A 127,387-nucleotide genomic window follows, 5' to 3' on the forward strand; every position below is an offset into this window, starting at 1 on the left:
ACCCCTCAAAGCTGTTACAAAGGGAAAGGAAGTTATAATGAGATAGGGGATCATTCTTCCCCTCTCAGGAGTTACACAAATGGAGCAGTCAAACATGGATTCAGAGAGACATCGAGATAGACAGCATCCAAACAGACCCTTTGGTCCAACTCGTCCATGCCATACAGATATCCCAAATAAATCTAGGCCCATTTGGCAGCACTTGGTTCATACATCTTTAAACTGTTCCGAAACATATACTCATCCTGATAATTTTAAATGTTGTAATTGGACCAGCCTCCACCACTTCCTCTGGCAGCTCATTCCATAAACACATCACCCTCTGCATGAAAATGTTGTCCCTTAAGTCCCTTTTAAACCTTTCCCCTCTCTCCTTAAAGCTGTGCCCTCTCGGTTTGTACTCCCCCACCCCAGGGAAAAGACCTTGGCTGTTTGCACATCTGTGCCCCTTATGACTTTGCAAACGTCTGCAAGGTCACTCGTCAAAGACTTTGTTCTATTTTGTTATGGGAAATTTTCCACACAGCACCTACAGCCAGAAATGAAATTAATTATGAAGATTATCTGTATTTGTGGTGTTTGCAAAGGGGCGAATGTTAACCAGGCTGATAGGAAATCTCCGCTCCTCCTCAATATGTGTCCAGGGAAAATTGAGCACCTGATTGAGAGGGTAGACTAGATTTATTGCTGCATCTAAAAGACAGCATTTTTGACCGTACAGCATTCTACTCAAATGTCAGTCTATATTCTATGCTTGATTTTTTAAATGCTCAAGGATCGGAATCATTGACAATACAACCTCTACCTGATGATCTGACAACAAATAGCCCTAATGGTGTGTTGCTGAGCTCAAATACACCTCGTCTACGAGTTACACACTGCAGTAGAGGCCCTGCAACCTTTCTTGGCTGCTACACAGCAAGCCCTGGTTCGCTAACAGGAAATGCAGAGTAGAGATAATTATTTATTTTCAGTTTGAAAAGCTGCAGCGACTGGAATTCCTTGGGGATGAGTGCGAGGTCATCAACAGTTCACAATCTAGATTAACGATTTGGACGAAGGTCTGACAAGATTGGAGCTCAATTTGCTAGTACACCAGTACAGTCATTCAATAAGATGTCAAGTGGAGGCGGAGCATCTATAACGGGCTGTAGACAGGGGATGATAATGAGCGAACTTTCAGCATTGCAAATAAAACAGTACAGTGTGGGTTATGGGAAGTTTGTGTTTTGGGGAAAGGGTAAAACGGCAGTAAATTATTTAACTGGAGGGAGAACACAGAGTTTGCGTGCGAAAGAGGGAGTTGTGGGTCCTGGTACATAAATCAGATAAAGTTAATCTGAAGATGTCACAAGTGATTTGGAAAGGAAATGGAATGGTGCTGTTTCCTGCAAAGGGTGCTGGGTATGATCTTAGGCATATTTCCCTGCATTTCTACAGGACATTGCTGAGATTCTACCCAATGCACTGTCTGTAGGTATCATGCCCTAAACTAATAAAAAATGATGGCCTTTGAAACTTTTCAAAGATGGGTCTCTATATAGAACAGAACAGTGCAGCACAGTGTAGGGTTTTCGGCCCACAATGTTGTGCCAGACCTTTACCCTAAACCTAAGGTCTATCTAACCTCCACCCCCACCTTATACTATCACATTTTTACATGTCTAATAGCCACTTAAATGCCCCTAATGAGGCTGACTCCACTACCCTCTCTGGCAATGCATTCCAAGCCCCTACCACTCTCTGAGTAAAGAACCTACCTCTGACGTCTCCACTATATCTACTTCCACTCACATTAAAACTATGTCCCCTCATAAAAGCTACCTCCACCCTAGGAAAAGTCTCTGGCTCTCCACTCTATCTACACCTCCGATCATTTTGTACACTTCTATCAAGTCACCTCTCATCCTTTGTCATTCTAGGGAGGAAAGCCCTAGCTCTCTCAACCGTTCCTCAGAAGACCTTCCCTCCATTCCAGGCGACATCCTGGAAAATCTCCTCTGCACCTTTTTACAATGCTTCCAGATCTTCCCTGTAATGAGGTGATCAGAACTGAACACATTACTCCAGATGTGGCAGAACCAAGCTTTTGTACAGCTGGAGCATAAACTTCATGGCACTTGAACATAATCCCTCTATTAATGAAAGCTAACACACCATGTGCCTTCTTAACAACTCTATCCACCTGGGTGGCATCTTTCAGGGAACTGTGGACATGAAGCCCAAGATTCCCCCTACTCCTCCACACTGCCAAGAATCTTTCCGTTAACCCTGTATTCTGCTTTCAAATTTGTCCTTCAGAAATGAATCACGTCACACTTTTCAGGGTTATAATCCATTTGCCACTTCTCAGCCCAGCTCTGCATCCTATCAATGTCGCTTTGTAACCTACAGCAGCCGTCCACACTGTCCACAGTTACCCACCTTTATATCATCCACAAACTTACTAATCCATCATTCCACCCCTTCATCCAAATCATTTACAAACGTCACAAACAGAAGAACACCCAGAACAGATCCTCGTAGTACACCACTTGTGACAGAGCACCATGTTGAATATTTCCCATCCATTACCACCCTTTGTCCTATAAGGGTCAGCCAATCTGCCACATTTCCCCATATCCCATGTCTCCTTACCTTCTGCATAAGCCTACCCTGGGGAACCTTATCAAAGGCCTGGGTCAAATCCGCAGATACCACATCCACTGCTCCACCTTCATCCATGTGTTTGGTCACCACTTCAAAGAATTCAGTAAGGTTTGTGAGGCATGATCTAACCCTTACAAGTCCATGCTGCATATCACGAATCAAACTGTGCCTGTCCAAGTGATCATAAACTCTATCTCTCAGAGCCCTTTCCAATAACTTGCCCACCACTGAAGTAAGACTAAGTGTTCTGTAATTTCTGGAGTTATCCCTGTTCCCTTTTATGAACAAGGGAATGATGTTTGCCTCTTTCCAATCTTCCAGCAATATAACCATGGACAGTGAGGATGAAAAGATCATTGCCACAGGCCCTGTGATCTTGTCCTTCACTTCCCACAGAATCCTTGGATAAATCCCATCAGGGCTGCATGACATATCTACCTTCAACTTCCTCAGAATTCATAGTACATCTTCTTTACGAACATCCACATCCTCTAGCCTACCTGTTTCACAATGTCCTCCTCTACAATGAGGTCCCTCTCAGTTGTGAATACTGAAGAAAAGTATTCATTAAGGACCCCTCCTATCTCTTTCGGCTCTGTGCACAAATTCCCTTTACAATTCTTGATCGGCCCTACCATTCCTCTGTTCATTCTCTTGTTCTGCACATACGTGCAAAAAGCCTTGGGGTTTTCCTTGATGCTATCCACCAAGGGTTTCTCATGCCCCTTTATAGCTCTCCTAAGCCCTTCCTTCAGCTCCTTCCTTGCTAACTTGTATATACCGTCCTGTGATGAAGGCATTCAGTTCCTGGAGGATTAACAGTTTAGGCCTGAGAACGAGAAATGTTCTTGACTATGTAAGAGCTTGAGGTGAGTGTTAATGGTGAAGACCTGACTGATATTTCCTCTTGTATGGGAGAATAAAACTGGGGAAATAATTTTAAAAATAAAACAGTTTCTGAGGAAGGATCACTGAACCTGAAACATTAATTCTCATTTCTCTTCATGGATGCCGCCAGGCTGCTGAGCTTTTCCAGTAATTTTTGTATTTCTTTAGGAATAAGACACATTCTTGTTAACACAGATTATATATGTATTAAACATATATTAAACATGTTATTTTTATATTATGCAGGCACATATAAACATACCTTTATAACGAGTGCGGTCATATGTGGCTCTGTGTATTACAGCAGCAATGATACATCTACGTGGAGCAGGGAATGTGATGTACGCATATAATGGAGACAATGTTCAAGGAGACCTCACATGTTCCAGTTTGTGGGTTGGATAGTGTTATTGTGCGATTCAACTCAGAGGAAAAAAAAGTAACCTGCCTCGAAAGCAACAGCCTGTTGCTCCGTCTCTATTTCCTTGTTCCTCATCACATCAATGTATGAGAGCTGAAAATGCACCAATCATCTTTACCACTCATGGAGGATTCATGATGAGGATTAATTGTAATCTCCCACCAGCTGTAGCAAAGGGAATTCAGCCAAATCTAAGGGCTGCAGGAAGTAATCCCATTGCCAACAACTTGTGCGAACAGAATAAATTTTGCACCAGAATAACATTTGTGAGAATTGATCACATTTCTTTGTGTGTGTGTGTGTGTGTGTGCGTGTGTGTGTGTTTGTGAACTGCATGTGTCATTCTTCATTCCATCATAGTTTGAGTAAATTTGTTTTGATCATAAACATGTTGTTTTCGCAGATCAAAGTAAACTGCCTGACTTGCTCCTTACACTGATGCTGACACAGTCTGAGCCCTATATCATCGGCCACATCACCAACCTGGTTGCATTTAAAATTTGCTGTGACCAGTGGAGGAGTGGGACTCGAAAAGGAAACAATGATCAGCCAAGCCAGTGAACCATAGACCAGTGAGGCTGACATGAGAGCTGGGTAAGTTGTTGGAGGGGATTCTGAGGGATAGGATTTACATGCATTTGGAAAGGCAAGTATTGATTCGGGATAGTAAACATTGCTTTGCGCAGTGAAAATCGTGTCTCACTAACTTGATTATTTTGAAGAGGTGATAAAGAAGTTTGATGAAGGCAGTGTGGCAGACATTTTCTATATGGGCTTCAGGAAGGTGTTCGGTAACGTTCCGAATGGTAGACAGATTAGTAATGGGTAATCACATGGGATCCGGGGGGAGATAGCCAATTGAATTCAAAATTGGCTTGAAGGCAGAGGATTGTTTTACAGACTGGAGACCAGTGACCAGCGGCGTGCTGCAAGTATCAGTGCTGTGTTCACTGCTGTCCATCATTAATATAAAGGGTTTGGGTGTGAATATCAGAGGCATGGTTAGTAAGTTTACAGATGATATTAAAATGTGATGCAGTGGACAGTGGTGAAGATTATCTCAGAGTGCAATGGGACATTGATCAAATGGGCCAATGGGCCAAGGAATGGCGGATGGAGTTTAATTTAGATAAATGAGAGGCTTTGCATTTGGTAAGGTGATGCTGGGCAGGACTTAGACAGCCCTGGGGACTGTTACTGAATAAAGAGACCTTTAGTGCACACACATAGTTCCTTGAAGGTGGAGTAGCATGTGAGACAGGGTAGGGAAGGACAGTGATAGTGGGAACTGCAGATGCTGGAGAATCCAAGATAATAAAATGTGAGGCTGGATGACCACAGCAGGCCCAGCAGCATCTCAGGAGCACAATAGCTGATGTTTCGGGCCTAGACCCTTCATCAGAGAGGGGGATGGGGTGAGGGTTCTGGAATAAATAGGGAGAGGGGGGAGGCGGACCAAAGATGGAGAGTAAAGAAGATAGGTGGAGAGGAGAGTATAGGTGTGGAGGTAGGGAGGGGATAGGTCAGTCCAGGGAAGACGGACAGGTCAAGGAGGTGGGATGAGGTTAGTAGGTAGGAGATGGGGGTGCGGCTTGGGGTGGGAGGAAGGGATGGGTGAGAGGAAGAACAGGTTAGGGAGGCAGAGACAGGTTGGACTGGTTCTGGGATGCAGTGGGTGGAGGGGAAGAGCTGGGCTGGTTGTGTGGTGCAGTGTGGGGAGGGGACGAACTGGGCTGGTTTTGGGATGCGGTGGGGGAAGAGGAGATTTTGAAGCTGGTCAAGTCCACATTGATACCATTGCGCTGCAGGGTTCCCAAGCGGAATATGCGTTGCTGTTACTGCAATCTTCGGGTGGCATCATTGTGGCACTGCAGGAGGCCCATGATGGACATGTCATCTAAAGAATGGGAGGGGGAGTGGAAATGGTTCGCGAGTGGGAGGTGCAGTTGTTTATTGCAAACCGATTGGAGGTGTTCTGCAAAGCGGTCCCCAAGCCTCCGCTTGGTTTCCCCAATGTAGAGGAAGCCACACCGGGTACAGTGGATGCAGTATACCACATTGGCACATGTGCAGGTGAACCTCTGCTTAGTATGGAAAGTCATCCTGGGGCCTCGGATAGGGGTGAGGGAGGAGGTGTGGGGGCAAGTGTAGCATTTCCTGCTGTTTAAGGGGAAGGTGCTGGGTGTTGTGGGGTTGGAGGGCAGTGTGGAGCAAACAAGGGAGTCACAGAGAGAGTGGTCTCTCCGGAAAGCAGACAGGGATGGGGATGGAAAAATGTCTCACATTTGTCATGGTTGCCCTAATCAGTCAGAGCATTGGGTATAGGGGTTGGGATGGCATGTTGCTTCTGTACAGGACATTGATGAGGCCACTTTAAGAATACTGCGCACACATCGGTTGGCTCTGCTAAAGGAAAGATGTTGTTAACCTTGAGAGGTGCAGAAAAAAACAGATTTACAAGGATGTTCAAGGACAGGAGGGTCTGAACTGTAGGGAGAGGCTGAACAATTTGAAGTGTTTTCCCCGGAGTGTGGAGGCTGAGGGGTGACATGACAGATGTTTATAAGATCATGAGGGGCATGAATAGCCTGAATAGCCAAGGTCGGTTTCCCAGGAGAGGGGAGGCCAAAAGTAAAGTGCTGATGTTGAAGGTGAGAGGGGAACGACTTAGAAGGAAACTTCGGGCAACGTTTTCACGCAGAGAGAGGTGTGTGATCAGAAAGTGCTGTCAGAAGTGGTGAAGGTGTGTGCAATTACACAGCTAAAAAAGTATCTGGATTGGTACAAGAATAGGAAAAGTTGAGGGGGATATGGACCAAATATTGGCAAATGGGAATAGATCAGATTACATATCAAGTCAGTGGGGGCAAATAATCTGTTTCTGCGTTGTGTGACTTTCTGATTCCATCAGGTAGATGAGAAGAAATTTGAAAAGGGCATTTGGAGTGGGAATTCTCTTCCCTAGAGGTCTGTGCTGCCTTTGTGTTGACATTTATTCAGAGATACATTAATGAAATAGTTGACAGATGTTAAACAAAACACAATTTATTTAAACACTGTAGTCAAAGTAGAACCAAAAAAAAGGAATTTAGAATAACCTCGCTCTGGTGGATAAACTTATAGTATAATAGCTATAGCAAATATTACTAATTAACTGTTCCAGCATAGTAGCAGCCCATAAACAGACACTTTGGTCAGAAATAAAATTCAGAGAAGGTTCTCACATGCGGTTCTCCAATTCAGGAGGAGAAAATAATCATCCAAAGAAAATTCTGCAGTCAGGAGACATTCACTGAAGCTTCCAACTCCATTGAGACACCAATAGCTTCTGATGCAACAGAAAAGCAAAACTCAGAAATTCTGATCTGTGAGAGCTCGTCGCACTCATTCAGGCTGCATTTAAAAAAAACCCGAACCCTCTCAAGACTGTTTACTCAATGGTCTTAACTAGACAGCTTTGTGCCTCTCGTTCAATCCTTCTCTTAAAAGAAACCAAAATAAAATAATATCTTACAGTTACAGCAATGTCACATGAACACATCGAACTGTTCCTCAGGAGCCCAGGGTGGATCAATTCAGCATTTGGCCCTGCTGTACAGCCCCTTGCGTCCCTACATATGAAAAGGAGAAGGCCATCGAGACCCTACAGTCACTTACATGTAAACAGACTTAGGTAACATGACAAGCAAATGGAGCTAGGCTGTACAGATAGTCTGCTTCACGCTGGTCAACATGCCTCCATTGTTCATGGTACACATGCAGTACTTTAATGCAGTTTTACAGTAGTGTGGTGGGAAGACTAATGTTTTGTGCAAAATCACAAGTGGCATCCTCTGAAAATACATGCTTCCGTTCTCTATGGAGATCAGAATCTGGTTGGTCTGGCTAATGTCACAAAGAGGGTATTTGGGCTGCTGTCAGGATTGTGAACAACATCGGGTTCAGTGTAGGGTCACAGATTAATGTGGGGAGAGTTCATTCAGAGCCTGTGCTTCTCTCTGAATCACTGTGGGGCTCTATGTCATTTTATATGTAAAATCCACATGTATTTACATGGGTCACGTATGGGATTTCTCACCCTATCAATTTCTTTTGTGGATAAAAGAGTTCATCACCAACTTCGTAATTTTAATGCAGTAATCTCTGATTCTCTCACAGCACAACATATTAAACACTCACTTTCTTCACTCGCTCCTCATGGTACCATCATCTCAGGGATTAGACTGGTGATGACCATTTGTACCGTGTCTGTGGCAAGGAGTTCTTTCATTACAAAAGGGATCAAGCCTATGCACAGTGCCCATAAATAGTCTTTCATCAAGGCTGTACATGTGCAGACATATGGTTTTATTCATGTACATGAATCATCTTACAATGAAGGACAACATACCATTTACTTCCCACATGACTGATAGCGCTGCATGTACTAATTTTGGTGACCTATGATCAAGGACATGCAGGCCCTTTTGTGACCACAACACTTCCCAACCTCACATCATTTAATCATTACAAAATGAGATGTATGCTGTTGCTGGCCACATCCAAATAGTTTGTATGCCTTTTAAATTACTGTGGTCCAAACACTGATTCATGTGATACCCCATAACGAGCAGCATTCAGCCTGGAAAAGGGCTCCACTCTCTGTATTGCGTCAACTAAACAATTCTCAATCCATGTAGTATATTCCACCTTACCTCTCAACTCTAATTTTATTCACTCACCTGTGTGCAACCATATCAAAAGTACTCTGTAAATTCAAATACACCGCTCTCACTGGTTCTCATGTGTGGATACTTCAACTATTATATACATATTACTCAGTCGTACATGCACTGGGCAAAGGATCACAACACACAGGAATTGCCAAAACAAGTTGGAAAGTACATCAACTTCAGTCGATAATGCAGTTTTCTCTATTTTCACATCTCATCACCCATATTCTCTCTCTCTCTATCTCATACATACATGACATAAATCAAGTTAATGAATACTCCAATCTTTCTCCATGTTTTATCTCTCAAAGCTCCCTCTTTCAGTTTAAATGTATTGTTTGCATTTGGATGTGACACAATTACAACTGAGTGATGAAACTAAAAAAACATCATGAGGAAGGAACGGGCTGGAGTTATTAGGAATAGAATCTTAGGGAAGATGGTGGAGTAGCAATGGAAGACATTTCTGGGGATAATTTGGACACACATCTGAAATTTTTGGATGTTTCAATTAACATAAACTGCACAGGTTTACCAAAGATAACTTCCCTTTCCTGAATCGAAGTTGACTCTGCCAAGTCATATCATGATTTCCCAAGTGTCTAGTTTTTACAGCCCTCAAAAAAGGTTCCATATTTTTCTCATAACAGATATCAAGTTGTCCAAAATTTATTTTTATTTTGATTTCCCTCTCACTCCAGTTTTTTTTTAATGTGCGTTACAACAGCTACTTCCATTCTGCAGGAACTGGCAATTCCTGAATCTGAAGAATTCTGAATGGTAATCAATAATTCTTTCTCGTAGTTACAAGTTTTAAATGACATTTGGACAAGTTCATGAACAGGAAACAGTTGGAGAGATATGGGCCAAGCCCAGGCAGGTGGGACTGGGATAGTTTGGGATTATGTTTGACATGGACTGGTTGGACTGAAGAGCTGTCTGACCCTGTAACTCTTTCACAAGCTCTATTCCCACCTCCATGTAATCTCTGGGACATACCAGAGCAAAGTACCAAACTTCAGTTCAATTAGTTTTGAGCAGTTCCGCTTTATTAATTCTAATCTCCCACAGTTTCTCATTTTCACAGTCACAGTCCTGTAGAATTTCTGGAAGATTTCCTATATCTTATTCTGTGGAGACAGAGTAATGTATCCCACTCAGCAGTGGGTCAGTGGGGGTTGGGGTGAAGAGACACTGCCTCCTTCAACAAGTGAACACATCGGAGCACTGCACTTCAGAGATAATGGACATGGCACCACTGCTACTTGGAAAGTTCTAGAATCTAAACAGTTCAATGAACTGTCATTTGATGGCCATCGACGGGTTATGCTGAAACCACTGACACAAAGCTGTAACCTCCTCATTTTAGAATCAAACTGGCTCCACACTTTGCAACTGGCATAGGTCGAGGTAGAGATAAAAATAAGAATACAATCAAAATATTAATAACTGCAAGTGTGGCCAGAAGAGAGCTGCAACTGGAAAGGAGCAGATTATGATTTAATCAGAAACAGCACTGAAGCGGAAGTGAAAACTGAGGATATTATTAGTGATAAAGGGAATATTGTGATATAAATCAGATCAGGACAAAATGGGCCAATGGTGGTTATGAACACTTTTCTTCCTCCTCGGGTGTTTGTAAGTGAAGGTGAAAAAAACCCTGGAATAAGAGTTGAGTTTGTCACTGAAAGTGAATACAATAGTTTCCTTCGTTGCCAAATACAGAGCTTAGAAATTGAGTCGCTGGTCACAGAATAAATGAATGGACAGAGATAGAGAGACTTACCGGGAACACCAACAATAGCGAGGATGGGATAGTAACCCGCTTGAATAACCATCAGTACAGCTTCTATCCACAATGTTAATGGTAACCAATTGATAGAAAGATAGTAAAGGCCAGAGGATAAACTCCTGTCCATTGTTGGAACATTCCAATCTATTCCTCTCAGTTTCTTATACATTGTTGTCACATTCCCGGCTGTGGTTCTGAGATTCTGATCCATCATTTGGAACATCCCAATCTGCTGGTCACAGATTCTGATCTCTCCACATCTCTGGAGCTGCTGATCCCAATTGTGTTGAATATGCCACAGCCACAGATACTGTGGGATAACGCATTGGGAGAAACCCCTTATTAACAGAAGAGGGAAACCCTCCAGTGACACAGTTAGTATCCATGGAGACTGACATTAATTCGAGTCACTGAACAAACAGCTCCAGTTAACCCCTTCCACTCTGACACTTTTAATGTAACAACAATACCTGGTTTGGGTGACATTGCCTGCTATTGGACTCAATGCCCATCTCCAATTCCTCTCACAATGATAGAGACAGAGGAGAAAGTTGATACTTTCTCTGCACAGGCTCAATGATTCTGCCGTGTTATCCACATGTGATGACGTATGTAACCATTTTCCTGAGAGCCAAATGAGAGGTTGTTATTTCACCGAAGTCTCCTCCACCACAACAACTGCCAATCCAAACACATCTCTGGCCACAACTGCCTGGAGAAAGGCAGGAAATGTGGGTTTTGCTGAACTTTCCTCTCACTGCCCTAATAAGGCAACATTTTATCTTTAACACAATATTTTCAATAATTTGCTTCTAAAGTTGCAAACAATTTTTTTGCAGTTTATACAGCCTTTCCTGACCAATTTTTTTAGCCTGAGCCCAAAAGTAAACATTACATTTCCAATAGCTTTGCTTATTGGGAGGAAAGGGTCAGAGACAATATCTATGTGATTGATTAAGAAACAGTAAGGAAGAGGGGACAGTGGCTGTGCAGTCTGGACAGGATGAACTTGATATTGCCCAGTAGGCAATTTCTTCTTCATAGATGGAATAAAACAAAATGCAGAGAAAGAGACAGAATAAATTTGGCTGAAGGAATGGCGACTGACAAGGTGAACAAAACACGATAGGTTGCAACGGAACGGAGGAGAAATGATTTTATATACACTGTTTAATCAGCGTATGTGTGGAGACATATAAGATTGTTCACATATGCTCAACACACTCAGGGTTATTAATGAAGATATGATGTACACAATATGGCATAGGCGATGTGACCTTGTCTTGTTTGTGTCTTGTTAACATTGCATTCAGTTGAGGGAACCCATCTCCCCCATTCATAACTTTATTTACTCCCATTGTACATCTGCTTCTCTTTCAACACAATTAAAAGCCGATTTGTATTTTGCACGGCACCCCAACACCCTCTGTTTTCTGTTAGCCCTCCTCCACCTCTCGTAAGGTATTAAAAAGGCCATTTCCCGAACCTGTTCAGTTCTGAAAAAGGGTCTTGCTGGACTTAAAGCCTTAACCCTGTTTCTCTGTCTCCACCGATGCATCTCGACCTGCTGAATTTCTCCAGAAATGAATCAGCACTGACTGAATTTTCAACAAAACAAAGAACCATGCATGCTGGAAATCTGAAAAATGAAAAATTGCTGCAGAAACTGGAAGCTTTGAAAAGGCATCACTGGGTCCAACAGCTTAACTTTGCTTTCACTCTACAGACACTGCCAGACCTGCTGAGTTTCTTCAGCAAATTGTGTTTTTGAATAAATCCCAAAAACGTGTGTCAAAGTTGCTCAAATACCCTTTCCAACATGGATCACCAAACACTGAGAAGTGAGTGACAGTGCAAGGTGAAAAAATTACTTGGTTCTGAAACTACATAACTCTAGCCTCACTGACAGTACAGAGCTCTTAATCATGGTCAGGGAGAGAAACATTCACTTTAAAAACCTTCCGACAGTGTGGAAACAAGCCCACCAGCCTAACAAATCCACACCGACTCTCACAGCATGCCATCCAGACCCAGCCCCCTATTACTCACCTAATCCACACAATGGGCACTTTAGCATGGGCAATTCACCGAGCCTGCACAGCTTAGGTCTGTGGGTGGAAAGTGGACCACCTGGAGGACACCCACGCAAACATGGAAGAACATGCAAACTCCACACAGTCGCCTGAGGGTAGAATTGAGCCGACATCACAGGGGCTGTGAGGCAGCAGTGTTAACCACTGAGCCACTGTGCCACCCAAAGATGTTCCTACTGGAAAGGGAAAGGTTCAGATGAATATGTTAAAGGGTTTTGAGCAACGTGACAAATTGGAGATGTGACACCATGGAGAGACTGTCAGTAGAATGAGAATATTAAAATGTAAGTGTTACCACATCAGAAAATAGAGTAGGTCACTGCGTACAAGGGCAATGGGGACTCAGTCTGAACTGGGGAACATTACATTGCACTTATTGCAGCTCAAAACTGGGCATCCATGTGGTGATGGAAACCACAGCAGCAGCAGCAGAAGCAGAATTGTATTCCACCAGAATCTGTGACTCTTTGTCCCGGATAATCCCTCAGTCTATGATTCCCATGAAGCTGATCAATGGTTCAGTGACGAGTGCAGGCAAACATGCCGGGGTCAGAACCATGCGTACCTGAAACTGATGCCAACCCATTATAGCGACTGCATTCAACTGCTTGCATTACAAACAGCAGAACTAATGCATTACAGACAGGGTGGAAGGATTGCAACTATTCTGCTACAACCAGTCATGAATGGTGATGGGGGCAGCAGGAACTGCCGATGCTAGAATTTGAGATAACAAGCTGTGAAGTTGGATGAACACAGCAGGCCAGGCAGCATCAGAGGAGCAGGAAAGCTGATGTTTCAGGTCTGGACCCTTCTTCAGAAAAAAAGTAGGGGAACAGAGCTCTGAAATAGAGAGAGGGGGAGGCAGTGATAGAAGGTAGATAGTGGAGCAGATAGGTGGAGAGAGGATGGACAGGTCAAGGAGTTGGGGATAAAGCCAGTAAAGGTGAGGTAGGTAGGGAGATTTGACGGGGGTTGGTCAGTGAGGAGGGAGGGGCGAGTAGTGGGAGGGAAGACGGACAGGTCGAGGAGGCAGGAATGAGACTAGTAGAGGTGAGGTTAGTGTAGGTGGGAAGTGGGGCTGGAGGTTGGTCAGTGAGGGGGGAGTGTAGGTGCTCCACAAAGCAGTCTCCAAGCATTCGAGATAACACGGTGTGAAGCTGGATGAACACAGCAGGCCAAGCAGATTCAGGGGAGCAGGAAATTTTGACGTTTCAGATCGGGACCCTTATTCAAAAATGGGTGAGAGGAAGGGGATTCTGAAATAAATAGGGAGACAGGGAGGCGGATAGAAGGTGGACAAAGGAGAAGATAGGGTGAAAGGAGACAGACAGGTCAAAGAGTTGGGGTTCAAACCAGTGAAGGTGACTGTAGGTGTGGAGTTAAGGGGAGATAGGTCAGTCCAGGGAGGATGGATAGGTTGGGAGGGTGTTGCGTGAGGATAGTGGATAGGGGATGGGGGTGGGGCTTGAGAAGGGAGGAATGGTTAGGGAGGCAGGGACTAGCTGGGCTGGTTTTGGCATGTGGTCGAGGGAAGGGAGATTTTGAAGCTTGTGAAATCCACATTGATACCCTTGGGCTGCAGGGTTCCCAAGCGAAATATGAGATGCAGTTCCTGCATCTTTCGGGTGGCATCATTGTGGCAATGCAGGAGGCCCAGGATGGACATGCCATCCGAGGAGTTGGGGGGGTTGGAAATTGAAATGGTTCGCAATTGGGAGGTGTAGTTGTTTGTTGCGAACAGAGGATAGGTGTTCCACAAAGCGGTCCCCAAGCCTCCGTATAGTTTCCTCAATGTAGAGGAGGCCACAACGGGAACAGCGGATACAGTATATAACATTGACAGATGTGCAGGTGAACATCTGTTTGATGTGAAAAGTCTTCCTCGGGCCTGGGATGCGGGTGAAGGGGGAGATATAGGGGCAGGCATGGCACTTGCTTCGGTTGCAGGGAAACATGCCCGGGGTGGTGGGGCTGGAGGGGAGTGTGGAGCGGACAAGGGAGTCACAGAGAGAGCGGTCCTTCCGGAAAGCAGATAAGGGCAGGAACGGAAAAATGTCTTTGGTGGTGGGGTCGGATTGCAGATGGCAGAAATGTCAGACGAAGATGCGTTGGATTTGGAGGTTGGTCATGTGGTATGTAAGGATAATGGGTATTCAATTTTGGTTATTATTGCGAATAGGGGGTGTGAGGGATGAGTTGCGGGAAATGCGGGAGACATGGTCGAGGGTATTTTTGATCACTGTGGAGGGGAAGTGGCGGTTTTTGAAAAAAGAGGACATCTGGGATGTTTGGGAGTATCATAGGCCGAGACATCTTTGTCAAAGATCATCAGTCTCCTTCGCTTTGTGCAGAACATCTTCAGTTTCACCAACCTGACCTTACAATTAATATCCCTCAGTTCCTGAATCATTCTGATCAATCTCCTTTCAATCACTCCACAGACCCTCACTTCCTTGGTGCACACCACCTGTTTGTGCAGACCCGAATGCTCTGTGTTCAAGTGGGTGATGTTATCACACACGGGCAATTGCTCAGTGACATCACCCTGAATCCTGGGCATTTCATGAACTGTGGGTTTCCTCTGATCCCAGTGGCTCTGATATCTTTTGAGCTGCAGACTCCAGCATTTGATTTTAAAGTTGAAGACAATGAAATTATTTCATTATTTTCAACCAGTAATGTACACATTTTGTATCAGAGATAATAGGAACTGCAGATGCTGGAGAATCCGAGATAACAAAGTGTGGAGCTGGATGAACACAGAAGGCGAAGCAACATCTTAGGAGCACAAAAGCTGACGTTTCGGGCTTGGACCCTTCATCAGAAAAGCGGAATGGGGAGAGGGTTCTGATATAAATAGGGAGTGAGGGAGAGGCGGATTAAAGATGGATTGAGGAGAAGATAGCTGGAGAGGCAAAGGTGGCAGAAAAACTGCTCAATGTCCTAACGTGACTGTCATTCGTGGATGTGTGGGTGAATGAGGACAAAGGTGAGCCCCTTACTGAGGACTAACCGTTTGACCTCAGTCAGTGGGAGGTCTGGGGGATGGTGAAAATTCGGCAGGGCTCAGCGTGGCTGTCTCCTCTGGGGCTGCTGGCTGTGGAGGCTGTGGGCTGTTTGGCCTGCTGTATTCATCCAGCTCCACATTTTGTTATCTCATGTACACATTTTGCTTCACATACTGTTCCCAGTCATCTGACTCTGGTGTTGGTGTGATGTAAATCATGTCCCACTAACATGAGGATTTTGCAGAGGTGACAAAGAAGATTGGTGAAGACAGAGCGGGTAAAAATTGTTTGGATGCACTTTGGAAAGGTGTTTGAAAAGGTTCCTCATGGTAGACTGGTTAGATCACATGGAATCCAGTGGAAGCTAATGGTTTGGATCCAAGACTGGCTTGAAGGCAGGAGGCACAGAGTGATGGCGGAGTATTATATTTCAGACTGGAGACCTGTGACCTGTGGTGTGTCACAAGAATCAGTGCTGGGACACTGCTTAGCCATAACTTTATATAAATGATTTAGATGGAAGCATAGGAGGGGTGGTTAGTAAGTTTGCCGATGGCCCCAAAATTCATGTTGTTGTGGATAGTGAAGAATGTTATCTCAGAGTACAACGGGACCTTGATCAGATGGGCCTATGAGTGACAGATAGAGTTCAGATAAATGTGATGTGATGCGATTTGGTAAGGCAAACTAGGGCAGGACTTACAAGTTAATGGTAAGGCCTTGGGGAGTGTCACCAAACAGAGACATTGGGGTGCAGATGCAAAATTCCTTGAAAGCGGAGCCACAGTTAGACAGAGTGGTGAAGAAGGCATTTGGCACGCTTGCTTTTATTGATCAATGTATTGAGTATCGGAGTTTGGACGTTATAATGCAGGTGTACAGAACATTGCCACTTTTCGAATACTGCATTCAGTTATAATATCCCTGCTACAGGAAAATTGTTTAACTGAAAGGTTTCAGGAAAAAAAACATTTACAAGAGTGGTGCTTGGATTGAATAGTTTGAGCGACAGGAAGAGGCGGCTGAATAGGCCGGAGCTGATTCCCTGTAACGTCATAGGCTGAGGCGTGACCTTACAGAGGTTTATAAAATCATGAGGGGCTTGGATGGGGTGAATTGTCAATATCTTTTTCTCAAGGAAAGGAATCCAAACCTGAGAGCATGGTTTAAGTTGACAGGCGAAAGGTTTAAAAGGGACCTGAGGGACAGTTTTACATGTAGAGAATGCTGCATGTACGGAGGAGGTGGTACAATCCCAGCTCTTAAACAGCATCAGGATTGGTAAATGAATAGGAAGGGGACGGAGGGATAGGGGCCAAATGTTGGCAAATGGGACTAAAATAACTTAGGATATCTGGTTCGAATAGACAAGTTGCAGCAATCAGTCTGTTTCCATCCTTTATATCTCTGCAGCTCTTGGATCTTAATTTGCAATTCTAAATTACCAGATTGTAATTGGAATGTTTGGAGTCGAAGCCAAACCATTTGTGACTTTTCAAGGTACTGAACTTAATATCCAGCAGCATCACGCTGCTCATTTCCATGAAGGGCGGGGAGTGACATTAGGGATGTTGGAGTGGTTTGGGGACCAGAGTTCATATATTCCAGGTCAGATGGATTAGTCTAAGAAATTCTGTTTGTAACTGTGACCCAGTACTTCCTGACAGGGATATTACTTGATCAGAATTAGAATTTGTTTCAAGTATTTGATTTGATTTGGGAAGAGGCAGGCATTTTTATGCATTGCTAACAGTTCAGTTTGCTTAGTGCACAGAATAGAATGGCATAAAAATCAGACCCTTTTAGCAACTGCAGGCACATTGACACTGCAGGCAGTTACACATTCCAAAGAAATAGACGGGGTGGGATGGATTTGGAGGGAGGGGATAGTGATTCGCCTTTTTTTTGTAACAAAGAGTCACATTTATCAAGGGAGGGGGACCCACCATCTTCAGCGAGTGGTTCCTGCCGGCTGTGCACTGCCTGAGAGGGCGCTGGAAGCAGAATTATTCATGGCCCTCAGGAGAGAGTTGAATGATGAGATTTACAGGGCATCGGGAGGGACTGGTGAAGTTACCCATACAGAAAGCTGATGCAGAGAGTGACAGGCTGAAGCGCCTTCCTCTGTGCTGGGACATTCTCTGAGCGTGCCGTTCTCTGCCGATTGTTGCTGCAATCTCACTGACCCGCTGCTAGTCATGGAGCTGGTTGATGAGGCTTGTTGGTGACGTCAGCTCTGCCCTACCTCATCTGATTGGTACATTTTCGATGATCTACATTCACTACGAAGATGTTTTCTAGAAAAGTGATGAAAAAGCACTGGTGCAATCTGACTTCTTTGCCCTGGTTAAGAAACCCAGGAGTTTGGGAACAACAGTAAAAACTGTCAGCAGTGATTTACAAGTCTTTGCACACAGTCAGGCTGGTGGAAAATAGGATCAAGTGTTTATTATACCAAGTGTTCACAGTTGGTGGCTATCTCATGTGTGGAAACATGGCCTTGCTTTTAGTGGTTTTGGTGTGAAGACAACACCACAGAAAAAGCATTTGTCCCTATCAGCTTTAATATCTGATATGTCCTTTGCCTAAGGACCCTATATTAAACTGATTTTTGGAGCAGGGAGTTGGAATACGAGCTTTCTCCATGCATTATTGTGGTATTGCAGTGTTCCCAGGAATGATGAAGTCTTATTAAACCAATTTTAAAAGCAGACTGATCAAAACTTGAAAAATCCTAGGTCCAAACACCTTGTCATCTCAGATTCTCCAGCATTTGAAGTTCCTACTATCCTCGATATGCTGGGATATGCTCAATGCTCTGGAACCATAATCATGGAATTCCTACAGTGTGGAAACAGGCCCTTCAGCCCAACAAGTCCACACCAAACCTCACAGCATCCCAGCCAGATCTATAACCCTCCTAATGTACCCTTCCCTGAATACAACAGGCAATTTAGCACAGCCAGTCCACCTAACCTGCACATCTTTGGACTGTGGGAGTAAACTCACACAGAAATGGGGAGAATGTGCAAACTCTACACAGGCAGTCGCCCAAGGCTGGAATCGAACCCGGGTCCGAGTGCTGTGAGGCAGCAGTGCAAACCACTGAGCCACCGTACCACTGAAATGCTTTCTCTCAGTACTTTCACCCAACTTTCTCTAAATATGCTTGTTCCAAGGTAAACGTTAATCTCTCCTTTTCTGCATGGTCAGCACTTACTCTGAATATTATTGCCTCATCCCTGGTACATGCTGCACCTTCCCACCAACACCATCCCTGAATATTCACACATGGCATCAGAAGTAAAAGAAAATCACCTGCCAACACTACCTCATTACAAATAGCATTTCACAAAAAAATGCTATCGAAGTATTCACTAATTTTGAATTTGATGATGATGACTTGGATGTATTGAATGAGAGATTTTGGGAACACTGTGAGCCAGGAAAGGATATGGTGTATACAACGCACATTTTTCATTTGAGTGCAAAAGCAACCAATCAAACAGATGTGCACGTGGCTGCTTTATTTTTCGCAAGTCGAGGCCTATGAGTTTAATCAGATTACTGACTCACTGATGTGGGACACAACTGTGAATGACCAAGTCAGTGGCATATTACGCCAAAAGCCATTTCTCACATTAGCCAGACCAATAGATATTTGCGGATCTAGCAAAATGAGCCAGAGTGAAATAAAAATGCTACATCAAGATGCCCAAAAAGTACATTGTTGCTGTCAGAACTCTACATGCTTTTCAGCACCTGAGGCATGTTCTGCTCAGGGCCTGGCACAATGTCTCTGCCTTTCCCTGGCATTTTTGCACTTTGATGTCTCAACTAGAACCTAATGTCCCACAGTGCTCCTGTCTTGCCTGGTTGCTTATCACAGGCATAAGTCAGGCAGCTTAGCATCGTTATTACCAGCAGTCAGTCAAGGGCTGGTCAGCAGCTGTGGCAACTAATGCATTTTTTTCAACCAAATGGTCACGTCTACAAGTCTCAGGGAAACAGTTCTCAGTCAGGGCAAGGGAGACAGGATTCAGTCAGGGGATCCTGACACAGCATGTCCAAGGAATCATTTGATATCAGCCCAGGGACTTTGACAGTGTCAGTCAGCCATTGGGGCAATCAGGATCAGGGAATCTGTATCACTACAGTACAGAGAGGTGGCCACACTCACTAATTACATTCTCAAAATGCTGCAATAGACTTGTTGAGCCTGAATTATGTTCATCAATCCAAGCTGACCCTGTCCATTCCTGCCATTGGAGGTCAGTTTGATGAAATGCTCAAGGTTTTTGGGAGTTTGGGAGGTTCAAGTCCATAGCTCCCTGAAACAGCAGCACAAGTAGATAAGATGGTGAAGAATTTCGCTTTCATGGTAAACAGCATCAGGATATGGTCAACGTGGATGTCTGGTTCCTAAGTGGCATGTCAGAGCATGCACTATTTGTACGAGAATTACTATGGTTTCAACCACGAAATGGCCACAACTTGATCAAAAGAGAAAGTGACCAACAAGCAGTTTGAACCATCAGCTGTCAAATAAATTAAGACAGAGTTAAACGTATTGGCAGGAGTTTTTTTTACATTTTTTTTAAAAAAATTCATTCATGGGATGATCACATCACTGGATAAGAATGGCAGTTTCCTTCCCTAAAGGCCGTTGGTGAACAGATGGGTTTTTTCCAACAAAGACAATGGATTCACAGTCATCATCAAATTCTTATTTCCAGATGGATTCACACCTAGGTCCCCAGAACAGTATCTCAGCCTCTAGGGAAGTGACGGACAGAAGACTAAATAGAAAATATGTACTAGAAATCATACAATGTCTTGGTTTATGTTTCCATCATGAGATCCATCACTGCTATGGACACCAGGTAAAGAGCTGAAGAGACTGCAATGCCCCCAGGCAGAGTCACAGCGGTCACCAGGTTTCATAGCCGACTGGGAAAATGCAATCAGGGATTATAGGACATGACTCAGCCCAATCCTATGTTTGGATTTAAAACTTTCCTTGAATTTTTATCCACAAAATGAAAGATTACATTGTTTCCAATAAACAAATGTCTGTGGAGAGCAACAGAATCCGTCATTGTAAAGGTGTGCAGACCTGTCTAACAAATAAAGGGCCATCGAGATCATCACAGAATTCCTACAGTGTGGAAGATGGCCATTCAGTCAATATCAACCCTGCAAAGAGCATCCCACCCAGTCTCACACCCTACCCACCCTATGCCTGCATTTTGCACACAAGATACTATGGGCAATTTAGCATAGTCAATCTACATAATTTGCACAGTTTTGGACTGTGGGAGGAAACCAGAGCATCTGGAGGAAACTCACGCAGACAGTGTCTGGGTAAGACACTGTTTGTCAGGTCAGTGCGGACATGATGGGCTAAATGGTCTGCTCCCACACTGGAGGGATTCTATGATCTCCAGCAACAAGCCCAAAACACATGGTTTTTGAATCTACTATAACAATGTGTGGAGCTGGATGAACACAACAGGTCAAGCAGCATCTCAGGAGCACAAAAGCTGACGTTTCAGGCCTTGACCCTTCTCTAGGCCCGAAAAGTCAGCTTTTGTGCTCCTGAGATGCTGCTTGGCCTGCTGTGTTCATCCAGCTCCACACTTCGTTGTCTTGGATTCTCCAGCATCTGCAGTTCCCATTATCACTGATACTATTTTTGATTCTACTGTTAGCTATATTCAAACCAATCAACTTATTCAGAAATTTGCTGGCAGTTAACCAGTCCTGATGAACCAGCAAGTCCCTTTTCACATATCGTGCAGGTGGATAGTCTTTAGTCAGTGCGAATGTGTCGACGTGTTGTGACAACGTGACTATTTCCAAGCTCTACCTTACACAACTGTTAGTGTGACATTTTATTCACAATACCAGCACCTTTAATTGAGCAGGGGTCGGTAACATCTGTACAAACAGCCCAAAACCATGGTTCATTTGATAGTGAGAGTGACAGCAAAGTTCTTCAACTGTGGTTGTCTGTGAACTCGCTGGTGTGTTAACAGTTTGGATGACAATGAATCCCTTCCCACACTCAGAGCTCATGAAAGGTCTCTCCCCAGAGTGAACTCGCTGGTGTATCAGCGGGGAATTCGAATCAGCAAAGCCTTTCCCTCATGCAGAACAGGCCAATGGTCTCTCTCCAGTGTGACTCTGGTGGTCAGTTTCTAGCTGGGATGGATGAAGAAATTCCTTCCTGCAATCTGCACATTTCCACACTGTCTCCCAGTGTCACTGCACTGGTGTTCGGACATTTCAGATGAATCTTCACAGACTCTTCAACACACACACCATGTGCATTTCTCCCCAATGTGAGTGCTGCGTTTTCCTTCAATGTTCAAAACCCTGAGATAATTGGGTTGTGATAAACAAAGTGACCGTCAGACCTGGATGTGGACCTGTTAAAATTCTCCAACTGCAGACTATACTTTCAAACAGAAAGTTAAGTGTAGCGAGTAAGAAACCAGAAGGACACAGATTGTGAAACTGAGAAATTCTCTGGGCATGTGTGGAGCGATACTTGGGGAAAATGCTGGATCACCATTAGAACAAATTCATTCATAAATATCCTCCAGGTAAGGGATCCAGTCAGTGTTTGCATAAAACTACCAAAAGAGAGGTGGGGGAAGCCAGCGAGGAAGGACAGTCATTGTATAGATCTGTAACTCAACCTTTCGATCCCTCTGAAAGACTAAGAATAGTGCAGAAGTAAAATTGTGGGAATCTGAAATGAAAACAAAAAATGCTTCATCAGCATTGTACAGCACAAAACAATCCCTTTGGTCCCAGTTGTCCATGCTGACTAGATATCCCAAATTAATCTAATCCCATTTGCAAGCATTTGACCTATACTCTGCGACACCCTTCCTATTCACATACAACATTTAAAAGGTATCTGGATGGGTAACTGTACCAGCTTCCACCAGTTCCTCTGGCAGCTCATTCTACACAGGCACCACCCACTTTCCCTTTTTAAAAAAAACAAATTCGCTGGAAAAGCTCAGCAGGCCTGTAGCATCTGTTAAGGAGGAAAAAAAGTTAACATTTCAGGACCGGTGACCCTTCCTCAGAACCCGAAACTCTTCTCTCCTCCACAGATGCTGCCAAACCTGCTAGGCTTTTCCAGCAAATTTGTTTTTTTTTAGATTTAAGGCATCTGCAGTTCTTTTGGTTCCCTTTTAAGACTTTCCCTCTCGGCTAAAGCCAATGTTATTAGTTCTAGTCTCCCCTAACCTGGGAAAACAATCTTGGCCATTCACCCTACGCCCACCATAATTTTAACAACCTCTATAAGGTCACCCCTCAGCCTTCAATGCTCCAGGGAAAATAGACCCAGCATATTCAACTTCTCCCTACAGCTCAAAATTCCACCTCTTGCAACATCCTTGTAAATCTTTTCTGCACCCTGCCAAGTTCAACAGCATCATTCCTATAGCAGGGAGACCAGAACTGAACACAGTATTCCAAAAGCAGCATAATCAATGCCTTGTTCAGCCTATAACATTGACCTCCCAACTCCTACGCTCAATGCACTGACCAATAAATGCAAGCAGAGCAAATATCATCTTCACTACCTTCTGTACCTGCAATCCACCTTCAAGGAACTGTGCACATGCACCCCAAGGAGTCCCTGTTGCATAACAGTCCCCAGGGCCTCATCATTAACTGTTTAAGTCCTGCGCTGATTTGCATTACCATAATGCAATTGCTCACATTTATCTGAACTAAAAACTTATTTCTATCACTCCTTGGCACATCAACCCATGTGATTATGTTCCCATTGTGCTTGGGAAGTAAACGCCTTTGCTGTCTACTACAACAACAATTTTAGTGTCATCTGCAAACTTACTAACCATTCCTCCAATATTCATTCCGCATGATTTGCATCAATGATTAAAAAAAAGCAGTGGACCCAGCACCGATCCTTGCAGCACACTGCTGTTCATAGTCATCTAGACTGAATCCACTCTCCCCCAGCTGACCATGATCTTGTCTCCTACCTTCAAGCCAATTTTGTTTCAAATAGCTAACTCTCCCTGGGTTCCATTTGATCTAATCTTGCTAACCAATCTGTCATGTGGAGCTTTGGTGAATGCCTTGCTGAAGTCCATAATAGACAATGTCCACTGCTTTGAGTTTTTTGAAGAAGTGACGAAGAAGGCAATCAAGTTAATGAGACAAGATTTCCTACTCACAAAGCCATGTTGACTATCCCTAATCAGTCTTTGCTTCTCTAAACACATGCAAATCCTGTCCCTCAGAATCCCCACCAGCAACTTACCCACCACTGACATCAGGCTCAACGGTCGATGGTCCCGTGGCTTTTCCTTAAAGAATGACACCACATTAGCCACCCAGCCTTCTGGCACTTCACTAGTGTCAGTGATACAAATACCTCAGCAAGGGGCCAGCAATTGCTTCCCCAGCTTCTCCCAGAGTTTGTGGGTAACACCTGATCAGGTGCCAGGAACCTATCCACCTTTATGCATTTTAAGACATCTAGCACCTAGATCTCTGTAATATAGACACTTCTCACGACTCACTATTTATGTTTCCAAGCTCTCTCACTTCCATATCCTTCTCTGCAGTAAATACTAATGCGAAATACTCATTCACTATCTCAGCCTGCAGTTCCACACAGACAGCCTCGTTGATCTTTAAAGGGGCCCTATTTTCTCCCTAGTTGCTTTTTTGTCCCAAATGAAGTTTCAGAATCTCTTGGGATTCCCCTTAACTTGATTTGCCAAAGATAGCTCATGTCTCCTTTTTGCCATCCTGATTTCTCGAGTATAATCCTACTGCCCTTGTACTTCGAGGGATTGACCTAATTCCTGCTGTCAATACCCGACATGTGCTGCCGCCTTTTTCTTGACCACAGCCTCAATTTCTCCAGTCAGCCAGTATCCCCTACATTTACCAGCCTTGCCCTTCACATGAACAGGAACATATTGTGTCTGGGCTCTCCTTATTTTAGTTTTGAAGACCTCCCACTTTCCAAGCATTCCTTGACCTGCATATTACCTCTCTGGATCATCTTTTGCAAGTTCTTGCCCAACAATGTCAAAGTTGGCCTTACTCCAATTTAGAATTTTGAAATGTATATTAAATAAATAAGTTTTATTTTAAACTGATCACATCTGCCTGCATCTGGCATATACTCCTCTAAACCTCTCTTGTCTATGTCCTAATTCAAATGTCTTTTAAACAACGTGGCTGTACCTGTATCTGCCACTTCCTCTGAAAGTTTGTTCCACACATGGAAAACTCCATAAAAATAAAAGTTTCCCTCATGTCTTTTTAAATATGTCTTTCTCCTCTCACCTTACACACATGTCCGCTTGTCTTGAAATCAGCCAACCTTGTGAATAAACCCTTGCTATTTGCATAATCTGTGCCCTCATGATTTTATGAACCTCCAAGGCCACTCGTTAACCCATTATGCTGCAGTGAGAAAAGTGCCAGCTTTGGCCGTCTATTTGATAATCAAGCCCTCCATTCCTGGCAACATCCCAGCAAGTCTATTCTGAACTGTCTCCAGTTTAATAATAATGTCCTTCCTGTAACAGGGCGACCAGAGCTGCACACAATACCTCAAATGAAGCCAAAACAATGTCCTGTACAACCTCAACATAACATCCCAACTCTGAGACTCTAAGGTCTGAGCAATGAAAGGAAGTGAGCTAAACAACTTATTAATCACTCTGTCTACTTGTCTACATAAACTTCAAAGAATTATGCACTTGAATCTCAGCATTTCTCTGTTCCACAACACTACCCTGGGTGCAACCATCAATTGTGCAAGTCCTACCCGGTTCATTTTACCAAAATACAATGTCTCACATTTATTCAAATTGAACTTCATCCTCCACTCCTCAACCCATTGACATAATTGATCAAGATCTTGCTGTCATCTTCGATAACCTTCACTGACCACTATACCAACATTTCATACCACTAATTCTAGTATCATCTGCAAACTTACTAATCTTGTCCCTTAAATTCTCATCCAAATCATTAATATAAATGAGAAACAAAAGTGGACCCTGTGCCAAATGCTGTGGAACATGCTGGTCACAGAACTCCACTCTGAAAAATCCTCCAGCACCACCGTCTCTCCTCCAACTGAGCCAATTCCGCTTCCAATTAGCGAGCTCTTCCTGAATCACATGTGATCTAACTTTACGTATCAGTCTACCATGTGGAATCGTGTCAAAGGCTTCACTCTCACTCTGGAGGTGCTGCAAAACTGAAACAATTCCCCCACCATTTGCCCATCATTCCTTGAAAAGTTAAATCCAAACTCTTTTTTGAGAATAACTGCTAAATCTGCATCCAGCTGCCATTCAGACTGTTCCAGATCCTGGGAACTTGCTGAGTCAAACACTCTTCACATTTTCACTCTGCATTTTTTGCCAATTATCTGAATGTTGTACTCCACGGTTACCAAACATTGCTACAATGGAGAATTACCTGAGCTTTTGTTCACTCTCTCCAAACCAGAGACCCATCAATTTTAATTGACTTATGGGATGTGGCCTTTGCTGCACAGGCTAATATTGATTTCCACTTTTATTCAATTTGGAGAAAGTGGTACTTTCTATTACTGCTGCACTCCATCTGCTGTAAGTACACCACTGTGCTGTTATGATAATAATCCACCCTGGAGCCTCACTACCCTCCCTACTGCAGGAATCATACCTCAGACCTCACTACCCTCCAGATCATGCCCTCAAGCCTCACTACCTGCATTGTTGCAGGCATCATTCTCGAGTCTCAACACCCTTCACATCTGTGGAATCCCTCTCCAGCCTCATGACCTGCCTATCGTTGGAATCCCCCTCCAGCCTCAACTCACACCATCTATCTAGATTCCTCCAGTCTCACAGACCACCTTATCTGTCATCTCCTCCAGCCCACAAACTTCTTTAGCTCTATAATTGTCTTTACCGTCACAAACTCCCTCTGTCTGGTCTCCTCCAGCCTCACAATCTTCCCCATTTCTGTAATCTCCTCCAAGCTCACTTTTCTCTATTTTTGTAGTCTTCTCCAGTCTCAGAACCCTTCCTGTCTCTCATATCATCCAGCCTCACAGATCAGTGATACAAGAACGATATTTCTTTCCTCTAATACAATCCTTATTTTTATTCATCCACATGATGGCAGCACTTTCAATTTCCTGGGCTTCAGGCCCCAGAATTGAAGTCAACCGCTTTCCCTCTATACCTCACTTTACTCCCGAAAACACTGACCAATCATGAGTCATTTAGTCTAATATCTCATTTTCTGAAATAACTTGAAATATTGCTGGGCATCTTCCTATGTGAAGAGTCTCGGAGGTCTACAGCACAGAAAAAGGCTTTGTGGCCCATACAGCCTGGGCTGGTTAAAAACCACACCCTAACTATTCTAATCTAATTTTCCAGCACTTGGCCCATACACTTGTCTGTGTTGGCATCACAAGTGTGCATCTAAATATGCCTTAAACGCTATGAGGATCTCTGTGCCTACCACCCTCACAGAGAGTGAGGCTCAGTGCCATTGTCACAGCATGATGACATCACAGACAGGAACAGAGACGAGCTGAGTCTGTGCAAACCAAAGATCCCCCACACACCGTGAAGGACGGGAGGGTCCCTGATAGGGGGCAGAGGAGATTTAACAGAATGGTTTGTACGAAGAGGGTTTTTAGTTGCATGGATAGGGTTTTTTTTAAAGTTATAATTTCATGTGACTTAGGTATTGCTGGTACATATTGAGAATATCCATCGACAATAGATGGACTCTCATTCTCAACCTCTCCCCTTGCCTGGGGTGTGGTAATCTTCAGGTTAAACTAGCCCTATGGTCAGGTAGGATAATGGTGACTTCACCTTAGGCACAGTGATGCCACTTTGCCTCAGTGGTGTAGAGGGGAATGTTGAATGTGGTGGATGGGACACCACTCCGACACTGCTTCATCTGGAGGATGTTAACTTCCTTTAATATTGTTGGGGCTGTACTCATGCAGGTAAGTGGAAATGAAAAGTGGATGAGTGCCTCACACACAAGAAGCAAACTGTCATTGGGTAATCAGGTGCTTGGGGAAACGGAGATTGATCTCCTTGTAACAAAGGATTTTGAGGGGACCTTTGATAGGAGGTGTTTACAAAAGATAAACATTAGAATGGTAAAACGTACACAACTGGCCATAAAAAAGGACTACAGGACATATATTGAAAGTTGTAGGAAAGATCTATTGAGAGAATGGAGTAATAAGAGAGAAATTTTACATGGCAAATGGGAATGAGCAGGAACACAATACTCACACACAATGCGAATATCCAGGTCCTGATGAATTGAGTAATTCTGTCAGAGTTTGGTGTTACAATTATTGAGCTTCCTACCTGAAAGTCCACTTGTAATATCCTGTAACACAAATTCATAAAATCCATCACTGTCAGAGTAGAAATCCACAACATCCCCTCCTCCTGGCCGAGGGTAACTGTGCATTGTTCCTGCTGCACATTATTCCTTGTGGGAGTCAGCAGCTGATTTGAGGGATTTCTATTTGGGTTTCTCGGAATTTCCACATTGGGGCTTCATGTCACTGAACAGAACAACAGGTGTTTGACACAAGGCAAAGAATGGCCAAGATTTAGTGCGATGCAGGCAGCAGGATTTGCTTCCTTTTCTTTCCTTCTGTGCTGCTGCACTGCCACAATGAGACATCAGCTTTTCCGGCCCAATGCAACTTGATGAACAAGTTGTCTCGATTCTGAGAAATGGGCAGTAAGCTTCTCCCAGTCATTTGAAAAAACACCCCTTAAAAAGGCAGCAATTACATATGTGTCATGTTGCCCAGTGCTCCCAACAAAAAGATGAGAAGAATGAGGGAGGATCTCATAAAAAGGGATAACAGTCAAGTTCCATGAGGGTTAGAGTTTATGGAGAGATATTGATAAATGGGCGACAAGTCGGCAAATGGAGTATAATTTGGGAAAATGAGAAGTTGCTATTTTTTGAGGAGATGACCAAAGAACAGTGTTATTTAAAAATGTAAAAACTGTGGAAAACTGCAACACAAAAGGGATTCAGGAATAATTGTGCAGGAAGCATGAAGCGAGCACACAGTTGCAACAGGTAATCGGGAAGGGTCATGGGATGTTATCCTTATGTCAAGGTGTTTGCAGTAGAAGAGTTTGGAATACATGTCTTAGGACAAATATACAACTTGCTGGCAAGACCACATCTGGAAGAATGTGAGCAGCTTTTTTGGTCCACTTATTCGAGCAAGTATATCACTTCACTGGAGGCATTTCAAAGAAGTTGAACTAAGATGATCATTGGTTTGGAGGGATTATGTTTTAAGCTAAGACTAAACAGGTCTGGAATATACTAACTAGATTTTTTTGAAGAATGAGAGATGTTCTAATTAAAAATAGAGGATTCTCAAGGGAGTTGACAGGATAAATGCTGAGGAAATATTTCTCATCGTGGGAGCAGATTCTTGATAAGGCAGAGAAGAGAGGGTTCTCTTTTGGAATTGTCAAGCTTAAGGCAACACAGACATGGGTAAGGGGTTTCAGTCGCGAATGAGCTGGAGTGAGGTGGAGAGAAGGAGCATTTTAGAGATTGAAATTTCTGGCATTTGTGATTGAAATGTACGGTAAGATGTTCATCTTGAGACCAGATATGAGAGCATTATTGAGAAGGGTGCAGTTCAGCCTCAGACAGTTCCCAATGAGAGGGATGGATTCAGTACAATAGTAAGGAAAAATAATTTGTAATAATAACTGAAGGCAATGTGTTTTACTATCACAAAGTGTTATTGGAGGAAATTTCAGCTAATCAAGTAGTGGAAGCATGAAAAGCAGTTTTATAATTGAGTAACAGTGGAGCAAAGTGATGGAGACGAGTTAGATCTGAACATTGTAGAATACATGTGAAAGTTAACACAGTGCTTGTCGAAGATCTCACCTCCTGGAAGTATGTTGGTGAGAAACAGCATGGGCCAAGGATAGATCCTTGAGGGACATTTACTACATGGATTTCAGACAGGAAAGAGAGATGGAGTGGGATTTTCCAATGACGGTGAGGTCGAACATTGGTTTTAAACAGAATGGGTGAGAAGGACATAACCAGAAAAGAGAAACAGACAGAACAAGTAACAATATCTGTGAATTGGCATGGGGGAAGAGGCAGGGAGGAGGAGGAGGAGAAATAAGAGTTGGAATATTTGTAGTTTAGTGAGAATAGGGCAAAGGGTTAAGATGAGCTCTGATAAGGCTTGACATGAAACTGGACAAAGATGCAAGTTTAAGCCTAAAACGAGGAGCAACATGCTAGGCAATTTGGTTTGGTGGGCTTGTGGAAGAGAGGGAAGCAGCAGAGGCAGCTGATTGGATTGTCTCAATCTTAGTGACATAGAAACTGCATGTGTCTCCTTCACTTGCTGTTGGAGCGGAGGATGGAGGAGACAGGATGATGGACAGTGTTTTGCAAAGAAACAATGCCTGTGTTAGTGATATTTAAAAATGAGTGAACAAACCTGATGACTAACTTTTATCCAGAATGTTAAAATGTACAACAGAAGTCCAGGTTCAAATCCTATCTCAGCAGATGGTGGAATTTGAATTCAATTAAAAAAACTGGAAGAATCAACTGGTTGCCATGGCAACAATTGCTGATGACAGAGTGAAAAAAAAATCTAATGTCCTTTGGGGAAAGAAATTTGCCAACCTCAGCAAGCCACTCAGTTGCAAATCACTGCAAAGTTTCAACAAAGGAATGAAGCTGGGTGGCCCATTTGGCATCTACCAGGGAACTAGGAAAGACAACTGCAGAATCAGCCCTATCGGCCCCCCAAACTCCTGCTTAATAATATCTGGGGGCTAGTGGCAAAATTTGGAGAGCCGCTTCAAAGACGAGTCAAGGAACAGTGTCAGACTCATGGAAACATACCTGGCAAACAATGACACACACCACTATCATTGTCCTTAGTGAAGCCCTGTCCCAGCAGACGTGACAGCACAGTGCTATTCTGACCAGATTATTTGACCTGGGAGTACTCAACTTTGACTCTGACGCCTGGAAGTCTCACGGCTCCTGCTGATTACCATGTACCATCCTCCCTTGGTTGATAAATCAGCAGTAGTATTATCGCTAGATTATTAATCCAGAGACCCAGGTAACATTCTGGGGACCTGGGTTCGCATCCTGCCATGGCAGATGGTGAAACATGAATTAAATAATGATCTGGAACTAAGATTCTCATGATGACCATGAAACCATTGCCAATTATCAGGAAAGACCCATCTGGTTCACTTATGCCCTTTCCGGAAATGTGCCATCCTTACCTGGTCTGGATGACATGTGACTCCAAACCCATAGTGATGTGCTTGACTCTTAACTGCCTTCCAGGTTATAAACGCTGGTCCAGCCAGCGATTTCCACATCCCAAGAGGGAATTTTAAGAAACAAAAAACTCCATCATGTTGAACAGCACTTAGAGAAAGCACTGCGAGTGTGAATAGCACTAAATGTACTCAATGTCCACATCAGGAGTAGTTTGCAGGAGGATTACCAATCAGGCTGGTCGGGTCCTGAAGGACAAAGCTGCTTGGCTGGGACTGCAGCAGGTGCTGACGCACCAAAACGGGGAAAATATAGCTGATCTCATCATCACCAATTTCCCAGCTGCAGAGGCATCTGTCCATGACAGGATTGTTAACAGCAACCACCGCACACTCCTGTGGAGACAAAGCCTCATCTTAAACTTGAGAATACCCCCCATTGCGTTGGGTGGCACTAACTTCGGCTAAAAGGGACAGACTTGGAACAGACACAGGAGCTCAAAACCAGATATCTATGAGGCTTTGAGAGAGACTGCAACAGTAGCAGACCTTCTCCAGCACAATCTGTAACCTCATGGCCCAGCATATCCTACAGACAGCCATTGCCATTGATCCAGGGGACCAACACTGGTTGAACGGAGAGTATTGGAGGGCACGCCAAGGGCAGCACCAGGCATACCTAAAAAATAAGGTGCCAACCTGGTAAAACCACCAAACAGGACTATCTGCATGCCAAATAGCATAAGCAGCAAGAGTTAGAGCTAAGCCACCCCATAACCAATAGATCAGATGCAAGCTCTGCAGTTCTGCCACACCCAGTCGTGAACGGTGATGGACAATTAAACAACTCACTGGAGGAAGAATGCCAAAAATCCCCATCTTTACCCGACACAGGACCCCAACCTATCCATGCAAAAGACAAGTCTGCAGCAATCTTCAGCCAGAAGTGCCAACTGGATGATCCATCTCAGCCTTCTCCAGAGGTCCCCAACAGAGATGTGAGTTTTCATCCAATTTGATTCATTTCACATGATATTAAAGAAATGAATGAACAGTGCAAAGGTTATGGGCCCTGGCAACACTCTGACAATAGTAGCGATGACTAGTGCTCTAGAGCTTGCTAGCATCCAAGCCAAACTATTTCAGTTCTGCTACAGCGCTGGCATCTACTAACAATTTGGGAAACTGCCCAGGTCTGTTCAGCACAGAAACACTGAAAATTGAACCCGACCAATTTCCCCTCAAGCAATCTACTCTCTATCATCAGTAAAGTGATGGAAGGCGTCGTCGACAGCGGTCGTAAGCAGCACTTACTCAGCAGTAACCTGCTCAGTGACACCCAGCATGGGCCATGGTGGGCACTCGGTTCCTGATCTTATTACAGACTTGATCCGCAAATTCACAAACAGCTGAATTCCTGAGGTGAGGGGAGGGTAAACAGCAGAGCTCTGCACAAAAACCACTTACTTCCACTTCAGTGACAATGACTGACAGTGACACCTTAGTTTCAGCTCATCTGCTGAACCTCTCATCTATTCCTGTGTTACCTCTAGACTTAACTATCCAAACTCACTGCCAGTCGGCCTCCCACATTCAACATCCCTGCAACCTCAAGAATACCTAAAATTCTGCTGCACACAAGTTCATTTGTACCAAGACCTGTTCACCATCACTGCTGTGCTCCCTGACCCACAAAGGCTCCTATTTATAAGCAACAATTTAAAATTCTCACCAGTGATTTAATTCCTGGCTGTGATGAGCCCTATCTCCCTGCACCAAACAACCTTCAAGACTTGGATAACTCATTTAGTTCCAGACTCCAACAATGCGTTTAATCATCCCTTCACTATTGGAGGCTGTTTCTAAAGTTGCCAGAAAACGTGATCTGGAATTCCCCTGATAAACCTCTTAGGTTTGCTTTCCTTGAGAGAGTCAGGAAAACCTGTAGATTTGGTAACTTTTTGGTCACCTGACCTAATATGGCCTTACGTCAAAAGTTTGTTGATAATATTTTTGTGAAATTATAAAACATGATAAAAATACAAATAGTTTGTTGATTTGGACATACACCATTAGCTCTTCAGTAGCTCTTCAGTATCGCTAGATGAATGATCTGTAACTTCTCAAATGGAGCATTGTGAGAGCACCTTTATCATACAAACTGCAGTAGCACACGAAAGTTAAACATCACCTTCTCCACAGGTAACAGGGCTTTGGCAACGATCGCTGGTATCTGTGGAAGGAGAAACACACAGTAAATGTTGCAGAAGTGCAAAATGAATGACAGATAAAAACGCTGTAGAATTTGGTGGTCTGAAATGGAAGAAAAATACACTCTTTCTGGGAAAATATTTCCTGACTGTGAAAGATACCATTCAAAAATTAATCTGGTCAGAGAGCAGCACATGGTCAGGGGGTGGGCAGCAGAGGAAAATTTATTTACAAAAAAGGTACAAGGAAATTACAGTAAAATACTACAGAGATCAAATCTATCCATCAGTAGAGACTGAAGAGATTAGACACCGACAAAGGTGATCAGGGAGCACAGAAGTGAGCAAGAGCAGTGTGAGCTGCTATGATCCAACAGTCTGGGAAAAAAAATCCATAAGAAACAAACATTTCTCTTGGATAAGAGATAATAGGAACTGCAGATGCTGGAGAGTCCAAGATAACAAGGTGTGGAGCTGGATGAACACAGCAGGCCAAGGAGCATCTTAGGAGCAGGAAAGCTGACGTTTTGGGCCTGGACACTTCATCAGAAACGGGGGAGGGGAAGAGGATTCTGAACGAAATAGGGAGAGGGGGGAGACAGATCAAAGATGGAGAGAAAAGATATTTGGAGAGGACACAGACAAGTTAAAGAGGCGGGCATGGAGCAGGTAAAGATGAGGAGAGGTGGGGAGGTAGGGAGGTGATAGGTCAGTCCAGGGAGGACAGACAGGTCAAGGGGGTGGGATGAAGTTAGTAAGCAGGAAATAGGGGTGCAGCTTGAGGTGGGAGGAGGCGATAGGAGAGAGGAAGAACAGGTTAGGGAGGCAGGGACAAGCTGGGCTAGTTTTGGGATGCAGTTGGGGGAGGGGAGATTTTGAGGCTTCTGAAATCCACATGGACACCATTGGGCTGCAGGGTTCCCAGGCAGAATATGTGTTGCTGTTCCTGCAACCCTTGGGTGGCATCATTGTGGCACTGCAGGTGGCCCAGGATGGACATGTCATCTGAGGAATGGGATGGGGAGTTGAAATGGTTCGCGACTGGGAGGTGCAGTTGTTTCTTGCGAACTGAGCGTAGGTGTTCTGCAAAGCGGTCCCCAAGTCTCCGCTTGGTTTCCCCAATGTAGAGGAGGCCACAACGGGTACAGGGGATGCAGTATACCACATTGGCAGATGTGCAGGTGAACATCTGCTCGATGTAGAAAGTCTTCTTGGGGCCTGGGATGGGGGGGGGGGGGGAAGAGAAGAGGGAGGAGGTGTGGAGGCAAGTGTAGCACTTCCTTTGGTTGCAGGGGAAGGTGCTGGGAGTAGTGGGGTTGGAGGGCAGCGTGCAGCGGACAAGGGAGTCACGGAGAGACTGGTCTCTCCGGAAGGCAAGCAAGGGTGGGGAGGGAAAAATGTCTTTGATGGTGAGGTCGGATTGCTGATGGCGGAAGTGTCAGAGGATGACGTGTTCGATCCGGAGATTGGTGGAGTGGTATGTGAGGATGAGGGGGATTCTTTTTCAGTTGTTATTGCAGGGACAGGGTGCGAGGGAGGAGTTGTAGAAAAATGCAGGAGACACGGTCAAGGGTGTTCTTGACCACTCTGGTGGGGAGGTGGGGAGTGGAGTTGCGGTCCTTGAAAAACAAGGGCATCATAGATGTACGGGAGTGGAATCCTGGGAGCAGATGCGGCAGAGGTGAAGCAATTGGGAATAGGAGATGGCATTTTTGCAGGACGGTGGGTGGGTGTGAGATGTTAATGTGATAACATCCCATTAATTTAAAGAAGTATAGAAATCAAAGTCTTTCATCTGCATTTGATTCCTATACAGAGACTTCGATTTATAGAAGTAAAGTCTTTTATCTACTCACATCGGTATGCAGACACTGCCCTGAAGCTTCCTGCCCAGCTAGGAATTCAGTGTAAAGCTTTTGTAACTCCTTATCTTCTCACACATCGGCATGCAGACACTGTCTTAAGTTTCCTGACTGAACTGAAATTAGAATCAATCTGTATCAAATAGGGTTAGGTGGGGAAATTTTGTAAAGGTGTGAAACCTCTAAAGCATGTAACTTCTGTCGCTGACTAAGGAGCCAGGGCACTGACTTTGTCCTAGCCAGACACACTGGCAACTTGAAATCACAATCTGTCCCGGACAACAACTCAAAATCACCTCCTGCCATGAGCAGCTACTTCACAAGCAATCGATACTATATCCTGGTCTTTTATGTTGTCGATGTAATAATTGCTTGGTATCCTGTTTTTGTCTGTTGTAGTAATTGTTTTATGTATCATGTCATTGGAGGTTGTGAAATCGTTTTCTGTATCATGTCTTTTGTAAAGTATAAAAAGCAGGGACTGTCCGGGGAGAACTCCTTGTGAGACTTTGCACTGTGTGCCGGGTTGAGTACAGTGATTCTTCACAGCTTGTACTTGCTTGGTAAGAAAATGATTGGTGTTTTTCTAAACAGGTCAGTGTCTTGTTATTGCAGCACGTCCGTGAGGGTCTCCGAAAACAAACTTGACAGGTGGGAGGAGGTGTATTCTAGGTAGCTGTGGGAGTCAGTGGGCTTGAAATATATATCGGTTTTGAGATTGTTCCCCAAGATGGAAATAGAGGACCAGGAAGGTGAGAGAGGTGGTTAGAGATGGTCCAGGTGAACTTAAGGTTGGGGTGGAAGGTGTTGGTGAAGTGGGCGAACTGTTCGAGCTCCTCATAGGAGCACGAGGCAGCGCCGATACAGTCATCCATGTACTGGAGGAAGAGGTACGGAAGAGGGATTGTTCCAACAAAGAGGCAGGCAAAGCTTGGGCCCACGCAGGTACCCATGGCCACCCCCTTTGTCTGTAGGCAGTGGGACGAGTTCACCGAAGCACATAATGGGGTCAGTGGAGGGGAACTGGTCAGACCTGCAGGACAGGAAATAGCGTAGGGCTTTGAGGCAATCTGTATGGGGTATGCAGGTGCTAATGTGGTATACTGCACCGCTGCACCCGTTCTGGCCTCCTCTATATCAGGGAAACCAAGCAGAGGCTTGGGGACCACTTTACAGAACACCTACACTCAGTTCGCAATAAACAATTGCTCATCCCCACCTCCCTAACCTGCTCTTCCTCTCACCTATCCCCTCCTCCCATCTCAAGCCACACCCCCATTTCCTACTTGCTAACCTCATCCCACCCCTTTGACTTGTTGGTCCTCCATAGACTGACCCATCCCCTCCCCACCTACACTCACCTTTACCTGCTCCATCCTCACCTCTTTAACTTGTCTGTCTCCTCTCCACTTGTCTCCCACTCTCTCCCTGTTTGTTTCAGCATCCCCTTCCCCTCCCCCATTTCTGAAGGGTGTGGGCCCGAATACGTCAGTTTTCCTGTTTCTCTGATGCTGCCTGTCCTGTTATGTTCCTCCAGCTTCACCCCCGGCCCTTTTAAAGTTTCAAAGCTGTCGCGCATGCGCCCCGCGGATCACTGCCCCCAATAAAGATGGTGACGGTCACACGGGCCTATCGCCATCTGAGGCGTTGATTTGTTTTCTGCAAACGTGAGTCTGGGAGTTTCAAATGGGTGTGTTTTCCGACGTGCACTAACTGTTTGTAAAACTTCCAAACCCATACGAATATCACTTCCCTCCAGCTTTCTACCGTTTTGCTTTCTTTACTGTGGCCTGCTCTTACCTCAATTGCACAAATCTTGGTCTCAGCGAAGGATCTAGGCCCGAAACGTCAGCTTTCCTGCTGTGTACATCCAGCTGCACACCGTGTTATCTCGGATTCTCCAGCATCTGCAGTTCCGGTTATCTCAGCGACTCTGCACCGCACTCGTGGATGATCACGTGGTTTTCACTGATCCCGCCCTCCCTTCATTCCGATTGGGCGACATCCGTCCGGTCATGCACGGCACACCTGTGCTCCTATTGGTCGCGCACTGACATCAATCAGCCGGACTTCACTGTGAGCTGGAGCATGCGCAGTGCTTTGTGTTATTGTTGGAAGCAAATGAACGTCGTCGCAATGTTGCATTTTGAGACGAATGAGACTGAAAACTGGATCTGTCTTTTTACCTTCACAGATGCTGCCAGACCTGCTGAGCTTTTCCAGCAACTTTGTTTTTGTTCCTGATTGACAACATCCCAGTTCTTTTGTTATTTTTTAATAAGTCGCGATTGAAAAGGCTTCCGGCAGCTCAAAGCTAAAGGTACTCTTGATACCGCTCTGTCAGCCAATAGAGAAATAGCGATGAAATAAGGGTAATAAATACAGGTCTAGCAGTCCTCAGGTAAGATGTAAAGGGAATAATTATGAATATGAAGAACATCACGTGGTGAAGTGAGGTGAGTGTTGTTCATATGAACTGTGATTGGACAGAGAGGGAGGTTAATCAAAAAAGAACAAGCAGAAAAGAGACTCTCAAGAAAGGTCTGTGCAATGGAAAGCAACGAGAATCAGAAGATAAAAGCCCAACACAAGAAAAAGTTTGAAGACCGCGGCTGCAGAAACTCCAATAAGTTGTTTCACTGCTCTACTGCCTAGTTATTGACTTAAGCAGTATAATCCACATTCAACTGTAAGTAGCTGTCTGAGTTTGTCACTGTAGTTTACTTCATAACAGATAAACTCCACACTTTGTCTCAATAAAGCTGACAGTTGGTTCACCAATTAGTTCTGCTGCCAAGTCTGTTCTTGTTTGAAAAGGGGTATAGATCACATTTAAATAGACAATGAAAAATGTCAATCCAGGCTGGGAGCAAAATTCTACTCCCTCGCCACTGACTCCATCCCTGCCCCGGGTAACTGGCAGGTAACACACTGGTCACAGTCAGGGTGCAATATTTCACCCCAAGATGAGCTTCTAACCACATTACTCACCCCCACACTCATTATCACAAAGACCACATACAATTTCAACCTCAACAGCATCTCAGGTCATCTGCTGCTGAAACTCTCATCCATTCCTTTGCTACCTCTCGACTTAACTCCCCAAACACACTCCTGGCCGGCTTCTTAATACTACTTCCCTGAAATCTTGAACTGATCCAAAAATCTGCTGCCCATGTGTTTATTCTCACCGATTTTAACATCTTCAAGTTTTGCCATTCTGTGCTCACTAACATAAACATTTTCTCAGTGGCAAAGCACCAAGGTTTTGAAATTCATATCCTTATTTTGAAATTTTGGCATCACACCACTTTCGTTTGATAGTCCCTCCAGCTGCAAACCCCTCTGAGATATATCTGAAGAAGGGTCACTGGACACAAAACAGTAATGCTGCTCTCTCTCTCTCCACAAGCACTGCCAGATAAGCTGAGTTTTACATCAATTTCTGCTTGTGTTACAACTTTCAAGCATCTACTGTCCTTTTGCTTTTTCCTTCAAGACATTTGTTCTCCCTGACTTCCAACCTCCTGTGGATTTCTGGTTTTAACTCCCACCTTTTTCATGTTTTCAGTTCCTAAGGCCATAAGCTCTTGAATTTACTCCCTAAACATCCGTGGTTTTCAAAGTCCCCTTGTTTGTTCAGGATATTCCTTGAAACCTACTTCTTTGGCCAGTTTTGGGTCACTTGTCCTAATAAGTACCTGGTATCAAATATTGTTTTGTGACAACCTTGTGTAATATGTCAGATCATTGGATTGAATCAAAAATGTGAAAACATTTAAATTGTTCTTTTGGAAAACATCACTAATCCTTTCCGATCATTTGGGAACTCGTTACCTCATATCATTGCAAGTGCGACTTCACCACATGACCTGCACTGGTTCAGAAAGGTCAAACATCAAGTTCTCCAGATGTAACTGAGGATTGGCAATAGTTACTGATACCTTTGGAGAGTGATCCAACGTTCATGTATCTGGATATGGTGAATGAATAGACAATAGGTGCTGGAGTAGGCCGTTCGACCCTTCGAGCCAGCACCACCATTCATTACGATCATGGCTGATCATCCACAATCAGTATCCTGTTCCTGCCTTATCCTCATAACCCTTGATTCCACTATCTTTAAGTGCTCTATCTATCTCTTTCTTGAAAGTATCCAGAGAGTTGGCCTCCACTGCCTTCTGGGGCAGTGCATTCCATATATCCATCGCTCTCTGGGTGAAGAAGTTTTTCCTCAACTCTGCTCTAAATGGCCTACCCCTTATTTTTAAACTGTGTCTTCTGTTCTGGACTCACCCATCAGCGGAAACATGCTTCCTGCCTCCAGAGTGTCCAATCCCTTAATAATCTTATACGCCTCAATCAGATCCCCTCTCATCCTTGTAAACTCAAGTGTATACAAGCCCAGTCGCTCCAATCTTTCAACATATGATAGTCCCGGACGCCATTCCAGGAATTGACCTCGTGAACCTACGCTGCACTCCCTGAATAGCCAGAATGTCCTTCCTCAAATTTGGAGACCAAAGCAGCACACAATACTCCAGGTGCGGTCTCACCAGGGCCCTGTACAGCTGCAGAAGGTCCTCTTTGCTCCTGTACTCAATTCCTCTTGTTATGAGGCCAGCATGCTATTAGCTTTCTTCACTGCTTGCTGTACATGCATGCTTGCTTTCATTGACTGATGTACAAGAACACCTAGATCTCGTTGTACTTCCCTTTTACCGAACTTGACTGCATTGAGATAGTAATCTGCCTTCCTGTTCTTGCCACCAAAGTGTATAACCACACATTTATCCACATTAAACTGCATCTGCCACGTATCCGTCCACTCACCTAGCTTGTCCAACTCACCCTGTATTCTCATAACATCCTCCTCACATTTCACACTGCCACCCAATTTTGTGTCATCAGCAAATTTGCTAATATTACTTCTAATGCCTTCGTCTATATCATTAATATATATCGTAAACAGCTGCGGTCCCAGCACTGAACCTTGTGGTACCCCACTGGCCACTGCCTGCCATTCTGAAAGGGACCCATTTATCACTACATTTTGCTTCCTGTCAGCCAGCCAATTTTCAATCCAACTCAGTATTTTGCCCCCAGTACCATGTGCCCGAATTTTATTCACCAATCTCCTATGTGGGACTTTATCAAAGGCTTTCTGAAAGTCCAGGTACACTACATGCACTGGTTCTCCCTTATCCATCTTCATATGGACATGTTGCAGAACCTGTTGGGTAGGAGAAGTTCAGAAACAGAACTGCGATGGCTTCCTTCTGACTCGAGAGGGTCTAACTTTACTTTTTAATTGAAAAATCTTCAGGTTCATTTATAGTTCTTCACGGAGTATGAATTGTTGAACTTATTCAGCTGCATGTGTCCAATAAATTTCTTCAGATGTGAGGTCAAAGAAATTCAAAACTATTCCTCATCCTCCCACAGACTTTCTCTCACTGTTAAGGTGCCTACTCATGGACTTAGGGGATCCAGGTACATGATTATTTGAAGTTTACATCTCATTTAGACAGTGGTTAAACAGTCTTTTGGCACGGCAGCCTTCATTGCTCAATTGTTTCAGTTTAGGAGTTGGGAAGTCATATTGAGGTTGCACAGGATGTTGATGAGACCTCTTCTGGAATACAATGTGCGGTTTCTGTCACACAATTACAGGAGGCATATCATGAAGCTGGTGAGCGTTAAGAAGAGGTTTACCAGGATGTTGCCTGGTATGGAAGCTTTGATTTATAAAGAAAGGTTGGATAGACTTTGACTTTTCTTGCTGGTGCTTAGGAGGTTGAGAGGCGGCCTGTTAGAAGTTCATAAAATAATGAGACATGTAGATAGTATGAATTGTGGTCGTCATTTCCCAAGGATGGGAGATTTCAAGACTAGGGAATGTCTTTAAGTTGGGAGGAGATAATTTAATAAAAAAAATATGCAAGGCAGAACTTTGCAGTGACTGTGAACAAAGCAATGGCAAGTTCCAGCAGAGAAACGGGTGGCAAAGAAACAGGTGACAGTGAACCAGGCATGTGAGGGCTAATGTGTTTCGTTTGCCAGTGACATTCACCGCTTCACAAAGTGGAGAACGTTGAAGTGCAGCAGCGACGGTGATTATTTTGCAGGATATTCACCTTGCAAATGGTTTTTCCGCCAGTATCCCTGATTACATCGCAATCGACAGGATGAAAGCTGCAGCAAGACGTGTGGAGCCAGTGGTGTAATTGAGACGGCATCTGATTTTGAATTGGAAGTTTGGAATATTGTATCCTCTCTCACTCGAGTGAAGTTGACAGCTTTTCTACCCTTGCAAATTGACAGACACTCCCGAAGAGGAATGTCTGGCCAACGCTGTTTTTGTCAGGTTCCCAGCAGCTTAAGTGAATGGATTGCTGGGTTTTGGAAATTGAAAATTGAAATTAAAAGGTAAATGAGTAACTTGAGTGTGGGGCTACTTCAGCTCATTGTATATTTCATATCCCAGCTCATGGCAACAGTACCCATTGTCAGGAGAAACTGCATGTGTTCCACACAAAGCTGCCTTTTGCTGGGAAACCTTGTGTACAGCAGGAGAAGCGGGTAGAACACTGTGTGTATAAGACTGACACTGAGCCACACATTAAACGGTAAAGATAACAAGTAAAGTTGTAAACTTGCTCACCCAGCTGGCTTGTTTTCGTTCAGACTTTTCGTCACCACGCAAGGTAACGTCATGAGTGAGACTTCCGAAGAAGCGATGTTGTTCTCCTCCACTTGAAATTTATACTGCCCGGTCTGTTCCGGCAACTTCTGTCATTTCGCATTCTGTTCTGTATGGGTTGCATATGGGGTCCAATTCTATATGTTTGCCGACTGCATTATGGATTGAGAACCATGCCTCTAGGAATTCCCATGTGTGGCTATGTTTGGATTGCACTACTACGGTTATGTTGTCCCAGTTAAACTGATGGCCTTCATTATCCGGGTGTACTGATATTAGGGAAAGTTTGTCATGTCATTTTGCTGCCGGCTGATGTTCATGTACACTGACGGCTAGTTTCCTTCCTGTCTGTCTGATATAATGTTTGTGGCAATCGTTGCACAGTATTTTGTAAACACTGTCAGTTCTGCATGTCGTGGGTATGGTGTCTTTAATCCTTGAGAATGTTTGTCGTAGCATGGCTTTGGGCTTGTGTGCTACCGTAATTCCTAGTGGTCATAGGAGTTGTCAGTTCTGATATGTTCTTGATGTGTGGCAGTGTGTCCAGTGTGTTAGGGCATAATGTGTCCTCTTCGTGTTGCTGTTTAGTCAGTACCTGTGGATGAAATTGCAGGGATAGCCATTCAAAGCGAAGATTTTGTATTGGTGTTCTTCCTCTTTCTGCATAGTTCTGGGTCATTGCAATGAGTGGTGACCCATTTAAATAGTGTCCCGACACAGCTTAGTTTGTGCACCACTGACCTGAGTTAGTTGCCAAATTAAAAATATCCGAGCCCCTCGAGGCACTGACCCGAGTTGTTGTGTGCAAAAGACAACACACAAAGGAGGATCCTTGTGTGATTGATCCAATGTGATCTGTATGCCAGGGTAACAGTGAAGACTGGTCTTCAACACCCACATTGAACCTGGCTCCACTTGGCCTCCAGTCACCTCTCACAAACTACCATGGCCCTTCACTTTTCCTGACCTCCCCTCTATTCTTGTTTTAAACTGATTGCACGCCAGGCAGTTTCAGCTGGCATTGCTGATGTGGAACTGTAACATGGAGTGAATTGATTTTGACTGATCAATGACATAATTCTGCTTCTCAAGATCAGTCAATATTTCAGATTTATTACTTTAAATGATAACCATGAACAGGCTACGACAGTGAAGGCACTGAATCGTAATCACTGGACCAGCAGGAAAGATCAGTTTATGGCACTCAGGACACTGTCTGATTCGGCCTTGCATTCTCCCAACCTTCTGCACATGATGCCCCTCTGCTCTGTTTCGGTTTTGTTACGTCTTGATATATAATAGTCTCCAGTTATCTATTCTTTTGCTATTTCCAATACATGAGACCCTCTTTCCATGCCTTGTGCCTGGCTGCACAGCTCAGTGGTCAGAGCACTGTTCTCAGAAACTAGTGGTTGTGAGTTCGAGCCTGTGATAGTGTTTGTACACCCCCTGCTTCAAAGGGCAAAAAGAGCCCTTTAAAAATTATCTGAAATTATAACAGTATCATTTCCTCCACAGACCAGAAATATGTGTGAATTTCCACATTGCTGTTTGTCCTTCCACTTGAGGAGGAGCATTTGGAATGGCAGGAAGCAGCTGACATCAGTGATGTTTGGCTGGAAGTACAAGGTGAAGCAGGAAAACTGCAGGTGAGCAATGGGGGAGGAGCACAAACCCAGGGCATCCATCAAATACTTCCATTTGTTGCTGTAAACAGGTTCTAGTTTTGGAGTCTGGAATGGGACAATAGAGCCAAGTGAGTGACGTTCTGCTTTCTGGGGGTTGCTCTCTCCGAAAGCCTCTGGCACTCTCAGTGGAAGGTGTCCTTGTTAGTTTCCTTCTGTGGGTGAAAATGAGGGTCACTTCCCCGAGGGGGCATGGACACAGTCTTCCCACCTCAAACTTCAGTTTTGCTTGTTGGTTCCTCAAAGTGTTGACCCAGAAACCCGCACTGCACACACTTCATTGGGGAGACAGTGGCCTGAGATTGTTATCACTGGACACTTAATCCAGAGACCCAGATAGTACTTTGGGGACTTGTGTTTGAATCCAGTTGCAGCAGACGGCGGAATTTGAATTCAATACAAACCTGGAATTAAGCGTCTAATGATGAGCATGAATCTGTTGTCCTTTAAGGGAAGTAAACTGCCAGCCTTGCTTACATGTAACTCCTGACCCACAGCAATGTGGTTGACTCTTAACTGCTCTCTGGACATTTAGGAATTGGTAATAAATGTTACCCTAGCCAGTGATGCCCTCATCCCGTGAATGAATTTAATAAGTATGTCAGGAATTCCTCCTGTATGCAATGATAACTGATTTGCTTTGCCCAATCTTTATGCAGACTGAAGTCACCTGACTCTTGAAGTCAGTGACCTTTCATCACAGTTAGAGCTCTCCCTTTCTGCTGGTGTCTTCAATTTCCTGTTTAGTGCCTTCTGCTAAAATTACCACTTGAGTTGACTGGGGTGGATATACATCGACCACTGTCAATTTCTGTCCCTTGATGTTTCTAAACTGTACCCAGACTCCATTTCACCAGAACTAATATCCATTGTCATTACCATATTAATTTTATTCCGTAACCAGTAATGCTGACCTACCTCCTCCTTCTTGTCAGTCCTTCCAAGAAACTGAATACCCCTGGAGCCCAGCTTCAGACATCGTAGATATTTTGGTTTCTGATTTACCAAAATATCCTGGATTCTGGAAAAGTCTGAGTTCAGTAGAAATTAGCAGTTGTAACACTGCTATGTAAGAAAGAAAGAGGAGCAAAAATAAGGGATAAAGCCAGTTAACATGATTTCAATCAGTTGGGAAAGTGCTTAATAATGTCTCTTCATTAAGTATGTTTCAGCAATGCTTTTAAAACAAAAATCGTATCATCTGATTAAATCAACGTGGTCAATCCAGAAGAAGACATTCCATGATGGAGACAGGGCAGTTGCAGGTAAGTTCAAGGTCACCCTGGGGCCAGGCATGTTTGACAATTTCATTCCTTTTTCAGAGTCAAACAAGTGAGGTCGCAAAGAGGAAACCAACAGCTGCATAACACCTGGATCCCCAAGAGGCATTTTGTAGGGTGTCACACTGGTGGCTAATAGATAAGAGAAGGGCTCTGGAACTGAAGGTAATGTATGAGCATGAATAGAGAGTTGGTGAACATGCAGGACATAACAGTAAGTGTTGTTGTGACTGTGATGAGAGGAGTGCAAAGGATTCGAAGGTGAATATAAAGGTTAAATTAACCTCAGGGATGTTTTTAAGGGACTTTCAGGACAGATGAGACCATCCATCCTCTTGACAGCTGATCAGCCAGTCTGGCCACCAAATAAATTAATAGACGGATTGGTCACATGTGGGCAGGCCTCCTGGTGCCTTCACCCCCATGGGCAATATCCCAGGAAGGCTGTTAAGGGAAGATGGTGAAGATGGGAAACTGCATCCATGTTATGATGCCCACGTTTACAAACAAGCCCTCCCCACATGACAACCGCGTACACGGAGATGAAGTGGAAAACAGCAGGTAACTGCTCGAACAGGTTTTGTGTTCTTTCTCGGGAAGGTTTTCTTTTAAAAAAGAATAAGCCCAGTGACATCACAATGGTTTGCCTGTGATGTCATAAACACAAACAAGAATAAACAATAACTGCTGTGTGTCTTCACTTCATGTTGAGACAACGTGAGGTGAACATTGCAGACTTGTAGCTCTGCAGTTTCAAGTGCGAATCGCTTATTTCTTTTCTCTCCCTCATCAGTGTAATTAGAACTAACACTAATTGAAGCGGAGGGAAAGGAGCAATACCTTTGTGGTATCACTCTTGGTTGTGAGAAGAGTTTTGAGGTAATTTGAATTCAATATATACTGGACACTATTTGTAAAGAAATTGGATTTTAGTACGAATTTCAAAGACGGGAAAACTGGAAAAATGATGTGAATTTGGGGTAACCCGATTGAATTAATGCGTGTATGTTGTGGGTCGCAATGGTTCCAGTACTTGCCAAAACCAAAATTATATTGGCCACATTTTTGTGTCCGCTCTTTGATGGAGGAAAATGTTTCTTCTGGTCTTTGCTGAAGGTGATATTAGCAGGAAAAATGTTCATCTCGGATGACCGCAAGATCCCATTATCACAACAATTCGCAAAAAAAACAAGAATGGAATTCTCCCGTATAAATCATCTACTATTTATCCCTCAGTGAATGTTATTTCAATGGAAAAGCTAATCATTACCAATTGTTATTCATGAAAACGTGCTTTCTGCACATTAACCAGTGCCTTTCCTACATTACAGCAGCCAAAAAATAGTATTTAGATGAAAAAGGCCCTTTGGGAAATCATTCCAGATGTTCAAGGTGTTGGATTAGAGCAAAGCTTTGTTGAGTTTCATTTTGAACTGAAGTATCTGAAGGGTGATGTCCTGGCTGCTCAGTTGACAAGTTAAAATGTTAAATTGTTGAAGGAAGACCAAGTAGACAGTGAAGGCGCAAATGAATATTTGACATATGTAATGAGGCTGAAGTCAGCATATTTTTTGGTCTAGTATTTAAGTGTGATCGTACTCTTTCTCTTTTCATGTTGAATTTGGTTTTTACTTTTATGGTGTTTTCATTTGTCTTTTAGGTTTGACGATACTTCACCTTTCTCATTCCTCAGACTCCAACCCACTTTGATTCTGAAAGGTATGAGTTATCATTAATTTTTCACAAAGCACAAGCTTCAATCCAGTTCCTTGTCTCCCTGTGTTCAGTCAGGCATCGACTCACTTATTCCAGACCTCACATGGAAATTTGCCTTTAGAGACAATGGGAACTACAGATGCTGGAGAATCCAAGATAACAAAGTGTGGAGCTGGATGAACACAGCAGGGAACTGCAGCTGCTTGGCCTGCTGTGTTCATCCAGCCCCACACTTTGTTATCTTGGAAATATTCCTGCTCCTTTGTTCCATTTGCTCATACTCATCTGTGACATATTAAATTAGATTAGATTCCCTACGGTGTGGAAACAGGCCCTTCAGCCCAACAAGTCCAAACCGCCCCTTGAAGCATCCCACCCAGACCCATCTTCCTTTCACCCACACACCCTTCAACACTACGGGCAAATTAGCATGGCCGATCCACCTAGCCGACACATCTTTGGACTGTGGGAGCACCCAGGGGAAACCCATGCAGACACGGGGAGAATATGCAAACTCCACACAGTCAGCCTGAGCCTGGAATCGAGCCCGGGTTCCTGACACTGTGAGGCTGCAGTGCTAATCACTGAGCCACCGTGCCTCCCGTATCCGACGAGATTAAAACAGCAGCGGTCCATGACACCTGTGAAAAGTAGTAGTTGTCAGCCTTGCATCAATGACAGCAGCCTGACCCTGGAGTCAGACAGTTCTCAGTGTAATATCTTTGAGCACAATGAGGACTGATGTGGCAGCCCCCTTTTGCGACCTTGACAGACTGAGCAATAGGTGACCCGACATCTAACTGATGTCTCTACAGTTTCCCAGCTGTTTTCTCCCCACTCCCCACACCGGGTTCGGTCTCCCACTGGGCTGACTGTGTCCCACTCACTGGACTGCAGAGGTGTGGATTCTGAGAAGCTGACTGCCTCAGGTGTCCATCTGGCAGAGCCCATTACCCTGTATTAATGCCAGAGACTGCTCTTGGTGAACCGATCCTGCATGAAGGCAGCCTCGCTTGCTTTGACTCTGGGTTACTCCCTTTAGATTCTGAGACAGTGCTTCCAGGGTGTGTAGAGTGATTTTTATTCATATATTGATGTGAAAGCTTTGTTGATTTTTATTTTGAGTGGCCTAAAAAGTCTGAATCCTGACGTCCGTGTTGGCTCAGTTAGGATTTTAAAGTTGTGTTTTCTGAACAAGAGCAACATGATATCAGAAGAGCAAACAGATCATGGACACATGTAACTACACTGAAGTCAGCATTTTATCTTTTTTGGTCCAGTATTTAATTTTTTTATGGCAGTCTTTCTCTTTATATGTTGAATTTGGTTTTGTCTCTCATGATGTTTTCACTTATCTTATAGATTTGACTGTTGTTTCTGGTCAGTCAGCTTGCCGAAGCAGTCAGATTTCCGTCATACTACTCAGAATAAAAATGGTATGTACTATCCTTGCTTTTTCACACACAACAAATTCCAATCCCCTGATTACTTATTCTTCATATTCCTCTACACCATCCAACACTCACTCACTCGCACATTCTTCCACGATGTGCAAGATGTTTTATATATTTGGTCACAGGTTTGTCCCGTTTCATTTTGAGGGAGCTGAAATGTTTGAAGGCTGATGCTCTCATCTGCTCACTTGGCCTTTTAAAGTTTCAATTGTTCTAAGGAAGAGCAAGGTGATATTGAAAGAGGAAATAAACATTTGTGTTGACCATGAGGGTTTGTCCTTATCGACTTCTCCCCGTGCCTGACATGCTGGTTAAACAATCACCAGCTGTCTCTCTCTCTCTCACTCATGTGAGCACAGCCCTATGATGTGGTGTGGTAATGGTGACTTTTTTTTCGAAGGTGGGTCACTTTGGAACAGACAAGCTGGGTTTTTTTGTGATAATCACTGACTGTTTATGTCAGGAAATATCTATTGCTGCACTTTTCAAATCCGAGCTACGTCCGATGGGTGTGAAATCTGGCGACAGACGTTTTTCCAAAAAATGTCGTCCATTGGAGGTTCTGAAGTTGAAGTCTGTTGGGTTCATTCAGAACTTCAAGACTGCCATTTATGTTACGCTAGTGTATTCACAGTAAATGGATAAATGGAGTTAAGAGAGAAATGCATCATGATGTGATACAATGGAGCAAGCTCAAGAGACCTTATTCCTATGAATTCAAAAAATATAGTTTAAGTTCTGAGATATTCAGCAAGCAAACTGTAAGACAAATGGAGTAACAAAAGTATGCTGTGTACTAGGATAGAGATCTGTTCAAACTTTTCTAATTGTTATTAATTAAGTAAGCGACATGTGCAAATTCTTCTTTTGAATTTAAGACTGAGATAGAATAGTCACCCAATTTACATTCATGATGAACATAGAGCAACGATATAATCATGAAGAGGAATTGTGTCCCTTGATGTCGTGTAGTGGGGGTGGTGAAAATAACTGTCATGTTTTTCATAAATTTTTGACAATCATCATGACTAGAACTAACTTGTAGCCACAAACTGGAGTGTGTTAATAGGGGTTAAGAGTGGGCATTAGATGGTGTTTCAATCACTGGCCACTTTCCACTGCTCTGCCACATGCTGTGCCTGGCAACCTTCAGTGAACAAAGTCCAAATCTGAACCAGATTTGCAAACCAGTTCCTGAATTCGAAACAAGAAAAGAACATGTCATCTGTCAGGCAAGCTAGTGTGTTGTGGCATTTTGACTACGAGAGGGAAATAAAACAATGTTCATGTGGAACTCTACTTAATATTTGAAACCTGAATGTGCACACTTCAGTTGATTCTCTCCGCTGCATAATTAACTTCAACTCTTCCATCCTGCTTTTATTGACATATTAATATCTGCTTGAGAGATTTCCTCCATGCCTGTTGATTGCTTACTGACTGCATGTGTACAATATACTGAGAAAACGCACCAGTTTTGATTTATCGCCGCAAAAACTGTGCGTTGAGGGACCGTGATTTACTGCGCTCGATTGTATTTTTTTTTCCTTTTTGCTGGAATTGTGAAAACTTAGAACACTGGAGGGCACATCCTTCCATAGATATCCTGTCCTTTCTTCTGTTACACCGTGCAATGAATGGGAAGGAAAGGAGCGGGAAGAATGATTATGAAGTAAATTTGAGTAGGGGAGCTGATAGCCTTTTACCACAACAGCAGAACAGATGGAAGGAATGAGTAGTAGGGTGAGAGAGAAAGGAACAGAGATTTCACCATTAAAAATGTTGAAGGCAATGTATTGGCAGCTGGTAGCCTTTGTTTTAGTAATGTATTGCAAACATTCAATAGTTTTGCTCTTTTAATATTTAAAGATGGACATTACATAATTTCTCTCACTGAGATTGTCATCATCGTCATAAAACATCAATTTATTTTTAATGTTATTTGTCTTTCTGGATCAAAATATGATGACACATAAACAAATTGAGCTTCAAAATCTCCCCTTCCCCTACCGCATCCCAATACCAGCCCACCTTGCCCCTGCCTCCCTAACCTGTTCTTCCTCTCATCTATCCCCTCCTCCCACCCCAAGCAACACACCCATTTCCTTCTGTCTAACCTCATCCCACCCACTTGACCTATTCGACCTCCCCAGCCTGACCTATCCCCTCCCTACCTCCCTACCTACAATCACCTCTACTGGCTCCATTCCTGCCTCGAAATTTGTCTGTCTCCTCTCCACCTATATTCTCCTCTACCCATCTTCGGTCCGCCTCCCCCTCTCTCCCCATTTATTTCAGAACCCTCTCCCCCTCCCCCTTTTCTGATGGAGCGTCTAGGCCCGAAACGTCAGCTTTTGTGCTCCAAAGATGCTGCCTGGCCTGCTGTGTTCATCCAGCTCCACACTTTGTTATCTTTGTTTGGAGGTTATGCTTTTCTGCAGTCATGCTTTTTTATACTTGTGTGGGGTAAAGTTCTTAAAACGGCAACTTCATTTAATTGAAACACATTTTGTACAATTTTCTATTACTTGGAACAAGTCTTGGAAATACATTTCCTGTGAATACAGACGATTCATAATTCTGACAGAACCGGTCAGCTACTCTGGCAAAGTTGAGAGGTTCGCATTGGATTTCAAATTTCAAATCAGGCTCCTTCAAGAGTGCTCCAATTCCCTCCTTTGCTGACATGCTCCACCCTGACCCCTGCCCAATCCCAAAGGTATATTCATCTGCTGACATGAAGGAAACTGAATTTGATATAGGGGTGCTTGATGTGATTTGAACTATGAAGTTCTTTGTGAGAGTTCTTAATTTCTTTTGCACACTCCACAGTATCAAGTATGATAACCCTTCGGCAGCACATTGGAAGAGACCTTGCATGGCACGAGTTGTGGAACAAAAAAAAAACAGAGGTTTCCTTTTTCTTCAGTTTCTCCCTCCTTCTATTTTCCGCCAAGTCAGCAAACATTTTACACCTCTCTGCTTTCCTTCCAGTTATGTAAGCTTGCTTTCAAGAGTAATTAGATTCCTCAGAACAATATTGTTCAGAAATGTGAAGTCAGTGATATTGTTAGCAGAGAATTCAAACAGGATTGAAGCCAGACTGTCATGTTTCCTGTTGCTGGCTGTGGCCTCGAGCTGTAGACAGAAGTTGCTGCACATAATTCCACATTTTCTCTGTTGTGGAAACTTTCTGGCCCGTCTGATGACTGGATTAAAGTAGAAATTGAGAAATAGTGGGTAGTCAGCTGAAGGGATTTAATATTAAATGTTTATTTACTTAAAATGATGGTTTAATATTCTTGAGATCGACACAAAATAACTCCAAGGCTCAAATTTCTGTTTTGTATGAATCTAGCTGGCCATGTTTCTGTAATGTTTTGACTTTAACTTTGTGTTTTTTTTAATGGTTCAAGCAATACATGAAGTGACCAGCTGCTTTATCATTGGATTGAACATATTGTATCTCCTCATCAATGGTATTCCCCTCCAACCCTTCAATGCTCATATCTTTGCACTTCTAATTCCGGCCACTTTGATCTTGCCTGCATGCTTGATCTTCTTTATCCTGTCATTGGTGTGTTCAGCTACCCAGTTCTGGGACACTGTTCCAAAACATCTCCTCTTTGTCCTCAAAACCAATCTTTCTGACCAAGCTTTTGGTGACCTGCCCTAGTTTTAGCTTCATGAATCTTGGAGCGATTTTTAAATGATTATGTAAATGTGAAGCATTTTGAAATATTTCTACCATGTCAGAGATCTATACAAATAAACATTGTTCCTGCATCACATTTACTTTTTAAATTTGTATTCTCTGTAGGCATCAGGAGATGAGCTTCCATCCCATCTCGCTGTCGATACCTCCAACGTTCAAATTCTTCACTCTGAGACCTCAAAAAGACTTGTCGAAAATTTTGTAATCGCTCTCATGAACAAGGAGCGTTTCTACATCCGCACATTCTTTTCGACATACAAAGCATATACCACTGCTGAAAGTGTGTTGTACATCCTCCTGGACAAGTGAGCATAAATCTTATGAGCATCTCCTTTGTTTAATGGTAATGATAGAAAAGTATGTTCTGTCGAGTAATTTTTGTTATTAATCCTTCTGGCAATGAATCGCTGAAACTAGCCATATGGAAACAACTCTCAGTAAACTGAGAATCTCCATCCAACCCTCAGTTAGGGAGACTATTTTTTGTTCATTGAAGACACAAACTTACCTGCACCCCAATCCCTTGGACATTAAGCTCTGCAAATTTGGGCTTTAACTTTCATCCAGTTTCATCAGAAAAGTCCACATTTTTTAAAGTATTCTGGAGGATTTTATCCTCCACACAGATGGTTTTATCTTCCACCTTCTGCCTAAAAGGTCCGGATTCAAATTCTATCTCCTATGTCAGGTGTCATAATAAGTTTGAATAACTTGATTAAAAGTAATTAGACTTGAAGTCCTTCATAAAGAGAGACTGCAGTGGGACTGATGAGCTTGTTTGTTTACAACAAGGCAAAGCAGTCCTTCAGTTCTCCTGTTTTGTGCCCCCATCGCCTTCCAATATCCCTGATCCCAAATGGTGGCACAAATCATGTTTAAGCACCCGGCTAGTGATTTGGGACAGAAGTGAATAAAACATACTCACAAAACATAATGCTGAGACAGCTGCCAATGTATTTTTGATTATTTTTTCGCAATAATGAAGCGATCGAGAACCAGTACAATACAACGATTAAAAAGTGTGGTGAATGTATTAGGACAATGTCTGGACCTTGGTATTAAAGATAAACAGTGACGTTGACTTCCTTCAATGCTTTTTATGTAGTTTGGAGCTTCCTACAACTATGTTTGGAATGTTTAAGTTTCTGCATGTAGTGAATGGAAAAATGTTATTTTAATTGAAAGAAGCCTATCAATTGTCTGTAATAACAAAGTGTGGAGCTGGATGAACACAGCAGGCTAAGCAGCATCTTAGGAGCACACACGCTGACATGTCAGGCCTAGACCCAGCTTTTGTGCTCCGAACATGCTGCTTGGCCTGCTGTGTTCATCCAGCTCCACACTTTGTAATCTCGGATTCTCCAGCATCTGCAGTTCCCATTATCTCTGATCAATTGTCTGTAAGTCTGTGTTGGGCATAACAATCAAAGTTTGGAAGCTGAGTTCAGGGTGAGGAACCTTCATTGCAAAACTGAAATGTTGGTCAAATGAATGTCTGCTTCCAACTGAAATATGCAGGAATACCGCAGTTCTGTAATAATGGGTGAAATGTTTTTCAAATGACATCAGTGATGGTTTCTCTTGTCACCTCAGTTTTCATACATTAGTTTTTTTGCATGTTGGGTGAGCATTGAACAGTTTATGTACTTCACAAATGGTGTTTTGGGGTAACTTATAAAAACTCAGTTCGGGGACAAAGCGATTCTCACCACTGCTGACCTGCAATTGATGTACCTCTGACATTAGAGGGATATCCCTGGGTAGGAAAAGTTTCCCAAATGTGCTATGGTTAAAAAATTGGAGAAAATCAGCAAATAACCAGAGATTATTAGATTTTTCTTCAAAGCAGTAAGCTAATGAGCAGGCTTTCATGAACCCAATAGGTTGCAGAAATCGATCCAGCTGGACCTTTCAAAAGGGAATTTGGGTTTCTCTTTTTGCCTGTTGCCAAAATATTCTCAATTCTTTGCCCAAGTAAATAAATGTTCCAGCAGAATAATTCCAACCAGAAGCTTCTGAGTTTTTAAAAAAAGATGACCCATACTTGCCGTAGAATTTGAAACATCACAGCTCACGCATGTGTCTCACGTTATCTCTCAGAGGTGAGATAGTGGACAACGATTCTTCGCAGGTTATTACTTTCTTATTTGCTTTTGTGTTAGGCCGGTGGTCATCTTAGATGATGGTATTCTTTTAAAGGTAAAGTGAAAATTTCGTAAAACCAAGGAATCTCAGCAAACTGTGGTTTGTTGAAATTTGAGGAGTTTGGTTCTCATTAAACTCTAAGGTAGCTGTGGTTAAGACAATCATCTGTTATATTTACTATCTCCTCCTTTCACAGTGTAACTGTTTATGACTTTGGCTGCTTAGATCTCTAACTTGTCCATTGTCTTTTGGTGAAAGTCTCCATCTGCAGGGAGATTCTTGGAGTTTTTAAAAAGTCAACAACAAAGTGGCTTCCATGCCATTCAAAAGTTCAAACCCATTTTACCAATTGGTCAGATTTTGTGTTTAAGATTAGTGTTTGAGCCAACCATTTTAATTCGGCTAAAAGATCATCATAATTCAACGGATGTTTATAGCATCCGTTCACCTTACAGGCACCCTACATTTCAAAATTTTCCTTTATCCATGGTGAAAGGGAGAAACAGTCTGACTAGTTGCTACAGTTATTTTGGTGTTCTGTAATTAGATCCAGGGAATTCATCCCTTTTTACGTGTGCTTTTATACGTGAGAATTAACTTGAGTTCAAAATGGTTAGGATCGTATAGTATGAGTATAATTTAAAAAATCTGTTCCTGCCCAAGTTTTCCAAGTGTTGACGACCAGCCCATGACTTCTGAAGGAATGAATTTATGACTGACAGATTTGGTGATGTGACAAAGATGCGCTAAAAAATTAACCTTAGAGGACTTCGGAATACTGCAGAGAAATATAGGTTTAGCAAGTAGTCAACGATATGACAAATAGAGTTGTACATGGGTAAATTTGAAGTCCATTTTGGCAGAAAGAATAGCAGTTTTGTTTTTATTGAGGGAGATTGCATTGCTCTGAGATAGAGTGGAATCTGGGTATCCTCGTGCATGAATCACAAAATGATCATGTACAGACACATTAAGTAATTTGGAAAGCAATTAAATGTTTTCATTTTATCATGAGGGAATTTAAGCACAAAATTAGGGATCACTGGTTATCCAATATCTTGAATGATTTTCTTTATATTAGTCAGTGTATTTCAAGGATGGAAGTAAATATATTAGACGCAGTTCAGAGCAGGTTTACCAGAATAACACCAAGACTAAGTGACTTGTCTTACAAGGAAAATTTGCACAGGCAAGGCTTGCATCAGTTGGTGTTTAGGGAAGGAAGAGGCAACGTGTTTGAAACAAAAAAAACCTGACGATTTGGACAGGGTAGACATGGAGACAATGTTTCCTCCTGTAGAAGAGACTAGAATGAAGGGCGAGTGTCTAAAGGGCAGTGGTTGTCAATTTAAAACAGTGATTTTTTAAAAAAACATTGAACCACATTGAATGCTTTACTCTTCTCTGTGGCAGGGGATGAGGCAGGTATGCTGTAAAGTGCCAAATTGGAGTTTCAATGCAAAGTATTAACAAACTTGGTAATCAAGGCTTCAAATGCCAAAATCCTGAACCTTCAGATGTTTTTCAGTGGCTGAATGCAAATTGTAGATTCAAGCTTGTTTAAAATCACTTAGTTTGTGCTGTCTGACCAATTGCAGATATGGAAGCTTTGGCACCTCAGAGGCAGAAGAGATTCCAGTTATCGATTCAGTGAGCACAAAGTAAGCTTTAGTCTAATGTGTGACTTAATTAAATTTCATCCAAAATACAACAATGTTAAAAAACCTGCTGGCACTTCCTGTAAGATCTGTGGAGGGCCTTCCTCCCACAGCAATGCAGCAAACACTAGACAGCAGCAGTCACATGAACAGAGTTGTTTGATTGTATCAAAAATCTACACAGATTTTGTTTGTTTAAAAAGAAAAGTTGTATCAACAGAAAAGATCCAAAAGTGTTCAGTGAAAAATTGCTCATCTATTCACTATTCAGATCTCCATTTGTCGCCAAACATTTAGATAGCTGAACTCTGAATTAAGGATACAACATGTTGAAGAATTGAGGTTCCTACCTCCTCCCCTCCCCTCAGTCTGCCTGTGCTGTCTTTCAAATCTCCTGTGAAGGTTTTGAAGAAAAACCTACTCCCAGTACATCTGGAGGGTGATCTATTTTATAAAAACTGTTGACCAAAGAATGAAATAGAGGCAGAGCTGCAATCTTTTCTTTGCTGTCATGAAGGTTGGTATTGCTGAGCTTACACAAAAGAGATTTGCAGGCCAATGTCCACTGTGGGAGTTGTGGAACTCTCTTATTTGCAAGACAGACAGGCACAAGTGGCTTTCAGCTGGTGACTTACTTCATGCCCAGTGAGTCATGAAACCAGCTACTTTGCCCACCGCTGACAATACAGTATAATGGTGCAGAAGAGAATTCAGCTTTCCTCATGAACTCCCCTTCACTTTACCAAGAATGTCATGTCTCAGGCCAAGGCCAGTTGACTTGGGAAATGCAGCCCTGTATGTCGAGACACTATCTGAAGTATTTCATCGGACAGTTGGTTGCCTTTCTATATTTGGGCCTGGAGCTCTTTGTTTAAGATATTATTCGACTTTGCAACAAATATAAAATGATGAAGAAATGGATCTGATACATCCGTCTCTCTCTCTCTCTCTCCTTCCCTCTCTCTCTCTCTCTCTCTCTCTCTCTCTCTTTCTTTACTGCCATACCCCAGTCTCACGGTCTTATCCTGCAAACTGCAGTCAAGGGCTTTGTGGAGACAAATCACCATATTCTGTAGTTGCGTCTAGACCTGTTGTTACAAAATTAGCTGTCAATGGCTCAAATTACGGACTCAATGTCTTTCAGGTGTATGACGATAATTTTATTGTGGATGTAGATGTTCGCTTAAATTTACTTGATAGCGCTTTTATGACCATTTGCAGAATACCTGACAGTGCAAACAACAAGGTAGATGGGAAACCATGCACTCTAAAATCTATCATGAAGGAATAAGTTTGAATACAACAAGCGGTTAAGGTTTTGCTTTATTCAGAGTACAAGGAATACAAAGGAAACTGCCGATGTGCGAACAATTACTGGCTGCAAGTGTTTGTTTAAAATGACATTTTTCACAACTAATTTCAGCAGCGGAAACAGTGATAACATTCCGAGCTGTGAGGAGCTTGCAAATCCAGTGCCTGCAGAGACAGTTACAGAGATCAGAAAGTAAGTATTGATCCAATGTGTGAGGAAATAATGCTTTAATCAGAATACAACTATGTGAAGGGCAGCTGCTGGAGGGCCACCATTTTCAGGAACATTATTTTGAGACTTTCTCCTGAAACTGAGCAGCATCTGTGGAGAGAAAGCAGAGTGGGCGCTTTGAGTTGAGGTTCCCCTGTTCAGAACTTTGCATCTCTGAAGAAGTGTCGCTTGGCTCAACTTGAACTCTGTTTTCTGTCTGCAGATGCTGCAAAACCTGTAGAGTTTCTCCAGAAACATCTGCTTTTCTTTCAGATTGTCTGCGTCCGTAGTTTGTTTTTTTTATATTAAAGAAACAGTTGGCTGTTGTTCTAATATTTGCTCTGTTCTTAGTGTTGTAAAAAGAAATTTTAGATGGAAGCTTGTGGTTCATGCTGCAGGCCTTCTGCTGGATCTGAAACCTGGAGGCCTTGGCCGATTCCAACGGTAACCAATACAGAGATTGCTGCCGGCGTTACTCACCAGTTGACGGTTTGGCTCAGTTTTGACAGCTGCTGGTCCAGAGAAAGGGATGGCAGATCAGCATCTTTCTCAGCCCAACTGTTAATGCTGATTGTCACTGAGGTTGTGTAGGTGGGCGCCATCAGGGAAATGAGGGAGGCAGTCCTTAGAAGTCAAGGAGAGTCCAGGTGTCAAAGAGAACTGGCCCATGTCACATAGCTTTGCAATGTATAGGTGGCAAACCCCCTCCCTGCCATTTTCCTAATCCTCCCGCCTCCCATTTAATTGCCAGTGAATGATTGGGCATGCATTACACACGATCTTTAATGGAATGTTTCTTTTCCAAACATTGGACTGTGCACTGCCGGTAAATATATTGAAAAATTTGACTCTCTAACTCTATTTCCAATGTTATTACATGCCCCACCTCCCCCCGTTGCCCAAAAAAGAAGACCGTGGTGTTTTGAAAACGTGTGAAAGTTGAAATTCCTTCTTTCTTGCAACTTCCCCAGCTTCTCTTCCAGACTCAACTCCTGTCACTTGCAAACCACCTTTTAATGCTTGGAGGTGAAAAACAAATCTCGATCTATTGTAGTTACATACATCAGAAATGTTGCCTGTTTAACAAACCCAGTTGATAAGCACTTGAAAACTTGGGAGAGCTTGTCATCTGAAGAGTGGTTGAGGGTTTTGGTTCTGTTCAGGATGCAGTTTAGAAGGATGGGAGGGAATGTCATTGAAACTTTCAGAATACTGAGAGACCTGGAAGGATTGCACATGGAATGGAGAAGATGTTTCCACTAGTAGGAGAGATTAGGACATGCCGGCGCAGTCGCACAGTGAAGAGACCAACCTTTAGAACTAAGGTAAGAAAGAATTTCTTCAGTCAGGGAGTTGCTCATCTGTGGAAAACATTGCAGAAAGCCATCGAGGCCAAGTCATTCGGTCTATTTAAGATATATAGAGAGAAGGGTTCTTGATTAATAAGAGGATCAAGGGTACCAGAAGAAGGCTGGCAATTGGGCTTGAGAAACATCACAGTCAGAATTGAACGGCAACGCAGACTCAGCAGGTCGAATGAGCTAATTCTGCCCCTATATCTCATAGTCTTATGGATCCACACTAAATACTTCAATGTTCGTTTTGTGAGTAAGCCATTTCTGGGTGCAAGTGCTTGTTTACAATGTCTTTAATTTTTGCCTTATATATTCAGGAAGGCAAATGCAATGTTGGCATTTATTTTGAATGTAAAAACAGGGCTGTATCTCTGAGGCTTTGTAAGGCTCTGGTCAGGTCGTACTTGGAGAGCTGCGTGCAGATTTGTGTCCTATATCTCAGGAAGGATGTACTGTCCCTGGAATGGGTTCAGAGGAGATTCACGACAGTTATCCCAGGAATGGAAAGCGAAACATATAGGGAACGTTTGAGGAATCCAGAACTATATTCATTGGAGTTTAGAAGGATGAGGGGTGATCTAATTGAAACTTTCAGAATACTGAATGGCCTGGACAGAGTGGATGTTGGGAAGATGCTTCCATTGATAGGAGAGACGAGGACCCGAGGGCACGGTCTTAGAATAAAGAGGAGACCTTTTCAATTGAAGATTTGGAGAAACATCTTCAGCCAGAGAGTGTTGAATCTATGAAATTCACTGCCACAGAAGGCTGTGGAGGCCAGGACATTTAAAACTGAGACAGATAGGTTCCTGTTTATCAAGGGGATCAAGGGCTATGGGGAGAAAGCAGGAGAATGATGTTGAGGAACTTATCACCCATGACTGAATGGCAGAACAGATTCAATGGGCTGAATGGCCTAATTTCTGCTCCTATGTCTGATGGTCTTATGGTCTTAATGAATTGCAGGTCCAAAACCTTTGACAGCCCAAACTCTGAGAAAGATGAAGAACCAAGTTCACCAAAAGCGACTGCAGAAATCTCAAAGTAAGTTTCATCCTTCTGTGCTTCATTCATAATACATAATATGAAAAGAAATTGCTGTGAATATAGTAGCTCCTGAAAGATTATGTCACCATTCGAAATGATAAAAATCACATTAAAGAAACAGCTTTACTCCCTCTGCGGCCATTGCCAGTAATTAAATCAATGACACATTTCAGCCTTTGATCTATAGAAAACATTCAAAAATGTTCAGTGAAAATTTGATTGGCCCTCAACATCCAGACCTTGGTGGTCTAACTTGCAACAATGCTAAACTGCGAAACCTCCCACCTCCCGTCAAATGCACCAGCCTACGTAACTGGAGTGACCTACATATTTTCTCTGAAAATTTGGAAAGCAAACCATCTAGTGTAGTCATTCGTCTGGACTTTGACCAATTGGGGACTTGAAATACAGAGCATTTTGGGATTCAGTATTTATTTTCAATGTTTATAAGTCAGTTGTAGATGCAGATCCTTTCCTTAATTTGTGCTTCATGAGCACTTGCAGCTGCAGATATTTTGGCCGTACAGATTGTCGGGTGGGTGGGAATCAAAGTTTGCCAGGCATCTGTGTAACCATGAGGAAGCAAGGTTGATCGGAAATAATTTTGATGTGTTTTAATTCTGCTTCATTTGGAATGCAGCAGTGTGAAAAAGGAATGATGGAGAATCATTGATTTCAAATTTTTTGTTGCAATGTAAGGAATGCCACTCCAGACTATAGCAATCACATTAAAGTGGCTGCTGGACTGCCTCCCTGGAAAATTTATAACAGAGACATTTGCCTTAAATGATAGCATCACCATTGAAGCATCCAAAACACTGAGATGGGAAATTGTTTTCAGATCAATATTGAGGTTATATTTCTGGACAATGTGGCTCTGGTAAAAAAATATGAAAGAAATGGGTTAATCTCCTCTACCCCACCTCAGCACTTCTCTTTGTTCCTCTTTCCTGCTTCAGCTGCACCCTCCCTACAAACTTCCTCCAAGTTCATTGAAGTGTCCTCCAAACTTCCGTGACATTTGAATAAATATTCCTACAATTAAGAATGTGACCTGCTCCCCGTGTCCGAGCCTTGGTATTTCTCCCATACAATATTGCCATTGAATAGTTTGCGTTTTTAATTATCTAATCTGGCCATCTGCCATGTGCATCCATGAAGTCAGGCACTTTCCCAAGTCAGAGACCTGGAATTAATCCTGAGCTTATTTTGTCCAAATCTTTAACTAAACTCAGAACTATTAAAGGAGCAGGAAAGAAAAATGAATAAAATTAATTTTTCAGCAAAACAGCCACTGGTGACTAATCTGACATTAAGCTTCAGTGAATTTGAGCAATGACAAATTCCTACATCAGGGCTCCGAATCAAACTTTGAGTTACAAGCTGTGCTTGTGAGGGTTGAATTGTCAATAGTCTGTAAAGAGCTTGAGTTTCTTTGTCAGAGATGAGGAAGTTAAACTTAAATCGTCTCTTTTGGGATATTTATTGTCTGTCCCAGTGCAGAGGTTCTTTATTTGACATCTTTACATCTCATCTACCCACTGGCTCCCCCTCACAGCCAAAAATCCCAATGTTGATAAGAGTGCCAGAAATTAAAATTGTGATCACATGCACAATTAAAATGATTTATTTGGTGTTTTGTGACCATTTGCAGCTGTGAAAATGTTGACATGTCACACTGTGTAGTGGGTGGAATCCTAAGTTTGTCAGAAACTGAAAGAGTAATTGACAAGTAAATTTGATGTGACGTCAGATTAAACCTGTTGTACAGTATTTGGGATCTAATACTGTGAAAGGAAACTGTTGGGATTTGCTGTAAGATTATGTCAGGGTTGCTTCAGGAAGATACCCCAATTGGCAGTGCAGTGAGCACCAGTCCAGACAATAGCAATCACATGAAGCAACTGCTTGACTGCTTCTGCAATGTTTGGCTTATTTTGGGAGGTGAGATAATGTTGAATTAGCATAAGGCTTTCAAAGCTTTTCAGTGGTAGATTGAATTTTGCTTGTCTTTCAGTATTTAGTTCTTGCATAGCCCAGAAACAACTTTCAACAAGGGTGAAATACTGAAGAAATGGCTTTCTCTCCTTTTTGCCCTGCTCTGTCTCTTCCAAGCCCCACCCCAGCACTGCCTCAATATGAAGACCTGTGGGCATCCTGTGGAAGTCAAAACAATCCATCTCTCAAGACTGTGATTTTTTTGTGTTGAATTGGGTTGGATTTAATTCTGGACGAGTTTGCCTGTTCTAAATGACTTAATTTGTCCTCTTTGATCAATTGCAGTTTTGGAAATGTTGACAGTGCAAATGGTGAGGAAAATGGAAGTTGTGGTTCTTCAGGATCCAGCGAAATAATTGCTAAGTAAGTTTAACTGCATGCATGACAAAGTGAGTCATTATTCAGAATATGACAAAGCGGTAGGAAATAGCTGGGGAGCTAGCAGTTTGTGCAATGTTGTACAGCCATCAAATGGTAATAGCCCAGAGACAATGATTTGATAATGTTTGTACCAGCTCTCAAAGAGGGACTTGCCGATGTTCAGTCCTAAATCCCTTTACTGTGTAACACTGCGAAACATCTCCTTTCGAAAATTGTAGCTCACTTTTGAAGACCCCATTTGAAGCTGCATCCACCACACTATTAGGTCGAGCTTTCCAGTTCCTAAATAGGCTATTTAATAAAAAATCCTTGTCACCATTGGTTCTTCTTGCTGATCATCTTAAATCAGTGTCCTTTTCTTCTTAAGCCTTCTGTCACAAAGAACCGATTGTTCTTATCCATTCTAACCAAATCCCTCATGATTTTGAACACTTTTAAAACCACTTTTTAGTCTTCTCCAAGAGCAGCCGGAGCTTCTTCAGCCTCTCCACAGGATCTTTAATGGAATGTTTCTTTTCCAAACATTGGACTATGCAATGCAGGTAAACGTATTGAAAAACTTGACTCTCTAACTCTCTGCTTTCCAGTGTTATTACATGCCCCACCTCCCCCCATTGCCCAAAAATAAACAGACCGTGGTGTTCTGAAAACTTGTGTGAAAGGTGAAATTCCTTCTTCCTTGCAGCTTCCCCCCAGCTACTCTTCCAGACTCAGTCACAATCACTTGTATACCACCAGTTAAAACTTGGAGGGGGAAAACAAATCACGATCTATTGTAGTTATACACATCAGAAATGTTGCCTGTTTAACAAATCCAGTTGATAAGTACTTGAAAACTTGAGAGGGCTTCTCATTTGAAGAGTGGTTGAGGGTTTTGGTTCTGTACAGGATGGAGTTTAGAAGGATGGGTTGGAATTTCATTGAAACTTACAGCATACTGAGAGGCCTGGAAGGATTGCACGTGGAACGGAGAAGATGCTTCCACGAGTAGGAGAGATTAGGACATGCGGGCACAGTCGTGGAGTGAAGAGACCAACCATTAGAACTCAGGTCAGAAAGAATTTCTTCAGTCAAGGAGTGGCTAATCTGAGGAAAACATTGCAGAAAGCCATGGAGGCCAAGTCATTAGGTCTATTTAAGATAGAGAGAGAGAAGCGTTCTTGATTAATAAGAGGATCAAGGTTTCGAGAAGAAGGCTGGAAATTGGGCTTGAGAAAGATCTCAGCCAGAATCAAATGGCAAAACAGACTCAGTAGGCCGAATGAGCTATTCCTGCCCCCAAAACTTATGGCCTTATGGATTCCACATGAAATTTTTCAATGTTCGTTTTGTAAGGAAGCCATTTCTGGGTGCAAGTGCTTGTTTACAATGTCTTTAATTTTTGCCTTATATAGTCAGGAAGGCAAATGTAATGTTGGCATTTATTTTGAAAGGACTTGAATGTAACAGCAGGGCTGTACCTCTGAGGCTTTATGAGGCTCTGGTCAGGCCATACTTGGAGTACTGTGTACAGACTTGGGCCCCGTATCTCAGGAAGTATGCACTGTACCTGGAACGGGTTCAGAGGAGGTTCATGAGAAAGGTCCAGGGAATGGAAAGCTTAAAATATGAGGAACGTTTGAGGACTGTGAGACTACACTCATTGGAGATTAGATGGATGAGGGGTATCTAATTGAAACTTTCAGAATACTGAATGGCCTGGACAGAGTGGATGTTGGGAAGATGCTTTCATTGGTAGGACAGACTAGGACCCAAGGGCCCACATTTAGAATAAAGAGGAGATCTTTTCAAATGGAGATTTGGAGAAACTTTTTCAGCCAGAGAGTGTTGAATCTGTGAAATTCACTGCCACAGAAGGCTGTGGAGGCCAGGTCATTGAGTACATTTAAAACTGAGACAGATTATCGAGGGGATTAAGGGTTATGGGGAGAAAGCAGGAGAATGGTGTTGAGGAACTTATCACACATGACTGAATGGCAGAACTGACTCAATGGGCCGAATGGCCTAATTTCTGCTCCAATGTCTGATGGTCTTATGGTCTTAATGAATTGCAGGTCCAAAACCTTTGACAGCCCAAACTCTGATAAAGTTGAAGAACCAAGTTCACCGAAAGCGACTGCAGAAATTTCAAAGTAAGTTTCATCCTTCTGTGCTTCATTCGTAATACATACCATGAAAAGAAATTGCTGTGAATATAGTAGCTCTTGAAAGATTATGTCGCCATTCGAGACGATAAAAATCACATTAAAGAAACAGCTTTATTCCCTCCGAGGCCATTGCCAGTAATTAAATCAATGACACATTTCAGCCTTTGATCTATAGAAAACATTCAAAAATGTTCAGTGAAAATTTGATTGGCCCTCAACATCCAGACCTTGGTGGTCTAACTTGCAACAATGCTAAACTGCGAAACCTCCCACCTCCCGTCAAATGCACCAGCCTACGTAACTGGAGTGACCGACATATTTTCTCTGAAAATTTGGAAAGCAAACCATCCAGTGTAGTCATTCATCTGGACTTTAACCGAATGAGGACTTGAAATACTGAGCATTTTGGGCTTCAAAATTTATTTTCAGTGTTTATAAATCAGTTGTAGATGCAAATCCTTTTCTTAATTTGTGCTTCATGAGCACTTGCAGCTGCAGATATTTTGGCCGTATAGATTGTCGGGTGGGTGGGAATCAAAGTTTGCCAGGCATCTGTGTAACCATGAGGAAGCAAGGTTGATCGGAAATAATTTTGATGTGTTTTAATTCTGCTTCATTTGGAATGCAGCAGTGTGAAAAGAGAATGATGGGGAACCATTGATTTCTTCAAAATTTTTAGTGCAATGTGATGAGTGCCACTCCAGACTATAGCAGTCACAAATTACAATCCGACCCCACCACCCAAGACATTTTTCCATCCCCTCCCCTGTCTGCTTTCCGGAGAGACCACTCTCTCCGTGACTCCCTTGTTCGCTCCACACTGCCCTCCAACCCCACCACACCCGGCACCTTCCCCTGCAACCGCAGGAAATGCTACACTTGTCCCCACACCTCCTCCCTCACCCCCATCCCAGGCCCCAAGATGACATTCCACATTAAGCAGAGGTTCACCTGCACATCTGCCAATGTGGTATACTGCATCCACTGTACCCGGTGCGGCTTCCTCTACATTGGGGAAACCAAGCGGAGGCTTGGCGACCGCTTTGCAGAACACCTCCGCTCAGTTCGCAACAAACAACTGCACCTCCCAGTCGCAAACCATTTCCACTCCCCCTCCCATTCTCTTGATGACATGTCCATCATGGGCCTCCTGCACTGCCACAATGATGCCACCCGAAGGTTGCAGGAACAGCAACTCATATTCCGCCTGGGAACCCTGCAGCCATATGGTATCAATGTGGACTTCACCAGTTTCAAAATCTCCCCTTCCCCTACTGCATCCCTAAACCAGCCCAGTTCATCCCCTCCCCCCACTGCACCACACAACCAGCCCAGCTCTTCCCCCCCACCCACTGCATCCCAAAACCAGTCCAACCTGTCTCTGCCTCCCTAACCGGTTCTTCCTCTCACCCATCCCTTCCTCCCACCCCAAGCCGCACCCCCAGCTACCTACTAACCTCATCCCACCTCCTTGACCTGTCCGTCTTCCCTGGACTGACCTATCCCCTCCCTACCTCCCCACCTACACCCTCTCCACCTATCTTCTTTACTCTCCATCTTCGGTCCGCCTCCCCCTCTCTCCCTATTTATTCCAGTTCCCTCCCCCCATCCCCCTCTCTGATGAAGGGTCTAGGCCCGAAACGTCAGCTTTTGTGCTCCTGAGATGCTGCTTGGCCTGCTGTGTTCATCCAGCCTCACATTTTGTTGTCTTGGAATCTCCAGCATCTGCAGTTCCCATTATCTCTCTCACAATAAAGTGTCTGCTGGGCTGCCTCCCTGGAAAATTTATAACAGAGACAGTTGTCTAAAATAATAGCATCACCATTGAAGCATCCAAAACACTTAGATGGGAAATTGTTTTCAGATCAATATTGAGGTTATATTTCTGGACAATGTGGCTCTGGTAAAATTGCTAAAGAAATGAGTTAATCTCCTCTACCCCACCTCAGCACTTCTCTGTGTTCCTCCTTCCTGCTTCAGCTGCACCCTCCCCACAAACTTCCTCCAAGTTCATTGAAGTGTCCTCCAAATGTCCGTAACATTTGAAGAAATATGTCGTCAATTAAGAATGTGACCTGCTCCCCGTGTCCGAGCCTTGGTATATCTCCCATACAATATTGCCATTGAATAGTTTGCATTTTTAATTATCTAATTTGGCCATTTGCCATGTGTATTCATGGAGTCAGGCACTTTCCCAAGTCAGAGACCTGGAATTAATCCTGAGCTTATTCTGTCCAGATCTTTAACTAAACTCAGAACTGTTAAAGAAGCAGGATAGAAAAATGATTTTTTTTTCAGCAAAACAGCCACTGGTGACTAATCTGACCTTTAAGCTTCAGTGAATTTGAGCAATGACAAATTCCTACATCAGTGCTCCGAATCAAACTTTGAGTTACAAGCTGTGCTTGTGAGAGTTGAATTGTCAATAGTCTGTAAAGAGCTTGTGTTTCTTTTTCAGAGATGAGGAAGTTAAACTTAAATCCTCTCTTTTGGGATGTTTATTGTCTGTCCCAGTGCAGAGGTTCTTTATTTGACATCTTTACACCTCATCTACTGACTCATTCCCCCTCTCAGCCAAAAATCCCAATGTTGATAAGAGTGCCAGAAATTAACATTATGATAATATGCACAAGTAAAATGATTTATTTGGTGTTTTGTGACCATTTGCAGCTGTGAAAATGTTGACATGTCACACTGTGTGGTGGGTAGAAACCTAAGTTTGTCAGAAACTGAAGGAGTAATTGACAAGTAAATTTGATGTGACGTCAGATTAATCCTGTTGTATGGTATTTGGGATCTAATACTGTCAAAGGAAACTGTTGGGATTTGCTGTAAGATTATGTCAGGGTTGCCTCAGGAAGATACCCCAATTGGCAGTGCAGTGAGCACCAATCCAGACAATAGCAATCACATGAAGCAATTGCTTGACTGCTTCTGCAATGTTTGGCTTACTTTGAGAGATGGGATAATGTTGAATTAGCATAAAGCTTTCAAAGCTTTTCAATGGTAGATTGAATTTTCCTTGTCTTTCAGTATCAAGTTCTTGCACAGCGCAGGAACGGCTTTCAACAAGGGTGAAATACTGAAGAAATGGTTTTCTCTCCTTATTGCCCTGCTCTGTCTCTTCCAACCCCCACCCCAGCACTGCCTCAATATGAAGACCTGTGGGCATCCTGTGGAAGTCAAAAGAACCTGCTCTCAAGACTGTGATTTTTTTGTGTTAAATTGAGTTGGATTTAATTCTGGATGAGTTTGCCTATTCTAAATGACTTAATTTGTCCTCTTTGATCAATTGCAGTTCTGGAAATGTTGACAGTGCAAATGGTGAGGAAAATGGAAGTTGTGGTTCTTCAGGATCCAGCGAAATAATTGCTAAGTAAGTTTAACTGCATGCATGACAAAGTGAGTCATTATTCAGAATATGACAAAGCGGTAGGAAATAGCTGGGGAGCCAGCAGTTTGTGCAATGTTGTACAGCCATCAAATGGTAATAGCCCAGAGACAATGATTTGATAATGTTTGTACCAGCTCTCAAAGAGGGACTTGCCTACGTTCACTCCTAAGTCCTTTTACTGTGTAATACTGCGAAACCTCTCCTTTCGAAAATTGTAGCTCACTTTTGAAGACCTCAATTGAAGCTGCATCCACCACACTATTAGGCAGAGCTTTCCAGTTTCTAATGATGCTATTTTTAAAAAAAATCCTTGTCACCATTGGTTCTTTTTGCTGATCATCTTAAATCAGTGTCCTTTTCTTCTTAAGCCTTCTGTCACAAGGAACCGATTGTTCTTATCCATTCCAACCAAATCCCTTATAATTTTGAACACTTTTAAAATCACTTCTTAGTCTTCTCCAAGAGCAGCCCAAGCTCCTTCAGCCTCTCCACAGGGCTGTCTAGTTTGTCATCTCTGGTAATATTTTTTGTGAATGTTTTGTGCACCCTCTCAAATCCCTTCCTGAAGTGTGGTTGGTAAATACCAGAGTTGAGGGGAAATCAGGAGGTTTTTGTTTAATCATGATTAGTCAGAACATATTTGTTTTTCATACAATGCTCCAATTTTTAAAGTTCAGAATCCTGATGAGATCTTCAACCTGCACTACCACTTCTATAATTATTGTGCACACACATACACACACACTATCGATCAAATATCAGGCATGGATCATTTCAGGAAGCACCATATCATAAGATATTTATTTTGGCTACAGAAAAGAGGAAGGAACAATCCAGAATAATTTTGATTTGGAGGAGGTCCAACTTCAAAAGGAGCAAGAAGGCGTTTGCAGCAAGTAAGGTTGAACACAAGTTCAGGGAAAACTGCAATGAAACAGCAGTCTGTCTTACAGAAGGAGGTTGTTTAGTGACAGTGTCAGAATGTTTCCACAAGCAGGAAATAGTGGCAAATGGTACAAATGATGAGGATTATTGATGACCCCAATGTGTACCGAGTTAATTATAAGTAGTTCAGAAGGGAAGTGTTGAACTAAATGATGCTGGCAGCTAATGTTAACAGGGAATCCGAATGTCGTCCTCCATTGTGAGCAGTGAAAGGGTCGCAAAAGTGGGGCTAATGGTCATAAATCCACTGTTTAATCTTCACAGAGGTAAGGGCCTGGCTGAGATACTATTCAGAAGAAGTTGATGTCCAATTCACGATGAAAAGTAAATAGTTGAGACAAGGATGAGCTGAGGTTGGACAGCATTTTAGAAATGTGAAAATAAAACAACTGCAGATGCTGGAAAACTGAAACGAAAATGGAAATTGCTGGAAAAGCTAAGCAGGTCTGGCAGCATCTGTGGCGAGAAAGCAGAGTTAACATTTTTGAGTAATTTGAGCCACTGAGCTTTTACAGCAATTTCTGCTTTGATTAGAACGGCTGGTTGTCCCTGGTGTTGGTAACTCAGAAGGAAGTGAATTGTAGACAACTGAGGATACTGAGAAAGAAAAAAATAGCTTGAGGCTGCAGTGGCACTTTGCACAACAACCTAATGCTGTTTGAATACAGGGGTGGTATCAGAGGACTGGAGGATTACAACATGTACTATGTTTATGTTCAAAAGTGTGTGGATAAATCCAGCAACTAGATTCATCTTATTGGTGGGACAGCATCACAGGAACTGTAATCCCAGTCTCAAGCAAGAATACTTGGGGAGCATATGGGCTCACATTTTATGCTGACTCAGAAATCTTCACCATCTGGTGTGTAACCTGTTTTATAAAACCATCTGATGGAGGCTTGTAATTCTGAATCTTCAATTTTCATGGGTATTTTACTGGATTTAACTGAAGATGAAAGGGTTTGCTTGAGGTGTTTTAAATTGTTCTTCATGTTCATTTGCAGCTGTGAAAGCATTGAGTCTGAACACTGTCCGAATTCTGATGAAATTCAGAATTTAAGTTCACCAGAAAAGGGAGCGACAGTCAAGAAGTGAGTTTGATCCAAAATGTGACCATGTTATGCTTCATTTGCAATACAGTAGTGTATAAAGGGAATGGCTGGAGAGCTGGTGGCCATAGGTTGGATAATCAGAAATCTCTTCATGAAGGCAGAGATGTTTCCATGCTGTATGACTCTGTAACACATACCACAGAAACAAAAACACGGATATCATTCCAGATCATGGCACATTGATGAAGAAACAGCTTCTGAGTTCTTTGCCTATTCTCTCCCTAATTCTGAGGAACAAGCAATACAAAGCACAAGCAGCAGTTGCGTGTGAAGGTGTTGAGTTTATCTCAGACTGAAATTTCTGGACTAGTAGCAAATGTAAGCTATTGAAGAAGTGGCTTCACTCCTTGCACCTGCTCCTTTCCCCTGTTACCACCAGCCGCCACCACTGCTGGTGAGCTGCTTTGGCCCTCAAGGGCATTTCTGGTAAACTTCCTGAGGAAATTTAAAGAACGTATTCACTATTTTATGCAGTTTTACAATTAGAGTGTGACCTTGTTTCATAAAGTTAGCTGATCACAGTTTGGGATGCTGAATTTTGAGACTTCATTTTTTTATTTTACGTCTGGCAACCAACTGTAGACCTAAACACCATTTTAATTTGCTTTTTCTTTTGTGGTTTATGATCAATTGCAGAAGCATAGACTTCAACAGATCAAGCTTTCTAGAAGAATATAATTTCAGTCCTGCAGAAAAGGAAACACTAATGAAAATGTAAGTTTGATTTGACATGTAGTGAAATTGTATTTTCAATGTGAAATTTAAGAATGTGAGAAGAATTGCTGGAGAGCCAGAAAGACCTGTAAAATAATGTAGAGCCTTTGTCATGAAGATATGAGGCACCCAGAACAGGATGGCAAACGGCACTCCAACCCATAACAATCACATTCAAGAAGCTAAATAATAACTGAAAGAATCACGGACACTGCAACTCAGGGACAAAAACAAAGTTGTTGGAAAAGCTCAGCATTTCTGGCAACATCTGTGAAGGTAAGAACGGAGTTAATGTTTCAGGTCCGGGTGACCCTTCCAGTTCTGAGGGAGGGTCGCTGGACCCAAAATGTTAACTCTGTTTTTGCATTAAAGAAGCTGCTTGCCTTGCATGTCCAATGATTGCATTATTCCTAGAGATTGGCTTGTTAATATTTTTCAGTGTAAATCATCCAAAATTCTTTGTCTTTTGGAATTGTTTGTCCTACATTATCACGCTTTTGGGGTTGTTTATCTCAGATTGTCATTAGTCTAGTTTGTGATAATGATGCATTATTGCAGGAATGGTTTTCCTCTTCACACCACTTTATTAGAAGTTATCCTGCAAACTTCCTGTGAATAGTTGAAACCAAATGATACCGCTGTCTAGAGCAGTCAGATACTTGGCAAGTGGTTTGTTTGTGGTGTCCTGACTTTGGTAGCCCTCCCACTCCGTGCTGCTGTTGTACGTTTTGCATATAATCGATCTTGAATGAATACTTCCTGAATCTATGAAATCCAAATAATCTCGTGAAATCATTTTTCATGTTTGAAGTTTGTCAACGAAGTGCTTTCAAAGATATTTGACTGTAGAAAGCATCGCACAAATGCATCTCTAGCTGGAATTCTAGTTATTTTTGAGCTATACCAGATTGCTGAGGTTGTTTTACTGCTCTGAATAAGATTAGATTACCTACAGTGTGTAAACAGGCCCTTCGGCCCAACAGGTCCACACTGCCCCTTGAAGCATCCCACTCAGACCCATTCCCCGAACACGAAGGGCAATTTAGCACACGGCTGATCCACCCAGCCTGCATATCTTTGGACTGTGGGAGGAAACTGGATCACTTGGAGGAAACTCACTCAGACATGGGGAGAATGTGCAAACTCCTCACAGACAGTCACCCAAAGCTGGAATCAAACCCGGGACCCTGGAGCTGTGAGGTGGCAGTGCTAACCACTGAGCCACCATGCTGCCCTGCATGACACTTTGGCAGCATGGGATTAAAGATAGGATTATTCTGGTTTGTCTGGCCGTTCGATTAAATTCTGTGCTTTTTGATTAAGACAAAAGAACACTTATCCAATAGATTTGAGTGCTGGACTGGACTTGGGGACTTTAAAGTTTGAAATTCTTATCTTTATATATACAGTGATTTATTTTCTTTTGTACATGGTTTGCTTATTCATTTATTTTGTTTTCTTGAGTTGATATTGTTTGTCATTTTTATAATCAAGAAAGCCAATGCCTGAAGGGCCCAGCACAGATAAATTACTTGTGAGCAAATACAAAGGCAAATTTTTGCAGTATTGCTTTGAGAAAAATGGTCAATTTGAGGGAGTGAGGATTTTCAGGGAATATTTTTACTTCAGATGCAATAGCAAGCGTTCACAACTGGGCTGCACTGAAGTTTGAAAGAAAGCTCAAACAATTTATGAAAAATGCAGCAAAGGAAAAATCCCTCTTGTTAATCAAACAAATAGGACACAGTTGGCCAGGCAGCATCAGAGGAGCAGGAAAACTGATGTTTCGGGTCTGGGCCCTCCACCAGAAATTTTCTGAAGAATGGTCCAGACCTGAAATGCCAGCTTTCCTGAGGCCCTAGCCTGCTAGCCTGCTGTGTTCATCCAGTTCCACACCTTGTTATCTCAGACTCCAGCATCAGCAGTACCTACTAACTCAGAACACAGTTGGGATGCCTTGTGCATTGCTATTCACTCTAACCCACCCAGTTGGCTTTTTGGGTAAATGAAACAAAGTTTTAGAAATCTAAGCCACAGGGCATGGTGGTTATCTGGACATTTTTCTCCAACACCTAGCTATTCATGTCTGGATGAACACAGCTAATTGTGGATACCAAATTGGTCCTGATTAATTTCACAATATTCCTGTACTAATGTCTCAAGAGACATATAGGGATGAAGTGTATGAAGGAACCTAAATTATCCTGATCCCCGATTGAGGACAGTGTAATCCTCATGAAAGTAATGTGCTGGTTTGGCATGTTATTTGGTATGTTAATCTCCTTTTGAATTCAAGTTTTTTGGGTTGAGAAATGTAGAAAAATATCATTTTTGTTTTCTACAGAATAGTAGCTTACAACCTGTCAGTTTGACATTGCAGAAAACACAGATATTTGGGGGTTGAGTAAAAGCATGGTCAAAACATGGTTTTAAAGGAACATCTTGAGTGAGGGCAGAAGTGGCAGGAACATATCCAGTGAAGTTGTCATCGATGAAACAATTAATCTCAGATGCGCAAGTGGCCAGAATTGAAAAGAAAGACAAAAGTGCACCTGTACATAATTATTTCAATTCTGGAAGACTCTAATACTTTAAGAATACACTTCTCTCCAGTGCCATTGCAATCTAAGTTTATGTTGTGCTCGCTTTCGGAAATGATCCTTTTAGATGGTGGAAGGATGATAATGAGTAATTAAATGAAATGATGTTGTACACTGCAGCTGATTAGAGGTTTCAGATTACTCGGTAGGGATGTAGTAACTTGTTAATGAATCTATTGGAAACAGAGACTTTAATTCTAGTGGGACGACAGAAAAGTGTTTTGGGTCAAATTTTGGACTCTGCACAGTACTAATTAAGTTCTACCATATTGTCAGCAGGGTAGAGGCTCTTTAGCTCAGCAACCTATTTCCCAGCCACGAAGGCTTTCAGTAGGATATGGAATTTTTTGGTTTTGTGATCTTTTGAATTGATTTTTCTTTCTATATATTTTTGGAGGGTTACTGTTCGAGTGTTTGTAATGTGATCGAAGCATTTCTGAAAGATTCAGGACCAAATGAGCCCAGGCAACTTCCTTAAGTCACATTTCCAGTGTGTTTCAGTTAGTCACTGTTTCCGAGAGGTAACATAACAAATAACATTTCCACAGCCTTGTCCCTCCATCTCTGCAATTTCCTTGTGTCCACTTCAGGCGTTTCTCTTTTTTCCTGTCCAGTTTCACTTTTTTGCCTATCCCAGATTATGTTTGTCCTGTTGTTACCAGCCATGGCTTCAGCTGTTTAGACTCTAAAATCTGAAATGCACAGTATGCTTTTTTCCATTTTTTAAAAAGCTGATTAAAAACTTCACCTTTTATCAAGCTTTTCATAATTCTTCTGACCTCACTGAAAAACAATCTCTTGACATTTCCAAAAATGAGTCACTTCATTTCATAATTTGCCATGTTCACTAGTTAATATCATTCAGCATCTTAGCAGTGTGGGCCAGCTGTGTTTTTGAATCATTGCAAAAGAGTACGACCTATGCCAACTGACCTGAAAGCAGATGAAGTCAAAATAGTCCCTCCAGTGTAAACTATTTCTAAGTCGTATATCTTTCTCAAACAACAAGAGGCTATTGCTGCATATGGCACTATGGCTGCCTAGCACTTCCTACACCAACCACTGTTTAACAGGAATGGAGCTGTTAAAGTCTGAGTGAAGCCCCAATGTCTGTGTGTAATGTTTCACATCATATAATTTCTGTGCTGTAATGATCTATTATGAACGGACTCAAATAAGTGATCATCTGTTTCAGTGTAGGGCTGCAGATAAGGAAATTCCAAATTAAAAACTAGAACAGCACTTTCAGTGTAAAATATTCCATGTAAATTGGGGATGCCAATCAAACAAATGTTTACTTTTTGGAGTCTTTGGAACATCAAAGGTTTCTTCTGCCTATTGCATCATAGACCATAGCTGCAACTCAGTCCATGCTGGCCCACGTTGTCTCTCGGTTGACCAATGTCTGAACTTTAGATTTTTTTTCGAAAAAAACTTTCAATTCTTGTGTTCACATCCTTTCACGTTCTTATTTTGCTTTTGTCTGGAATTATTTTAAGTCCCAAACTTTGCCTGGTACATTTCTGTTCTGCCACGTCCAGTGTGCTGTGTACTTCTTATTTTTTTCATCAGCCCACCACCGTTAGTGCTTCTTCCTGCAGATGTATAGTTTCTTCCTCTAGACATCACCATCTCTCGCCTTTAAGAAACTCATGAAGAGTCACTATGACCAAATGTTTGGACACCTGTTTGAATATCTCCTCCTTTGTCAGTTTTTGAATGGTTAATCTGCTGTGAAGTGCCCTGGGGAGTTTTTCTGTGCAAAGGGTTCGATTTCAGTGGTGTGATGACTTCTCTGTGCCGCTGACGTCTTGTTGCAAAAAAGTAACCATTGATTTACCTGTGAAATAATGCTACGTGGCCTCTCAGTATTAGCCAGGCAGGCAGTTAAAATAAGTGAATTGAAAGCTGACTATGTTGGAGTATTTCATTATTCATCCTCAGCTGGACCCAATTTATCCATGTTACCGAGGTATCCAACTGCTGGCAATGCAACTCCCAGAACAAAGCCAAACAAATCATCATTATCCTTGTGTTTTTCTTTGTTCATCTGATTTGTCCCATTTGACTTTTATAAAGAAGATTTTTTGTCAAAGCTCACTTTCTCTTTACTAGCAAACTCTAAACACCAAGAGGTCCTGCTGGTGTAATAAGTAACCTCAGACCCATGTGAAATCACTTTATACGTGAGCCTTAAGCTTACTTGTGCAATCTACCTGGAAGAAAACTTGGAAACATGGCCAACTTGCAGTTTCCATCCATGGCCAGCGTAATTCGAACTTGGACAGTCATTTCTTCATCATTGGGTCAAAGTGCCACACAGCCCCCCTCTGATGGCACAGCAGGATCACCATTGCCATGTGCACTGCAGCAGCTCAAGATGGCAGCTCATCTCCTGTGTGAGCACGATGACCCCATATTCCAACTTTAATCTATTGCATTTACATTTGTAGAATTAGAAGCTTTTTTCCCACACGTTTTGCTTCCCTGATAAACAGATATAAACTCTGACTTTATTTCCAGTGCTATACCTGAAATTCTTGAAATCTGGCTGGAGGAGTCTGCCGAAGACTTTCGTCAAGTTCCAACTTACTCTTGTCTCCGGAAGGTACTTTGCTACTTGAACCAGACAGTGCCGGGGTCAGATGCTGAACATCGGGCCCAGAAACTCCTGAGTCGGTTTTTGGTGGAGGAAACAGCGGAGAAAGAGATGTTCAGTAAGATTTATAATTATGTTGCAAAAATGTGGTTTTAATTCAGGGTGCCTCCCTACAAGTTTGTGTGCGGCTTGCCCCTCTGTCTCAGGATTTAGTTCATTTTGGTTTCCTTTGACAAGCTTCAAAATTACTTCCAAATTTTTGGGTAAACGAAGTTAATTAAAATTATTGCTGAATGATTACCCCTGTACTACGTGATGTACAAGACCAAATTCTGCATAGATTTGATACTCTAATATGGTCCGCTAAGACCCAGCAGCATGTAATACGACTTTCTGGACAATTTCCTTTTGAACTGTTGCCGTCAATGACATTTTATTTTATAATCTGATGTAATAAGTTTGCAAGTTATTGTGAAACAATAGATTGTGATTCGGAAGATTTCCTAAAGCTAGAAATTGGGATGGGAATCTGTCATTAAATACAATTTCTTTTGCAATTGAGATGCTCCCAACAAGAGGATTTCAGTGCAATATCATATTAATTTCACCAAATCTAGATTTAGAAGTATGAATATTAGATAACTATTGTAAACCAATGCATGACTTCTATTCACAAGTTTGTGAGATATTTTAGAGCAATGTGAACTTTGGGCACAAAATAAATGTCTATCTTCACTTGCACAGAAGGCTACCGTAGAAGAGTTAGATTCTATATTGGAGAAGAACACGACCAAACCATCGAACAAGTTGACGAAAAGCTCCTGTCCTACCCATCACGCTTCATTGCAGAGCAGCTGACTTTTATGGATGCTGTGAGTAAACAGGAATCTGGGGCCCAGTCATTCTGAATAAGATATTTCAGTCAGCAGTAGGCATCTGAATCTCTCTGTGTTGTTTAATGCTATTACTGCTCCACCAGTCGTTATAACTGAATTCCCTTCAAAATGCAGTCTTCCAAGATGTTAAAATGTGTTGTTTGACGTGTAACTTCAGTATCTCGCTTGAAATACCTGCCAACTAATACTTCAGCACTTGTCATTTGTTTTGAATGAACGTCATGTGAAATAAGTGACCTGAGAGAGCACTGAAAATCCTTTGTAACTTAGTGTTGAACCTTTACAAAATGAATAGTATTTCAGGGTAAAAGTTTAATTGTTTCATCATAACAGTCACTGTTTCTTCAAGAGTCCAGTGATTTTGTTTGAAGTATCCAGGATGGCAATTTTGTTGTTTTCCCAGAATCTTCTGGAGTGGAATCAGCCACAGGGTATTCCAGTCTCGTCTGCAAGGTGGCTTGATGTCTACCTCTAAAAAATGAGACTCGTAGTTGCTGAATCAAAATTTGAGTTATGTCAAAGTCTGGTCATAGGCTTAGGCTTGAAGTGGAAGTTCAGTGGTCTGTATGTCAGCATTGGGTGTGACTCTAGAATGTAAGTAGTCCTCTAGGTCTCAAAAATCCCAAGCATATGTTAGTGTTCAGAACAGGGGTGCAGCGATCTCATCTGGAAGTGACCACTTTGTCAAAAGTTGGTTTTGGTTATGGGATAAGAGATAATGGGAACTGCAGATGCTGAAGAACCCGAGATAACAAAGTGCAGAGCTGGGTGAGCACAGTTGCTCCTAAGATGCTGCTTGGCCTGCTGTGTTCCTCCAACTCCACACTTTGTTATCTCAGTTTGTTGAGGGGCAGCTGCTTTTCTGCACAGAGTTCCAAAGGTAACTGTCTGTTTTCACTGCAGTTTCTGTTGCATATGTGTATGTATATACCGACTGGCATTTAGAGTCTAATCATGTGACATAATGATGACAGCAGCCATTTTTGGTGGGCAGCAACCTCGTTGGGTGTCTGTCGAGGAATGTAGCTGCTTTTCTTTTGTTGAATCATAGAGATCTGCAGTGAGGGCTGAGAGTCTTTTTTCAAATCAGTGGTTTGACCTGATGAATCTCAAAGCGGTTTTTTTTGATCCTCATTGCCAGTTCTTTTTTTTTTTCCTTTACCGCACAGGTCCAGGGGGCTGAAGCATTAAACAGCAGGAGTTTTAGTATGTAGTTTGCTGTCGAGGCAGCAGGGTTACCCTAAGCTATTCCTTGCCAGAAATGATCGATGACATCATTGTGACGTGATCAGACTGTTAAAAGTGAGAGCCCACCATGCTTGCATAAACATGCAACAGTTTCCCACTCGATGGTTTCTGAGCACTCCTTTCTACTGCAGCCTGTCACAGCCAACTCTGGCTTTGAAAGTGACGAGACTGACAAATTTCTCCATTCTGAATGAGTTTACGGGGATCTGAAGGAACTATTTGCCGGTTGTGTTAACTTTCACTGTTGGGGCATAATTGTTGATGGGAGTTGCTCATCTTGAAGAGGGAGACAGAAGGACATTATGCAATCTGAATGGCCAGTTGACAAGCTTGGACGTTTGGCAATATTCGTGTTCAGCATGAAACCAACAGTGGGGAAGTGTTGACATTGAGATCTGTTGAACCAACAGAGGGCCGGGCTGCCATTGTGTTCTGTCAACCTGCCTTGGTGCGAGAAGTAGACATGATGCAGGGCCGCTATACTGATGCCCAGCCTGTCTAGCCTGTGGGCCACCAGGGCTGAGCATCTGTAGCAGTGACTATTGCCAGCAGAGCCATGCATGATGGTGTGCGTGGAGCCCAGTCGGAGTTGGGTGGAGATAACCAGTGATTTTAAATCTAACCTACAAATAGGAAGCAGATGACTGAAAATTCGAGGGTTTTGATCTGTCTGAATAGCCAATGTGCGCTTGTGCATCAATGTGAGTATTATGTAGCCAGTCGTTGACAATATAGCACGCAGTTTTAATGTACAATTGCAAACTAGCAGGACGAATGTACCCATGGACGGACAAATCTTGTTTGTCGTTCATTGCTAAAAACATGGCACGACTGATACCTTTACCCTTTGTTTCCTTTTTATTTTTGATCAGGATCTTTTTCGGAAACTTGTGCCCAGCCAATGTTTAGGGTCCATCTGGTCTCAACGAGGGAAGGAAGAAAAACAGCATCTGGTATCAACCGTCCAGGCCACCATTACACAGTTCAATAATGTTACAAAATGTGTCACCAGCACCATATTAAGACCTCAACAGCTGAAACCACGGCAGAGGGCTAAAATCATTGAGAAATGGATTGATGTTGCCCAGGTACACTATTCTTTATTGGTTTTTAGCCTTTGTGACATGTTAAAGTCCACAGTGCATGAAACAACCATGGTGGAAGAGAGCAAGCCATTAACACTATGTGTTGATATGTCCAAGGTTTGAAAGCCTCTTGAACTGGCAAGCAGAATACTTTTCTGAATAAGAGTTGAATGCTTCATGGAAAATCCTAGCATTCATAATTTCTGTAGTGCTGGCTGCTAATAGTTCTTGCCTCAGTTTACAGTTGCATTGAAGTATTAATGTATTTTTTTCTCATCAAAAATATTTATGTGGATAAAAAAGGCAAACTGATTTCAGATTTTTACTGGCCCTTCAAAAATGAAGTTAGTTATTGGGCATTACATAGTGTTATTTGCCTCCCTTCCAAGCTGTAATCAGTCTACGAAACAGTGTACATTTTATTCCCAATGTTCTGCATTCTGTATGCCTACATGACGGCACTTCAGTAACTTGCCTGGTTGTCTGTTTCTTATGTGTTTGCCAAAGGAATTTGTCTCAGCATGTTAGTCAGCAATCGGTAAAAGAGTGAGGAAGGGCTGTCAGATCTGATACCAGGTTTGTACTTGTCGCCAACATGTGGCATTCCCACTCGTACATTTGGAAAGGATCAGGATAGGAACCGAGTAATTAACTAATTAAGTAAAGGAAGTAATTGATTCTTACTGATTTTGTAATCCTAAATTGCACTGGATTTTGCAACAAAACTGTACTTTCAATGTATTTTCCCGTATACACGTGACAACAAAATATTCATTCATTAGTAAGGTTTGGAATGAAAGTTCACAATAATTCTGTTGCCAGCTAATTTAGAGAAGTCTGGTTTGGGTCTTGGCAACACTGCCTGCATCAGTTTTGACTCGTTAAGAGTCTTGAGGCATTAATGGGACCTTGATGGGGATTTGAAAGTCTGTCTCCAGTTTTACAATATGGAGCAGTTCAACCGAATGTAGGCTGACACCCAGTCGTAGACATGGATGAAAGAGTTCCTGACATATCCACTGGCACTATCAAAGGCTATTCTGAAGAGGAATCACTTGATCACTTGGCTGACTTTTCTAGTTCTGATTTTGAGTTTTTACAATAGTTGACAAGGAGTGGCTTCCATGTTGAAGTGCCCTCCATTACTTCCATTTTACTGCAGCAGCTTTATTTCCCTGAAGCCGGAAGACTCTGGGCTTGAGAACCTACCTGCTGGCCTTAATCAGATAAGGCACTTATGATTATGCCAATTGACGCACCTCCAAAGAAATCCCAAATGGTGTGATCACCCTGCCCCTCCCTGGCCTTCCTCCCCAAGCAGAAGTGGCTTTGAGACCTGATAACAAACACTCGCAGGCTTCCTCCTCGTCTCCACCACAACCCAAAGTACACATTTGGGAGGTTTGATTTGATCCAGTTTTCTCCCTGCCTCCAACAGGTTGGGGGGGTGGTGGAAACAGATGAAGGACATTCAGCTGCTAATCTATGTAAGATTAGTTAACTCAGTATCAATAACGTAGTGACTCATAAAAGTAGACCCAATTTCCTGATTTGTTTGTTTTCCCTCGAATGAGTATCTCACGTGACTGGTCCTGCCCTCCTATTCTGTCAGATAATACAACCTAAAATTCATTTATGAGCTAAATGTGATGGATATACCAAAGATGATTACCCCGCCTCCACCCCCCTACCTTCGCCACTTCTACCACTCAGATGTCCATGTCTCAATCCTACTCTTTTTGAGCTCTCCTTTGGTGTCAGTAATCATATCTAACCAGTCACAGGCTGGCAGCAAGGGAACTGAAGAGGTTGTCTCAGAGGGATACAAAACAAATATCAAGGTTTGAGTTGCCAAGAATCATGGAATTCTTTCCCTCAAAAAGTTTGTTTGTTAATGCTGTTATTTTCTCAGCTAACATTTTTCTGATAGAACCTTTTTAAAAAGTCTGAGGTGTTGGGTAATGGGGAGTCACTGCTTTTTCCACAGAACTCACGGCTTTTTTTCTCTGACAGGAATGTAGGACTTTGCAGAATTTCTCGTCAGTGCATGCAATTACCACTGCATTGCAATCGAATAGTGTGTTCAATTTGAAGAAGACTTGGGCAGCCGTGTCAAAGTAAGTCATTGTTCAGAAAGAGCCATGTAATTTTTATTTGATAAGTATGAGGTAGGAAATTGCAGGTTTGACCTCCAGGTTTACTTGCACAAGTGATCTTCACACACTCGGTGCATTAACAGGATTACCAGAGGCACTACAGTGCAATCCTAACAATTGGCTAATTGGCAGAATCTTTCATTCTTTCACGAAGGAGCGAAGAGTTAATTTGTTTAAGTGGAAAAAGAAAACTGTTTGGCAACTTGAAATATTTAACTATCGTGTTCCAAAACTGATCTGCTGTTGGATGGAACGTGACACAGTTTCCTGTGGATATGCTGTGATGGGGTGATATAAGCCAGAGGTTTGTGTGGGATGCTAAAATACAAAGACAACAATTATTTTAATCTCCCAAGAAAGCACTCTATAACACTTTGAAGTGCACACCTGTAGTTTATGTTCGTGTGCCTCAGACCATTTGATCATGGTTGTTTTTTGTAGGCAGCTTGGGAATGAAATCTCTCTTGCTACAATGAGATTCACCAAAACGACTGCACTCAAGAGCTTTTGCGGCACAATGGCAGTATCCCCATCCCTGGGTTTCAACAATCAGGGTTCAAGTTCTACCTGCCCCAGAGATTGCCAAAACATTTCTGAACAATTTGGCTAAAATAACTATACTTACTGTAAAAATGCTTCACTGCCATTCACTGTCTGTATTACTTGCTTATTTGTCAGATTCCGTATCAGCTGTTTGTTATCTTGACTCTATTCTGTCAAGAGTAATTTGTCTCATTCTCTTGACTAGGAGCAGTAAGATAACATTTGAAGACCTTTCAAACAATGAAGAAGATAACTTTATGGCAAGTAGAGAGCTGCTAATGGAGGTAAGGTGTTGCACTTGGCCCAGTGTGACTATATTCAGGGCATGATCAACAGTTTATAGTAAAATATCTGCAATGAACTCAGTTGGTGACTGAATGCGTACAGATTCTGTCAATCAATACTGCAACAGGAATATATGTATTGCAGTCCAGGTGGTCTGGCTTGGCTCAAGTCTTCCAAGATTGTTTTGCCATGATTCTTGTAATTGCTGATGATATTGCAGTTAACATTTTAATCAACATCAAATGTGGTTATACTGCAGTGATGCAGCCTTCATAGATTATCTTTCTCAGTGTTCATTATCTTGGAAATTTGAACTGAAGCAATGTCTAAAGTGCGATATGTGCCAATTTCTTTTTCTTTTGCTTTGTACACTTCAAGGGCCTTGTAATTAATAAAAACATTAAGAGATTTAACTGGTTCTCATAAGTGTTTTTACTCAATTACCATGTTTTCCTTTTATTGTTCTCCGCAGTAAGGACTATTTGCTGCGTCGGAATGGAGAGATATTCATATCTCTTTGTTTGTTCAGTATTTCAGACATCAACTATCTAGTTTCAACTAGCTTGGACGAAAACTGACAAGTTTCTAGCCATTCCTCCTCACTCCTTTTATCATGCTCTTTGTCCACTCATTTTGCTCCTGAATTTGATAAAAGAACAAAATAATTGGTCAGATATAAATATTTTGGTGCCACTTTACCAAACTAGTTGTCCAGCTCAGAAAATAGTCAAAGTTTTCTTATTCTCTAAATCATTCTTAGATGGAATTGAAGCATTTTTAAGCTGGTATTTGAAGAGGGAGAAATGCAGTAATCATGCTAGCATGTTGTCAGTTTGACAGACACTCCATGTTTCAAACTGCTCAATGTTCCAGTTGCAGTGAACGATCTTTTTACATTGCTTTCCAGATGTTTGCCCCAGAATTTCTACTGCCCTGCTGTCACACTTTGTTTATTGTGTGTTGTGATTGGTGCACTGTGCAGAATTTCAACATATTTTTCTGATCTAGATTGAATCTAAAAGTAGGTTTGCTTTTATAATCAAAAATGTGTGCTCTGCATGATGATTGTTTTTGTGGTGCAAAATTCTGTAAGTATACAGGGGAAAATGTGAGTTCATGATTGGACAGTTGTATAACTTCCATAAAGCTTTCTCCCAGATTATGCAGTGAATGACAGTGCATGGTTTGCTAATCTTGCAGCATCTTACACAAATGTGCTTTGGCAATGGTGCAGGGCACCGCAATAGTTCTTGCTGTGAGTACATTAATGTTCAAGACACAAAAGCTCCAAGTATGAACAGCAGGTTCACAGATGACACAAGAATTGGAGCGGTAGTAAGTAGCAAAATGCCTTCGTTTCTCGGCACACATTGTTCCAGCTGTGGCTCAACTAATGTTATTTACAGTTCCATCATTACTTCTTTGCTCTTATATTCAGGCAAGTATCCAATATTTTATCAACTTATCCACAGGTCCTCCTGCCTTCAAGAATATGTTTATGCACACACCAAGGTCCTTCTGATCCTCTGTCATCCAGACCCAAAACATCAACTTTCCTGCTCCTCTGATGCTGCCTGGCCTGCTGTGTTCATCCAGCTCCACACCTTATTATCTCATTGAACATATATTGTCCTGACTTATTAGACTCCCAAAATGCTTCACCTCACACTTTTCTGGATTGAATTCTATTTGCCTCTGTTCAAGCCTTCTAACCAGCCCATATGTGTAACCCGAGAGACTAAGGCTTTTTGCTGTTTACAACCGTCCAATTCTTGTGTCATCTGTGAACCGGCTGTTCATACTTGGAGCTTTCGTGCCTTCAACATTAATGTACGCACAGTAAGAACTATTACTGTGTCCTGTGGTATGCTGCTGGATGAAAGCATCAAGTTGCCGAAAAGCCCCTCAAAAATCGCATTTACTTCCTGCCACAAACCCAATATTGGTTCCAATTTGCCAATTCCGATAGATCTCCTAGGCTGTTAGGTTCTTAACCAACCCACCGTCTGAGACCATTAAATTATTTCTTTGGGTAAGAGAGGTGTCCTATGAAAAGACATTGAGAAGAATTATATTCTTGAGTTTAGAAAAAAAATGACATTTAAACTTGTTGAGACAAAGTTTTGGAGATCTGGTGAGGTAAATTGTTTTTATCTTCAAGCGAAATTGCACACTACGTAGAACATTTCCAATCTCCAAATGATGAGGTTACACAAATATTGAGTTTGGTTTCCAGTTCACAGATCAGGGATCAAACGTTGAACTTGCCTGGCCTTTATAGATCTAACTTTGCATTCCACTGTATAACTGTCTAAAATTTTGAATCCTAAATTTTGATTCTAAATAGATTTAGTTGTATGATCAAGGGAATAAATAAGACATGGAGTAGTAATTTTGAGAAATAGGACAATGAGTTCACAATGGATTAAACAAATTCACCTCTCTTTTTCCAGGATATTGTTCAGGGAATTGTGCCGTACCTGGGAACTTTCTTAACAGAATTTTCAGCGCTGGATTCGGCTTTCCCGAATTACCATTCAGTAAGTCTCTCTTACAAGATTTGGATTCCTTATTTGCTGATGAGCGCTATTATTATGGTTTCATTGCAAGCTGCTTGTAGATGAGAATCAAAGCAATAAAAAAATGAATGAGCTTGATTAATAATCCCAATCAGAATAATTTGATGCTTTGTGCTGTGAATCAAACAATTTGTAAACAAAGGAACATGCAAATCACTTTGCAGTTAATTGAATATGGGTTTAGTTTTTCAAAAGGTTGGATAAATTGCACATCATTTTTATTCTGTACAGGTAAATTGGTTACCTGGATGTCACTGCCTATTGAGCAGTTGAACAGCTGAGAATGTCTTCAGCTTGGTACTGATCTACTTGACTGGAGCAAAGGACTCTATGTAGTGTCCAAGATATGACCTGGTGGTATGATAGATCATTTGTGATTGGCCTTTGACGATATACTAAAACGGAACCAAGTTTACAGAGCTTGTATTTCACTTCTGATCTTTTAAATTTCATGATCTTGTAGTACTGTTTGACCTTTGTACATTTGAATTAATTTTCTTTGTCCTTGTCTATCTCTTACAGAATGGCTTGATCAACTTTGACAAGAGACAAAAAGTTAGTACTGAAAATTGCACTGTACAAAATGTTTGGAATTGTATGAAAGGGGAAAAGCATGCTTTTCAATCTTGTGCTGCTTTATTTGCTTGATGGGGGTGTAGGGGGAGTCCCCAACAGCATCCTAAATGTATATGGTCACTAATAAATCCAATAAAGAATTAAGGAGATGCTTTGTTACTCAGAGCAGCCAGAATGCAGAAGCTGCTGCTACCAGGACTCGTTGAGAGGATGAGCACAGATGTATTTGAGAGAAAGTTAGATGTCAGAAAGGACACAACGGCATATTTAGAGTTTGAAGCAAGGTGGGAGAGGTGTATAGATCAGCATGGAGCAGTTCAGTCAAATAGACTGCTTTTGCGCTGCTAATGTGCTGCAATTTACCTTTGAACAGTCACAGCCATGTACAGGATATGCTAGGCGTTATGTGAATGAAGATGTTGTTCAAATAATCTCAGTGTCATGGAAGCTATTTCATTATTGAAGACACTGGGTAAACAATCTCTCCATATTAGTATTTTCCTTTATATGAGAGGCATCATTTCATCATGGGATGTCAGAAATTGAGGGAGTGCACCTGTTTGGATTCTCACTGACTGGGCAGTATGTTTTACTCCATATTTCTGAATTTGGTAATACCAAATTCTCAAACATCCCTGTTGTCATGGCTACTGTTGAGGGTATCATCAAATCCCTATAGTGTGGAAACAGGCCATGCGGCCCAACAAGTTCATAGGGCCACTCTGAAGAGGGTCCCACCCAGACCCATTCCCCATGTCTAACTCACTGAAGCTAAATATCCCTGGGCACTACGGGCAATTTAGCATGGGCAATCCACCTAACATGCACATCTTTGGACCTTGGGAGGAAACCAGAGCACCCAGAGATAACCCACTCAGATTGTATTTTCATCTTGTACTGCAACATTCAGCAGGCAACCTGAGAATATGAATTTGAGAGGAATTTGACCTTATGGCAAACAATGAATTCTTGCTTACAGAGCTGTAACTTGAGGTCCCTATGAATAGAATAGGTTCCGATCAGAAGCAGCTGATGCTGAATTTGCCAAACTGGGCTATGTGATGTAAAATCAGCTGGGTGGTAAAATAGGCATCCAACGCTGTGTGACTCCAATTCACCAGCTCGGAATGTAATCTGTCAAATGGCCCGCCATTTGTCGTGGCTGATGTGGATGTAGTGAAGTGTTTCTTTTCACTGACCTGTTGAAAACTGGCTGGCACTTTACAACTTGGCAGTAACATGTTGTCAGAGTTTGACTTAGAAAGGTCTGCCCCTTTTTACATGTCAAATTGTGACAAGATTCAACCAAGAAGCCACTGTGGTTGAAAGAAAATAGTCCAGTAACTTCGAGCTGCTCATGGTCCATTCAATTTCATGGTGGTGCAACCTTGAAAAATTAACTCAACATTTTCACCGTCTGTCTTGGTATCAGTTACTATAGATCAGCCACTTATTTTGTACTTGGCAGACTTCCTTTTGCATGGATGAATGATCTTTCATAACATTTCTTGTCTTCACCCTAAATCAGCTTATGGTTCTTAAATGAATCATTTTTAAAAATAATCCATCTTTGAAGCACTGTTTTGGGAGTTAGTGTCCTGAAACCATCCTGGATAATTTGTACAGAAATATCTCCTTCAAAAATCACGTTCGTGTCATTTATTTCCAAAGCAGAAATATTTTTGTGACATGATGTACTATGCACTTTGAATAAAGTTATCGATGCTGTTCAAAATACCATGGACTCGGATTTAGCAGGAGCAATTATAGCAGTTTAAACTTGCTTTAACAGCTCATTATTTATTTGTGTTCTTTCAGGAATATGAAATAATTTTGGGTATCAAATCCCTGCAGTTTGCTTGCTCATCTTACACCCTTCGTCCAAACGAGAATTTTCTAGACTTGTTCTTTCTGCAACAATACTTAAGTGAGGATAGCGAGTACGTAACTGGTATTGTAGGAGTGTGCAGGTAAAACAGTTAAGGGTTGTGTGTGAAATCTTCTCTAGTTATAATTGCTGTTTAATGCTAGTGAGCTGCCAGTTTACTTACTGTCTTCCTTTTCCTTGGTTTCAAAGTTTTGACAATGAATTCTGACCTATGAGGATAAAGCCAGTTGCTCAATGAATCAATTCTGTTGTAGTGCATCAAAATGCATTTCAAAGGTATATAATAATGCAGAGTATACTACCACTAAGCCAATGATTGCAGGAAAATGCAAAAAACTTGATGAGTGACCAATTTTAGCAACATGTCCAAGAGCTCCTATTGTGGGTGCACCTACAAATCCAGATGTAAATTGTACCAGTTTTGAGAAATGTTTCTTTACCTTCCAATTTCTTTTCAAATACATAATCCTATTACTAACATAAAATTAACAATAACCCTACACAATTGGCCAGCATTTTAAAGTATCTTTCAATGGTTGCCTAAAAACATCATTCCCTCATCTCGAAATAGCCACAGTATATTTTTAATAATGCAACCAAAAATAATCTCCAACTGAAAAACAAAACACTTTGCCATTCCTGGACCAGAGTTGATTAAGGAACCAGATTATAGATCACTGAAACTATTTTTTAGTTTTGACAGAGCAGGCTTTGTAATAATTACATTGTTTGAAAACAGTTTGCTTCTTCATAAATTGGTGGACCGAAGTTCTTATATAAAATGTATGTGATGTAGCAATTTACATTCCTGCTTTGAAAATCAAAGCTCACTATTAAGCCCATCCTCAGGCTATGGATGCCCATGTGCAGCAAGCACCTGGCATTATCGTCAGTTCCATCAGTGGCACAGTCAGTATTGGGCCAACGTCAAACATGGTATTTATTTATAACAGTAATTACAAAATGTTACCGAAATTCACTTTGCATGGATCATAAGTTATATTTAAAGTTCTTTTGGACTTCTCGGATAGTTTAGTTGATTTTCGGACAGTTTGTCTGAAAATATCAGCAACAGAAAGTCTGGTCAAGAGATATACTCCTCATTTTACTACCTCCGAGATGTGGCATGTGGTGTTTTAGTCACCTGAAGTGACTGATTCATGACTACCTTTCATTGTTTGACATTGTCTGTACATTCACATGACAGTGTGGATGAGGCCCAGAGAAACTCCTGTATAACTTTACAACCTAATGTATCACCTTCGGCACTGGAAGTTTGATTCTCATGTTTTCCAGTTAACTTTTTTCAAGCCCAGTCCTTGTTAATTTTTTCTGTTCCTGCTGTAGAAATTCGACCATTTTGTTCAATTCCACGTGTTCTGCAAAAAGACTGAGGGGGTTATAACCTTGGTAAAAAATTACGCAAAGGAACCGCAGATGCTGGGAATCAAAAACACAAAGAGAAATTGCTGAAAACATTCAGCAGGTCTGGCAGCATCTGTGGAAAGAAAGCAGAGTTATCCTTCGGGTCTGGTGACATTTCTTCAGAACTCTTATTGTCTTGATCTGCTGTTCATAAAGCAGAAAAGATCGATGTGCCTACAGTGAGAACTTTTGTCGCTCATTAGTCAAAGTAATGTTAAGTGTTCTCCTGCCTGAAATCACGTGCCTTTTGCAAACAAAATTATCATTCTGCAATTTCAAATCTATGTAAATGATTGATTTTGCCATAAATAATAAGAATATTGAACAAAAGCATCTGATTCTTTTTAAATGAATCTTGTCTGAAAATGTTTATTTGCCACCCTGCAGCTCCTCTGAACTCGAGAAACCGCCAAAGCCCAAAAAGAGTGTGTTTAAACGCCTCAGCTGGTAAGTATCCCATGTTAAGCAACGCAAATATCTCATTATTTCCTTTATTATTGGGATGAATGGACAGAAAGGTAATTACATCTGTTCCTTGACAAATAGAGACATTTGATGTGTGGTCATTATTGCTTCATTGGAGTGAGATTTTTTAGTAACTGTTCGAGTAATTTGAGATGATGCAAGGAGTGGTGCTGTTATTCTCACCTCGTGCATGTGTCTAGTGTAGACTGATTGATAGAGATTCTTTGCTATGACCATGAGTGTAGAATGTGGACCTGTGATGAGCTTGGTATTGCCTAGTGATTCTCATTTATCCAGAGAAGTTTCTGCACCATGGCTAAATTTCACCGGAATAAATTTGTTTATGAGAGACAAGTAAGCAAAAAAGGTGTTACAGTGAATTAAATTTGCATATTTGTGGGCCTGTATAATGAAAACTAGCAATGTTTAACGATTTTGAGTGAAAAATCAGATTTGTGTTCTACTTTGTGGGCCAGCAGGCAGCAGAAATATCTTCTGTTGAAAAATTATCAGCCATGCTTCTCACATTTGAAGCTCCACCTCAAAATTACTGTCTCAATGGAGTCAAGTTAGGTAAAGGAGAAGCACACGAGATCCAGGCGTTCTTGTACATCAGTCAATGAAAGCAAGCATGCAGGTACAGCAGGTAGTGAAGAAAGCTAATAGCATGCTGGCCTTCATAACAAGAGGAATTGAGTACAGGAGCAAAGAGATCCTTCTGCAGCTGTACAGGGCCCTGGTGAGACCGCACCTGGAGTATTGTGTGCAGTTTTGGTCTCCCAATTTGAGGAAGGACATTCTTGCTATTGAGGGAGTGCAGCGTAGGTTCACAAGGTCAATTCCCAGAATGGCGGGACTATTATATGTTGAAAGATTGGAGCGACTGGTCTTGGAGACTTGAGTTTAGAAGGATGAGAGGGGATCTGATTGAGACGTATAAGATTATTAAGGGATTGGACACTGTGGAGGCAGGAAGCATGTTTCCGCTGATGGGTGAGTCCAGGACCAGAGGACACAGTTTAAAAATGAGGGGAAGGCCATTTAGAACAGAGTTGAGGAAAAACTTCTTCACCCAGAGAGTGGTGGATATATGGAATGCTCTGCCCCAGAAGGCAGTGGAGGCCAACTCTCTGGATGCTTTCAAGAAAGAGATAAACAGAGCTGTTAAAGATAGTGGAATCAAGGGTTATGGGGATAAGGCAGGAACAGGATACTGATTGTGGATGATCAGCCATGATCATAATGAATGGTGGTGCTGGCTCGAAGGGCCGAATGGCCTACTCCAGCACCTATTGTCTATAAAACTCAAATCTCTTTCCATGTGGGTGACGTGAAAGTATGTGTTTGTGTTGTTGTGCATACATGTGTAAAGACTTCAAAGTTATTGTTTTTGATAATTTTCCTGAGTTGGGGATATTATCTTATATTTCTGTTCAATAGGTAAGGACTGACCAGAACTCAGCAAAGTCAGATTTTCCACCACCTACCCGTGTAGAGTTTCAGAGAAGCAAAACCATGCCTTGTTGCTGTGTTGTGCCTTGCAGTGATCTGGACTGTGACATGTGACTATTGTTATATAGAAACCAAGAAAGAGAAGGGAAACACTTATTCACTTCCTAGGATATCTTCTCTTTACATGAGTGTGGATGTTACATGGATGTGATTTAGGCTTCCGTGGCTTAATTGTGATTCTCGAAGTGCAGGCAATCAACATTGCGGCATTATTGTGCAATCTCACATTTCAGCAGCCATCTGCTCTTGCTCCCTGTACTATTTAATGCTTAATATACCAACAATCGGGATTTTCAGTGTGGGAATTTATTTATCATGCCATCTGCTGTACTTCTTTTGGGAGTTTTGGAAAATTTTCGATGTAAATCATGCAATATAAATGCAAATTGCTGAATAGAAATCCTAATGTTTGCAGTACCAATATACTGAAGGCCAAATTCAGAGTACACTGTCCTACCTTACAAAGTGTTGTATACAGTTTTCTATCAATTATCAATGGTGTTACTTTGTTTTACGTTTTATTTTTAATAAACTGCAGCTTTTGGGATGAAATTACATACACATTAGCATGTGGCCAGGTTGGGGGAAATTTTCCACCCTGTGGGTATTCAAATCCACATTTTGCCTTTCATGAGATTGAGGTTGATAGCAAGTTGAACAAACACTGCAAAAAGTCCAGATTCTTGTGCCATTGGAATATGCAAACATTGTAACCTATTCATATACTCCCTAACAATGAGACAATGTAACGGTGTTCAATACTAGTAATGCGAGCTCTTGGTATGAGTGTGCCACTATTAATTTCTCACAGGTCAAATGTGGCGAACATCAAACTCCTGGTACTCACATCATCAATATACCTTCATTCTAGTTTAATTTTTTTTAACAGTTTCTCTAGAATGCAATGACATTTTCATGTTTGTTGTGTCCCCTTTCCCTTGTGCAGCCTGTTTTCAAAGAGAGGTGTTAAAATACACAACACTCAAACTAAAAGCTCTGAGCAGCGAGCATCCCTTCAGAATGAGGATTCAGACAACAGCATTACCGCAGCCAACATTTTATCCGATTCCAGCCACTTGGAAATGGAAGAGCCGAGCACTTCGCAAAAAGCGCTGGAAAAGGTGAGACAGTGAGGCACTCATCACGTAAAATATGTTGTTCTTGGAGACTCTGGTTTGTCTAATAATGTCCAGACACTTTTTTTCTTCTTTCTTTCCTTCCTTTCTTCTGTCTTCCTGCCGTCTATTATCCTGACTACACTTTGGCAGTCAAGAGGATACAAGGGTACTCAGTGATACCGTCCCAGCCACTGGAGCTAGATGGCTGCCTAGCCAATCTCCTTCGCCTTTCTTTTAAGAGCTATTAGCCGAATAGCCATTTTGATGTTTCAGCCAGACTGAAATCCTTAATGTGAATGCCGTTCCACCAAGCATCTTCATAACTGGCTGCTGCCAGCAATTTTCCATCCCAGGTCCCACTTGCCAAAGTTGGGTTACTTGCTTTCAGAACGAAGGCAAGACAGCTGTGCAATTGCCAGCAAAATTCAACCTTTGTGCTGGTTACTGAAGCATTTGATTCCAGAAAAGGTATTATTCGCTCACGAAGTGAGAGCTGATTTTATTTGTTTTTTTTTGAGTTGTGCTGTTGGCTTTGTTTTGCTTAGATATTTTATATGATTTTATACTAATAGCCAAAATATTTCATCTTTAATTATTCACAGCATGTTTAATTTCTACTCAGTAAATTTTAGTGCATGGGGTACATCTGTCGCAGCTTGAAGCGCACTGCCCACAAAAACAGTATTTAGAGTATGTTGGATAAGTCTTGATCCAGCAATTGCAACAAAGTAATGCAGCTCTCTGCATGGAGTCCTCGTGACTGCACCTTTTGTTTTTCTTCAATATTTGGGCTTTGAGCTGTTGATTAGTGCGTTCTCTGCTGAAGACCATTGTATCTTGGGAGATTATCAAAGTTGTGTTATGGTTATTGTTTACAGAATATGTCTCGGACTTGTCCCAGGGATATTTTCATAATGTATTCCCCATGAATTTGGCTAAGTATTATTAAGTCACATTTAGGTGTTTTGGAGTGGTATTTCTTTGTTTCAAAATACCCTCTTCCTTTTTATGGATTCTCCTGTTTAGTGTTGTGACTCCCTGTATGTTAATCATAAACTGAGAGCTGCAGTGACTTGGATGATTTCACTTCTGGTTTCTTTAGTTCTCTGCTGTATGGTTTGCTGTTGCTGTCTGTCTTTCTTTCTGCCAGTGGTGCTGTGCCGCACACATTCTGACCTGCACAATGCACTGGTTGGCCCATTCGCAGTCACCTGCAATTCATAAATGTGTGTTTTAACTTCAAACAGTGTAGTTGTATTCAAGATTTCTGTGCGTAGCAGGGTGAAGTGGGCAAATAAATATTTATGTAAGCATGTTCACATACTGTGTGCAAACTGAAACCCCAAAGGTTTATCTGACAAACTTAGAATTGAAGCACCAGTTTACATGGTCAAGTGAAATGACCACAATTATTGTGCCGAAGGAAACTAATTAGTAATTTATGGGCATGCTAAGTACTGAATTGTTGATGTTGACTGAACAGCTAGTAAACACAAGCGGGAGTATAATTCCTCAGAAGTGATCTTTACGGGTAGAGGAAAGAACTGCAAGTTAAATATTTCACAAGACAGCAATGACCAAGAATTCATGTGCAACTTCATGTTCTTGCAATTAGGCTGTCATGCGCAGAATGCCTTCACCTTTGTGGGCAGCAGGAGAGCATATTTTGTGTAATAATATATATAACTGGAAAGGGGGAAGTATCTAATATGCAACAATTGACAAACGTTTTCTTAAACAAAATAATTATTCCACAGTCATTAAGATCCGTGGATACTGCCTCCTCTGGAGGTTTATCCAACAGTGGTGCATCAGCAAAACCAAATTATGACACAGCCAAGTCTGGTAGGCGTGCGGGTTTGGGCAGCTGCTGGTGTGCAACACGTCGGAGGGACAACCGCCAGAATGAGAAAAGCTGCCTCATCCGAGTCAGATTAGAGGAGGACAGAGCACAAGAATTCAAAACTATTTTGGTAAGTCCCTGGACTGTTTGCTGTCGTCATGCTCGGTCCAAATAATTGCCATTGCTCTCTGCCAGTATCGCAAGAGGAATTTTTATCCCAATTATTTGTTGCCATGCAGTCATATTCAGTGTGTATTTTCCACATTGCTGAAGCCTTTTTTGCTCTATGAGAGTGCTTTGACCATCATTTTGATCCTGTTTTGTAATGCAGTAGCAATGTTTAGGTTTTAGGCCTGAACACATTTTCCTTGCATTTCTCCTTTAAGTGTACATGGCAAGGTGCAGCACTCTGTTGCCCCATTTTGGGGACTGGCTGATAACTATTGAAGAGGAAATATCACAAATTAACACGCACCATTAACTGTACAATAAATCAGCAAGGAGTTACCAGATCTTCAGTTAGCTGACCACAGGCACTTTGGTCCATCTGTAAGCCAATCGAGTAATACTAACAGAGATATTGAATATTTCTTTCCTGGCTTTGGCTCATGTGAAATTTAAAAGGCTGGTACATGGAAGAAAGCACATCAAAAATGGGTTGGAGAAGAACATAGAACATTACAGCACAGTACAGGCCCTTCGGCCTTCGATGTTGTGCCGACCTGTCATACCAATCTGAAGCCAATCTAACCTACACTATTCCATGTACGTCCATATGCTTGTCCAATGATGACTTAAATGTACCTAAAGTTGGTGAATCTACTACCGTTGCAGGCAAAGCGTTCCAATAGCAAGAGTGCAATCCAAAACAGAATACTTGCCTACTGGCTAGTTCAGGGAAGCCGAAGGAATATTGGCCAAATTAGAAGGCACATAGATTGTTATGTTTGGTCATGCATTTTCCTTGACAGGATCAGTCGTACTCTGATTGTGCCTCCACAGAGGTCAGTGTGATGTGTGGAAATTGCTTCTAGTGTTTAAATATTGTTAACAAACAGCGCCTCTTTACTCTGGTAAAGAGAATATTTGTTAGCTTGTCAGTGAGCTGGAGATGGGGCAGAACCAGCCTAAGATCTGAGGCAGAATTTGGATAAGCAAATGGCAAACAGCTTGTTTAAATTGAACATCTATGAAACACAGAAAACAAAATTCTCAACCAAAATGTCTCCTGATGAATGTGCAACAAATTGTTGCCAACTAATACAGTCATGAGAGGCCAACTAGAGAATCGTGGAATGTTATCACAAAGCAAAAAAAAGCTTGACTTATTGTGTCTGTGTTAAATCTCAGTAAGAAGTAGCTAAATTCGCCACCCACCTCCCCCACCACCACCACCATTGCCCTTTTTAGCCCTGCCCTGCAAATTTTGCTCCATGTAATTATTCAGTCGTCTTATGAAAGTAATTTAATCTGCTTTAACCACCTATTCAGATATTGCAGTTTGGAAAAAGCAGGATTCTTTTTTGTTTTTGGTTTTTCTCCCCACCAATTACCTTAGATTTTGACCTTGGTACATAGTGTCAGAAGGACCAGTGAACAGTTTCCCTCATTTACTTTAGTTAGCCTGAGCAAATGACTGTTCTTCATGATTCTATGTTCTAATCCTCACCCAATTTTGAGTCTATACTGCCACTGCCCATTTCATTCCACAGGCTTCAATTTTGCTTGCACACTTGCGTGGCACTTCTTCGAACATAATTTAGAAAATCCAATTTATCACCAATGAATCACTAAAATTAGTGATTAATCATTTAAAGTCTGAGCATACAGAGTGGAAAAGATATTGGTGATTCAAAAAAGATCACTTTTGGAGATGTTAGTTAATGTAAAATAACAAGGTGTCGCGCTGGATGAACAGTGCAGGCCAAGCAGCATCAGAGGAGCAGGAAGGCTGACGTTTCAGGCCTAGACCCTTCTTTAGAAAGATAATGTAGTTCATCTAATCTCTAGTTGTGTAATATTTGACTCTACCACTTATAGAATTGTCGAGACGTACCGAACAAAATATCCCCCCAAACCTTTCCTATTTATGTACTTATTCAAATGTCTTTTAAACATTGTAATTGTGTCTGCATCTGCCACTTCCTCAGGAATTTAATTCCACTACATTTTTTGGATTTTTCGGATTTGCTATCCATTAATATATTTAATATGATCTTTGCTTTAGACTGGGTGGCAAAAGTAATTTTTTTAGCCATGAACTATAGCAAAATTAAAGTAGAATTAAGTGTGAGTTTACTCAACCAGAAAACATTGCAGTTCTCCAGAAGAAACAGAAAATTTGCTGGTGCATTTCATCTTCCAGGTCATTGCTCAAATTTGAGCTGAGAAAAGCAATCTCCAAATATAACACAGAATTAAACAAAAGCAGACAATTGCCCAAAAAACTGGTCTTCTCAATATCCTGCCTATCAAATATTATTCCTGTACAGTCACATTATGATTGAATATTAAATATTTGCACTGTCTTCAAATCACAAATTGCTAAATGTTTCAAACTGTTAAAGCAATTTTATGAATAATTTATATGAATAAGCATAACATTAGGAAATGTCAGACTTCACAAACAACATTGAGCCATTTGCTGTAATGACAATAAATGTTAAAAGCAGGCAAATTGTATGGGGGTAACAATGTGGGAAGCTGGATGAACACAGCAGGCCAAGCAGCAGAGCATCTCAGGAGCACACAGTCTGGCCTTTCAGGCCTAGACCCTTTTCTGATGAAGGGTCTAGGCCTGAAACATCAGCTTTTGTGCTCCAAAGATGCTTCTTGACCTGCTGTGTTCATCCAGCTCCACACTTTGTTATCTTGGATTCTCCAGCATCTGCAGTTCCCATTATCTCTGATACAATTTTAACCTCATTGTGAAGCCGCTTCCAGGGATACCTAACCTGAAGAAGTTACCCTCCTCTCTCCGGAAAAACCTCAGTGGATCTCTCTCCCACTGCAACTCTCTTGTCATCTCTTCAGCCTTGAAACAAAGCTTTTCTGTTGAAGGGTCTGTGTCCGAAACATCAGCTTTTGTGCTCCTGAGATGCTGCTTGGCCTACTGTGTTCATCCAGCTCCACATTTTGTTATCTCGGACTCTCCATCATCTGCAGTTCCCATTATGTCAAATGGTATGGGGGTTTTGGGTGGGAGGGGATGGAAGTGGATTATTTAAATTATGAATTTCGTCATTAGTTACTTGTTTCAAACTGTGTGTATAAGTAAACTTGATCACTGGGCTCTGTTTCCATTCAAATTCCAACCTTTACTGTTCACAGTAACTGTGTTATGGAGCATCGAATGCAGATTTTACAATAACTGTCCTACCAGATATTATTTCATTAATGTAACTTTTACAGCTTTCAGTGTAATGTCCCAATTAGTTTTCTGGGTGAAAGCAGCTATATTTATAAGCCCTTTGGAAATTGAGGCATTATATATTTCATTTGGTGTGTGTGTCTAATGCATTAATGAAAAGTGAATGTTGTTTTAATTAGGTGACTAATCAAGATCGTGTATCTGAAGTTCTCAACAAAGCCATCACCGCGCTCAAATTTGAACCCGAGCGTCCTCAGCAATTTGCTCTAGCACAGATCATTGAATCAAATAAAGGTGAGCAGTGGAAATTGCTTCAATTTAAGTTAAATCTATTTCTGAACAGCATAACCACTGCAAGGGAATTGATATTTTCTTTTGATTTCACCAAAAAGCTGCAGATATCTAAATTTGTATCATTGAACATATCCAAGCATGTTCAGCAGGATTCAAGTCTGAGGAATGTAAAGCCAATAAACAACTAATATCTGCACCTCATAAAAGCAAATTATTTCATCAGATTGCCCTAAAGCCAAATCAGAACAAAGAACCACAAATGCTGGAAATCAGAAACTGCTGGAAAAGCACAGCAGAAGTAGCAGCACTTGTAGAGAGAAGTCAGGGTTAGTGTTTGGAGTCCAGTAGCCCTTTTGTAAAACTACCTAAAGCCATATTGAGTGAAGGATGTACATCAGGATTTGGGTGTGGCATTAAATCCTGAATTATTCGCATTGTTAGCACATTGTTCTGCTTTGTTCATTCTTATTTTAACTGGTTATTCCAAAATAAATGTTTCCTGTTGCTGAAATTAATCTGTTCTTCCCTTCTTTTTGGCCCGTGGCTGAGAGACCAGAAACATGGATGGGGTCACTGCTGTCAAGTTGCTAATCTGTCGCAACCCTCCCCCAACCATTTCCTGGTGAAAAGTAGAAACGAGGTCTCATGGGTTTAATTCTGCTGTGGTTTAAAACTTGCCATCCAGGCTGTGTTAAGCAGAATGCCTTATGAAAATGAAAGGTCCCAATGCCTTTGCAGCATGCTATCCCTGTCAGATTTCACAGAAAAGAAAAATCAGTTCCCTGGATGTAAGTCTCACTGACAAAGCTGGAATTTATTCTGCATCCATCATAGCCCTCAGAAAATGGCCATTCACTGGATCAGTAACTCGTGTTTGATTTAGGTGCCCTCAGTGGTGTTAGTTTCAAGATTCCAACACAATGCTGAAGGGGAGGATAGCTTTTCTCAGTGTTTTCACGTTGAACACACTGCACCTTTTTGTGTTTGATGCTGGTATCAGCAGAAGTGACCTTGCAGCTGCTGGGTCATTCGTGAATCAGTTGGGGTTTTGCATTGTTCTGTAGTAAGGAAAATCTGACATCTTTACCTGGGCTACTGTATGCTGACTCTTCACAGCCTCATATCTGGCCCAATGAAGCCACTGAATTGTACAAACTGTCATGAAGAAGGCATGTGCCATCGGACAGTGAGAGGTTTGAAATGGATTTTAGTCTTGACAAACAATGCTCATCCTGAGAATGGGTCTCAGATACAATGGTTCTCAGTTATTGAGTTTACCTAATTTGGTATAACTCCAAGATTTTCTCTTGTGTTTTGTAATACGTTCTGAATCCTTGCAGTACATTTGTTCTGTTCCTCCCAGCCATTGATATTTCCGTACCCAGGAAGCAGTTGGACCTGTGCACAATTAATATGATGAAAACACGTGTGAATAATAATGTGCTTTCCCTCTGCTTTTTCAGTGCTCATACTTCCGGCCGATGCCATCCTGTATTACGCAATGGACAAGAAAGTGAATCACGACTTCATCCTGAGATTCACCGAAAGAAGATCTTCATGTCTATGCAAGTTTTAGCTGTAAGGAACATAATGTTTCATGGGACTCTATTGGATCTAAAATCTCTGCTCAGTATCAAAAACCCTGCAATATATGAATAAATTACTTTGGCAGTGTTCTACTTTAAATTATTGGACAATTTGGAGAGAGTGACTTGACTTCAGACAATTGCTTAACATTAACTTTTGAGTCCAGTGCTTTTTTGTCCTTTTCAAACATCTTGCACATCAGCTATTTTTTCTGGAATGCTGGAGAATTGAACCCTGCCACCGGTCTTCTATGAACATCACAGTCATGTATCAATTGGTTGGATGAGAAAAAGAATCTTCTACTTATCAATCTTGTTGACCAATTGTGATTGAATTTGCCTGGGTTCCTCAATGGTTGTTTGGTTAAAAAGCAAACCAGCCATTTGTTCAGCCAATGGCAGGATGATGAATACTTCAACTGAAGTGTTTGGTTTGGCCTTTAAACTCTTCAGCACTCCATTCCTGCCTTCAATATTTTTATTTCTCCAGTGGTTTAAACTAATTTGGACAGAATGCCATTGACATGCCTTCAACAAAGGGTAACTACAAGAAATAATAGAGTTGTTTATTACTGCCAGTCATATTGCACTTGTTTGAGACCTTAACTGTTTTTACTTAATGTTCAATTTTACAACAATTTAACATAAAATTATTGTGCCATAGTGGGACATATGAGTGAGACTGTGTGAGTGAGAGTCAGAGTAAGCGATGTGTGAGTGAGACTGTGAGTGTGTGAAAGAGTGAGACTGTGAAGTTAGAGTAAGACTGTATGTGTGAGTGAGACTGAATGACAGTCAGTGTGAGACTGTGTGAGTGATGCTGAGAGTTTGTGTGAGTGGGTGTGAGAGAGTGGGACTGTATGAAGTCAGAGTGAGACTGTGAGTGAGACCATATGTGTGAGTGAGACTGTGAGAGAGAGAGTCAGAGTTAGATTAAGAGAGAGAGTAGGAATTTGTATGTGAATGAGACCATGCATTTGTGAGAGTGAAAACGTGTGTGTGACTAAGAACATGTGTGTAAGTGAGAGAGTCTGAGTGGGCCCGTGTGTGAGTGAGTCAGAGTGAGACTGAGAGAGAAAGAGTAGGAATTTGTATGTGAATGAGACCGTGCATTTGTGAGAGTGAGGCCATGTGTGTGAATAAGAATGTGTGTGTGTGAGAGAGATTGAGAGAGATTGTGTGTGAGTGAGACTGTGTTAGTGAGACTGCGAGTGATCCGATGTGAGTGTGACTGTGAGTGAGAGTTTGAGTGACACAGTGAGATTAATTGAGAATGTACGATTGAGTGTGAGACTGAATATTAGTCAGACTGAATAAGATTGTGTGAGAATGTATGAGTGAGAGAGCATGTGTAATTGAGTGAGTTTGAACAAGACCATGTGTGATTGAGACTGTGAACTCAGAGTGAGATTGTGTATGAGTGAGGCTATGTGAATGTGAGAGGCAAGGTGTGTGAGAGTGAAATCGTGGGAAGTCAGAGTGATACTGTGTGTTTGAACCTCCAAGTAAGACCGTGTGAGGGTGAGACTATGTACGGGTGAGACTGCATGCGAGTGAGACAGCGTTATGAGTGAGACTGTGTGCGAGTGAGATTATGTACAGGTGAGATTGCGTGCGAGTGAGACTGTGCGCAGGTGAGACTCTGTGTGAGTGAGTCTCTGTGTGGGTGAGACTGTGCCCTCAAATGAGACTGGCTAAAGTATCAGAGACAGCCTGTGTGAGTGAGACTGAGTTGGTGCGTGAGAGTCAAAATTGGGCATGTGTGTTATTGAGCCTGAGTTTGTGCGTGTGACACAATGTGAGTGTCTGTGTGGGAGGGAGTCAAACTACGTGTATGAGACTGTGTGAAGTGAGAATGAGACTGTATGTGTGAAAAAGTCAGAGTGAGACTGTGTATGCGTGTGACTGAAGCTGCAAAGTCAGCGTGATACTGTATGAGTGAGAGTGCGTGAGATTAGGTTGGATTCCATACAGTGTGGAAACAGGACCTTTGACCCCACAAGTCCACACTGCCCCTTGAAGCATCCCACCCAGACCCATCCCCCTACAACCCACACACCCCCGAACACTACGGGCAATTTAGCGTGGCCGATGCACCTCGCCTGCACATCTTTGGACTGTGGGAGGAAACCGGAGCACCCAGAGGAAACCCACGCAGACATGGGGAGAATGTACAAACTCCACACAGACACTCACCGGAGGCTGGAATCGAACCCGGGTCCCTGGCGCTGTGAGGCTGCAGTGCTAACCACTAAGACACCGTGCCACCCTTGAGATTGTGCTTGTGATACTGTGTGAGACTGAGTGTGAATAAGACTGTTTGAGAGTGTGAGGGAAGGGAGTCAGTCCACGTGTGTGAATGAGTCGATTATTTGTGAGTGAAACTGAGTGTGAGTGAGGCTGCGTGAAGTGTGAGTCAGACTGACTGAGTGTGTGTGAGTGACTATAACAGGCTGAGTGAGACTATGTGTGTAAGTCTGAGACTGAATGAAACTGTCAGAGTGTAAGAGTGAGAGAGTGTGTGTATGAGAGGATATATCTGTAAAGTGCAAGCCATCTCAGGGGAAAAAAAAACTAACAAACTAACCATTTATCCAGACCATTAGGTGGGATGATGAGTACTTCAGCTGGCCAGTTTGGCTCGGCCTTTAAAGTCTCCAGCCAACCTTTTGTTTCCAGAGGCTTTAACTAATTCTGCATTAAAAACCCATTGATATGTTTTCAACTGACTGCAACTGCAAGAAGTAACAGCATTGTGTATTTTTGCCAGTGGTATTGCACTCGTTTGAGACTTTAATTAGTGCTCAGCTTTATAATGAATTTATTTTGAATGGTGATATTGTGAGATGCGCGCGCGTATAAGAGAATATATATTTGTAAAGTGCAAACCATTTTGGGGATAAAAGGTATTTAAAAGATGCACAGGGGACCAGATCACCTCAGACATGAATACTGTAAGACACTTGTTGTTCCTAGTTTATCTGCTTATGTTCCATTACTCAGACCTGTCATTGTTTCAAGTGGGTCTCATTGGTTAACAGCCTAATCTGACACTCATTCATTGACCTTTTTATCTTCATGCAATCACATCTCACGTGCAGAACAGTGTTGGTTATGTATATTCACTTTTCAAATGGATCCAAAACAAAAATCCATTCAAAGTAGCAAAATATCAGGAATTTTTAACAGTATTTGAGTCTCTGTCAAATTCACATTTGCACGATGTATAAATTAACACCAGGAACAACAAGCACTTTAACATTTCTGGCATTCCTTTCTTCCACAGGCAATGTTCGAGCCTCCTTCCCAATGTGAATCAATGAGCTCTAGTGAGGAAGGGCTTTAGAGAGCTCACCGCCCTGATTTTTGAGAGGTCGTATGTATTTTATTTCCTTCTCCTCCTGTAAATCGCTTGGTGCTCGACATAGGATTCACTAATTAGACATTTACACATAACCACTTTAAAATTAAAATGGTTCAACATCGAGGCTATGCCAACAATACCAGCCACAGATAGAAGAGAAAATCATCTGAGTTCTTTGTCTAAGTTTGTTTCTAAAAATAGTGTTCAATAAATGTTTTCAATGTTCTTACATTTGTTTTAAATTAAAAAACTTAAATTGCAATCTTTTGTTTCATTCTTTTGAAGTAGAAGACAAATTCTGGGCTGAGGGAGTATACTTCATATCTAATTAGTGCTGCCTCACTAAATATAACCTCCTATCAGCAATTTGTGTTGAGAGCTCACCTCCACGAACCATGTATCAGGGGCAATTGACAGTCATAATCCTGGAGAGCAAGGCAGGTACCTTGGCACCACACAGGAAATCTCTATTTGTGGGGTGGGGGGGGCAGCTGATGGACAAACTGGTTGAACAAATAATGGCTCTGACAGAATTGGAAGAGTTTGTTTGCAATATGTGGGAAAGGTGCCTCCATTAAAAATGGCCTCTGATATCCGTCTACTCACTTGCATCACTGACCCCATGCCATTTGTAAAATGCAAGCTTTAGTGCAAAGGCCACATTGGCCTTGATGCACTTTCAAAGAATTTCTGTGCAAGACTGTTGAATAATGGTGTTTGCAGTGACTGTCACATCAGTGCTGTGGGGAAACTCGTGCTGGCACAAGCATTGGTGGTACAGATAAAAGAGATAGCTCCAGGAATAGTGGGTGTACTGTTGTAGTTTTCCTCATCTTTGGATTCTGGGGAAGTATCTGGAAAACTGCCAATGTGACACCCCTATTCAAAAAGAGAGGGAGGCAAAAGGCAGGTAACTTTAGGCCAAACATTTAATGTTGAAAAGGTGTTGGGATCAATCATTAAGGAAGTAATAACAGTGCATTTGGAAAGCAATAATCTAATTAAACAGAGTCATCATGACTCCATGAAAGAGAAATCATGTCTGACTATTAGTTTTTTGAAGAATGCTGAACCAGAGCAGTTCGGGAGGAACCAGTACATGTGTTGTATTTGGACTTTGAGTATGTGTTCAACAAGGTGCCTCACAAAAGGTTCAGCCTTACGATAAAAACCATGGTGTTGGAGGTGGTAAGTTGACATGGATGGAGAATTGGCTAACAGCCAGGAAGCAGTGAGCAGGGATTAGAGGTTCTTTTCCAACTTGGTGACCAGTGGAGTTTCACAGGGATCAGTACTGGGACGGCAACTGTTTACAACAAATATAAATAACTTGGGTCAATAGAGTGTAAGCACCTGGGCCAAATTTGCAGAAAACATAAAAATAAGTAGAAAGGCGGGTTGTGAGAGAGATACAAACAGTTCACAATGAAATATTGCTATTTGAGTAGACGAAAAGCAAATGGATTATAATGTGGGAAAGTGCAAATTTGGTATATTTGGAAAGACGAATAAAGGAGTTGTTTTATTCAAATGAAAAAAAAGCAGAAATCTGCAACAAAGGTAATTGAGTTCCTTGTGCACAAAACACAGGAAGCTAGCACACAGATGCAGCAGGTAAACATGAAGACTAATCGAATATTGGCCCTTACTTTAAGGGGTTGGAATGTAAGACGAGGGAGGTGTGCTGGTGGGACACATTTGGACTATGTCAGCAGTTTTTCCTCCCTTATTTAAAAGATATCATTTTACTGGAGGCAGCACTAAGAACGGTCACTAGATGATCTCCAATGTGTTGGGATGACCTTATGAGCAAAGGCTAAACAGATTGGGACACGACTGTCTGGAATTTTAAAAAAAACGAGGATGTGATTTTGTTAGAACATAGAACATAGAACAGTACAGCACAGAACAGGCCCTTCAGCCCACAATTTGTGCCGACCATTGATCCTCATGTAAGCACCCTCAAATTTCTGTGACCATATGCATGTCCAGCAGTCTCTTAAATGACCCCAATGACCTTGCTTCCACAACCGCTGCTGGCAACACATTCCATGCTCTCACAACTCTCTGTGTAAAGAACCCGCCTCTGACATCCCCTCTCTACTTTCCTCTAACCAGCTTAAAACTATGACCCCTCGTTTTAGCCATTTCTGCCCTGGGAAATAGTCTCTGGCTATCAACTCTATCTATGCCTCTCATTATCTTATATACCTCAATTAGGTCCCCTCTCCTCCTCCTTTTCTCCAATGAAAAGAGACCGAGCTGAGTTAACCTCTCTTCATAAGATAAGCCCTCCAGTCCAGGCAGCATCCTGGTACACCTCCTCTGCACCCTCTCCAAAGCATCCACATCTTTCCTATAATAGGGCGACCAGAACTGGACGCAGTATTCCAAGTGCGGTCTAACCAAAGTTTTATAGAGCTGCAACAAGATCTCACGACTCTTAAACTCAATCCCCCTGTTAATGAAAGCCAAAACACCATATGCTTTCTTAACAACCCTGTCCACTTGGGTGGCCATTTTAAGGGATCTATGTTTCTGCACACCAAGATCCCTCTGTTCCTCCACACTGCCAAGAATCCTATCCTTAATACTGTACTCAGTTTTCAAATTCGACCTTCCAAAATGCATCACCTCACATTTATCCAGGTTGACCTCCATCTGCCACCTCTCAGCCCATCTCTGCATCCTGTCAATATCCCGCTGCAGCCGACAACAGCCCTCTATACTGTCAACGACACCTCCGACCTTTGTGTCGTCTGCAAACTTGCTGACCCAGTTGAATTGTACAGGATTCTTAAGAGGCTTGACAGGGTGAATGTTGAAAGGATATTCCCTTCATGGGAGACTATATGACCAGAGGGCGTAGTCCCCAAATATAAGGTGCCATGTTAGAACTGAATCTGAGAAGTAGCTTTATTGTCACATATACTCAAATGCCAAGTACTGGGCCATTTTAGGTCCAGAAGTAGCCAGGTTAAGATTCTTAAGTACAAAGTCTTGGTCAGGAAGACAATTAGAAAAATAAAGAAAGAAAAGTTCCAGGATTATAGATCAGAGGAATAAGTGAGAACAGTAAATTTTTAAAAATCACCATGATAGATCATAGGAATAAATTTTAAAATATAAATGTAAAGTTCAGAATGTCAGTCGTTTTAACCCAGTTCGCGCTGGCACCGAGCCTCCAGTTTGAGTTTTGACACCTGACCATGCCAGGCTTCACTTTGAGCCTCTCGAGGCCGGGAGACTGCTCTGGAATCACATCAAGGCCAGAAGACCACGCTGAGGGCATGTCAGCCGACAGATCAGCTTGCCAGACCCACACTGAGGCCTGACATTCAGGACATTACTGAGAAGAAAGAAGCAAAAAAAGGAGGGAAGAAACAGAAAAGAAATGGACAGAGTGGACAGGTCCTACTCCTCAGCCTAAGACTGAGGTGAGGAGGACTTTGGTCTCTGGTACTCATGGAGTCATTGAGCTGTACAGCACTGAAACCGACCGTTTGGTCCAATTGTCCATGCCAACCAAATATCCTGAACTGATCGAGTCCGATTTGTCAACATTTGGCCCATATCCCTCTAAACCTCCCTATTTATATACCCATCCAGATTCCTTTTAACTGTCATTGTACCCACTTCCACCACTTCCTCTGGCAGCTTGTTCGATATATGCAACACCCTCTGCGTGAAAACATTACCCCTTAGGTCTTTTTCAAATCTTTTTCCTCTAACCCTAAACTTATGTGCTGTAGTTTTCAACTGCCCTCCCCTGGGAAAAAAGACCTTGGCTATTCACCCTCCCCATGTCTATCATGATTTTTAAAAAATCTCTCCCCTCAGTCTTTGACATTCCATGGAAAATAGCCCGAGCCCCTCCTCATAGCTCAAACCCTCCAAACCTGGCAATATCCTTGTAATGAATCCTCGTAATGACAGGAATATGAATTGTGTCAAGTTTCACATCTTTCCTATAGCAGAGAGACCAGAATTGGATGCAGTATTCCAAAAGTAGGCTAACCAATGTTCTGTACAGCTACAACATGACCTTGCAACTCCTCTGCTCAATGCACTGAGCAATAAAGGCAAGCACACCAAAAACCCTCTTCACTATCCTATCTACCTGCAACTGCACTTTCAAAGAACAATGCACCTGCACCCCAATGTCTCTTTGTTCTGCAACACTCCCCAGGATCTTACTGTTAAGTTTATAAGCCCTGCTGTAATTTGACTTTCCAAAATGCAGACCCTCACCTTTCTCTAAATTAAACTCCATTTGCCACTCCTTGGCCCACTGGCCCAGCTGATCAATGTCCTGTTGTACTCTCAGATAACCTTCTTCGCTGTCCACTACACCTCCAATTTCGGTGCCGTCCACATTTCTACTATCCATACTTCCTCTGTTCACATCCAAACCATTTACATAAATGACAGAAAGCAGTGGAGCCAGCATTCATCCTTGTAGCACACCACTGGTCACAGGCCTTCAGTCCGAAAAGGAACCTTCTATCACCCTCTGTCTCCTACTTTTGAGCCAATTTTGTGCCCAACTGGCTAGCTGTCCCCGTTTTCCATGTAATCAAACGTTGCTTCGCAGTCTACCCATGCAGTACCTTGTTGAATGCCTGACAAGTTCATATAAACAACATCCACTGCTCCACCTTCAACAATCTTCTTCATTACTTCTTTAAAAAATACTCAAACAAGTTCGTGAGAGACAATTCTGCATGCACAAAGCCATGTTCACCATCTGTAGTCGGTGGTTGACTTTCCAAATACCTGTAAATCCTGTGCCTCAGGATCCCTTCCAACAACTTATCCACCACTGGAGTCAGGCTCACTAGTCTATAGTTCCCTGGCTTTTTCTTACCACCTTTCTGAAATAATGGCACCGCGTTAGACAACCCCCAGTCTGCTGGCACCTTGCACATGGTTTTTAATGATACAAATACCTCAGCAAAGGGCCCAGTAATTTACCCGAGCTTCCCACAAAGCTCTGGGTTACACCTGATCAGGTCCCAGGGACTTATCCACCTTTATGTATTTTAAAACCTCCAGCACCTCCTCTGTAATATGGACTGTTTTCAGGACATCACTATTTATTTCCCCAGGTTCCCAAGCTTCCATGTCTTTCTCCAGGGGAAATACTGATGTGAAATATTCATTTAGTATCTCACCCATCTCCTGCGGTTTCACACACAGACGGCCTTTTTGATCTTTAAAGTGCTCTACTCTCTCCCTCATTACTGTTTTGCCCTTATTATTGTTATAGAATCTCTTTGGATGCTCCTTAACTGTACTTGCCAAAGCTATTTCATGTCCCTTTTATGCACGCTTGATTTCGCTCCTAAATATACACTTATTGTCCTTATGCTCGTCCAAGGATTCACTCAATCCCAGCTGTAACAACACAGCATATGCTTCGTTTTTCTTAACCAGACCCTCACTTTCTCTATTTTCAGCATTCCCGGCACCTACCAGCCCTGCCCTTCACATTACCGTCAACAAACTGTCTCTGGACTCTCCTTATCTCTTTTTGAAAGGAGTCCTGATTCCCAATCTTTACCTGCAAATAATCTCTCCTAGTCAGATTTTGAAAGTAATAATGTGGAAGAAACTGTGGATGCTCTAAATTGGAAACAAAAGCTGAAATTGCTGGAAAAGTCTGGCAGAATCTGTGGAGAGAAATCAGTGTTTGCGTTTCAGGTCGATTGACACTCCCTCAGAGCTAAGGAAGGGTCACTTGACCTGAAACATAGAACATAGAAAAGTACAGCACAGTACAGGCCCTTCGGCCCACAATGTTGTGCCGTGGAGTAATCCTAATCCAAAAACAAAATAACCTAACCTGCCTTCCCCTCAATTCATTGCTGTCCATGTGCATGTCCAGCAGTTGCTTAAATGTCACTAATGAGCGTCTGATTTCTCTCAACAGATGCAGTAACACCCGCTGAGCTTTACCAGCAATTGCTGTTTTCGTAACTTTTGGAAGTTCCTGCCTAATACTATGAAAATTATTATTTTTTTTCAATTTAACTTTTTGATCAGTCTGTCCTTTTCCATAACTATTTTAAAACTGGTAGAATTACGATCACTTGCCCCAAAGTACTCCCTTCCTGTCACCTCAATCGTTTGCCTGCCTTATTCCTAACAGGTCAAGTTTTGCTCCTTCTCTTGTACGTACATCCACAGACTGAATAAGAAAGTTTTCTTTCACACACTGAAAAAATTCCTTCCCATCCCACCTCTTAACACTATGCCAGGCCCAGTCTATGTTTGGAAAGTTAAAAGCCCCAACCATTACAACCTTGTTATTCTCACAGACATCTGAGATCTCCTTACTTTTTCATCTCAATTTCCCATTGACTACTGGGGGTGCCTTTTGTACAATCCCAACAAGACGGTCATCCCTTTCTTATTTCATAGTTCAACGCAAATAATTTCCTTGGGCAAACTCCCAGGAATCCTCCCTAAGTACTCGCTAAGTACAGCCATAATGTTATCCCAAACAAAAATCACCACTCCCCCTCCTCTCTTTCCTCCCCTTAAGTCCCTCATATCATCCACAAACAAAGCTGTTTAATCCTGGTGTCAAATTTAAGTCCTTTAAGAAATTTCCAATAAGTGTTGATATTTAACCCCAATCCCGAGCTCTAATTTTGAGTAATAACCTATTTAATTATATTTTTCAAAATCTTACTGATGTTTTCTGAAGGCCCAAACACATTATTTGCATGAGGGAAGCAGCAGGGACCTGTGGGGCAATATTTTCACACAGAGGGTGGATCGCATGTGGAATGAACTGCCAGAGGAAGCGGCACATACATGTACAGTTGAATTCTGCTTATTACAAAGTTCAAAAGACATTTGGACAATTACCTAAAAGAGGAAAACTTTACAGGGATATAAAAGCAACTGGGATTAGTACAGGATAATAAAATGTGAGGCTGGATGAACACAGCAGGCCAAGCAGCATCTCAGGAGCACAAAAGCTGACGTTTCGGGCCTAGACCCTTCATCAGAGAGGGGGATGGGGGGAGGGAACTGGAATAAATAGGGAGAGAGGGGGAGGCGGACCGAAGATGGAGAGTAAAGAAGATAGGTGGAGAGGGTGTAGGTGGGGAGGTAGGGAGGGGATAGGTCAGTCCAGGGAAGACGGACAGGTCAAGGAGGTGGGATGAGGTTAGTAGGTAGCTGGGGGTGCGGCTTGGGGTGGGAGGAAGGGATGGGTGAGAGGAAGAACCGGTTAGGGAGGCAGAGACAGGTTGGACTGGTTTTGGGATGCAGTGGGTGGGGGGGAAGAGCTGGGCTGGTTGTGTGGTGCAGTGGGGGGAGGGGATGAACTGGGCTGGTTTAGGGATGCAGTGGGGGAAGGGGAGATTTTGAAACTGGTGAAGTCCACATTGATACCATTGGGCTGCAGGGTTCCCAGGCGGAATATGAGTTGCTGTTCCTGCAACCTTCGGGTGGCATCATTGTGGCAGTGCAGGAGGCCCATGATGGACATGTCATCAAGAGAATGGGAGGGGGAGTGGAAATGGTTTGCGACTGGGAGCGTCCAGTCCCTGTACACCTGCATTCCGCATGGAGATGGCCTCAAGGCCCTCCGCTTCTTCCTGTCCCGCAGGCCCGACCAGGCCCCCTCCACCGACACTCTCATCCGCCTAGCGGAACTCGTCCTCACACTCAACAACTTCTCTTTTGACTCCTCCCACTTCCTACAGACCTAGGGGGTGGCCATGGGCACCCGCATGGGCCCCAGCTATGCCTGCCTCTTTGTAGGTTACGTGGAACAGTCCATCTTCCGCACCTACACAGGCCCCAAACCCCACCTCTTCCTCCGGTACATTGATGACTGTATCGGCGCCGCCTCATGCTCCCCAGAGGAGCTCGAACAGTTCATCCACTTCACCAACACCTTCCACCCCAACCTTCAGTTCACCTGGGCCATCTCCAGCACATCCCTCACCTTCCTGGACCTCTCAGTCTCCATCTCAGGCAACCAGCTTGTAACTGATGTCCATTTCAAGCCCACCGACTCCCACAGCTACCTAGAATACACCTCCTCCCACCCACCCTCCTGCAAAAATTCCATCCCCTATTCCCAATTCCTCCGCCTCCGCCACATCTGCTCCCACGATAAGACATTCCACTCCCGCACATCCCAGATGTCCAAGTTCTTTCAGGACCGCAACTTCCCCCCCACGGTGATTGAGAATGCCCTTGACCGCGTCTCCCGCATTTCCCGCGACACATCCCTCACACCCCGCCCCCGCCACAACCGCCCCAAGAGGATCCCCCTCGTTCTCACAAACCACCCTACCAACCTCCGGATACAACGCATAATCCTCCGACACTTCCGCCATTTACAATCCGACCCCACCACCCAAGACATTTTTCCATCCCCACCCCCGTCTGCTTTCCGGAGAGACCACTCTCTCCGTGACTCCCTTGTTCGCTCCACACTGCCCTCCAACCCCACCACACCCGGCACCTTCCCCTGCAACCGCAGGAAACGCTACACTTGTCCCCACACCTCCTCCCTCACCCCCATCCCAGGCCCCAAGATGACATTCCACATTAAGCAGAGGTTCACCTGCACATCTGCCAATGTGGTATACTGCATCCACTGTACCCGGTGCGGCTTTCTCTACATTGGGGAAACCAAGCGGAGGCTTGGGGACCGCTTTGCAGAACACCTCCGCTCAGTTCGCAACAAACAACTGCACCTCCCAGTCGCAAACCATTTCCACTCCCCCTCCCATTCTCTTGATGACATGTCCATCATGGGCCTCCTGCACTGCCACAATGATGCCACCCGAAGGTTGCAGGAACAGCAACTCATATTCCGCCTGGGAACCCTGCAGCCATATGGTATCAATGTGGACTTCACCAGTTTCAAAATCTCCCCTTCCCCCACTGCATCCCTAAACCAGCCCAGTTCATCCCCTCCCCCCACTGCACCACACAACCAGCCCAGCTCTTCCCCCCCACCCACTGCATCCCAAAACCAGTCCAACCTGTCTCTGCCTCCCTAACCGGTTCTTCCTCTCACCCATCCCTTCCTCCCACCCCAAGCCGCACCCCCAGCTACCTACTAACCTCATCCCACCTCCTTGACCTGTCCGTCTTCCCTGGACTGACCTATCCCCTCCCTACCTCCCCACCTACACCCTCTCCACCTGTCTTCTTTACTCTCCATCTTCGGTCCGCCTCCCCCTCTCTCCCTATTTATTCCAGTTCCCTCCCCCCATCCCCCTCCCTGATGAAGGGTCTAGGCCCGAAACGTCAGCTTTTGTGCTCCTGAGATGCTGCTTGGCCTGCTGTGTTCATCCAGCCTCACATTTTATTATCTTGGAATCTCCAGCATCTGCAGTTCCCATTATATCTGGGATTAGTACAGTTTGGGAAACTTGGTCGGCACAGACAAGTTGGACAGAAGGGTCTATTTCTGTGCTGTATGACTCTGAGACTCTAATAAATGCTCATGTTTATATTACTACCCTTCATTATTGGAACTAGTGGATATTCCTGCAATCCTTAAGTGGAAATATGAAATGCAAACTTGCTTTCAGTAATGTATGTTTCCCATGGCCTGATACAGATGTTTGCAAAAATCTGAGCTCAGACATCCCCACTGAAAGATTTAACTTGGCTGCAGTGACAAATCTGATGTGTCCTGTTCTGCAGGGAAACCAGCTAATTGCTTAAGTTGTGAAGGTGACCCATGGCAGCTGATATGGGGGATTTTCTCAATAATTCCAACATGGGTGTATTTGTATAATCTCCGCTGCATCACGTTTGGCAGTCATCAGCACAGTTTCAGAACACAAATGGCAGGTACATGAAGGCAAATTATGGTATTTATCAAATCAGATGATCGCAATATGTTTGATAAAGCTACCCACCCAGTTCCTGTTCATTACTGAATTCCCCAGCAAGGCTCCCTGTCCATACAACCTTAATATTTTCTGCAAAGTAGAAATTATTCTTCAAGGTTAGCAGTTGAATTCTGCTCTTTATAACTTCTGCACACTGAGCTCTGTTTAGAGCATTAGCTACCCCGTGGTGATGAAGCTTTGGTCACAAGGTCTTTATCAAAATGATGTTTGATGCTCATTGCTTACATCTTGTTCCCTTTTCTTAAAACAAAAGCTGCATGTTCATTTTTGCAGTGACTGAGCTCTGAGGTGGGTCAGCTGTTTTATTGGAAAATGCATCTGGGACCAAAGCAGGGTGAAGGATTGCATCCTGAAATGTTAGCTTTGTCTCTTCACAGATGTTGCTTGAATATTTCCAGCACTTTCTGTTTTCCCAACTTCCCCACATTCTGATGTCCTGCATCTGTAGTATTTCGGTAAATTACATTTAGGTTGAGTTGGCCTGTGAAAGGCCTGAGTAATTTTTTTTTGCATATTACAAAAAAAAAACTGTCCCAGCAATATCAAACGGCTTGGAAAACATCAGCCTTTCAACCGCCGACCCTTAACTATTGAAACAGTCATTCCTCATCCCTGTTAAATTTCTGTTGGAATATGCGATTTGCAGCAAGCAGAATATTCAGTTCTTCATACAGGGTTGGTTTGGCCTCTATAGTGATTAGGTGTAGTGAATGAATGGAGAACTGAAAACCAAAAAATAATTTGGAAGAGGATCGCATTGTAGCAGCACATATTGTCCATTTCTGCAGAGGCAGCTGAAACAGTTGGAGCAGCAAACAACATATTTTCTGAGAAAAGCTTGAAACATAACTAAGATTCAATGCAGCTAAGGCAGGTTGCACATGGTTTGTATCTGTCCTGTCCACAGTTCGTTGCCATTGAAATACACTGCATGGAAAAAAAAACTAATAGTCCAGTATAATAAAGTGTGAAACTGGATGAACACAGAAGGCCAAGCAGTATCTCAGGAGCACAAAAGCTGATGTTTCGAGCCTTGACCCTTCATCAGAGAGCATCTTCATCTCTGATGAAGGGTCTAGGCCCGAAACGTCAGCTTTTGTGCTCCTGAGATGCTGCTTGGCCTGCTGTGTTCATCCAGCTCCACACTTTGTTATCTTGGATTCTCCAGCACCTGCAGTTCCCATTATCTCTGCAACATGTTCTAAACAGTTTAGTTTCCTGGATGACCTCCTGACATTTACACCTCCTTGAGATTTCCCAAATTGATCATGTGGGAATTGTGGTAATGTCGGCTAGACTGAGAACTGGAAATTCATCTTTTCAGATGCTACCTAGAAATGGTGACGAAACGTCTGAAAACTAACCTTCCAGCTCAGCGAGCAAACTCACATCCAGAACCTCAACCTGAGCTACAAATCTTCTCAAAACTCACTGGCACCTATGGGCGCAATACGCTAAAACTGGCCCGAAGATGGGAAACCAATGCCATCCGACAGAGTGCCACCCGCGAACAGCTGTACTTCCTGCATGAATGCCTAAGGAAACAGGTACTACCTAAATGTCTCAAATACAAACCTCCCCTTAACACCACACGAGACAGAAGAATAGCAGAGCAAAACGGCCGCAGAATGCTTAGAGAAATGATCAATGATGCCCACAACAGACTCCGTAAATACAACCTGGAAATTTCGCGCCAAAAAACTTTACTCACTAACACGACAGACCATGAATGGACAGGCACAGTACCACAACCCAGGGGAGTGGACGACGGTCTGGAAAGCGAGGAGGAAGATGCGTCGGCGGGCCCAGGAACCGCAACCATCAGGCGGGAAGAGGCAGCTACAGGGGGGCTATAAGAGCTCCTCTGACAAGGGGGATTCGGAGAGGGCCCGCCCGAAGCAGAAGTTAAAGATCTCAAGGGAGAAGGAAAGCAGCACCACACTTCCAGGTGACGGGAGGCGTCCTGAGGCTCCCTCCGGCACCCAGCCACGCGCCGTTGGGGCGCTGGAGGGCCCCCCGGAACTTCCAGGCGGGAAGGAGGAAACAGCACGTCCCCAGCCTGACCCAGAGCTGGACTCTCCTGCCTCCGTACCCCCGACGGGGGGATGCCACCCGGAAGGCAGCACGGACGGTTTCCTCAGCCTGGAGAGTGTCCAGCAGTTAGCCCGGGCAATGGGCATGAAGGGACAGATGGAGGGGCTGGACCTTGGACTTGGGGAGGGTATTGCTGTCACTGCCCACAATGGGGGTACGAGTTGCGAGCATTAATGTGCGCAGTGTCAAGACCAGCGCAGGATGTGTATCCACGTTGGCCTACCTGACCACCATCAAGGCGGACCTCCTGTTTCAGCAGGAGTGCGGGATACCGCACCTCGGCAGGTACGGGAAATGGTCCGGCGCGTGGAACTGTGGGCCTTCGATCTGGTTGGGGGGTAACGAATGTTGGTCCTCGGGCCTGGCTATTCTGCTGCAGGGGCGCGACTTCACCATCTCTCAAGTTCAGGAGGTGGTGGGGTGGCGCCTCCTAGTGGCTGACATCACCTACAGGAATGCTCCCCTGAGGCTGATCAACGTGTACGCCCCAGTGGTACAGAGTGAGCGGTTGGCCGTCCTGCAGTGGCTTCCACCCCTGCTGGCTACGTCCAGGCCGGTCATCCTAGGCGGAGACTTCAACTGCATCATCGATGCAGATGGAAGATCCAGCGCGGGGACAGCGGGTGGGGGGAGTCAACTGGATGTCACGTCCAGATTCCTGATGGGCACGGTGAAGGACGCCAAGCTGCTCGACATTTTCAGCACCACTGCAGAAGCAGCGCAGCGGAGGTACACCTGGTCGCGGCCAGACGGGTCTATTCGCTCAAGAATAGACTTCCTGTTTGTGTCACAGGCGTTCTCAGTCAGGTCCACCAGTCAGGTCGAGCCGGTGTTCTTCTCTGACCACTGCCTCCTGCTGGTGGACTGTCACTTACAGGATGACCAGCCGGCCGGCAAGGGGACGTGGAAGCTCAACACGACTCTGTTGACCCCAGAGAACGTCGAGGACCTTAAAAGGGAGTACGCCGGTTGGAGAACCGTGAAACCCCTCTTTGAGTCTCCGGGCGACTGGTGGGAGATGGTAAAGGAGAACATCAAGAGGTTCTTTGTCTTCAAGGGTGTTCGGAAGGCGAGTGAGAGGTGGGGAAAGCTGTCGCGACTCCAGAAAAGGGTGAAGAACCTGCTCCTTCTGCAGTTGATGGGGGCGATGTCACTGAGGAACTCCGCAAGGTGAGGGGCCAGCAAGCCTCGCTCTTTGCCGCGGAGGCCTCCAGGATAATCTTCCGGTCCAGGGTCCGCTCCATGGAGCAGGACGAGACATGCTCGCGTTTCTTCTTTCAGAAGGTGCACAAAGAGAGCTCTGTGCTTAGCCAGCTGAAGGAGGACGACGGCTCGGTGACGTCGTCTCGGCCCGACATTTTGAGGATCAGCAGATCCTTCTATGCCAGACTGTACAACACGAAGCCCACGGACAGCATGGCCTCCGTCATCTATCACGGAGGTCTTAGACGACGGCACGAGGGAGTGGCTGGACCGGCCGATATCCCTGGACGAGCTGACCAGAGCCTTCAAGTCCTTGGAGAGGAATAGGACTCCCGGGAGTGACGGCTTACCGGTCGAGCTGTATTCCGCTCTGTGGGACCTGGTCGGCCAGGACCTGCTAGTGGTGTACGATAGTGCGCTTCGGGCAGGGGAAATGTGCAAGTCCATGAGGAAGGGCATTATCACCCTCATTTACAAGAGGAAGGGGGAGAGGGAAGAAATTAAGAATTGGCGTCCCATTTCACTATTGAACATGGACTACAAAATCCTGGCCAAGGTCATAGCCAACCGGGTCAGGTCTGTCCTGGAGTCGGTGATTCACCCTGACCAAACCTGTGCTGTGCCGGGCAGGAAGGTAGCTAAGAGCCTCGCGCTCATCAGGGATACGATCACCTATGTACAGGACAGGCGGGTGGAGACCTGCCTTGTCAGCCTGGACCAGGAGAAAGCCTTTGACAGGGTCTCTCATGCTGACATGAGGGACGTCCTCTCCAAATTGGGGTTTGGGGAGGGCATCTGCTATTGGATCTGGCTGCTCGACACCAACATCGTTAGTGCAGTCTCGATCAACGGGTGGGAATCGGACAGTTTTCCCGTCAGATCTGGAGTCAGGCAGGGCTGCCCGCTCTCTCCTGCCTTGTTCGTGTGCTGTGTGGAGCCCTTCGCCACATCCATCAGGAAGGACGTGAGCCTGAAGGGCGTGACTATCCCAGGCAGGGGAGGCCTTCAGGTCAAGACCTCCCTGTACATGGACGATGTCGCCGTCTTCTGCACTGATCGTCGGTCAGTGAGTAGACTATTGGACATCTGCGGCCAGTTTGAACTGGCCTCGGGTGCCAAAGTCAATAGGGGTAAGAGCAAGGCCATGTTCTTCGGTATCTGGGACGACCGCTCCTTCATCCCCTTCACTGTCAGGACGGACTACCTGAAGGTGCTGGGTGTTTGGTTTGGTGGAGCTGGGGCGTGCACTAAGACTTGGGAGGAGCGTATCACCAAATTGAAGCAGAAGCTGGGCAGGTGGACGCTCCGGTCCCTCTCCATCGCGGGTAAGAACCTGGTTGTCAGGTGCGAGGGGCTTTCGGTACTGTTGTATGTGGCGCAGGCCTTGCCTATTCCCTGGACCTGCGCCGCTGCGGTCACCCGGGCCATCTTCTACTTCATTTGGGGGTCGAGGATGGACCGGGTCCGCAGGGACACCATGTACAAAGACCTGGAAAATGGGGGAAAGGGCGTACCGAACGCCACCCTTGCCCTGACGGCTACCTTTGTGTGCGGCTGCATCAAGCTGTGCATAGATCCTCAGTACGCAAACACCAAGTGTCACTACTTACTGAGGTTCTACCTGTCCCCGGTGTTGCGAAGGATGGGCTAAGCCTCGTTGCCGCGGAATGCTCCGAGTAGTTGGACTGTCCCGTACCACCTGTCCTTCATGGAGAAATTTTTGAAAAGAAACACTTTTGGCCACAAGGCCGTCAGGCAGTGGTCAGCACGTAGTATCCTCGAGACCCTTCGGGAAAAGGAGAGGGTGGATCCCGTCGTGTGGTTCCCCACGCAGACTGCCAAAGTCGTTTGGCAGAATGCCTCATCGCCAGAACTTTCAAACAAGCACAAGGACATTGCTTGGCTGGCAGTGAGAGGGGCTCTGCCAGTGAGATCCTTTATGCATGCCCGGAATCTCTGCGCCACCACACGCAGCCCTCGAGGCGGCTGCGGGCGGGACAAGACTGTCGATCACCTCCTTCTGGAGTGTGCCTATGCGCATGAGGTCTGGAGGGCGATGCAGTGGTATTTGTCGAGGTTCGTCCTGAGCAGCTCCGTGATGCAGGACTCCGTGCTCTCCAGGCTGTTTCCTGAGACGCACACTGAGACCAACATCAGCTGCGCCTGGAGGACCATCAATGCGGTGAAAGATGCTCTTTGGTCTGCCCGCAACTTGCTGGTCTGCTAGCTGAAAGAAGTGACCCCAACCGAATGTTGCAGACTGGCGCACTCCAAGGTCCAGGACTACGTGCTGAGGGACGCGCTAAAGCTTGTGGCAGCCGCCGCCAAGGTGCGGTGGGGAAAGACCACCGTATGAAACCCCTCGTCCAGAATAGAAAAAAGGGCCCTATCTGGTTACTGGGCCCAGCTGGCGCCTTCCCCAACTGGTCAGGGGGCCAAAGGGGACTGTGCGGGGAGACGACTGCCGGGGTATTTTCTTTGCTTTGTTTTTTTTCTTCTTTGTTTGTTTTTTTCCTTTAGTTGGTGTACGTACCCCCTGGGTAAGGCGGAGCGGCTTGCATGACTGGGTAGGTGTGTAAATATGTTTTTTTTGTACATCTTATGAATAAAGTATATTTTTTCAAATGAAAAAAATGGTGACAAAACGTCTGAAAACTAACCTTCCAGCTCAGCGAGCAAACTCACATCCAGAGCAGATCAGGTCTGAGCTGTGCAGTCCTACTGAGGGGAGCTGTGAATGGAGGTGGGCAATTACAGCCATAACGCAAAGAGACATCTCCATAAATATTCCCAGGCTCAACGCTGAGGGAACACAGGACATCATCCCACTGACAAGGCAGAACTGTTTGCTTCTGTCCTCAACAAGGAGTGTCGAGTTGATGTGGTTTGATTTATTACTGTCACATGTACCGAGATACAGTGAAAAGTTATGTTTTGCATGCAGTGCAGCCATATCACACAGGCGTACCTTTTGTATCTTCTTATTGTGGCCTCTTCCTGAAAACCTCAATGTCATTGATGTTGATCTTGAACTAATTTGACTCACTCCATGGAATATCGGGAAACAGCTGAAGGAACTGGATATGACAAAAGCTGTACGCGCTGACAACCCTCCAGCAATAACACTGAAGGGTCATGTTCCAGAACTGGCCTGGACACGAGCCAATCTGTGCCAGTATATCTACAGCATTGGCATCTACCCAGAAATACGGGCAATTGCCCAGCAACGTTCTGAGCGCAAAAGCAAGAAAAAAACCCAGTCGAGTGAATTTACATCCAGTCAGTTGTCTCCCAATGTTCAATGAAGTGATGGAAGGGAAGTGGACAGGACTCCCAAGCATCACATTCTCAACAATTAGCTTCTCACTGACACTCTATATCTTCTAATGCTCGCTGTCTTTGTTCATAGTCTCAATTTGCTTGCCGTTTTAGATTTATCACCTTCCTTCCGGCAGGGAGGTGGCGTTCAAACACAATCACATCAAACATGAGCTTTCCGAATGGTGGGCCAGAGCCAAGGGACGAGACAGAGAGGGAGACAGAGAGAGAAAGAGAGAGAAATGTGGAGAGAAAGGGGGGTGGAAGAAAGGGGAGAGATGGTGAGAGAGTGGATGAGGGGGGAGATGGAGAGAAATGGAGAGGGTGAGAAAGGGACAGAGAGAAGGAGAGAGAGAGGATGTGCGAGCTCAGAGATAGAGAGAGGGAGAGAAAAAGCCCCCGTCTCACCACTGACTGGTCCCTTTTGGTTAAAGTGACACAATGCCGACATCTGCTGGCCTCCACACGCCACTACACAGGGGATGGTGATGGGTGAAAAGCATCAGAGGTTCAGTCAGGGAGAAAGAGAGAGGAGCTAGCTCACAGCAACAGCAACACACATGCAGAGTGTGCTGGTGTAGAGAGGATTGCAACTGTACTGAGACTGGTCTGAATAAATATGCTAATGTTCAGAAATGTTTGTGTTCCCTCTGCAAATGAGGAAATGATTTGCCTTTGAGCATTGTCCTGACATTATACACAGTTAATAGAGTATTCCCTTTGCAATTGTATTCAGGTACCTTCGAGTAAACTGTTTTGTGAGGAGGCATGGTGAATCTTATTGCACTTTCTGCAATTTGTCATGATTTGGAATCTACTCTCTCAGATCCTAAGCGGGAAAAAATTCAAATGTGAAGGGAGTGAGATAAGCAGTGGGTTTATTCATGCCTCATTCTGTTCATATCTCAGGGACAACATCTACCGGACAAAACTGCTTTGTGTCTCCAAAGACATTGGTTGAAGAACAAAACAACTGCAACCAGAGAGGTTCAGAGACTGTGATGCCTTGTGAAGCAAAAAAGAAAATCGGTGGCTTGTGTAGTGTCGTGGGGAGGCAAGAGGGAGCGAGAGAATGAGTCCTTGATTCATAACTTTTTTATTCATTCATGATTCATTTGTTCTAATTTCCCCCCAGGGAGTCCCACTGCAGCCAGAGATAGAAATACAGATGCAAACACACAGAGACAAACATTAACAGGACAGGTGTATCACTTTAAACAAAAGAGGGAGAGACAGAATGCAAGAGGAGTGGGGGCAAAACACATTTCAATGGATTCATCCCCAAGACAAGAGACAGCCCATTGTACAGAGACACAAACAAAGGGAGAGACAGATACTAATGCACACACTCAGAAACACTAAACAACAACTCATATTCCGCTTGGGAACCCTGCAGCCCAATGGTACCAATGTGGGTTTCACCAGCTGCAATATCTCCCTTCCCCCACTGCATCCGAAAACCAGCCCAGCTCCCCCCCAGCTGCCTAACCTGTTCTTCCTCTCACCAATCCCCTCCTCCCACCTCAAGCCGCACCTCCATTTCCTACCTGCTAACCTCATCCCATCCCCTTGACCTGTCCGTCCTCCCCGGACTGACCTATCCCCTCCCCACCCATACTGTCCTCTCCTCCTATCTTCTCCTCTGTCCGTCTTCAGTCTGTCTTCCCCCCTTTCTATTTATTTCACAATCCTCTCCCTATCTCCCCTTTTCTGATGAAGGGTCTAGGCCTGAAACATCAGCTTTTGTGCTCCTAGGATGCTGCTTGGCCTGCTGTGTTCATCCAGCTCCAGTCTTTGTTATCTCAGATTCTCCAGCATCTCCAGTTCCCATTATATCTCTCACACTCACACACACAGTTACAGAGACACTCAGGCATATTTATACACTGACACAAACATACACAGACATAGAAACACATAGCCACATTTATACACACAGAAAAACAAACAAAAACATTGATAGACACAGAGGCACACACTGAGGCACAGAAATACAATCCGATACTGACATCCACACAGACACACTAACACACAAATACACAGAAACATACACACGTACAGCCAAACACAGCCACATATATACCAACACACAGAAACACACACAGGGAGACAGAAACAAAGCATACACGTACAGATTCTATATACAGTAACTGACACTGCGCTGAGATTAACCACCGTTAACATAGTTTTTGTTAATCAGATAATGCCCAGTTTTTCATGATGAAATGTCAGTCAGAAAGTGGGAAAGTGCCTTGATGTCCCTTACTTTATTGTCAGGGCAAAAGTGAATGTAAACTCACTGACTTTACAAGATACCACGACGTGAAGCTGGATGAACACAGCAGGCCAAGCAGCATCTTTGGAGCAGGAAAGCTGACTTTTCGGGCCTCAACCCTTTATCAGAAATGGGGGAGGGGAACGGGGTTCTGAAATAAATAGGGAGACAGGGGGAGGTGGATCAAAGATGGATAGAGGAGAAGATAGGTGGAGAGGAGACAGACAAGTTAAAGAGGTGGAGATGGAGCCAATAAAGGTGAGTGTAGGTGGGGAGGCAGGGAGGAGATAGGTCAGTCCAGGAAGGACGGACAGGTCAACGGGGTGGGATGAGGTTAGTAGGTAGGGAATGGGGGTACGGCTTGAGAGGGGAAGAGGGGATAGGTGAGAGGAAGGACAGGTTAGGGAGGCAGGGATGAGCTGGGCTGGTTTTGGGATGCGGTAGGGGGAGGGGAGATTTTGAAGCTTGTGAAATCCACATTGATATCATTGGGCTGCAGAGTTTCCAAGCGGAATATGAGTTGCTGTTCCTGTAACCTTCGTGTGGTATCGTTGTGGCACTGCAGGAGGCCCAGGGTGGACATGATGTCTGAGGAATGGAAGGGGGAGTTGAAATAGTTCGCGACTGGAAGGCCTGCTGGTTTTATGGTGAGGTTGGGGTTGGAGCGGAGGGCTGCAAGTTCTGCAGGGCAGAGGTTGTAGTGGGTGAGAGGGTGGAGAGGTTGAGGCGATTGATGTCTCAACACCTCCCTCACCTTCCTGGACCTCTCTGTCTCCATCTTGGGCAACCACTAGAATCTGATATCTATTTCAAGCCCACCGACTCCCACAGCTACCTAGTATACACCTCCTACCACCCACCTTCCTGCAAAAATGCCATCCCATAATCGCAATGCCTCCACTGCATCTGCTCCCAGGATGAGGCATTCCACTCCGATACATCTCAGATGTCCTCGTTTTTCAAGTGCCGCAAGTCACCCCCTGCAGTGGTGGAGAACGCCCTCGACCATGTGTCACGCATTTCCTACAAATCATCCCTCACGCCCCGTCCCCGCAATAACAACTATTGTGATGAGAAAAGGGTGGGCATTGGTTCACAGATCATTGCCAGGGGAAGAGATTGGGATGTTTTGCACCCTGTAGCTTGTGGAAAAGAGTGAACATGAGTTCACACAACGACATAAGTCATTGCATGAAGGAAGTGTGAATGCTTTCACAGGCCGTTACTAAGGGAACAGTGTCGGGATGGTTTTGTAGACTATAGCAAGAAGAATATTGTGTGTTCCAGTTCGCAGCATGTTGGTAGGGGAACTGAGGAAGGATGCGTTCACAGGCTGTTGCTTGCAGAACAGTGGAGATGTGCTGATAGGCCGTTACGAAGTTAACAGAGTGGGGGCACGTTCACAGGGTTTGGCTGTTAGAGAAGAGAGGGGATGGGTTTACTTGTTGTTGCTGTGAGAAACGATTGCGGATTGTTCACAGGTCAGAGCTAGGCTAACATAGACAGGATGGGCTCACAGGCCACTGTGAGGGTGTCCAAATGGAATAATTTCACAGGTACTTGCTGAGGAAATGGAGTGTGAACGTGTTCACAGGATTTTGCTATGAAAGAGAGTGGGGTGGGTTCAGAGGCCGTTGATTGGAGAGCAGAGTGGGGAGGGATTAACTGGCTGTTAGTGTGAGAACAGATTGTGGATGGGATCTCGGGTCACTGTGAGGATGACAGAGTGGGGATGGGTTCGCAGGTCACTGTTAGGATAACAGAGTGGTGAAGGGTTCATAGGTCACTGCAGGATGACAGAGTGGGGATGGGTTCGCAAGTTACTGTTAGGATGACAGAGTGGGGATGGGTTCACAGGTCACTGTTAGGATGACAGAGTGGTGAAGGGTTCACAGGTCACTGTTAGGATGACAGAGTGGGAATGGGTTCACAGGCCATTGGCAGGAGATCAGAATAATGAAGGGTTCACATGCCTTTTCTAGGGGATCAGCATGGGGATGGGTTTGTTGGCCGTTGCCAGGAGAACAGAGTGGGTTATCATCTCCCAAACCATTCGCAACCTCATCACCTCAGGTGACATCCCACCCACAGCCTCCAACCTCATTGTTCCCCAACCCCGCACCGCCCACTTCTATCTCCTTCCCAAAATCCACAAACCTGCCTGCCCTGGCCGACCTATTGTCTCTGCCTGCCCCTGCCCCACCGAACTCATCTCCACCTATCTGGACTCCATTTTCTCCCCCTTGGTCTGGGAACTCCCCAACTACATCCATGACACCACCCAGTCCCTCCACCTCCTCCAGAACTTCCAACTCCCCGGTCCCCAACACCTCATTTTCACTATAGGCGTCCAGACCTTATACATCTGCATTCCCCATACAAATGGCTTAAAGGCCCCCTGCTTCTTCCTGTACTGCAGACCTGACCAATCCCCCTCCAACGACGCCCTCATCCGCCTAGCCGAACTCATCCTCACCCTCAACAACTTCTCTTCTGATTCCTCCCACTTCCTACAAAGGGGGTGGCCATGGGTACCAGCATGGGCCCAAGCTATGTCTGCCTCTTTGTAGGTTACATGGAATAGTCCCTCTTCCATACCTGCACAGGCCCCAAACCCCACCTCTTCCTCCATTACATTGATGACTGCATCGGCGCCGTCTCTTGCTCCCAAGAGGAGCTCGAACAGTTCATCCACTTCACCAACAGCTTCCGCCCCAACCTCAAGTTCCCCTTCGGCCATCTCCGACACATCCCTCACCTTCCTGGACCCCTCTGTCTCTATTTCAGGCAACCACCTAGAAACCAATGTCTATTTCAAGCCCACAGCTACCTATAATACACCTCCTCCCACCCACTGTCCTGCAAAAATTCCATTCCCTCTTCCCAATTCCTGCACTTCTGCCGCATCTGCTCCCAGGATGAGGCATTCCACTCCCGTACATCCTAGATCTCCCCGTTCTTCAAGGACTGCAACTTCACTCCCGCCCCACCACCACCTCCCCACCCACACCCCGCAGTGGTCGAGAACGCCCTCATCCATGTCTCCCGCATTTCCCACAACTCATTCCTCACATCCCGTCCCTGCAATAACCGCCAAAAGAGAATTCCCCGAGACCTCACATACCACCCCACCAACCTCCGGATACAACGCATCATCCTCCGACACTTCCGCCATCTGCAATCCGACACCACCAACAAAGACATTTTTCCATCCCCCCGCTTGACTTCGGGAGAGACCACTCTCTCCATGACTCGCTTGTCCGCTCCACACTCCCCTCCAACCCACCACACCCAGCACTTACCCCTGCAACCAAAGGAAGTGCTACAATTGCCCCCACACCTCCTCCCTCACCCCCATCCAAGGTCCCAAGATGACTTTCCACATTAAGCAGATGTTCACCAGCACATCCGCCAATGTGCTGCATCTGCTGTACCCGTTGTGGCTTCCTCTACATTGGGGAAACCAAGCGGAGGCTTGGGGACCGCTCTGCATAAACCTATGCTCGGTTCGCAATAAAGAACTGCACCTCCCAGTCACGAACCATTTTAACTCCCGCTCCCATTCCTCAGATGACATGTCCATCGTGGGCCTCCTGCAGTACCATAATGATGCCACCCGAAAGTTCTAGGAACAGCAACTCATATTCCGCTTGGGAACCCTGTAGCCCAATGGTATCAATGTGGACTTCACCAGCTTCAAAATCTCCTCTCCCTCCACCACATCCCAAAACCAGCCCAGCTCGTCCCCGCCTCCGTAACCTTTTCTTCCTCTCACCTATCCTCTCCTCTCACCTCAAGCCGCACCTCCATTTCCTACCTACTAACCTCATCCCACCTCTTTGACCTGTCCATCTTCCCTGGACTGACCTATCCCCTCCCCACCTCCCCACCTCCCCACCTATACTCTCCTCTCCACCTTTTCTCTCCATCTTCGGTCCGCCTCCCCCTCTCTCCCTATTTATTCCAGAACCCTCTCCCCATCCCCCTCTCTGATGAAGGGTCCAGGCCCGAAACATCAGCTTTTGTGCTCCTAAGATGCTCCTTGACCTGCTGTGTTCATCCAGTTCCAGACTTTGTTATGTCAGATTCTCCAGCATCTGCAGTTTCCATTATCTCAGACAAGCCCAATAGGTCTGGCAGCATCTGTGAAGAAAAAAAGAGTTAATGTTCTGAGTCCAGTGACCCTTCCTCAGAACTTTGTTTTTGTTCTTGCTTCACAGCATCTGCAGTTCTTTCAGTTTTTATGTTTTTGTTCTTGCTTCACAGCATCTGCAGTTCTTTCAGTTTTTATGTTTTTGTTCTTGCTTCACAGCATCTGCAGTTCTTTCAGTTTTTATTTCATATTTAACTCACTGTCACATCTCTTCCAGGCATGCCCACCTTGAAGAATTTCTGCTCCTCTCTCCAATGGGATGTCTGTTCCGATCTTTCTTCTTGTCCACCGACATCAATTTCACTGTCACTCCTGGTGTTTGCCCAAGTATTTGCTCAAACCTCCTCGCACGGCCATATCACATTCTTCAGTGACTACCTCCAGCTCAGACTTCCCTCACGTGGATTCCAGCTGAAGTTTTATCCCTAATGTTTTGAATCTTCCCACTGTCATAGATCTCTGAGATGTTCAACGTTCCATAGATAGCTGCTGTTGCCGCACCCAGAGATCCACACTCACTGCCATGCGGTGCCACATACACACTCTCAACCTTTCTTTCCAATAGCATCGCATCACACGGGCTCAGGGCTGCACCACTCTGTAGTTCCACTTCATCCTCCGGCTTATTCGTTGTGCTAATAAGAAACTTCTTCTTTTCCTTTCAGGCATCAAGGCCCACAAGATGCAACAACTCAGAGATACCCATGACCCTTTGGAAACTTCCTCTCCTCCCTGTCCCTCAGCCTCCATCTCCTCCCCCAACTCCACCTCCTGGCGAGTATTCACCATCCTGCCTAACCTTCTGCTCTCTGATGCTGAACGTTCTGTACTCAGCAAAGGCCTCAGCTTTATTCCTCTGCGTACTCACCCAGTTCTGAGGAAGGGTCACCGGACCCGAAACACTAACTCTGTTTTTTTTTATAGATGCTGCCAGACCTCCTGAGCTTTTCCAGCAACTTTGGTTGTTCCAGAAAATCTTCAACTGCACCTTCCTGCCTTATCCCCATAACTGCTGATTCCCAAATTAAACAGAAATTTGTTTAATACCAAGTGTGCATTGCCAAAAGAGCTTTTAAATATCTGATTGCAGGGTGTGGTGTGTGTGTGTGTTCTGTGGAGCTGACTTGCCAAGGTGCTCACATTGACAAGAGACCATTCAGGTGTTCTCACCAAGGGAATAGCTGGACAGGATCATGGGAATTCACTGTCCATATGCAAATTCATACAGCAGGGAGAGAGCCATCATCTGTTCTGCGTGTGGCAAAGGATTCAAATCAGTCATTTACCTCATTATACAGTGACTTGCTTATTTTGATAAGAAAACTTCTCAATATTCTGTGAACAAAGTCTTAAAAGCAAAATGGACTTGCTGTCCACAAAAACCCACTGACACTGGCGGGAGATGATGGGAACTGCAGATGCTGGAGAATCCAAGATCATAAAGTGTGGAGTTGGATGAACACAGCAGGCCAAGCAGCATCTCAGGAGCACAAAAGCTGACGTTTCGGGCCTAGACCCTTCATCAGACAGGGGGATGGGGTGAGGGTTCTGGAATAAATAGGGAGAGAGGGGGAGGCGGACCGAAGATGGAGAGAAAAGAAGATAGGTGGAGAGAGTATAGGTGGGGAGGTAGGGAGGGGATAGGTCAGTCCAGGGAAGACGGACAGGTCAAGGAGGTGGGATGAGGTTAGTAGGTAGATGGGGGTGCGGCTTGGGGTGGGAAGAAGGGATGGGTGAGAGGAAGAACAGGTTAGGGAGGCAGAGACAGGTTGGACTGGTTTTGGGATGCAGTGGGTGGAGGGGAAGAGCTGGGCTGGTTGTGTGGTGCAGTGGGGGGAGGGGACGAATTGGGCTGGTTTAGGGATGCGGTGGGGGAAGGGGAGATTTTGAAACTGGTGAAGTCCACATTGATACCATTAGGCTAAGGGTTCCCAAGCGGAATATGAGTTGCTGTTCCTGCAACCTTCGGGTGGCATCATTGTGGCACTGCAGGAGGCCCATGATGGACATGTCATCTAAAGGGTGGGAGGGGGAGTGGAAATTGTTTGCGACTGGGAGGTGCAGTTGCTTGTTGCGAACTGAGCGGAGGTGTTCTGCAAAGCGGTCCCCAAGCCTGCGCTTGGTTTCCCCAATGTAGAGGAAGCCACACCGGGTACAGTGGATGCAGTATACCACATTGGCAGATGTGCAGGTGAACCTCTGCTTAATGTGGAAAGTCATCTTGGGGCCTGGGATAGGGGGTGAGGGAGGAGGTGTGGGGGCAAGTGTAGCATTTCCTGCGGTTGCAGGGCAAGGTGCCAGGTGTGGTGGGGTCGGAGGGCAGTGTAGAGCGAACAAGGGAGTCACAGAGAGAGTGGTCTCTCCAGAAAGCAGACAGGGGTGAGGATGGAAAAATGTCTTGGGTGGTGGGGTCGGATTGTGGATGGCAGAAGTGTCGGAGGAACACACTGGTGAGAAGCGGGTCACGCGCTTCTTGTGTGGGCCAATAGTCACTCAGTCATCTCACCAACTGAGACACTTGTGAGTTCGCCAGTGGCTGCAGGGGTTTAGATCCTCCAGTTAATCACATCCTGGAGTAAATAATGTTCTGATCACTGGGTTTTGCTTTTGCTCATATTGACAATTCTTGGTATTCTAGATACATGGTTAACAATTCAGTTTTACTGAATTAAAAACATTGTTGTTGATATTCTTTCCCATCTCAGTGTTTAACATCATCTGCTGGAGCTCAAAGGATAATCTGGAGAGGGATCATTGGTCGGAACAGAACCTTAGCCTGGACACACTCCTCGGGGTCACACTGAGAGAGGCAAATAGCACATTGCTCTTTCCCATCTTTCTGTTCTCACAGAAAATTCCCCACGTGGGTTAACAGTGAGGTGTGCTGGAAATGTTTTCCAGCGGTACTTTTTAATGGTTCCAACTCCTAGACACAGAACAGAAGCCACTTTATAAGTCTGTTTCGAGTCAGGAACAACGTTACTGAATCCCAGAAATGTGTGTCAGTTCAGATACTGGTGTCAAACTGTGAACTGTTCC

At 43.5% G+C, this 127,387-nt stretch overlaps 1 protein-coding gene, 1 long non-coding RNA gene and 1 other non-coding gene across 4 annotated transcripts; 2 read left to right on the top strand and 1 right to left on the bottom strand.

The window, feature by feature from the left end:
• Nucleotides 1–18,065: 18,065 nt before the first annotated feature.
• Nucleotides 18,066–18,257, top strand: LOC132209141 (U2 spliceosomal RNA). Its single transcript, XR_009445239.1, has one exon. It is a non-coding gene; the product is annotated as a U2 spliceosomal RNA (small nuclear RNA).
• A 3,175-nt stretch (nt 18,258–21,432) lies between these two features.
• Nucleotides 21,433–37,116, bottom strand: LOC132209136 (uncharacterized). 2 transcript variants are annotated; one of them, XR_009445234.1, is made up of 5 exons: nt 36,804–37,116; nt 34,998–35,119; nt 33,000–33,164; nt 27,905–28,004; nt 21,433–22,323 (listed from the first exon to the last, which is right to left on the bottom strand). It is a non-coding gene; the product is annotated as an uncharacterized LOC132209136 (long non-coding RNA). The 2 variants fall into 2 exon arrangements; XR_009445233.1 differs by lacking the exon at nt 34,998–35,119 and having other exon boundaries at nt 36,804–37,001.
• Nucleotides 37,117–44,949: 7,833 nt separating this feature from the next.
• Nucleotides 44,950–101,614, top strand: LOC132209135 (ral guanine nucleotide dissociation stimulator-like 1). The gene is made up of 27 exons (XM_059644302.1): nt 44,950–45,232; nt 46,332–46,390; nt 47,750–47,823; nt 51,662–51,861; nt 55,300–55,362; nt 56,783–56,863; nt 59,203–59,280; nt 61,567–61,644; nt 63,717–63,794; nt 67,108–67,185; nt 68,019–68,099; nt 69,153–69,239; nt 69,897–69,974; nt 75,098–75,291; nt 75,918–76,045; nt 78,190–78,405; nt 80,416–80,519; nt 81,307–81,385; nt 83,840–83,926; nt 84,488–84,520; nt 86,360–86,511; nt 88,242–88,301; nt 90,778–90,952; nt 92,707–92,922; nt 96,342–96,456; nt 97,920–98,034; nt 101,329–101,614. Exons 1-26 carry the CDS (start codon nt 45,129–45,131, stop codon nt 98,030–98,032), a joined length of 2,811 nt encoding a protein of 936 aa, XP_059500285.1. The 5' UTR covers nt 44,950–45,128; the 3' UTR covers nt 98,033–98,034; nt 101,329–101,614.
• The last annotated feature ends 25,773 nt before the right edge of the window (nt 101,615–127,387 follow it).

This window comes from Stegostoma tigrinum, unplaced genomic scaffold (genome assembly GCF_030684315.1).
Source record: "Stegostoma tigrinum isolate sSteTig4 unplaced genomic scaffold, sSteTig4.hap1 scaffold_67, whole genome shotgun sequence".
Lineage (NCBI taxonomy): Eukaryota > Metazoa > Chordata > Chondrichthyes > Orectolobiformes > Stegostomatidae > Stegostoma > Stegostoma tigrinum.

Excerpts from the sequence above, each read along its gene's own strand:
- LOC132209135 (XM_059644302.1), top strand. The coding sequence starts at position 45,129 with ATGGTGAAGATGGGAAACTGCATCCATGTTATGATGCCCACGTTTACA. Across the intron at positions 45,233-46,331 it reads GATGAAGTGGAAAACAGCAG|GTTTGACGATACTTCACCTT; the intron begins GTAACTGCTCGA and ends TTTGTCTTTTAG. Across the intron at positions 61,645-63,716 it reads TCCAGCGAAATAATTGCTAA|GTCCAAAACCTTTGACAGCC; the intron begins GTAAGTTTAACT and ends AATGAATTGCAG.